This window comes from Salvelinus namaycush, chromosome 34 (genome assembly GCF_016432855.1).
Source record: "Salvelinus namaycush isolate Seneca chromosome 34, SaNama_1.0, whole genome shotgun sequence".
Taxonomy (NCBI): domain Eukaryota; kingdom Metazoa; phylum Chordata; class Actinopteri; order Salmoniformes; family Salmonidae; genus Salvelinus; species Salvelinus namaycush.
Genome location: NC_052340.1, coordinates 18,278,856 through 18,404,053, shown reverse-complemented (window position 1 = coordinate 18,404,053; position 125,198 = coordinate 18,278,856). Strand labels below are relative to the sequence as shown.

The 125,198-nt window shown below is 43.9% G+C and overlaps 3 protein-coding genes and 1 pseudogene across 5 annotated transcripts; 2 read left to right on the top strand and 2 right to left on the bottom strand.

Moving 5' to 3' along the window:
• Window positions 1–4,916: 4,916 nt before the first annotated feature.
• LOC120029059 (ras-related protein Rab-34-like) lies at window positions 4,917–10,903 on the bottom strand. Of its 3 annotated transcripts, none has more exons than XM_038974357.1 (11): window positions 10,699–10,903; window positions 9,903–10,006; window positions 9,382–9,473; window positions 9,159–9,227; window positions 8,859–8,960; window positions 8,701–8,765; window positions 8,515–8,566; window positions 8,324–8,405; window positions 7,850–7,940; window positions 7,579–7,686; window positions 4,917–5,801 (listed from the first exon to the last, which is right to left on the bottom strand). In XM_038974357.1, exons 1-11 carry the CDS (start codon window positions 10,826–10,828, stop codon window positions 5,734–5,736), a joined length of 963 nt encoding a protein of 320 aa, XP_038830285.1. In that variant the 5' UTR covers window positions 10,829–10,903; the 3' UTR covers window positions 4,917–5,733. The 3 variants fall into 3 exon arrangements, with proteins under 3 accessions (XP_038830285.1, XP_038830286.1, XP_038830287.1); XM_038974358.1 differs by having other exon boundaries at window positions 9,159–9,224; window positions 10,699–10,901; XM_038974359.1 differs by lacking the exon at window positions 10,699–10,903 and adding an exon at window positions 10,452–10,692.
• An 8,668-nt stretch (window positions 10,904–19,571) lies between these two features.
• LOC120028670 (TLC domain-containing protein 1-like) lies at window positions 19,572–25,477 on the bottom strand. Its single transcript, XM_038973881.1, has 4 exons — window positions 24,895–25,477; window positions 23,496–23,578; window positions 22,157–22,239; window positions 19,572–21,415 (listed from the first exon to the last, which is right to left on the bottom strand). Exons 1-4 carry the CDS (start codon window positions 25,098–25,100, stop codon window positions 21,017–21,019), a joined length of 771 nt encoding a protein of 256 aa, XP_038829809.1. The 5' UTR covers window positions 25,101–25,477; the 3' UTR covers window positions 19,572–21,016.
• A 28,867-nt stretch (window positions 25,478–54,344) lies between these two features.
• LOC120028400 lies at window positions 54,345–63,119 on the top strand (annotated as a pseudogene).
• A 3,576-nt stretch (window positions 63,120–66,695) lies between these two features.
• LOC120028865 (TNF receptor-associated factor 4-like) lies at window positions 66,696–119,498 on the top strand. Its single transcript, XM_038974117.1, has 7 exons — window positions 66,696–67,203; window positions 106,319–106,370; window positions 109,826–109,930; window positions 110,155–110,316; window positions 114,837–114,998; window positions 115,903–116,058; window positions 116,858–119,498. Exons 1-7 carry the CDS (start codon window positions 67,061–67,063, stop codon window positions 117,488–117,490), a joined length of 1,413 nt encoding a protein of 470 aa, XP_038830045.1. The 5' UTR covers window positions 66,696–67,060; the 3' UTR covers window positions 117,491–119,498.
• Window positions 119,499–125,198: the final 5,700 nt, after the last annotated feature.

Sequence of the window (125,198 nt, the reverse complement as noted above, 5' to 3'; positions counted from 1 at the left end):
GAGGTCTGGATTTGGAGTCACGCTCAAAATTAAAGTGGAAAACCACACTACAGGCTGATCCAACTTTGATGTAATGTCCTTAAAACAAGTCAAAATGAGGCTCAGTAGTGTGTGTGGCCTCCACGTGCCTGTATGACCTCCCTACAACGCCTGGGCATGCTCCTGATGAGGTGGCGGATGGTCTCCTGAGGGATCTCCTCCCAGACCTGGACTAAAGCATCTGCCAACTCCTGGACAGTCTGTGGTGCAACGTGGCGTTGGTGGATGGAGCGAGACATGATGTCCCAGATGTGCTCAATTGGATTCAGGTCTGGGGAACGGGCGGGCCAGTCCATAGCATCAATGCCTTCCTCTTGCAGGAACTGCTGACACACTCCAGCCACATGAGGTCTAGCATTGTCTTGCATTAGGAGGAACCCAGGGCCAGCCTCACCAGCATATGGTCTCACAAGGGGTCTGAGGATCTCATCTCGGTACCTAATGGCAGTCAGGCTACCTCTGGCGAGCCCATGGAGGGCTGTGCGGCCCCCCAAAGAAATGCCACCCCACACCATGACTGACCCACCGCCAAACCGGTCATGCTGGAGGATGTTGCAGGCAGCAGAACGTTCTCCACGGCGTCTCCAGACTGTCACGTCTGTCACATGTGCTCAGTGTGAACCTGCTTTCATCTGTGAAGAGCACAGGGCGTCGGGCCCTCATACCACCCTCATGGAGTCTGTTTCTGACCGTTTGAGCAGACACATGCACATTTGTGGCCTGCTGGAGGTCATTTTGCAGGGCTCTGGCAGTGCTCCTCCTGCTCCTTCTTGCACAAAGGCGGAGGTAGCGGTCCTGCTGCTGGGTTGTTGCCCTCCTACGGCCTCCTCCACGTCTCCTGATGTACTGGCCTGTCTCCTGGTAGCGCCTCCATGCTCTGGACACTACGCTGACAGACACAGCAAACCTTCTTGCCACAGCTCGCATTGATGTGCCATCCTGGATGAGCTGCACTACCTGAGCCACTTGTGTGGGTTGTAGACTCCGTCTCATGCTACCACTAGAGTGAAAGCACCGCCAGCATTCAAAAGTGACCAAAACATCAGCCAGGAAGCATAGGAACTGAGAAGTGGTCTGTGGTCACCACCTGCAGAACCACTCCTTTACTGGGGGTGTCTTGCTAATTGCCTATAATTTCCACCTGTTGTCTATTCCATTTGCACAACAGCATGTGAAATTTATTGTCAATCAGTGTTGCTTCCTAAGTGGACAGTTTGATTTCACAGAAGTGTGATTGACTTGGAGTTACATTGTGTTGTTTAAGTGTTCCCTTTATTTTTTTGAGCAGTGTATATTGCCTTGTAGTGGCAATGCATTCAATGTTTTTTTGCTTCTATACAAGCATATTGTATATACAGTGCCTAGTGAAAGTCTACACACCTGTTGCACAGTCTTCACATTTTGTTGTATTAAAATTAAATCTAAAAAGGGATTAAATTTAATTTTTTTGCTACAGATCTACACAACCTCCTCCACAAATTCAAAGTGAAAGAAAGTTGGAAAAATGTTCTTGATTGCCTGTCTTCATACCCCAGAGTTAATACTTGGTGGAAGCCCAAGACATATTAGGTACACCACCGTGGCTTGCTATATAAAGCAGAAATGGCCGGTCTCTTGGGCTTTTCACACACGACAGTGCAGTGTCTTGGGTTTACCGAGAATGGTGCGACAAAGAAAAAAAAACATCCAGTCAACAGCGACAGTCCTGTGGGTGAAAACAGCTTGTCGATGAGAGAGGTTGAAAAAGAAATTACAGGTTTGTGGTGGCAGCACCATGTTGGGTATGCTTGTCACTGGCAGGGACTGGGGAGTTTGTTAGGATTCTTTTTTTTAAATGTAATGTAAGCATAGCCCATTACATTACCTCAGTCTTCTGAAAACCTAACCCTGGGATATAAAAAAAAAAATAGTGCGCAACAATTACCCAAAATGTAATGCCAAATATGCACAGAATGGCTTTCCAGGAGGTGTTGACTGTTTCTAAATAGTCCAGTCTCAGTCCTGACTTAAATCTGCTTAAAGAAAAACAAGACAATGTTTGAATATGGCTGTCCATCAATGATTCCCAACCAAATTTACTGAGCTTGAGCAATTTTGACAAAAACAATGGATATACAGACTGTTACCCTAAGAGTTGTGTAAGGCTGGTAGAATCTTATTAAAAATGATTTACATCTGTAATAGCTGCCAAAGGTGCTTCCATCAAGTAAACTCAGCAACAACAAAAAAGCGTCCCTTTTCAGGACCATGTCTTTCGTAAAAATCCAAATAACTTAACAGATCTTCATTGTAAAGGGTTTAAACACTGTTTCCCATGCTTGTTCAATGAACCATAAACAATTAATGAACATGCACCTGTGGAACGGTCGCTAAGACTGAGGGCTTGTAGGCCTGTTGTAAGGCAGGTCCTCACCAGACATCAGCGGCAACAACGTCACCTATAGGTAAAAACCCACCATCGCTGGACCAGACAGGACTGGCAAAAAGTGCTCTTCACTGATGAGTCGCGGTTTTGTCTAGCCAGGGGTGATGGTCGGATTCGCGTTTATCGTCGAAGGAATGAGCGTTACACCGAGGCCTGTACTCTGGAGCGGGATCGATTTGGAGGTGGAGGGTCCGTCATGGTCTGGGGCAGTGTGTCACAGCATCATCGGACTGAGCTTGTTATCATTGCAGGCAATCTCAACGCTGTGCGTTACAGGGAAGACATCCTCCTCCCTCATTTGGTACCCTTCCTGCAGGCTCATCCTGACATGACCCTCCAGCATGACAATGCCATCAGCCATACTGCTCATTCTGCGTGTCATTTCCTGCAAGACAGGAATGTCAGTGTTCTGCCATGGCCAGCAAAGAGCCCAGATCTCAATCCCATTGAGCACGTCTGGGACCTGTTGGATCGGAGGGTGAGGGCTAGGGCCATTCCCTCAAGAAATGTCCAAGAACTTGCAGGTGCCTTTGTTAGTCACATGTCTGTGGAACTTGTTGAGTTTATGTCTCAGTTGTTGAATCTTATGTTCAAACAAATATTTACACATGTTAAGTTTGCTGAAAATAAACGCAGTTGACAGTGAGAGGACGTTTCTTTTTACTGAGTTTATTAACATACAGTATGCAATCAATGCAGATTTGCCACCAATGCTCCTTATAGGACACATCACTGCACTCTAAACTCCTCTGTAAACTGGTCATCTCTGTATACCTGTCGCAAGACCACTGGTTGATGCTTATTTATAAAACCCTCTTAGGCCTCACTCCCCCCTATCTGTGATATCTACTGTAGCCCTCTTCCTCCACATACAACACCCATTCTGTCAGTCACATTCTGTTAAAGGTGTAATGAGTATGATGGGAGACAGAGTGCTGGTTTCAAGCGCAGGGAACAGCAGGTGTTTATTTAATAAAGGACGACAGGAGAAGGCAGGTATCATGATCCAGGGACAGGCAGAAGGTCAAACACAGGGAATCCAAAAAGGTAACAGTACAGGCAGGGGGAAAGGCTAATAACATAGTCCGGGAAAGTAGGCAAGAGGTTGATGACAGGAAATCTGATAGGCAAAAGTATAGGCAGGGAATAGGCAAAAAAACGTTTTTAGTGAGGACAGCCAAAAACTACAACACACGGGAGGACTAATATGGACATAAACAGCACTCCGACTAGAATGTGGACAAAAATAAACAATATCTCACAATGATGGGGTGCAATGAACTGAACTAAATAGTGTGTGTAAATGACATACAGGTGTGTGAACAGGTGTTCAGAATTCAGGTGATTGGGATCTGGAGACTGAGCTGCGTTCAGGGGATCTATGTGTTTGAGAGTGTGAGCTGGAAAGTGAGCTGTGTTCAGGGGATCTATGTGTTTGAGAGTGTGAGATGGAAGCAGACATTACAAAAGGTCCCCAAAGCACACACATCCCTGGGTCGCTCGTCTTTTCAGTTCACTGCAGCTAGTGACTGGAACGAGCTGCAACAAACACTCAAACTGGACAGTTTTATCTCAATCTCTTCATTTAAAGACTCAATCATGGACACTCTTACTGACAATTGTGGCTGCTTTACATGATGAATTGTTGTCTCTACCTTCTTGCCCTTTGTGCTGTTGTCTGTGCCCAATAATGTTTGTACTATGTTTTGTGCTGCTACCATGTTGTGCTGCTGCCATGTTGTGTTGCTACCATGTTGTTGTCATGTTGTGTTGCTACCATGCTGTGTTGTCATGTGTTGCTGCCTAGCTATGTTGTTGTCTTAGGTCTCTCTATATGTAGTGTTGTGTTGTCTCTCTTGTTGTGATGTGTGTTTTGTCATATATATATATATATATATATACCTATTTTTTTTTAAATATATTTTTTTAATCCCAGCCCCCGTAATAAGAATTTGTTCTTAACTGACTTGCCTAGTTAAATAAAGGTTAAATACAACAAAAACAATCATCCTAATTTTGTATTTCTTAGTCATTTAGAAACAACAAAAATATCTTTGAAAATGTGGAGTAGGTCGTGTAGATTGACAGGAAAAAATATTTAATTGAATAAATGTTAATTAATAAATATTAATTTTAAGGAAGCAAAATGTGAAGATTGTGCAATGGGTGTGTAGACTTTCACTAGCAACTATATGTATTATTGTTTCAAATTAAGAGGTCTTGGCTAATATGACAAACCGTTATAAAACATAATTGAATAACAGATTAGTGACTCATCCTATATGGAACTTTTAATAATAACTTTGAATTAGTCTAATTACCGGTAAACAGCAGTTTGATTTGATACAGAGCAGTGATTTTAAAGCTTATATCTATATTTTGAGCTAAGTGTAGTAGTTTTGAATATACAGTATATCTTTATAGAGTCAAAACTTACATCTGCAATTAAACATATTAGAAAAAAAACTTAAATAATATTTATTGTCTAAAAGGACAACTAGACATACGTATGTATGCACATTTCACTCTGATTCTGATATTCAACTAGAGGGATAATATAAGATCAGTCATTCAAATATCGCATATAATTCAAAATTAATCATTCTCAGTTATATTATTGTCTCTATCTAACGTAGATGAGGTACATCTGACTAATACACATCTCTCACACTGTATGAACGCCTCTGTGCTGTTAAAAATAGGACTATCCAAACAATGCAATCATACTCCTTAGCTAGCATAATATAACCTCCCAGGATGGAGTTACGAGTTTCCATCTATGCTATAGTTACAAATTGTGCAAAAAACATATAGCATGCAAACAACACTACACAAAACAACACTGTAAAAAATCTAATAGGCCTAATGGTGGTGTCTTAAAAATATCCATATTAGGTATTTGAAGACATCCATGGTTGTCCATAATCCATAGCCATTTAAGCAGTAACGCGATAATCTGTCAACACTCAAAAACTGGAATTGTACAGTATGGAGTGCAATGACATAGAGGAAATTATATTCCGAAACTATAGATAGGCAAAAATAAGCCAAGCACCACAGGAATCCACATCCAACCAAGGAGCTGTTCTTTCCGGGCCAGCAGAAATGAAAATCAAATGCCTGTGAAGGCACTAGTCTCTGTCCTGTCTGCTAGCTCTCACTGCAAATTCCATGTGTCTGGGAGTGGTCCGTGGTTCTCAGTTTCTCTTCTGAGGAAATTATGCTTTTTGCTTTGGTACCTTTTTACTGTAGTAGTCACGTGTTTGTCTTCATTGACAACAGTTTGACTGTTTCTTCTTTGATGTTGCATACACGTTGTTTGAATTACTGTTAATTTCTGAAACAAACAAATAAACTTGCATGAAAAAAGGCTCTTATGTGTTTCTTATGTTACTCATACAAGGGCCTGTCTGTAACCTAGTCAGGGTTAACATGGAGAGAGAAGTGATGTTATTAATGTTTGGCTTGCGAAAGTATTCACCCCCTTGGTATTTTTCCTATTTTGTTGCCTTACAACCTGGAATAGACTTTTTTTGGGGGGGTTGTATTATTTGATTTACAGAACATTCCTACCACTTTGAAGATGCAAAATATTTTTTATTGTGAAACAAACAAGAAATAAGACAAAAAAACTGAAAACTTGAGCGTGCATAACTATTCACCTCACCAAAGTCAATACTTTGTAGAGCCACCTTTTGCAGCAATTACAGCTGCAAGTCTAATGGGTATGTCTCTACAAGCTTGGCACCTCTACCCACTGGGATTTTTGCCCATTCTTCAAGGCAAAACTGCTCCAGCTCTTTCAAGTTGGATGGGTTTCGCTGGTGTACAGCAATCTTTAAGTCATACCACAGATTCTCAATTGGATTGAGGTCTGGGCTTTGACTAGGCCATTCCAAGACATTTAAATGTTTTCCCTTAAACCACTCGAGTGTTGCTTTAGCAGTATGCTTAGGTTCATTGTCCTGCTGGAAGGTGAACCTCCGTCCCAGTCTCAAATCTCTGGATGACTGAAACAGGTTTCCCTCAAGAATTTCCCTGTATTTAGCGCGCTCCATCATTCCTTTAATTCTGACCAGTTTCCCAGTCCCTGCCAAAGAAAAACATCCCCCACAGCATGATGCTGCTACCACCATGCTTCACTGTGGGGATGATGTTCTCGGGTGATGAGAGGTGTTGGGTTTGAGCCAGACATAGCGTTTTCCTTGATGGCCAAAAAGCTCAATTTTAGTCTCATCTGACCAGAGTACCTTTTTCCATATGTTTGGGGAGTCTCCCACATGCCTTTTGGTGAACACCAAACGTGTTTGCTTATTTTTTCTTTAAGCAAAGGCTTTTTTTCTGGCCACTCTTCAGTAAAGCCCAGCTCTGTGGAGTGTACGGCTTAAAGTGGTCCTATGGACAGATGCTCCAATCTCCGCTGTGGAGCTTTGCAGCTCCTTCAGGGTTATCTTTGGTCTCTTTGTTGCCTCTCTGATTAATGCCCTACTTGCCGTGAGATTTGGTCCGTGAGTTTTAGTGGGCGGCTCTCTCTTGGCAGGTTTGTTGTGGTGTCATATTCTTTCAATTTTTTAATAATGGATTTAATGGTGCTCTGTGGGATGTTCACAGTTTCTGATATTTTTTTATTACCTAACCCCGATCTGTACTTCTCCACAACTTTGTCCCTGACCTGTTTGGAGAGCTCCTTGGTCTTCATAGTGCCGCTTGCTTAGTGGTGTTGCAGACTCTTTGGCCTTTCAGAACAGGTGTATGTATATATACTGAGATCATGTGACACTTAGATTGCACACGGGTGGACTTTATTTAACTAATTATGTGACTTCTGAAGGTAATTGGTTGCACCAGATCTTATTTAGAGGCTTCATAGCAAAGGCGTGAATACATATGTACGCACCACTTTTCCGTTTCTTATTTTTAAGTATTTTTTAAAATTTCACTTCAACAATTTTGACTGTTTTGTGTATGTTCATTACATGACATCCAAATAAAAATCTATTTAAATTACAGGTTGTAATGCAACAAAATAGGAAAAACACCAAGGGGATGAATACTTTTGCAAGGCACTGTAACGCTTGTTTCCATATTTTAACAGTGTACAGCTGTATACTCACTGATAACGTCCCCAATGTGCCTTGATCCACTCTTCTCTAGCTCTGCCAGAACGTTGGCCTCAAATGCCAATGATGCAATACGGAAGAAAAACTCCCTCACATTTTCCCCTACAACAAAACAGGAGGAGAAAAACATGAAGACACATTTGTTCCTCAGATGTTTAAACAATTAGTTTATGATAATTGATAATACCGCCTTACAAACAAGTAGGCTGCATCCTATCATATTGCTACCAATCTCAACATTGATTTGATGTATTAGCCCACCCACCAGTCAATGATGACAAGGCCCAATATTCTGCTTTGATTTCCTCAGCCAGTTCGATGGCATCCTGTTCAATCTGAGAGTACTGAGCAGGAGACTGAGGAAATAGCATAGAGAAGAGGAAAATACAAACCCAATAGAAAAAAAACCATACCGTATTCCATGCATTTTATACAGAAGCTTTTTCAATATCTTAGTATCCAGTATATAGTCTGAACTTTGACTTCTGGAAAAATGCATTCCTGTGGTACGGTGTTTAATAAGACATGGATACTTGATGCCGTTGGCCTTTATCCAAATAATCCATATTTGACCTTCCCTAAAGCAACAACATACCACTGGAACAGAGGTGAATACTGGAACAGTGGTTAAGAAGTGGCTAAGTTGTATCCTCATCATGAAGTATGATCTTGAAATGGAGAGACTAAAACGGATCAATTGTGCCTCTGAAGAATGTATATCAAAAGAGTAAACACATACACTTAGGTCTTTCTTTGTGCCCACCAGGAAAAGCTGGACATTGGTAGGATCATTCTCCTTCAAGGCATCTTCAAGCCACTGCCTGTGAATAAACACAGTGACATTCAAATATGTTAAATAGAGTTTACAGAGCACACGTGCAGCTTAAATGCACATCCATAGTCATGTCAGGTGATTCTAATGTATTTTACCTTGCATGGCCCAAAGATGCCACATCATTTACATCGAACACAATAACAATAGCTGGAAAACAAAATTAACTTCATTAGTAAACTCAAACATCATCACATCTGTTCCTAAGAACATGGCAACATGTTATAGGTCATAATGAATGATATGGAAACATAAAAACAGTTCAAAAGAGAAACCCCCCTTACTCTGAGCTCCCCTGTAGTATGTGGAAGCAATACACTTGAACCTCTCCTGCCCCGCAGTGTCCCACCTGTAGAGGAGAAAGATATTGGTGAGTGAAGGGACACAGGTTATTAATACTGGGGATTAATACTGTAGAACACACCAGTAGAAAGAGACTCACAACTGTAAGCTGAAAGGCACCCCCAACACTTCAAACCGCTCCATCTCAAAGTCAACGCCAATAGTCGCCTTGTAGTTCTTGTCAAATGCATCCTTGCAAAACCTAATGATAAAAGCGTGAAATATTAGGAAAATTGGCTGACAATCTGTACTTACAAACAACCTAGAAAAAATACAACCTACGGTATTCAAGTTTGCTGTACGCTGTGCATTCCATCTGGTTATTGATTCACCAAAACTGCCCAGTTGACTCATACTGCAATCAAGTACTACGCATCAGCAGTATCCAAGCTTTGCTTACCTATTAATCAGACATGTTTTTCCCACAGCCAGGTCACCAACCACTATGACCTTAGCAATTCTAAACCTACTGGAAGAGAAGGAGACACAGACAGAGAGACAATCAAAGATCCCAATGAGACACAACATACCACCCTCATCCCCATAATGTCATAAGCATTATATAAAATATATTATATAAACCTGTCTATCTTGAACATGAAAAGGTTTTGTGGCCTACCCACCCTACTGTGCCAGTGCGTTGCTCCTGGCAGGCAGTCTTCACTTTGGAGTTGAACTCATCTTTAGTGTGCACAGCAGCCTTCTTACTGTAAAACTAGATTAGAACATAATGAACACAGCTTTATGAGATTGGTGGCTTGGTAACACTTTACTTGACACCCAGTGTCATAGCACATTATGACACGACCATAACCATGTCATAATGTGTCATAACAGCTGACATAACTTGTCATAAAATAGTCATAACACTGTCATGACCCATATATTTACACCTGTTGTGACATATGTTGCATTATTTTATGGCTGGTTATGACACCTACATAAGAGTGTCAAAACTCACATTTATTTAAATTAGTTTTTGCCATGCCAAGACATTTCCTTTCGTTTGAAAGGTTGTTTCTTAAATCCTTTGTTTTGTTGATGTTGTAATGAATTCTTGTGTCAAGTAAAGTGTTACCGGTGGCTTTGCAAGCTTGAACACATTCAAATTATTGTTTTGACTGCTAGCATGTAAGATGCTTACCTGAGGAAGCTGGGCAATAATGCGGTCCCTTCGAACAGGAGGCAGCACACTCATGGATGGCACTCGGACAGACATTAGGCCAAGATAACAGTGATCAGAGAGACCTAGAGGGTAAAAAACAAATAAGGAAAGAGAGATTTAGGTTTTATTAACATGAAAATTACGAGCAAGAGTAGCCTATGCCACGTGGTATGACAAGCCACTACATGATTAGCCTATGAGTCAGCAGCCAGTAACTCCTACATTCTGGAGATGATCCACTAATCTCTATTTTAATCCTATTGTTCTGTGCACAAAGACAAATATTTACTGGAATCTGTTTACAACAATATAGCTAATTCATATTGAACCGAGAATAGATTGTAAAAAATAGTCTTGCTGCTTTTTTATAATTGTAATCATGCTCTTCAAGAACCAAAACACGGGGACACATTGAAACATGACCTCCCAAGATGGTTAAACAAAACCGAAGTTTTGTCTACAAAGGCAAAATAAAAAAGGTGCTAACTGGAACAGAGTCCAAACTGGGATGTCACTGGACTTACATACCTTGTAACGGGACGGGATGGAGTTCTTTCGTCACGGAGCAGTAACCGTCTTTCAGTCAATAAAAACAATGCTTTGACTTTTAGTTTGGTTTCTAGATTTGAGGATTTCACATAAATTAACCCTAATCTTTCTAAAACACTCACCGTATTTGCTTACACTAAATAGACTCGATCTACGGAAGTGAGTGGGGAAAAACGTAGTCTGCAAATTATTTTGTTTTTTAGGCGGACCACTGACTCTGACTCACCTCCAGGTTCTCGTTGGAATTTGGGAAGTATGTTCAGCACGGGTCGAGTCCCCCTGGCGGCAGATATCATTGGACACAGTGTAGCACAAACATGCATTTTTTTGCAACATTGTTTATTGTACAGAATCATGTAGGCTACAATCCAACATTATAGTCCGATGATAGAACTCTGGGTTTTCTGACCTTTGATATTTACTGTAGACCTACGTTGCTTTGCCACTTTTTCTATATTCTATGCTCATCGACACTTCCTGTCTCGTGGATACAGGGAGGTGACGGGTGTCTTACCAGTAGTAGCCAATGGAAAATTACAATTAGGCAGGGATTTAACTCCAAATCTTGCAAAATGCAGTACATTTAGTTTTGACGCTTCATTATTGGAGGTGGAATATTCGTCTTGCATTTGCACCAGCATTCATAAACTATTTAGTTCAGCCTTTCTTAAAGTGGGTCGCGGACCTGTTAATGGTGGGTCGCGACGAGTGAGAGTAAATGTATAATTATTTCATTAATTACTGGAATTGATTTAGCCAAGTGCATCTGCGCTCTCTGCTTACGCAGTGGTCTTTGATCACTTTGGCAGATGCGCGAGTGTGCTTCGCGGTTTACCGGATCTTTTTTCTGCCGTTTTCTTGAAGATCACTCCGCGACACACACGATGCAGCGCTGTTGTTCAGCAGCAGATGATGCGCTGTCTGCCATCGACTTGTCATTCCCACTCGCCGCTGTCATCAAATGGACTCATGCTAGCTAAAAGTTCTGACTTACTGAGCTCAATTGTCATGAAACGCATATACAGCGATTAATTTCTCTCTCTTTCATACAAACGTACAACGAAGAGCGCCCACAATGTGTTGTGTGTGGAAGGGCTAAGGAATGAGTCTCTTAACGAACAAATTAATAAAACGACACGTCTTGACCATACATCCACAGCATGATGGTAAACTCTGGGAGTTATTTCAAAACGGCATAATGCTTCAGGAAACAGTGCTTCGACAGTGGAAAAGTAAGTTAGCTAGTAAGCCATTGCTGTCATTTTATAACAGGTGATGGATGATAAGCAGAAATAAGGGAGTGCTAACTAACTCTCATAGTAGTAGATGTGAGTTTCTCTTTCAAACAATCCGCTGGCCTTGTACACAGCTAATAGCCAACATTCGCCAAAGCAAGCTAGCTACTGATAGTGTAACCCTAGTAACGGTACAGATGAAGATGAAAAATGATAAGGCCAGTACATCTTACTGTATAAATTATTGTTGAAAACTACTCTAGGTTGGAACTGTTGCTGTTAAAATACAATAATAATTGTTATTCTTAACTGGAATTAACTGATTGAAGCAAAATGCAAACACACAGTTCTGGGTTGCTCATCTACAGCGGGAAGCAGTCTCCTGCCTGACTGAGAAAGCAGTATATATATATATATGTTCTGGGCCAGTTTGGCACCACATATAGATGAAGTCGGAAGTTTACATACACTTAGCTTGGTCGCAAATGGGTCTTCCAAATGGACAATGACCCCAAGCATACATCCAAAGTTGTGGAAAAATGGCTTAAGGACAACAGAGTCAAGGTATTTGTAGTGGCCATCTCAAAGCCCTGACCTCAATCCCATAGAAAATGGGATTGATATCATTTATCATTTATTGCCCTCCAGGTTCCCTTGGAGAGTTCATCAATGAGCTTGACGCCCTGATAAGTTCCTTTCCTGAGGATGGCTCACCTCTCACAGTTCTGGGTGACTTTAACCTCCCCACCTCTACCTTTGACTCATTCCTCTCTGCCTCCTTCTTTCCACTCCTCTCCTCTTTTGACCTCACCCTCTCACCTTCCCCCCCTACTCACAAGGCAGGCAATACGCTTGACCTCATCTTTACTAGATGCTGTTCTTCCACTAATCTCATTGCAACTCCCCTCCAAGTCTCCGACCACTACCTTGTATCCTTTTCCCTCTCGCTCTCATCCAACACTTCCCACACTGCCCCTACTCGGATGGTATCGCGCCGTCCCAACCTTCGCTCTCTCTCCCCCGCTACTCTCTCCTCTTCCATCCTATCATCTCTTCCCTCTGCTCAAACCTTCTCCAACCTATCTCCTGATTCTGCCTCCTCAACCCTCCTCTCCTCCCTTTCTGCATCCTTTGACTCTCTATGTCCCCTATCCTCCAGGCCGGCTCGGTCCTCCCCTCCTGCTCCGTGGCTCGACGACTCATTGCGAGCTCACAGAACAGGGCTCCGGGCAGCCGAGCGGAAATGGAGGAAAACTCGCCTCCCTGCGGACCTGGCATCCTTTCACTCCCTCCTCTCCACATTCTCCTCTTCTGTCTCTGCTGCTAAAGCCACTTTCTACCACTCTAAATTCCAAGCATCTGCCTCTAACCCTAGGAAGCTCTTTGCCACCTTCTCCTCCCTCCTGAATCCTCCTCCCCCTCCTCCCCCCTCCTCCCTCTCTGCGGATGACTTCGTCAACCATTTTGAAAAGAAGGTCGACGACATCCGATCCTCGTTTGCTAAGTCAAACGACACCGCTGGTTCTGCTCACACTGCCCTACCCTGTGCTTTGACCTCTTTCTCCCCTCTCTCTCCAGATGAAATCTCGCGTCTTGTGACGGCCGGCCGCCCAACAACCTGCCCGCTTGACCCTATCCCCTCCTCTCTTCTCCAGACCATTTCCGGAGACCTTCTCCCTTACCTCACCTCGCTCATCAACTCATCCTTGACCGCTGGCTACGTCCCTTCCGTCTTCAAGAGAGCGAGAGTTGCACCCCTTCTGAAAAAACCTACACTCGATCCCTCCGATGTCAACAACTACAGACCAGTATCCCTTCTTTCTTTTCTCTCCAAAACTCTTGAACGTGCCGTCCTTGGCCAGCTCTCCTGCTATCTCTCTCAGAATGAACTTCTTGATCCAAATCAGTCAGGTTTCAAGACTAGTCATTCAACTGAGACTGCTCTTCTCTGTGTCACGGAGGCGCTCCGCACTGCTAAAGCTAACTCTCTCTCCTCTGCTCTCATCCTTCTAGACCTATCGGCTGCCTTTGATACTGTGAACCATCAGATCCTCCTCTCCACCCTCTCCGAGTTGGGCATCTCCGGCGCGGCCCACGCTTGGATTGCGTCCTACCTGACAGGTCGCTCCTACCAGGTGGCGTGGCGAGAATCTGTCTCCGCACCACGTGCTCTCACCACTGGTGTCCCCCAGGGCTCTGTTCTAGGCCCTCTCCTATTCTCGCTATACACCAAGTCACTTGGCTCTGTCATATCCTCACATGGTCTCTCCTATCATTGCTATGCAGACGACACACAATTAATCTTCTCCTTTCCCCCCTCTGATAACCAGGTGGCGAATCGCATCTCGGCATGTCTGGCAGACATATCAGTGTGGATGACGGATCACCACCTCAAGCTGAACCTCGGCAAGACGGAGCTGCTCTTCCTCCCGGGGAAGGACTGCCCGTTCCATGATCTCGCCATCACGGTTGACAACTCCATTGTGTCCTCCTCCCAGAGTGCTAAGAACCTTGGCGTGATCCTGGACAACACCCTGTCGTTCTCAACTAACATCAAGGCGGTGACCCGTTCCTGTAGGTTCATGCTCTACAACATTCGCAGAGTACGACCCTGCCTCACACAGGAAGCGGCGCAGGTCCTAATCCAGGCACTTGTCATCTCCCGTCTGGATTACTGCAACTCGCTGTTGGCTGGGCTCCCTGCCTGTGCCATTAAACCCCTACAACTCATCCAGAACGCCGCAGCCCGTCTGGTGTTCAACCTTCCCAAGTTCTCTCACGTCACCCCGCTCCTCCGCTCTCTCCACTGGCTTCCAGTGGAAGCTCGCATCCGCTACAAGACCATGGTGCTTACCTACGGAGCTGTGAGGGGAACGGCACCTCCGTACCTTCAGGCTCTGATCAGGCCCTACACCCAAACAAGGGCACTGCGTTCATCCACCTCTGGCCTGCTCGCCTCCCTACCTCTGAGGAAGTACAGTTCCCGCTCAGCCCAGTCAAAACTGTTCGCTGCTCTGGCACCCCAATGGTGGAACAAACTCCCTCACGACGCCAGGTCAGCGGAGTCAATCACCACCTTCCGGAGACACCTGAAACCCCACCTCTTTAAGGAATACCTAGGATAGGATAAAGTAATCCTTCTAACCCCCCCCCCCCCCCCCCCCCCCCCTTAAAAGAGTTAGATGCACTATTGTAAAGTGGTTGTTCCACTGGATATCATAAGGTGAATGCACCAATTTGTAAGTCGCTCTGGATAAGAGCGTCCGCTAAATGACTTAAATGTAAATGTAAATGTAAAATGTGTGGGCGGAACTGAAAAAGCATGTGCGAGCAAGGAGGCCTACAAACCTGACTCAGTTACACCAGCTCTTGTCAGGAGGAATGGGCCAAACTTCACCCAACTTATTGTGGGAAGCTTGTGGAAGGCGACCCGAAACGTTTGAAAAATGTAACAATTTAAAGGCAATGCTACCAAATACTAATTGAGTGTATGTAAACTTCTGGGAATGTGATGAAAAAAATAAAAGCTGAAATAAATCATTCTCTCTAATATTATTCTGACATTTCACATTCTTAAAATAAAGTGGTGATCCTAATTGACCTAAGACAGGGCATTTTTACTAGGATTAAATGTCAGGAATTGTGAAAAACTGAGTTTAAATGTATTTGGCTAAGGTGTATGTAAACTTCCGACTACAACTGTACATGTGCGAGTCAGGGTTCTCTTAAAAAACAAGTACAGAAACAGTTTCAAGGCTGAGCATAACCTCAGTGTTGCACTGTCAAAAACAGAGCCCAGAATAGACATGCTCTCATTAGGACTGTGTGTGTGTTTTCTGGTCTACATCTGTGTGATGTGATCAATCAGTTTATTCCAGTTCAGAATAAAAAATATGTATTGTATTTTAACAGAAACAGTTCCAACCTAGACTTTCTTTCAACAATAATTTATACAGGCCTGAACATTTTTCGTCTGTACTGTTACTTAGGGTTGCACTATCAAAAACTGAGCCTGTGTGTGTGTGTTCTGTTTTTCATCTGTGTGATGTGATCAATCCATTTATTCCAGTTCAGAATGAAAATGATTTATTGTATTTTAACAGCAACAATTCCAACCTAGATAGATATGTAAGAGTGTTTTTATGGAGGAAAATAAACATTTATAGATATTTATATGGATATTTAATTTCATTGTTGTTTGTTTTTGACTATATTGCATTTATTTTTGGCATACGGGCAATGAAATGTAGCGCTATTTATGTATAGTTGCATATTTTCTTTAACTTGGGTCCCAGGAAAACACAGAATTTCTCATTTGGGTCCCAGGCTGAAAAAGTTTTAGAACCCCTGCTTTAGTTCATACAAAACAGCTCTAGAGGGCAGCATAGATCCATGAAATATTTTATCTTTATGAATGGGACTATAATTCAAAACAGTTTGGCAACGTATTCCTTCCTTAACAAATTGTTTAACAGATCATGAAGTTGCATTCAACAAAGAAATGGCTTTTACAAAGTTTTAATAAGGCACATAAAATAAACAATTAAAAATAGAGATGTCATCTTCGAGTCACTCAATTGCTTTATAATGTATTATATCTTAAGCTATATTAGACTTTTTACAGTAAGTAACCATAAGGCATGTTCTGTAAATGTTCACGGCCTACCATTACATTTCAATATCTGTTTGGTTGTATTCTGCAATGTTTTTATTTTTTTAACTATTTGGCAAAAGCCCATATAGCTCTTCAAAAAATGTTTTTAAATTGTATTTATTTAACCGTTATTTAACTAGGCGAGTCAGTTTAGAACAAATTCTTATTTACAAAGACGGCCTACCCTGGCCAAACCCTAGCCCGGACGAAGCTGGGCCAAATGTGCGCCACCCTATGGGACTCCCAATCACGCCCAGCTGTGATACAGCCTGGAATCGAACCAGGGTCTGTAGTGACACCTCTAGCACTGAGATGCAGTTCCTTAGACCGCTGCGCCATGAGCCCCAAAAACAACCAAACAAGGCACTGACCATGTATTGTACACAGTTGTTCTACATATATTTCTGTCCACATCATTCAGTCCAGCCAGCCCAGAGTCACATCTATACAGTGTTTGGGAGTAGTGAACTAACTATACTGAACAAAAATATAAATGCAAGATGCAACAATTTCAAAGATTTTACTGAGTTACAGTTCATATAAAGAAATCAGTCAATTGAAATAAATAAATTACAGATACCTTCAAAATTCAGAAGGCACTCGCACATTTGAGTTATATTTGTTGCAGGTGCATGGTAACAATTGAATAACATGAGAGAAAAAATAAACCTGCACACTGCTCTTGCTAGTATCACTGCTCTTTATTAAGCCTTACGGATCAGCTTCATCAGAACTTTTGTGAGTGTTTTTAATTTGCACCCTTATGTAGACATTGCTCCACCCACATCCGTTCAATGCATACCTTAAAAAAAGGCATGTCAGTGGTACTCTGGATCTCGTCACAGTATTTCTGTGCATTCAAATTGCAATCGATAAAATGTAATTGTGTTCGTTGTCTGTAGCTTATGCCTGCACATACCAAAACCCCACCGGCACCTTGGGGCACTCTGTTCACCATATTGACATTAGCAAACCGCTCGCCCACATGGACATACTGCCAAATTCTCTAAAACAAAGTTGGAGTTGGCTTATGGTAGAGAAATGCACATTATATTCTCTGGCAACAGCCCTGGTGGACATTCCTGCAGTCAGCATGCCAATTGCACGCTCCCTGAAAACTTGAGACATCTGTGGCATTGTTTTTTGTGACAAAACTGCACATTTTAGAGTGGCCTTTTATTGTCCCCAGCACAAGGTGCACCTGTGTAATGATCATGCTGTTTAATCAGCTTCTTGATAGGCCACACCTGACAGCTGGATGTATTATCTTGACAAAGGAGAAATGCTTGTTAACAGGGATGTAATCAAATTTGTGCACAAAATGAGAGAAATAAGCTTTTTGTTTATATGGAACATTTCTGGGATCTTTTATTTAAGCTCATGAAACATGGGAGCAACACATGTTGCGTTTACATTTTTGTTTAGTGTACATGTAGTTCAACTTGTAATTTAACTACATTTTGCAGCAGCTTGGTGGTAGCTGAACTAAATTCAAATCTATGTAGTGTTTTCAGTAGTTAAATTACGAGTTGAACTAAATTCCAATCTATGTAGTGTTTTCAGTAGTTAAATTACGAGTTGAACTAAATTCAAATCTATGTAGTGTTTTCAGTAGTTTATAACTTTTTTGCCATGTAGCGGTGCAGCTACAGTTGAAGTCGGAAGTTTACATACACTTAGGTTGGAGTCATTAAAACTCGTTTTTCAACCACTCCACAAATTTCTTGTTAACAAACTATAGTTTTGGCAAGTCAGTTAGGACATCTACTTTGTGCATGACACAAGTAATTTTTCAACAATTGTTTACAGACAGATTATTTCACTTATAATTCACTGTATCACAATTACAGTGGGTCAGAAGTTTACATCCACTAAGTTGACTGTGCCTTTAAACAGCTTGGAAAATTCCAGAAAAAGATGTCATGGCTTTAGAAGCTTCTGATAGGCTAATTTACATAATTTGAGTCAATTGGAGGTGTACCTGTGGATGTATTTCAATGCCTATCTTCAAACTCAGTGCCTCTTTGCTTGACATCATGGGAAAATCAAAAGAAATCAACCAAGACCTCAGAAAAAAAATTGTAGACCTCCACAAGTCTGGTTCATCCTTGGGAGCAATTTCCAAACGCATTACGGTACCACGTTCATTTGTACAAACAATAGTACGCAAGTATAAACACCATGGGACCACGCAGCCTTCATACCGATCAGGAAGGAGACGCATTCTGTCTCCTAGAGATGAACGTACTTGGGTGAGAAAAGTGCAAATCAATCCCAGAACAACAGCAAAGGACCTTGTGAAGATGCTGGAGGAAACAGGTACAAAAGTATCTATATCCACAGTAAAACGAGTCCTATATTGACATAACCTGAAAGGCCGCTCAGCAAGGAAGAAGCCACTGCTCCAAAACCGCCATACAAAAGCCAGATTACGGTTTGCAACTGCACATAGGGACAAAGATTGTACTTTTTGGAGAAATGTCTGATGAACCAAAAATAGAACTGTTTGGCCATAATGACCATCGTTGTGTTTGGAGGAAAAAGGGGGAGGCTTGCAAGCCGAAGAACACCATCCCAACCGTGAAGCACGGGGGTGGCAGCATCATGTTGTGGGGGTGCTTTGCTGCAGGAGGGACTGGTGCACTTCACAAAATAGATGGCATCATGAGAAAGGACAAAGATGTGGATATATTGAAGCAACATCTCAAGACATCAGTCACTAAGTTAAAGCTTGGTCGCAAATGGGTATTCCAAATGGACAATGACCCCAAGCATACTTCCAAAGTTGTGGAAAAATGCCTTAAGGACAACAAAGTCAAGGTTTTGGAGTGGCCATCACAAAGCCCTGACCTCAATCCTATAGACAATTTGTGGGCAGAACTGAAAAAGTGTGTGCGAGTAAGGAGGCCTACAAACCTGACTCAGTTACACCAGCTCTGTCAGGAGGAATGGGTCAAAATTCACCAAACTTATTGTGGGAAGCTTGTGGAAGGCTACCCGAAACGTTTGACCCAAGTTAAACAATTTAAAGGCAATGCTACCAAATACTAATTGAGTGTATGTAAACTTCTGACCCACTGGGGATGTGATGAAAGAAATAAAAGCTGAAATAAATCATTCTCTCTAATATTATTCTGACATTTCACATTCTTAAAATAAAGTGGTGATCCTAACTGACCTAAGACAGGGCATTTTTACTAGGATTAAATGTCAGGAATTGTGAAAAACTGAGTTTAAATGTATTTGGCTAAGGTGTATGTAAACTTCCGACTTCAACTGTAACTACTGGAACTACACACTACTTTTATTTGCAAAAATATAAGATTGTCTACTTCACCAATCATTTCCTTTCTTTTTCAGCATCAGACCTGCCTCGTTCACACTGGAAACATTGTCGCGTTTAATATGTTAAATTACACTTTATGTTACCATATGACCCCAAAGTGATCATCTGTTCTTGCAATTTGTAGAGTCTATGACATTTCAAATTTACATAACTTCATCTAAACTACTTCATGAAAAATGTACTACTTTTTCAAAGTAACGTTAGTTACAGAAACAATATTTTTCTTAAGGGTAGCTTTAGTCCACCTTAACTTCTTCTAATGTGAAGTAATTGGTATCTTCCCCAACACTGCATCTATAAACATACTGAACGGGCTATCTAGCGAAGGTTGTTGAGAAGGAACTGTGGTATAGGCACTACTATGACTTACCAAAACCCATTGCTAACCCATCCTCTGGAGCTGTCCGTTTTAGTTTGGCTCACTTTGATAAATCATTTAAAGAGAAATATAAGTGATTCTTGGAACCTCAAGAAAATGTAGACCTGGCCGTACATTCAGCTACTTTCAATGGGATACATGCATTTCACTATGTTAGATTTATGGAATGAATGGTCGCTGTTGTAAGAATGCTGGTCACCCACATATTGGTGTTGACCTGTTGAGACCAAGCAGGGAAGAATGAAAGTAAAATGATGTTGTCTGACAGTTTGTTACAATGTCAAAAATATTGATTGTACTATAGTTATGAATAGTATATACTGTATATATAACAAAATCCTATTAGTGGAAATTTCAATAAAACTATGTTGCTAAGCTACAGCTGACCGAGTTTGTGGGGTGGGATGTACAACACCAAGGTGATGCCTGATATATCTTTGGCAGTTTGTTTCTCTACTGTATATATTCACAAAATTATGTTAGCATTTATAAGTATTTTTTCTGTTAAAGAGCATTCCACATGAATCACATACATTCCTATATTTTAAATAAATGTATTAGCTATGATCAGAAGCAAAAGTGGCACAGTATCCTGGAGGTAAGTTAGTAGGATTCTCCCAGCCAGTGTGAATGGACCAGTCTCTAACTCTATGCTGCCCTGTTTGGGTGTCTGTGAGGGATCTACAGCCACAGTGGGCATAATCATCAGTAGAGAAACATAGGGAATGTACCACTGTCCCCATCCTTTCCTGGCTGCCTCTCACTACAACACGAGCTGTTGAGAAAAAAGAGCTCTGTTATGGTTGTTGTTGTGAAGACACAACTTGACAATGCATCCAGATAAGACGTCTTGATGAGGAATGATATCAGTAACCGAACAAAACAAAAAACAAACACAACCGCCAGTTTACAGCCATGTCGCTCTCGGTGTCATTCAGTGAAGAACTTTTTGACGTTGTGTGTGCCATTTAGCGCCATGCTAGGCCTGCTCCGGGGGAAGAAGTCGGCACGGAGAAGACGATAAAAGTAGATCAAGATCATGGTGTTCATGAGGGTCATGGTAACCAGGAAGTAGCCTCCTTTGTCCATCCAGGAGTAGTTCTGGACGATGTAATACGTGAGGTAGAACTGTGCGCTGAGGCGGAAGACGACATATGTGAAGACGTTGAGGAACTTGTTGATTTGGTACAGAGGGGACGACTGCTGTGATGCTAGCTTCAGCATTAGCCTCAAATGCAGGGTGACACTGTTAACCTCCACAAAGAGAGCCACCACAGCACCTGCCACGTAGAGGTGCGAGTACAGAGAATACAGGAAGCACCAGAGCACCTGAGGAAGGGAAGGACAGAGAGAAAGGGGTTAATATATACCAATGACACTCTGCCACCTTACAGCAGTAAGGCTATTGGGATACCGTAATCTTTGCAATAGTAAAACTGGAGAAAAAACTATTTATATTGAATTTATTGAATATACTGTATGATTAATGGATCCCCAAAAAACACTATCAACTATCACGATCAACTAGTGGTCTTTAGATGTTCCAGTATGTGCCATGTTAGAGAAGTTGGGACATACATGCCCACTGACTGATCAGAGACACAGGGAAGCGCAGCTCAGTGTGTGCCTCTGATCAGTGGCAAGATGCACTGTGTTCAACACAACACAGATCCCCCCACACAATGGTGGGTGTTGCTCCCCTGCAGTCAGTGGACGGGCACACAGGAGCATTCATTTAGAATAGGCCCTCGCTGTGGCACCTTTAAAATTCCACTACTGACACATTAAAATCCCCCAAGGAGGATTGCGATATCTCTTAGCAGCATACAATATTAAAATTCCTTCACAGCTCACATTGTTTCACTTCCATAGATGTGAATTGAAACAAAGTGTGAGTGCAGCGATCAGTCTGGTTTCACAAGGCCATAAAACAACATTTAAATACTGTGTATCTAACCTTCAGACACAATCTACCAGTAGCTGCTATAACCACTTACCTATGGTCTCTTTTTTTATTATCTTACCAGGTAGTGGGTACAAACTGAAACAATAAAAAGTCAATTATCTTACCAGGACATGATGAATTAAGAACTCCCAGGATCCTCTTGCGTGTCCAGTTAGGATGATGTCACCTGCATCCTGAACAAAGTATCCTGTCAAAGGAAAGTAAAAATCAATGCCTCGGTCTCTCTAGGCCTTTTGGAGTGCCCTAAATCAAATTTTATTCATCACATAAACAGGTGTAGACTAACAGTGAAATGCTTCATTATGGGCCCTTCCAAAAAATTCTGAGAAAGAAAATGGAGAAACAATAGAAAAGTAAAACGTGTAATAATAAATACACAATGAGTAACGATAACTTGGCTATATACTGTACATGGAGTATCAGTACCAAGTCAATGTGCAGATATATTAGATAGCTTTTAGATACAGTATCTAATCTTAGGCCACGTTCCAATGTGCATACCAGCATACCCCTTTGAATGCATGCCCAATACATTGCTTCATTTAAATTCTATGCAGTGTGGATATTGGAACAGAGCCTGAGATTCTATTTCTATGGATTACTTATCATGGTCCAAACAACAGATGAAGGCCATCTAAATGGTTGATAACAGTGGTACCAGAAAGAAATTGTCAGGACTTCCCTGTCCTACGTACATCAGTGTAGAGAAATATATTGGACTGTACTGGCATAGTCCATCCTAGTTATCATATGTATTACACTTGATAGGCAAACACAGAGAAACTGCTTTACACTGGATTTCAAAATGAGTGTTGTGTGAACCTCTATATAAGCCAAACAGTCTCAATGGAATGGAAGGTTTGTGGTTGTCAGGCTGGCTCTCCTTAGACCTGCATGCATGCGAGACACATGGAATAATAACACCCAACACTAGTCACATCTTGTCATCACATCTTTCAGCAGCGCTCTTGACTGCTGGGTCTTTAGGGGATTAGTTTTGGTGCCCATAGCGATCTGAGGGTGTGGCCCATCCCCTATTTGATCCCGGTGAGATGGGAAGATCTGCATTGTTCATTCTCTCAACCTGGTTGCCACTGAAATGTGGGAGAGTATCTAGTTTCCCAGGATATACCAGCTTTTACTAGGAAAAAGGGATGGAGGGGGATAGTATAGTGTGTTCTGTGTGAGCACGTGCTCCGAATTCATTCCATGCCTTTTAACTTATTTTTTTTATTTGATCAAGCCAGACCGAAGCCTTTATAACAAAGTTCAACATTGGAGTGATAGTCTCAAAATAGCATGTTTACAGATTCCCCACGATGAACCCTACTCTCCCATACCAGTGGTGGTCAATGTTCATAGTTCAATAAAGGTAAACTGGGAATGAATTAACTATTTCACACAGCTCTTTTAGCAGCCATCTTTAAAGGGGTAGTGACTGACCTGATGAGATGCAGATGAGTATGTAGGCTGGGGCCGTGTAGAAGGAGTGAATGTTGGTTGCCATCTCAGGCCAGATGATCACACTGGAGAGTACAGGGATACATGGTTATAGACAGTTAGGTCTGAGTTCTTCTCATTCAGACGCACATGGCTCGCTTGTCCAAGCAGCTTGTTGAATATAGCTGCTTTCACTTTCTTATGAAACAACTGTTGATACATCTATTAGTATACTATATTGTATAGCCTGCCAATGTATGTATGTGTTGTAGTCAGCTAGCTATACAAGTAGCATAGCTATATGTAAAAATATATATATACTTGTACTACAAAAACGTGTGTAACAATGAAATAACAGCTTTTACGACAGTCTAGCCAGCAGGTTTTTCCAGTTCACCTACTTGCTCTCTTTGAAATAGGCTACTTACCAAGCTCATGATTGGATCGTTTAAAAAATATATATATTTGTCTATGGCGTGACACTAAGGTAGGCTAATTGACTTGAGTGGATTCACAAGAATAGGCTATTTTTCTAGTGTCAAAACAGATGTGCTTTCTAAACTGCCACAATCTGAATCTGATTAAGGCGCCATCGTTGCTGACTCAATATTTGGCTAACCTCGGACACATATTGATAGTTATTAACTACAAAGGGGAACATTTACTGCCCTAATCAGCTACTCTAAACTACAAGCATGACATTAACACCTCATCTTGCTCATCTAGACCACAGCCTGTCGTTTTCAAATGGTAACAAATTAGTCATAGTGGGAAGAATAAGCAAGGAGGTGGGCAGAGCCAAGCACGAGCTAGCGAGATCCTACTGGTGTGTTCTAGCATACATTTGCATATTTCCATTAGGGAATGCTTTCTCTGTGAAGTGTGTGTGTGCAATAATTAGCCTTTGCACTCATAAACAGCACAATTTCAAAAACCTTTGGTAAAGGGTAAAGTCTACAAAACTTAGTCCACTCTGTTCGTAACAGATTCTAGTTTTGTGAACAGAAAACTGTAGAGATCAAATGTTTCGTCAATGAGAAAATGACAATGTCGGACAAAATCCATCTCATTCCATCTTCCATATTTGGTAGTGAGTGGAAACGCCAAGCGGATGCTTCACATTTATGCATTTGGTGAAATATCTGTCTCATTGTTCCATCTGTGGTATTGCAGAGCTCAACAAGTATTTATTTCCTGAGGATGCCATTTTGTAAGCTGTACTGTGGTATTTAACTCCCCACTTGAGAATGCCTTAGTCTCCCCACCCTTCCCCTGTCTCCCCCATCTCCCCCTCTCCCCTGCCAGTGAGTGTTACTGCTCTGCACCACACACCCTTAAATAACACAACGTCATGTGGATCCACTATGAATGAACAATGGTGTCCCAGTGCAGAGTGACTCACCAGGTCACAGCCCAAGTCCCTGTCAGGAGGGAGTGGACCATAGAGACCGAGAGGTTCCTCCACTTCCAGGAGCGGAAGTCATCCACCGCCACCACTTTGGGCACAGGCAGGTTCTGTAGTAGTCGGTGGGCCACCCGGAACATCAGAGCGCACACCAACACAGACAGTCCAGTGTGCCGCTGCAACACAGGAAGCAAGGCCTCCATTTTCTTCTCCTACCCCTCTCTCTCTTTTTACTCTCTTCTTCCTTGTTCTTCGTCTGTTTCACGTCAGCTGCTTATCGCCACGGCTCTTCTCACACCTCCACGGTCCGTTGGCGAGTACGTGTGAGGGGAGAGTTCTCCTCAGGACAGTCACAGCTCCAGGGGTTTGAAGGGAGTCAATGTTCTAGATATGGTATTTCCCCCTTGTGCTTTCAGAACTACTCACAGAGAATAGGCGCAGCTTGTCTCACGTTACACACTTCCTAGGCTCAGAGGGAGGCTAGCTAGGGCTCCCTTAAACAGCTCATTCCAATTCCACAGATGTGTTCCCCCTCTCGTAGTGTGTTGCCACTCAACCAGTCTGTTCGTGTCTGACTGTGACTAGAGGGAACGGGGAGTGGTGGAGAGGGAGTGGTGTGGGTGGTGGCCTACTTCCAGAAAACAAGAGAATCAAGGGAGGGGCCACTCATCTTACTTAACAAAACACAAACAAGAAGATTGAACTATATGACAGGGCTAAAAACATTATCAGGGTATATATTGTTAACTTACTATGAAACAATGTTCTTTGTTTCTCTGGAAAATGATCACCGTCACAGATCAGGCTGTATAAAATGTGAATTTATGAGGTTTGATACAAAGAAGGAATTTGTCAACTTCAATTGAATTTGTTAGCCAACGAGAGCACAGATCTGAAACAAAATATTTTCTCACTAAAATGTAAATACAAATCCAGCAACTAATTTGTTTAGACTAACAGCTAACTTTGAAAAGAGTGAAACTAACACCCCCTAGATTAGTGAGAACCTGTACTGCTCCATAAACCACTGTCTTGTTCTCCCACCACTTTTTCAATAAACAGAGCATACACTCCCCACAGCTGGCCTCTCTGGCCCCAGTGGGGGAGGGGAAAAGGAAGTGAGGTGGAGGGTGTAACAGTGGAAATATCCCAGGGCATGCACACTCAAATCAAATCAAACGTTATTTGTCACATGCACCGAATTCAACAAGTGTAGACCTTCCCGTGAAATGCTTACTTACAAGCCTTTAACCAACAGTGCAGTTCAAGAAAGAGTTAAGAAAATATTTACCAAATAAACTAAAGTTAAAGATAATAAAATGTAACAACAAAATACCAATTACGAGGCTATATACTGGGGTTACCGGTACAGAGTCAATGTGCGGGGGTACAGGTTAGTCGAGGTAATTTGTACATGTAGGTAGGGGTGAAGTGACTATGCATAGATAATAAACAACGAGTAGCAGCAGTGTACAAGACAAATGGAGGGGAAGGGGGGGGTCAATGTAAATAGTCCAGTGGCAATTTCTTTAATTGTTCAGCAGTCTTATGGCTTGGGGGTAGAAGCTGTTAATGAGCCTTTTGGTCCTAGACTTGGCATTCCGGTAACGCTTGCCATGCGGTAGCAGAGAAAACAGTCTATGACTTGGGTGACTGGAGTCTTTGACAATTTTTTGGCCTTTCCTCTGACGCCGCCAAGTATTTAGGTCCTAGATGGCAGGAAGCTTGGCCCCAGTGATGTACTGGGCTGCACGCACTACCCTCTATAGCGACTTATGGTCAGATGCCGAGGAGTTGCCATACCAGGTGGTGATGCAACCGGTCAGGATGCTCTCAATGGTGCAGCTGTAGAACTTTTTTAGCCCTCTTCACGACTGTCTTGGTGTGCTTGGACCATGATAGTTCGTTGGTGATGTGGACACCAAGGAACTTGAAATTCTCGACCCGCTCCACTACAGCCCCGTCAATGTTAATGGAGGCCTGTTAGGCCCACCTTTTCCTGTAATCCATGATCAGCTCCTTTGTCTTGCTCACATTGAGGGAGAGGTTGTTGTCCTGGCACCACACTGCCAGGTCTCTGACCTCCTCCCTATAGGTGGTCTCATCATTGTCTGTGATCAGGCCTACAACTGTTGTGTCATCAGCAAACTTCATGATGGTGTTGGAGCCGTGTTTGGCCACGTAGTCGTGGGTGAACAGGGAGTACAGGAGGGGACTAAGTACATACCCCTGAGGGACCCCAGTGTTGTGGATCAGCGTGACAGACGTGTTGTAGCCTACCCTTACCACCTGGGGGTGGCCCGTCAGGAAGTCCAGGATCCAGTTGCAGAGGGTTCAGTCTCAGGGTCCTTAGCTTAGTGATGAGCTTCGTGTGCACTATGGTGTTGAACGCTGAGCTGTAGTCAATGAACAGCATTCTCACATAGGTGTTCCAGGTGGGAAAGGGCAGTGTCGTGTCTTTGGCTATGCCGGATGAAGTGATATGACATGCTATTCTATAAAATCCTTTCTCTGTAATTAATATTACCTGATTGAGCTAATCAGGTAAATGTAATTAACAAGAAAGTCGGGGCACCACGAAATTATATTTATAGAGCAGTTATCTTCCGAATAAACTCTTAAAGACTAGTAATATTTTACATCAATAGCAGTCAATATTAATCGTCACCTTATTTCAGTCTCATCTGAAAGTTGTAAATTCTTGGTTATCTTCACGAACCCTGGCTAACAAGTTGAATCAGCAATACAAAATTGGGTTTAATTATTTATTTACTAAATACCTAACTAATCACACAGAATTACATATACACAGAATTAATCATACCTTGATTACAAATTATGTCATAAAGGAAAACGTCCCTAGCGGACAGAACAGATATGACAGCTGGTTACACAAAGAAAAGGGGGTTGGGTTTGAGTGAAAGAGCGGGAAGACTGAAGAACAAAGGGAGAAGCAATGTCTCTATCGGGCCGTAGGCAGCTACTCTACCGTAAATACAGAATCTTATGCATTCTAAATTACCGGCCATTTGGAAAAGGAAAATGCAATAAATATTTACTCTGAGCTGCGCTTCAATAGGTTGGTGGTAGATGGAAGGCCGTGTTGCCCAACAGAGTCCTTTGAAGAGTGTCTCTGTTGGTGAACAAGAAACTTTGTAGTGTCGTTGTTGTGTGGTAGACGGGATACTCTGTCTGTCCTTTCCTAGCCCATGTTTACAGCGGCCGCTGCTAACTCAACGGCTAGGAGGTATCACTTCTGTAGCGAATAAGAGTTCAAAGTTCATACCATTCGCAACCAAAGCTCACGCTGAGGTTGGCTTCGTTCTGTAGTTATTATCTGAATCCTTCTGACATCGGACCGTCATCCTAATGTACCTGGAACCGGAGGTTACATTTTCTTCTAGGGCTTACAGTGGGGCAAAAAAGTATTTAGTCAGCCACCAATTGTGCAAGTTCTCCCACTTAAAAAGATGAGAGAGGCCTGTAATGTTCATCATAGGTACACTTCAACTATGACAGACAAAATGAGAAAAGAAAATCCAGAAAATCACATTGTAGGATTTTTTATGAATTTATTTGCAAATTATGGTGGAAAATAAGTATTTGGTCAATAACAAAAGTTTCTCAATACTTTGTTATATACCCTTTGTTGGCAATGACAGAGGTCAAACGTTTTCTGTAAGTCTTCACAAGGTTTTCACACACTGTTGCTGGTATTTTGGCCCATTCCTCCATGCAGATCTCCTCTAGAGCAGTGATGTTTTGGGGCTGTTGCTGGGCAACACGGACTTTCAACTCCCTCCAAAGATTTTCTATGGGGTTGAGATCTGGAGACTGGCTAGGCCACTCCAGGACCTTGAAATGCTTCTTACGAAGCCACTCCTTCGTTGCCCGGGCGGTGTGTTTGGGATCATTGTCATGCTGAAAGACCCAGCCACGTTTCATCTTCAATGCCCTTGCTGATGGAAGGAGGTTTTCACTCAAAATCTCACTATACATGGCCCCATTCATTCTTTCCTTTACACGGATCAGTCGTCCTGGTCCCTTTGCAGAAAAACAGCCCCAAAGCATGTTTCCACCCCCATGCTTCACAGTAGGTATGGTGTTCTTTGGATGCAACTCAGCATTCTTTGTCCTCCAAACACGTCGAGTTGAGTTTTTACCAAAAAGTTCTATTTTGGTTTCATCTGACCATATGACATTCTCCCAATCTTCTTCTGCATCATCCAAATGCTCTCTAGCAAACTTCAGACGGGCCTGGACATGTACTGGCTTAAGCAGGGGGACACGTCTGGCACTGCAGGATTTGAGTCCCTGGCGGCATAGTGTGTTACTGATGGTAGGCTTTGTTACTTTGGTCCCAGCTCTCTGCAGGTCATTCATTAGGTCCCCCCGTGTGGTTCTGGGATTTTTGCTCACCGTTCTTGTGATCATTTTGACCCCACGGGGTGAGATCGTGCGTGGAGCCCCAGATCGAGGGAGATTATCAGTGGTCTTGTATGTCTTCCATTTCCTAATAATTGCTCCCACAGTTGATTTCTTCAAACCAAGCTGCATACCTATTGCAGATTCAGTCTTCCCAGCCTGGTGCAGGTCTACAATTTTGTTTCTGGTGTCCTTTGACAGCTCTTTGGTCTTGGCCATAGTGGAGTTTGGAGTGTGACTGTTTGAGGTTGTGGACAGGTGTCTTTTATACTGATAACAAGTTAAAACAGGTGCCATTAATACAGGTAACGAGTGGAGGACAGAGGAGCCTCTTAAAGAAGAAGTTACAGGTCTGTGAGAGCCAGAAATCTTGCTTGTTTGTAGGTGACCAAATACTTATTTTCCACCATAATTTGCAAATAAATTCATTAAAAATCCTACAATGTGATTTTCTGGATTTTTTTTTCTCATTTTGTCTGTCATAGTTGAAGTGTACCTATGATGAAAATTACAGGCCTCTCTCATCTTTTTAAGTGGGAGAACTTGCACAATTGGTGGCTGACTAAATACTTTTTTGCCCCACTGTATATAGTGGAGGGAGAGAAGGGTGTGTTTCATAGTTTATAACCCATTGTCATGTTTTGTCTTTGATCATCATGTCTTGTCCCTGTGCTTCCCTCTGCTGGTCTTATTAGGTTCTTTCCCTCTTTCTATCCCTCTCTCTCCCCCTCCCTCTCTCCCTCTCTCGCTCTCTCTCTCTATCGTTCCGTTCCTGCTCCCAGCTGTTTCTCATTCTCCTAACGACCTCATTTACTCTTTCACACCTGTCCCCTATTTTGCCCTCTGATTAGAGTCCCTATTTCTTCCTCTGTTTTCCGCTTCTGTCCTTGTCGGATTCTTGTTTGATGTTTGCTGTTCTGTGTCCTTGTTCCGCCCTGTCGTGTTTTTGCCTTCTTCAGATGCTGCGTGTGAGCAGGTGTCTATGTCAGCTACGGCCTGTGCCTTCCTGAAGCGACCTGCAGTCTGTGGTCGCGTCTCCAGTCGTTCCTCTCTACTGACGAGAGGATTTCAGTTTCCTGTTTTGGATTTACCTTTGATAATATCCAGGAGAATCATTGTTTGTTTAATACTGGAATAAAGACTCTGTTTCTATTACGTCGCTTTTGGGTCCTCATTCACCAGCATAACAGAAGAATCCGACCAAGATGGACCCAGCGACTATGGATTCTCTCAACACTGCCGTCGAGTTCCAGGGAGCAATGCTCGGCAGACACGAGCAGGAATTGTTTGCTGCTCGTCATGCCGTTGAGACCCTGGCCGCTCAGGTCTCCGATCTCTCTGGACAGTTTCAGAGTCTTCGTCTCGTGCCACCAGCTACTTCCTGGTCTTCCGAGTCTCCGGAACCTAGGGTTAATAACCCACCATGTTACTCTGGGCAGCCCACTGAGTGTCGCTCCTTTCTCACCCAGTGTGATATTGTGTTCTCTCTCCAGCCCAACACGTACTCAAGAGAGAGAGCTCGGATCGCTTACGTCATATCACTCCTTACTGGTCGGGCTCGGGAGTGGGGCACAGCTATCTGGGAGGCAAGGGCTGAGTGTTCTAACGATTATCAGAACTTTAAAGAGGAGATGATACGGGTTTTTGATCGTTCAGTTTTTGGGAAGGAGGCTTCCAGGGCCCTGGCTTCCCTATGTCAAGGTGATCGATCCATAACGGATTACTCTATAGAGTTTCGCACTCTTGCTGCCTCCAGTGACTGGAACGAGCCGGCGTTGCTCGCTCGTTTTCTGGAGGGACTTCACGCTGAGGTTAAGGATGAGATTCTCTCCCGGGAGGTTCCTTCCAGCGTGGACTCTTTGATTGCACTCGCCATCCGCATAGAACGACGGATAGATCTTCGTCACCGAGCTCGTGGAAGAGAGCTCGCGTTAACGGTGCTTCCCCTCTCCGCATCTCAACCATCTCCTCCCACCGGCTCAGAGACTGAGCCCATGCAGCTGGGAGGTATTCGCATCTCGACTAAGGAGAGGGAACGGAGAATCACCAACCGCCTTTGCCTCTATTGCGGTTCTGCTGGACATTTTGTCATGTCATGTCCAGTAAAAGCCAGAGCTCATCAGTAAGCGGAGGGCTACTGGTGAGCGCTACTACTCAAGTCTCTCCATCAAGATCCTGTACTACCTTGTCGGTCCATCTACGCTGGACCGGTTCGGCTGCTTCCTGCAGTGCTTTGATAGACTCTGGGGCTGAGGGTTGTTTTATGGACGAAGCATGGGCTCGGAAACATGACATTCCTCTCAGACAGTTAGGGAAGCCCACGCCCATGTTCGCCTTAGATGGTAGTCTTCTCCCCAGTATCAGATGTGAGACACTACCTTTAACCCTCACAGTATCTGGTAACCACAGTGAGACCATTTCCTTTTTGATTTTTCGTTCACCTTTTACACCTGTTGTTTTGGGTCATCCCTGGCTAGTATGTCATAATCCTTCTATTAATTGGTCTAGTAATTCTATCCTATCCTGGAACGTTTCTTGTCATGTGAAGTGTTTAATGTCTGCTATCCCTCCTGTTTCTTCTGTCCCCTCTACTCAGGAGGAACCTGGTGATTTGACAGGAGTGCCGGAGGAATATCATGATCTACGCACGGTCTTCAGTCGGTCCAGAGCCAACTCTCTTCCTCCTCACCGGTCGTATGATTGTTGTATTGATCTCCTTCCGGGGACCACTCCCCCTCGGGGTAGACTATACTCTCTGTCGGCTCCCGAACGTAAGGCTCTCGAGGATTATCTGTCTGTTTCTCTCGACGCCGGTACCGTGGTGCCTTCTTCCTCTCCCGCCGGAGCGGGGTTTTTCTTTGTTAAGAAGAAGGACGGTACTCTGCGCCCCTGCGTGGATTATCGAGGGCTGAATGACATAACGGTTAAGAATCGTTATCCGCTTCCCCTTATGTCGTCAGCCTTCGAGATTCTGCAGGGAGCCAGGTGCTTTACTAAGTTGGACCTTCGTAACGCTTACCATCTCGTACGCATCAGAGAGGGGGACGAGTGGAAAACGGCGTTTAACACTCCGTTAGGGCATTTTGAATACCGGGTTCTGCCGTTCGGTCTCGCTAATGCTCCAGCTGTCTTTCAGGCATTAGTTAATGATGTACTGAGAGACATGCTGAACATCTTTGTTTTCGTTTACCTTGACGATATCCTGATTTTTTCACCGTCACTCGAGATTCATGTTCAGCACGTTCGACGTGTACTCCAGCGCCTTTTAGAGAATTGTCTCTACGTGAAGGCTGAGAAGTGCGCCTTTCATGTCTCCTCTGTCACATTTCTCGGTTCTGTTATTTCCGCTGAAGGCATTCAGATGGATCCCGCTAAGGTCCAGGCTGTCAGCGATTGGCCCGTTCCTAAGTCACGTGTCGAGTTGCAGCGCTTTCTCGGTTTCGCTAATTTCTATCGGCGTTTCATTCGTAATTTCGGTCAAGTGGCTGCCCCTCTCACAGCTCTGACTTCTGTCAAGACTTGCTTTAAGTGGTCCGGTTCCGCCCAGGGAGCTTTTGATCTCCTCAAGAAGCGTTTTACATCCGCCCCTATCCTTGTTACTCCTGACGTCACTAAACAATTCATTGTAGAGGTTGACGCTTCAGAGGTGGGCGTGGGAGCCATTCTGTCCCAGCGCTTCCATTCTGACGATAAGGTCCATCCTTGCGCTTACTTTTCTCATCGCCTGTCGCCATCGGAACGCAACTATGATGTGGGTAACCGCGAACTGCTCGCCATCCGCTTAGCCATAGGCGAATGGCGACAGTGGTTGGAGGGGGCGACCGTCCCTTTTGTCGTTTGGACTGACCATAAGAACCTTGAGTACATCCGTTCTGCCAAACGACTTAATGCACGTCAAGCTCGTTGGGCGTTGTTTTTCGCTCGTTTCGAGTTCGTGATTTCCTATCGCCCGGGAAATAAGAACACCAAGCCTGATGCCTTATCTCGTCTCTTTAGTTCTTCTGTGGCTTCTACCGACCCCGAGGGGATTCTCCCTGAAGGGCGTGTTGTCGGGTTGACTGTCTGGGGAATTGAGAGACAGGTAAAGCAAGCACTCACTCACACTGCGTCGCCGCGCGCTTGTCCTAGTAACCTTCTGTTCGTTCCTGTCTCTACTCGTCTGGCTGTTCTTCAGTGGGCTCATTCTGCCAAGTTAGCTGGCCACCCCGGCGTTCGGGGTACACTTGCTTCTATTCGCCAGCGGTTTTGGTGGCCTACTCAGGAGCGGGACACGCGCCGTTTCGTGGCTGCTTGTTCGGACTGCGCGCAGACTAAGTCAGGTAACTCTCCTCCTGCCGGTCGTCTCAGACCGCTTCCCATTCCTTCTCGACCATGGTCTCACATCGCCTTAGACTTTATTACCGGTCTGCCTTCGTCTGCGGGGAAGACAGTGATTCTTACGGTTATCGATAGGTTCTCTAAGGCGGCACATTTCATTCCCCTCGCTAAGCTTCCTTCCGCTAAGGAGACGGCACAAATCATCATTGAGAATGTGTTCAGAATTCATGGCCTCCCGTTAGACGCCGTTTCAGACAGAGGCCCGCAATTCACGTCACAGTTTTGGAGGGAGTTCTGTCGTTTGATTGGTGCTTCCGTCAGTCTCTCTTCCGGGTTTCATCCCCAGTCTAACGGTCAAGCAGAAAGGGCCAATCAGTCGATTGGTCGCATATTACGCAGCCTTTCGTTTCGAAACCCTGCGTCTTGGGCAGAACAGCTCCCCTGGGCTGAGTACGCTCACAACTCGCTTCCTTCGTCTGCTACCGGGCTATCTCCGTTTCAGAGTAGTCTTGGGTACCAGCCTCCTCTGTTCTCGTCCCAGCTCGCCGAGTCCAGCGTTCCCTCCGCTCAGGCTTTTGTCCAACGTTGTGAGCGCACCTGGAGGAGGGTCAGGTCTGCACTTTGCCGTTACAGGGCGCAGACTGTGAGAGCCGCCAATAAACGTAGGATTAAGAGTCCTAGGTATTGTCGCGGTCAGAGAGTGTGGCTTTCCACTCGTAACCTTCCCCTTACGACAGCTTCTCGCAAGTTGACTCCGCGGTTCATTGGTCCGTTCCGTGTCTCTCAGGTCGTCAATCCTGTCGCTGTGCGACTGCTTCTTCCGCGACATCTTCGTCGCGTCCACCCTGTCTTCCATGTCTCCTGTGTCAAGCCTTTTCTTCGCGCCCCCGTTCGTCTTCCCTCCCCCCCCCCCCGTCCTTGTCGAGGGCGCACCTATTTACAAGGTACGGAGGATCATGGACATGCGTTCTCGGGGACGTGGTCACCAGTACTTAGTGGATTGGGAGGGTTACGGTCCTGAGGAGAGGAGTTGGGTTCCATCTCGGGACGTGCTGGACCGTTCGTTGATTGATGATTTCCTTCGTTGCCGCCAGGGTTCCTCCTCGAGTGCGCCAGGAGGCGCTCGGTGAGTGGGGGGGTACTGTCATGTTTTGTCTTTGATCATCATGTCTTGTCCCTGTGCTTCCCTCTGCTGGTCTTATTAGGTTCTTTCCCTCTTTCTATCCCTCTCTCTCCCCCTCCCTCTCTCCCTCTCTCGCTCTCTCTCTCTATCGTTCCGTTCCTGCTCCCAGCTGTTTCTCATTCTCCTAACGACCTCATTTACTCTTTCACACCTGTCCCCTATTTTGCCCTCTGATTAGAGTCCCTATTTCTTCCTCTGTTTTCCGCTTCTGTCCTTGTCGGATTCTTGTTTGATGTTTGCTGTTCTGTGTCCTTGTTCCGCCCTGTCGTGTTTTTGCCTTCTTCAGATGCTGCGTGTGAGCAGGTGTCTATGTCAGCTACGGCCTGTGCCTTCCTGAAGCGACCTGCAGTCTGTGGTCGCGTCTCCAGTCGTTCCTCTCTACTGACGAGAGGATTTCAGTTTCCTGTTTTGGATTTACCTTTGATAATATCCAGGAGAATCATTGTTTGTTTAATACTGGAATAAAGACTCTGTTTCTATTATGTCGCTTTTGGGTCCTCATTCACCAGCATAACACCCATGTCTCTTCACAGGGGCGGGCCGCTGATTGAGCATAGCTCTAATCTTATGAAAACCCAATTCTCTCATTTGGAAGCTAAAATTTACATGTAATCTTTTCACAAATAGTTTCATTTAAATTGCATTTAAATTGCACAACAATTCCATGTGAATCTGATAACTATAATGTGTAGACTTTCCCAGATACAGTTTATGTCGTCCTGTCATCAGTCATAATGTCTCGGATGACAACCAAACTGACATTATATTCATTAAGTACCAACGCATATTTTCAACTGGTTCTAATACCGAAATATGGTTCCTTTCCCTCCACTTGTTTGATGTTCCCAGACTCTCTATGTTTAACAAAGGCTATTCAAGAGTCCCTCAGCCGAGTCAAGAGAGAGGGAAGGGAGAAAGGTATTTATCGGGGGGTCATAAACCTTACCCACAGGCCAACATCATGACAGCAGTGTGGAGTGCGTTTGAGATTGCGTCATCTGTGGATCAGTTAGGGCGCTGTGCGAATTGTAGTGGGTCTAAGGTATATGGGAGGATGCTGTTGATGTGAGCCATGACCAGCCTTTCAAAGCACTTCCTTGCTACCGACGTGAGTGCTACGGGGCGGTAATTTTAGGCAGGTTGCCTTCGCTTCTTTGGGCACAGAGACTATGGTGGTCTGCTTGAAACATGTAGGTATTACAGACTCAGTCAGGGAGAAGTTGAAAATATCAGTGAAGACACTTGACAGTTGGTCCGCGCATGCTTTGAGTACACGTCCTGGTAATTCGTCTGGCACTGCGGCTTTGTGAATGTTGGCCTATTTAAAGGTCTTGCTCACATCGGCAACTGAGAGCGTTATCACACAGTCGTCCAGAACAGCTGGTGCTCTCATGCATGCTTCAGTGTTGCTTGCCTCGAAGTGAGCATAAAAGGTATTTCTCTCGTCTGGTAGGCTCGCGTCACTGGGCAGCTCGCATCTGGGTTTCCCTTTGTAATCCGTAATAGTTTTCAAGCCCTGCCACATCTGACAGCGTCAGAGTCGATGTAGTAGGATTCAATCTTAATCCTTTATTGACGCTTTGCTTGTTTGATGGTTCGTCTGAGGGCATAGCGGGATTTCTTATAAGCGTCCAGATTAGTGTCCCGCTCCTTGAAAGTGGCAGCTCTAGTCTTTAGCTCGATGCGGATGTTGCCTGTAATCCATGGCTTCTGGTTGGGACATGGCCATTGGATGAATCCCGGAACATATTCCAGTCTGTGCTAGCAAAACAGCCCTGTAGTGTAGCATCCGCATCATCTGACCACTTCCGTATCAAGCGATTCACTGGTACATCCTGCTTTAGTTTTTGCTTGTAAGCAGGAATCAGGAGGATATAATTATGGTCAGATTTGCCAAATGGAGGGCGGGGGAGAACTTTGTATGCATCTCTGTGTGTGGAGTAAAGGTGGTCTAGAGTATTTATTCCTCTGGTTGCACATGTGACATGCTGGTAGAAATGAGGTAAAACTGATTTATTTTGCCTGCATTAAAGTCCCCGGCCACTAGGAGCGCCGCTTCTGGATGAGCAAATCTTGATCCATAGAATTTGGACTAAAGTACACTTCCCCCACTCTCATCCTCCTTTCACAGAATAACCTTCACTAGGTGAAGGGGGGCCAACTGAATGGCCAAGATTGTGTGCACAAGGTAGGCCTACTAAGAGGCCCCACCCTTAATTACAATTACACACACCTGCTTCTTACAGGGCAACAGAGGTGCATTCATAACAGATTTTATATGGGCAAATAAAATAAAACCCATAGAATAAAAAGGAAAGTTGTACATCTTCCTAAGTCTGAGGGTGTTTTTAACCTTCCAGACATGGAATTGTATCAACTCCCTACCCAAGGCTTTTATTTGCGACATTTAGTTAAATGCACTAAAGAGGAGCAATGGGTACATATTGAAGTTGCTCATGCTCATCCCCAGAATCTTTTCAAGTGTCTATTTTCAAAGGATAAAGCTCAGAACATTAACAACTTCATAGTTAAGAACAGTATAAATAATATGGATGAAAATTAAATGTATTCTACAAGAACCAATATCACTCCCTAAAAACACAACCCTACGGAACAATCCTTGGAGAGCTTTTCAGAATCCACAGATAAATTGGTCTGCATGGAAAACTAAAGGAATAGAAACCATAAATGACTTGGTCATATGAAATACATTTATTTCCATGACAGAATTAAAAATCATTTTTTTTATTTTACCTTTATTTAATTTAACTAGGACTGACCAATGTAGATATTTCAAAATACATGCAACTTAAAAAAGTTTCATATCAAGACATCAGAACAATCTGAGGGTATCGTATTTGAGTCAGATAAGGATAATCATATGATAGATCATATACACTGTATATACAAAACCTTTCAGAGAGCCTATCCAACAGACAATCTCAGAAAAAAAAACTATTGGAACCCAGACTTAAAAACAACTGATATTGGCATAAGATGGAGGGAATGTTGGAGCATGTGTAACAGTTTAACTTTAGTCCGTCCCCTCGCCCCGACCCGGGCGCGAACCAGGGACCCTCTGCACACATCAACAACAGTCACCCACGAAGCATCGTTACCCATCGCTCCACAAAAGCCGCGGCCCTTGCAGAGCAAGGGGAACCACTACTTCAAGGTCTCAGAGCAAGTGACGTCACCGATTGAAAGGCTATTAGCGCGCACCACCGCTAACTAGATAGCCATTTCACATCGGTTACACATGACTAAAGAAAGTACAGTTAACATACATGTACGCTTAATCCAGTGTAAACTAATGTATAGAATTTATTATACAAGAAACAAAACTTACAAATTCTACAGCACAACAGCAGTCATTCCTTAAGTGCCAAACTAACAATGACTCAATAATCCATGCTTTCTGGGAATGCTATGAAATCAAAAAATGAATGGGCGGATACTTTTTTCTTCGGTCATCTTGAAAAAACGAATACTTAAAATCTGGAACTCAACCAATCCTCCATCATTAACACAATGGAAAGGTCAAATGCTTTATTATCTACATTTTGAAAGCGCATGGGGCATGAGCACGTGGGTCTGGGCGGGTGATGTTGTGGATGTTTGTGTATGTTTTGTAAAAAATATATATATATACACATACTGATCCACTCGTAAAATTGAAAACCAGTGATAAGTTGAAACCAATTTAAACGAATGGAACAGAAAATGTAAATATTTAAACTAATACTTTATAGTTCAATTAGAACGAGTGTATTAGGTCATTACATTGATAAGCGTTATACGGACCCAGGTGACAGCAAACCCACAAGTGACGCAGAGTTTGAAGGGAAGTTGTTGCATTGTGAAGAGGATGCCGCTGAACATGGATAAATTCGGATATGAACCACTTGGGGGCACTTCATGCTTATGTCTACAGGACAAATATTTTTTAAACTCACTTTTAGAGCTTTTAGGCTCAGAGGAATCCTTTTGACAGGTATAATTAATGGTTTTGTATCCTTTTTTTCTTCAAAAGGAGGGCATGTAATATGGTCCCGTGTGGCTCAGTTGGTAGAGCATGGCGCTTGCAACGCCAGGGTTGTGGGTTCAATTCCCACGGGGGGACCAGGGTTCAATACCCACGGGGGACCAGGATGAATATGTATGAACTTTCCAATTTGTAAGTCGCTCTGGATAAGAGCGTCTGCTAAATGACTTAAATGTAAATGTAATACAACAATGCAGTTATGTTTTTGGTCATCTTGTTTGATCAAGGTCTACTGTGTGTCTGTCTGATGAGGCAACCCCACACCTGTCCTAAGTCAACTTCATGGACGAGCGGCTGCTTTGTGATTGTTGCACAACATGTGTCCATTGGACCGGACACACTCACTAACTGCACACATTCATGCAGAAACTTTACTTTGAATGACAGGACAGATTCGATTATACTGAGCCGCGGGGCACCGGGCATAGGCCCGTCACGTTATCGGGCGAAAGTGGGGAGGGAAGCGTGCCCTTCTCCAATCGAACAGTAGGCCTAATCTTCGCCTCTCGGTCATTTTGTCAACAAGGCAAAATAAATGTTAGAATTTTCTAGCAAGTTTTAATTGAGAAGTCAATGCGTTTTTATCAAAAGCAATCAATTTTGCATGGGAACAAAACAATAGTAATTTCTACAAGTGCTTAATTACGTCACTTTTGTTTTGAGACGACTTCCCCGTGGGTTTTGAAAGGGGCATCTGGCTCACACCCGGGAGTCAGCCCGGTTTTGCGGTTCCAAATCGCATGCAAATGAACTTTCAGACAATGCATAACTAGCCTACATGGGCGCCCGGACGGGATTAATCGATCCCCCCCATACTTAATAAAGGCTCCAGTAACGTTGCGCATGTGCTGGTATTTCGAATTAGGAGGTCCATTAGTTTGAGGGGTTTACATTTTCTTTGAGGTCACTAGATTTACTTTCGTAGTAAACCCAAAACAGTGTACTATACGTAGCTAGCTACAATTGTAAATTCTAAGATGATCAAACTCATTTTTGGCTAGTCACAAATTCCGATTGTGCTTGCTAACAAACAAATTAACAAGCTAGTTAGCACAATGCAACATAGTAACTATCAAGCGACGAGATAAACCAATTAATTAGTCTTCTACAGTCAGTGGCACTTACTTGGTTAAATGGGCAGGAGTTCAAGCAGCAAATTGCGGATATGCCAGCTAAACCAGATGTGATTTGTGTGCAGGAAACATGGCTCAAACCGACTGTGGCGTTTATCATACAGGGTGTTGCGGGATGTGCCGCCTTCATAAAGCAAGGATTTCCTTACAGGATGCTAGGCAAAGGTATTGAACAGGACTATGTGGGGGAGGAGGGGTGGTAGTGAACTGCTATAATCATTGACAGATATTGGACCTGGAAGGGCTCCTGAGTGGCACAGCGGTCTAAGGCACTGCATCTCAGTGCAAGAGGCGTAACTACAGTCCCCGATTCGAATCCAGGCTGAATCACATCCGGCCGTGATTGGGAGTCGTATAGGCCCAGCCTCGTCCGTGTTTGGCCGGGGTAAGCCATCATTGTAAATAAGAATTGGACTTGCCTAGTTAAATTTAAAAAACGTGCTGGGTGGAGGGCCAGGATAGAAGTAAGGTAATGTGGTGCCCACAAAATGCTCATAGTCAGAAAGGTACAGGAAGCAATTGATTAAGTAGAGTTGTGGTGATTTCATGTTCTCAAGAGAACTCAGACAGTGTTGTTTACCAGGAGGAAGGTGAGGTATGCTTGAGGTTATATGGGAGAAACTTGGAGAGGATGGGGGCCTTCAGGTTCTTTGTGGTATATTTTGACACTAGACTGTTCTGGGCAGAACACATTGAGAGAGTGGTGTACGAAGGTGCTAAATGTGATGTGATGTCTGATGGGAAAGGAGTGGGGGGCTGGGCGTTCCTCATTGAAGACCATGTATGTTGCATTGATCTGATCTGTAATAGACTATGGCAGTATAGCATATGGTTCTGCAGCCCAGACCTCATTGGAAAGGCTAGATGTCATACAGGGTCAAGGACTCAGAATATGTAGTGGGGTGTTTCAGACCTCCCCAGTGGCTGCACTACAGGTGGAGATGGAGGATATGCCATTGCTGATTAGGAGACATCAGCTGGCAATTAATTATTGGGTCAATCTACAGTGACATGGGGTGTCTCATCCTGCAAAAAGGATTTTACAGACATGCTGGGAACATGAGCGAGGACAGAACACAAGCTTTGGGTGGGTGGGTAATACCAGGCGAGGGGACTGTATGGAATGGAGTTTAGTTCAACAGTAGATATTCCCGCCTCCAGTAGTTGATCTAGAAGTGTTGTAAAGACTACAGAAAGATATGGAGGGTGTTGATCCATCTGATTTGTTTAATAGACACCTGGATACTGTGTATCAGGATTTTGTGGCCATTTACAAAGATGGTTCAAAAGATCTAAGGACAGGATGTACTGGGTCAGCATTCGTAGTGCAGAATGTGAGGTGGCAGTCAGGAAACGTATTACAGATAATCTGGCTGTATATATGTGAGAATGTTATTCATTGACTACAGCTCAGCGTTCAACACCATAGTGCCCTCAAAGCTCATCAATAAGCTAAGGACCCTGAGACTAAACACCTCCCTCTGCAACTGGATCCTGGACTTCCTGACAGGCTGCCCCCAGGTGGTAAGGGTAGGTAACAACACATCCGCCACGCTGATCCTCAACACAGGGGCCCCTCGGGTGCATGCTCAGTCCCCTCCTGTACTTACTGTTCACTCATGACTGCACGGCCAGGCACGACTCCAACACCATCATTAAGTTTGCAGACAACACAACAGTGGTAGGCCTGATCACCAACAACGACGAGACAGCCTATAGGGAGGAAGTCAGAGACCTGGCCGTGTGATGCCAGGATAACAACCTCTCACTCAACATGATCAAGACAAAGGAGATGATTGTGGACTACAGGAAAAAGACGACCGAGCATGCCCCCATTCTCATTGACGGGGCTGTAGTGGAGCAGGTTGAGAGTTTCAAGTTCCTTGGTGTCCACATCTCCAACAAACTAACATGGTCCAAGCACACCAAGAGAGTTGTGAAGAGGGCAGGACAAAACCTATTCCCACTCAGGAGAATGAAAAGATTTGGCATGGGTCCTCAGATCCTCAAAAGGTTCTACAGCTGCACCATCGAGAGCATCCTGACTGGTTGCATCACTGCCTGGTATGGCAACTGCTCGGCCTCCTCCGCAAGGTATTACAGAGGGTAGTGCGTACGGCCCAGTACACTACTGGGGGCAAGCTTACTGCCATCCAGGACCTCTATACCAGGCGGTGTTATAGGAAGGCCCTAAAAATTGTTAAAGACTCCAGCCACCCTAGTCATAGACTGTTCTCTCTCCTACCGCACGGCAAGCGGTACCGGAGCTACAAGTTTAGGTCCAAGAGGCTTTTAAACAACTTCTACCCCCAAGCCATAAGACTCCTGAACATCTAGTCAAATGGCCACCCAGTCTATTTGCATTGCCCCCACCCCCCTTTACACCGCTGCTACTCTCTGTTGTTATCATCTATGCATAGTCACTTTAATAACTCTACCTACATGTACATATTACCTCAACTAACCGGTGCCCCCGCACATTGACTCTGTACCGGTACCCCCCTGTATATAGTCTCGCTATTGTTTTACTGCTGCTCTTTAATTACTTGTTACTTTTATTTCTTATTTGTATTTTTTTTAAACTGCATTGTTGGTTAGGGGGCAATCCTCAGACACTCTAGATGGCAACCAAACGTGTTTCATCATTCTACATTATGTATTGGCAACACAACACGGCAATTAGCCCATGAAGGTCAGCCATCATTACGCACCAATGAGACGAGCGGTGTTCACTTGATTGACAGTGTCTTGGTCCAATGAGCACCTATCGTTTTGAAACATAGCTAGCTAGATAACCAATGAGCTGGGCTTTCCAGCAGTATGTGAACGCCCTTTGTACGACAAACAACCATCATGCTAGAGCTGTGCGCAACAGTGTACATTCTGAGGTGAAAGCAAACAGGAAGCATGGTAGTTTACGTTACACAGCAGTTCCTTCTCTTCTACAAACTTTTCTCAAAACTGATAAAGTAAAACATGGCTACTAAGAGTGGAAAAGCTAAATCAAAGTCCAAGTATACAAATTTAGATGAGATTATTGCAGATATTCACCGGGAGAGTGACCCATGAATGAATGGATGAGGACTCTGAGTGAACACAGTTTTGATTCCAGCGGGGAAGAAATGTTTTTGGAAGGAAAATATACACTTTTAGATTAATAAGTAAAATATGTTTTTGCTTCTCATGCTAATGCAGTTGTTTAAATGGTTGCATATTCATTTGAGATATTTTTCTTTGATATATATATACACTGCTCAAAAAAATAAAGGGAACACTAAAATAACACATCGTAGATCTGAATGAATGAAATATTCTTATTAAATACTTTTTTCTTTACATAGTTGAATGTGCTGACAACAAAATCACACAAAAATTATCAATGGAAATCAAATTTATCAACCCATGGAGGTCTGGATTTGGAGCCACACTCAAAATTAAAGTGGAAAACCACACTACAGGCTGATCCAACTTTGATGTAATGTCCTTAAAACAAGTCAAAATGAGGCTCAGTAGTGTGTGTGGCCTCCACGTGCCTGTATGACCTCCCTACAACGCCTGGGCATGCTCCTGATGAGGTGGCGGATGGTCTCCTGAGGGATCTCCTCCCAGACCTGGACTAAAGCATCCGCCAACTCCTGGACAGTCTGTGGTGCAACGTGGCGTTGGTGGATGGAGCGAGACATGATGTCCCAGATGTGCTCAATTGGATTCAGGTCTGGGGAACGGGCGGGCCAGTCCATAGCATCAATGCCTTCCTCTTGCAAGACCTGCTGACACACTCCAGCCACATGAGGTCTAGCATTGTCTTGCATTAGGAGGAACCCAGGGCCAACCGCACCAGCATATGGTCTCACAAGGGGTCTAAGGATCTCATCTCGGTACCTAATGGCAGTCAGGCTACCTCTGGCGAGCACATGGAGGGCTGTGCGGCCCCTAAAAAGAAATGCCACCCCACACCATGACTGTCCCACCGCCAAACCGGTCATGCTGGAGGATGTTGCAGGCAGCAGAACGTTCTCCACGGCGTCTCCAGACTCTGTCACGTCTGTCACATGTGCTCAGTGTGAACCTGCTTTCATCTGTGAAGAGCACAGGGCGCCAGTGGCGAATTTGCCAATCTTGGTGTTCTCTGGCAAATGCCAAACGTCCTGCACGGTGTTGGGCTGTAAGCACAACCCCCACCTGTGGACGTCGGGCCCTCATACCACCCTCATGGAGTCTGTTTCTGACCGTTTGAGCAGACACATGCACATTTGTGGCCTGCTGGAGGTCATTTTGCAGGGCTCTGGCAGTGCTCCTCCTTGCACAAAGGCGGAGGTAGCGGTCCTGTTGCTGGGTTGTTGCCCTCCTACGGCCTCCTCCACGTCTCCTGATGTACTGGCCTGTCTCCTGGTAGCGCCTCCATGCTCTGGACACTACGCTGACAGACACAGCAAACCTTCTTGCCACAGCTCGCATTGATGTGCCATCCTGGATGAGCTGCACTACCTGAGCCACTTGTGTGGGTTGTAGACTCCTTCTCATGCTACCACTAGAGTGAAAGCACCGCCAGCATTCAAAAGTGACCAAAACATCAGCCAGGAAGCATAGGAACTGAGAAGTGGTCTGTGGTCACCACCTGCAGAACCACTCCTTTATTGGGGGTGTCTTGCTAATTGCCTATAATTTCCACCTGTTGTTTATTCCATTTGCACAACAGCATGTGAAATTTATTGTCAATCAGTGTTGCTTCCTAAGTGGACAGTTTGATTTCACAGAAGTGTGATTGACTTGGAGTTACATTGTGTTGTTTAAGTGTTCCCTTTATTTTTTTGAGCAGTGTATATATACAGTGGGGCAAAAAAGTATTTAGTCAGCCACCAATTGTGCAAGTTCTCCCACTTAAAAAGATGAGAGAGGCCTGTAATTTTCATCATAGGTACACTTTAACTATGACAGACAAAATGAGAAGAAAAAAAATCCAGAAAATCACATTGTAGGATATTTAATTAATTTATTTGCAAATTATGGTGGAAAATAAGTATTTGGTCAATAACAAAAGTTTATCTCAATACTTTGTTATATACCCTTTGTTGGCAATGACAGAGGTCAAACGTTTTCTGTAAGTCTTCACAAGGTTTTCACACACTGTTGCTGGTATTTTGGCCCATTCCTCCATGCAGATCTCCTCTAGAGCAGTGATGTTTTGGGGCTGTTGCTGGGCAACACGGACTTTCAACTCCCTCCAAAGATTTTCTATGGGGTTGAGATCTGGAGACTGGCTAGGCCACTCCAGGACCTTGAAATGCTTCTTACGAAGCCACTCCTTCGTTGCCCGGGCGGTGTGTTTGGGATCATTGTCATGCTGAAAGACCCAGCCACGTTTCATCTTCAATGCCCTTGCTGATGGAAGGAGGTTTTCACTCAAAATCTCACGATACATGGCCCCATTCATTCTTTCCTTTACACGGATCAGTCGTCCTGGTCCCTTTGCAGAAAAACAGCCCCAAAGCATGATGTTTCCACCCCCATGCTTCACAGTAGGTATGGTGTTCTTTGGATGCAACTCAGCATTCTTTGTCCTCCAAACACGACGAGTTGAGTTTTTACCAAAAAGTTATATTTTGGTTTCATCTGACCATATGACATTCTCCCAATCTTCTTCTGGATCATCCAAATGCTCTCTAGCAAACTCCAGACGGGCCTGGATATGTACTGGCTTAAGCAGGGGGACACGTCTGGCACTGCAGGATTTGAGTCCCTGGCGGCGTAGTGTGTTACTGATGGTAGGCTTTGTTATTTTGGTCCCAGCTCTCTGCAGGTCATTCACTAGGTCCCCCCGTGTGGTTCTGGGATTTTTGCTCACCGTTCTTGTGATCATTTTGACCCCACGGGGTGAGATCTTGCGTGGAGCCCCAGATCGAGGGAGATTATCAGTGGTCTTGTATGTCTTCCATTTCCTAATAATTGCTCCCACAGTTGATTTCTTCAAACCAAGCTGCTTACCTATTGCAGATTCAGTCTTCCCAGCCTGGTACAGGTCTACAATTTTGTTTCTGGTGTCCTTTGACAGCTCTTTGGTCTTGGCCATAGTGGAGTTTGGAGTGTGACTGTTTGAGGTTGTGGACAGGTGTCTTTTATACTGATAACAAGTTCAAACAGGTGCCATTAATACAGGTAACGAGTGGAGGACAGAGGAGCCTCTTAAAGAAGAAGTTACAGGTCTGTGAGAGCCAGAAATCTTGCTTGTTTGTAGGTGACCAAATACTTATTTTCCACCATAATTTGCAAATAAATTCATTAAAAATCCTACAATGTGATTTTCTGGATTTTTTTTTCTCATTTTGTCTGTCATAGTTGAAGTGTACCTATGATGAAAATTACAGGCCTCTCTCATCTTTTTAAGTGGGAGAACTTGCACAATTGGTGGCTGACTAAATACTTTTTTGCCCCACTGTATATGCCTGAGGCATACAATGTATTAGCATAGCCTATGTGTATGTTATGTTGGCTATGACATGCTGTGGATGTGGTTTTTGAGTGTCTTAATGCCTATTGGTCCACATATTTCATTATAGTGATTGTGTTCCCCATACTCGGGCTCCCGAGTGGCGCAGCGGTCTAAGGCACTGCATCTCAGTGCTAGAGGTGTCACTACTGCTGTATCACAACCAGCTGTGATTTGGAGTCCCATAGGGCAGTGCACAATTGGCCCAGTGTCGTTAGGGTTTGGCTGGGCTAGGCCGTCATTGTAAATTTGTTCTTAAAACAAAAAAAATGCAGGTCTTAGTAATAAGGTGCCTTTTCAAGTGTGAGCAGCCGTGTAACCTGATGCTTGAGTTTCCTGCTTCAGCACACTCCCTTTGTCATCAGCCTTCACACAGTGAGAACTGCAGTATTGCTCAGGGCAGATCTCACACTGATAGTATCACCGAAACCTACCGGTGCAGTCTGTCTGTCGGCGCATTTCCATACAGGATTTACCCTGTTATCGTTACTCATTGTGTACTTTTCTATTATTTCTCCATTTTCTTTCTCTCTGCATTTTTGGGAAGGGGCTGTAAGTAAGCATTTCACTGTCAGTCACTGTTGTTTACGAAGAATGTGATGAATAACATTTTATTACAATTTTTTATTTAACCCCAGTGTTTTATGTTTAAAGTTAATGTCACATGCACATGTAGAGTGAAATGCCTTTCTTGCATGCTATTTTACAGCAATGCAGTAATCAATAAGAGTAGTGCTATGAAGTAAAGTAGAACATAAACATACAAGAAATAGAATTAATAACACAAGAAACCCAAAATGCTCACACTTTTCCTTTTCCATCTACGCAGGCCAGCACTCGTGTCTCACTGGGCCATGGCTCCGGCAGACCTGCTCTGACTTGAAGCCAAAGCCAGGCCACTGGTACTTTTCAGCTTTCATTTATTTAACAGGGGCTCCTGAGTGGTGCAGCGTTCTAAGGCACTGCATCTCAGTTCTAGAGGTGTCATTACAGACCCTGGTTTGATTCTAGGCTGTATCACAACTGGCTGTGATTGGGAGTCCCATAGGGCGGTGCACAATTGGCCCAGCTTCGTCCGGGTTAGGGTTTGGCCGGGGTAGGCCGTCACTGAACATCCAAGATGGTGTAGCAGTCAGACGTCTTTGTGCAGTCTTGTCCCGTCCTATGTATAATAGTTTTCTTCATATATATTTCGTATATATTAAATTTATAATATACAAATATAAAAAATCTCAACATACTCTCCTACAACCCGCCTCACCCAATGTGGTATGGATCTGCTATTTTTTATACTTTAGAACCGGAACCCCCATCAGCAGCTAGCCAGCTAACTAGCTAGTAGTCAGTTAGTCACTGCTAGTGGTCATCACCGTTAACTAGGACATCAGCCAGCCTCAGCCCGGTCAATTCCTGCCAGTCTGCACAGCGTGATATCAACCCAGAGCATATTGAACTGCTTTTTCTCTACCTGATCTCCGGATTCCTACCGCAAGCTTTGAACCTTTACACCAGATCATCGCAGCTAGCTAGCTGCTATCCGAGTGGCTACTCCTGGCTAACGTCTCTGTCCCGAAGCAAGCACCAGTTAGCCTGGAGCTAGCCTCGAGCTAGGCCCATCTCCCGGCTAGCCGAAAATATCCATCAGACAATTCCTGGGTTTCAATACCTCTTTTATCAATTGGCCTGGACCCTTTGCTGCCGACACGGAGCCCTGCCGATCCATCACGACTGGTCTGCCGACGTAGCCGTTCGAGGGGATTTCAACAGGCTCTCCCGTTGTGATGTCCCCCTGAGGCCCATCTGTTAGCCTGCTAGCCCCGGCCTGCTAGCTGTCTGAATCACCATGTCTCCAGCTCGCCTAGCTACTCACTGGACCCTATGATCACTCGGCTACACATGCCTCTCCCTAATGTCAATATGCCTTGTCTATTGCTGTTTTGGTTAGTGATTGTCTTATTTCACTGTAGAGCCTCCAGCCATGCTCAAAATTCCTTAGCTATTCCTTTTGTTCCACCCCTCACTCATGCGGTGACCCTGGCGTAAATGGTGCCTCTAGAGACAAAACCTCTCTCATAGTTACTCAATGCCTAGGTTTACCTCCACTGTACTCACATCCTACCATACCCTTGTCTGTACATTATGCCTTGAATCTATTCTTCCACGCCCAGCAATCTGGGCAATTTTACTCTCTGTTCCGAATACACTAGACAACCAGTTCTTATAGTCTTTAGCCGTACCCTTATCCTACTCCTCCTCTGTTCCTCTGATGATGTAGAGGTTAACCCAGGCCCTGCAGCCCCCAGCATCACTCCCATGCCCCAGGTGCTCTCATTTGTTGACTTCTGTAACCGTAAAAGCCTTGGTTTCATGCATGTTAACATTAGAAGCCTCCTCCCTAAGGTTGTTTTATTCACTGCTTTAGCACACTCCGCCAACCCGGATGTCCTAGCAGTGTCTGAATCCTGGCTGAATCCTGGCTTAGGAAGGCCACCAAAAATCCTGAAATTTCCATCCCTTCCATCCCAGCCTCCCGGGTGGCGCAGTGGTCTAGGGCACTGCATCGCAGTGCTAGCTGCGCCACCAGAGTCTCTGGGTTCGCACCCAGGCTGGGCTGGGTTCGTGCCCAGGCTCTGTCGCAGCCGGCCGCAACCGGGAGGTCCGTGGGGCGACGCACAATTGGCATAGCGTCGTCTGGGTTAGGGAGGGTTTGGCCGGTAGGGATATCCTTGTCTCAGTATGTAAAAATGTTTTTTTTTTAAATGTAATAAAATGTATGCACTCTACTGTAAGTTGCTCTGGATAAGAGCGTCTGCTAAATGACTAAAATGTAAATGTAAATGTAACTATAACATTTCCCGACAAGATAGAACTGCCAAAGGGGGCGGAGTTGCAATCTACTGCAGAGATAGTATGACAGAACTCTGCAGGCTATCCAGGTCTGTGCCCAAACAATTCGAGCTTCTACTTTTAAAAATCCACCTTTCCAGAAACAAGTCTCTCACTGTTGCCTCTTGCTATAGACCCCCCTCAGCCCCCAGCTGTGCCCTGGACACCATATGTGAATTGATCGCCCCCCATCTATATTCAGAGTTCGTACTGTTAGGTGACCTAAACTGGGACACGCTTAACATCCCCGGCCATCCTCCAATCTAAGCTAGATGCCCTCAATCTCACACAAATTATCAAGGAACCTACCAGGTACAACCCTAAGTCCGTAACCATGGGCACCCTCTTAGATATCATCCTGACCAACTTGCCCTCTAAATACACCTCTGCTGTCCAACCAGGATCTCAGTGATCACTGGCTCATTGCTTGCGTAACGTAGTGGGTCCACGGTCAAACGACCACCCCTCATCACTGTCAAACGCTCCCTAAAACACTTCAGTGAGCAGGCCTTTCTAATCGACCTGGCCCGGGTATCCTGGAAGGATATTGACCTCATCCCGTCAGTAGAGGATGCCTGGTTGCTCTTCAAAAGTGCTTTTCTCACCATCTTAAATAAGCATGCCCCATTTTTTAAATGTAGAACTAAGAACAGATATAGCCCTTGGTTCACCCCAGACTTGACTGCCATTGACGAACACAAAAACATCCAGTGGCATTCTACATTAGCATTGAAAAGCCCCCGTGATATGCAACTTTTCAGGGAAGTCAGGAACCGATATACTCAAGTCAGTCAGGAAAGCTAAGGCTAGCTTTTTCAAACAGAAATGTATTTCCTGTAGTACTAATTCCAAAACGTTTTGGGACACTAAAGTCCATGGAGAATAAGAGCACCACCTCCCAGCTGCCCACTGCACTGAGGATAGGAAACACTGTCACCACCGATAAATCTACGATAATCGAGAATTTCAATGAGCATTTTTCTACGGCTGGCCATGCTTTCCACCTGGCTACCCCTACCCCGGCCAACATCTCAGCACCCCCTGCAGCAACTTTCCCAAGCCCCCCCCCCCCCCCCCCCCCGCTTCTCCTTCACCGAAATCCAGACAGTTGACGTTCTGAAAGAGCTGTCAAGCCTGAATCCCTACAAATCAGCTGGGCTAGACAATCTAGACCCTCTCTTTCTAAAATGATCTGCCGAAATTGTCGCAACCCCTATTACTAGCCTACTCAACCTCTCTTTCGTATCGTCTGAGATCCCCGAAGATTGTAAAGCTTCTGCAGTCATCCCCCTCTTCAAAGGGGGAGACACTCTAGACCCAAACTGCTATAGACCTATATCCATCCTGCCCTGCCTTTCTAAAATCTTCAAAAGCCAAGTTAACAAACAGATCACCGACCATTTCGAATCCCACCGTACCTTCTCCACTATGCAATCTGGTTTCCGAGCTGGTCATGAGTGCACCTCAGCCACGCTCAAGGTACTAAACGATATCATAACCACCATCGATAAAAGACAGTATTGTGCAGCCGTCTTCATCGACCTGGCCAAGGCTTTCGACAATAGCCTTTGCTTCTCAAATGAAGGGTTCACCAACTACTTCTCAGATAGAGTTCAGTGTGTCAAATCAGAGAGCCTGTTGTCCGGACCTCTGGCAGTCTCTATGTGGGTGCCATAGGGTTCAATTCTCGGGCTGACTCTTTTCTCTGTATATATCAATGATGTTGCTCTTGCTGCTGGTGATTCTCTGATCCACCTCTACGCAGACGACACCATTCTGTATACATCTGGCCCTTCTTTGGACACTGTGCTAACAAACCTCCAAACAAGCTTCAACGCCCTACAACACTCCTTCTGTGGCCTCCAACTGCTTTTAAATGCTAGTAAAACCAAGTGCATGCTCTTCAACCGATTGCTGCCCGCACCCTCCCGCCCGACTAGCATCACTACTCTGGACGGTTCTGACCTAGAATATGTGGACAACTACAAATACCTAGGTGTCTGGTTAGACTAAACTCTCCTTCCAGACTCACATCAAGCATCTCCAATACAAAATTAAATCTAGAATTGCCTTCCTATTTCGCAACAAAGCCTCCTTCACTCATGCTGCCAAACATACCCTCGTAAAACTGACTATCCTACTGATCCTTGACATCGGCGATGTCATTTACAAAATAGCCTCCAACACTCTACTCAACAAATTGGATGCAGTCTATCACAGTGCCATCCGTTTTGTCACCAAAGCCCCATATACTACCCACCACTGACCTGTATGCTCTCGTTGGCTGGCCCTCACTACATATTCGCCGCCAAACCCACTGGCTCCAGGTCATCTATAAGTCTTTGCTAGGTAAAGCCCCGCCTTATCTCAGGTCACTGGTCACCATAGCAACACCCACCTGTAGAACGCGCTCCAGCAGGTATATTTCACTGGTCATCCCCAAAGCCAACACTTACTTTGGCAGCCTTTCCTTCCAGTTCTCTGCTGCCAATGACTGGAACGAATTGCAAAAATCACTGAAGCTGGAGACTTATATCTCCCTCTCTAACTTTAAGCATCAGCTGTCAGAGCAGCTTACCGACGGCTGTGTACAGGTACAGCGAATCTGTAAATAGCACTCCCAACTACCTCATCCCCATATTATTTCTTGCCCTTTTGCACCCCAGTATCTCTACTTGCACATCATCATCTGCACATCTATCACTCCAGTGTTAATGCTAAATTGTAATTATTTTGCCTCTAGGGCCTATTTATTGCCTATCTCCCTACTCTTCTACATTTGCACACACTGTAGATAGATTTTCCTATTGTGTTATTGACTGTACGTTTGTTGACGTGTAACTCTGTTGTTGTTTTTGTCGCACTGCTTTGCTTTATCTTGGCCAGGTCGCAGGTGTAAGTGAGAACTTGTTCTCAACTGGCCTACCTGGTTAAATAAAGGTGAAATAAAATAAATAAAAACATTGTAAATAAGAATTTGTTCTTAACTGACTTGCCTAGTTAAATAAAGGTCAAATAAAAACTTTAACACCTCACAAAGCAGCTGTTTTGCTTATGCATAGGTTTTTGATTCTGCTCTGTACAAGTCAGCTCTAGGTATGGAAACACAATTTCCCTAGTATAACATCAGGTTGTATACACTAGTGTTACAGTCGAAAGGCAGCATGTCTGTCCATCACCCATGATAGGTCTATCACCCTCCTCCAGGGCTGGTTCTGTCATAGGATGTGACATAACACCTATTTTGCATACCATCTTATGAATCTGAATTCTTAAAAGAAGCAGATAGGTTACCTTTGTTGAAACTCGCAAAGAAAAGGACCAAATTCATGTTGGTGCTTTTCCATGTAGACTTACCCCCACACTAGTGGGTCACCAGTGTTTTATGTTAATGTCAGCTATAGTGTAAATGTGTTTCCATCAGGAGTGTGAAACTAAAGACTTGGCGAGCAGAATCAACAACCTCTGCATCACAAAGAATGTTGCTTTGTGAGGTGTTTAATTTCAGTTAGCCATTGTTCTGTAAATACCAGCTGAAAAGTACCAGTGGCCTGACTTTGGGCCCAAGTCAGAGCGTGCCCGCATAGATGGAAACAGAAAAGTCTGAGCCCTTTGGGTAAAAAAACACTGGGGTAAATCCTCAGTGGAAATGCGCTGTGATTGGCTTTCTTGTAGAGGCTAATGGAAGAAATACCTCTTTGTGTCTGTCCAAAGTAGGTGTTCCAATCCCAATATCATGTGGTGCGGCTGAATGGATTCTTAGTGCCTGGTTCAGTGCTCATTTGGGCTGTATTTATTCTAGGGTGTGTCCCAAATGGCACCCTGTTCCCTATACAGTGCACTAACCCATAGGGTTCTGGTCAAAATTAGTGCAGTATTATAGAGAAAAGCGTGTCATTTGGGATGCAACCCTAATGTCACAGAGAAAAAGTACAATGGAGATTTTGAACAGCAAATCAAGTGAAAAATCGAAGGGTTCATTTATTTCTGAGGGTCGTTAGTGCATTTTAATAGATAAACACAAATAAACCTGTTTCAGTGGAGGATGGGGAAGATTCATCCGAATGCACAGCTGGGGGAAACTAGATTACACACTGCCAGATTTACCACGGAAAACCTGTGTAGTCTGTGCCTAATATAGTGTGTGCATATTTCTCTTTATTTGATGTACAGAAAGAAGGCCTGTATTAAAATCAATGAAGAAATTTAAATGATAGCATTAAAATCAATGAATGCCACATAAAAGGTATTCAGTGAACGTCAATTGATTTCCCAAATGGAGTTCCAATGAACAAAGGGTTGTTATGTTTGTACTTTAAGTCACGGGTGAGCTGATGGAAACAAACGTGACACATATTTCTCTGCCTGTTAATGAATGATGGTTTCTTTTATTGACAGACTGACAAAGAAAGGTGTTTAGGCTGTAACAATGTTGTTGACTGAAATCAACAGAAACCCATCACTCCATGAATACACACATAAGAGCTAAACCAACTCAGTAGAGCCCTCACTTCACTGCTGTGAATAGAGTCATACCACCATGAACACAGCAGATAAGAACACTGCACCTCTATCATGTAGACAATGATGTAGATAAAGTAGATAAACCACACATTGTCTGGGTCAGCAAGTCAACCTCATTATAGACCTGAACCACTAACGAGACAGGCACTGGCTGAGTTCTAAATGGCACCCTTTTCCCTACATACTGCACTACTTTTGGGCTCCCGAGTGGCACAGAGGTCTAAGGCACTGCATCTTAGTGCAAGAGGCTATCACTACAGTCCCTGGTTCAAATCCAGGCTGTATCACATCCGGCTGTGATTGGGAGTCCCATAGTGCGGCGCACAATTGGCCCAGCGTCGTCCAGGTTTGGCCGGGGTAGGCCGTCATTGTAATAAGAGTTTGTTCTTAACTGACTTGCCTAGTTAAATAAAGGTTAAATTAAACAAATGTAAATTGACCAGAGATATGGCCCCTGGTCAGAGGTAGGGAAGATGTACCATTTGAGATGTAACCACCCTCTAGTTTCCACATCTAGTAAACAATCTGCAGTGGAAAGTGGATGTTAGGTAATAACATATTTTGGATGTGATTCTGACTTCCACCCGTTGATTCCTGGCACTTTTATGAGGTGTCTCTCATCTCTTGAGATCTCATAAATGTGATCATCTCTACAGATTGATTTACAACCAGTCAAGCAGTTTCAGTTGTTCTTATCTTCCCACTCAGGTACGTACTACGTGATTTAACGTCTGTAGTTTCGGTGTGCACCCTACACTACACCTTCAGATAGTGCATTCCTGGACATTGACATCCATCCAGTGACACACAAACACTCCCAGTGATAGCACACAACTCAAAACGAAATATGTCACCCAGCAGGTCAAATATGTCACCCAGCAGGTCCAGGTAGTGTGAGAGAGTGCACATTTGAGTTCAGCAAGGTCAACAAACAGTGTAAACAGACACTGATTACAATGATTTTCACCAGTGCCAAAGTACAGTGATGTATTGTTTAGATCAGCATGTGGTGTTGGAAGATGTACCTGAGAATAAGCAGAACATTTGCTGCTTCAAATGAGGGCTGTGATGTGTAACCAGCGCATTACAGACCCGACAAGGCCTTGTCAGAGAGACTACAATATGTTTGTTTTGGCCTGCATTAGAGCAGAGACGGAAGCAGAAAAGACAGGAGCAAAGCTTGCCAGCTGCCTGCTTATCTCAGCCGAAGGGAAGGCGCTCCATAATTACATGCCGTCTAGACACTTATCTGCAGCCCTACCTAGGAGAGAGATAATATGGGAATTAACACTCACTCACTCACTCACTCACTCACTCACTCACTCACTCACTCACTCACTCACTCACTCACTCACTCACACACACACACACAACAGTATTTATGATGACAATGTCTAATTTAGTAAAATTATATGAAGGAGCATTCAATAATAGCCTACAACAAAAAGCCTTTGTGTAACCACAAATAGCCCTAGACTCGGGCTCAAGGAAAACAGAAGAAGCTTGCTTTCAGACCTGCTGCTTTTTGTCCCTAGTTGTTCCCTATAGGAGCAGAGGAAGTGTTGCCTGGAGACGACTTTGGATGTTTTTTACAGCCTTGTCTTTTTACAGAGATGGAGAAGTATGAGAAAACCAAAGTGGTCCGAATAGGAGCTTTTGGGTAATCCAAAATAATTCACTTTGAACTTCTTAATGAAACTACACTGCTAAGGCACAGTACTCTTATTCATACTTTGTGATTTTTAATTTCTCTTCCTGTCAAACTTAAATCACGGAAAGCATGTACATTGGTTCAGGCGCGCGCATCTTTAATTAAATGTCCCGCGCTCATACAATTAGAATTATGCGCTCATTGTATTTCTATCGCTGCCCTAATCAATATTGTACAATACTAGTACATGACGAGTGCAAAGCTACTGTGTTGTCTTTTTAGTCATAACTAACTGTGATGTGTTATGTTATTTGCCCATTATATAAATTGTCAAATTCTAGTTCTAATGCCCACATGCATGAATGCATTTGTATGTTTGACCCCATTAGCTGCTGCCAAAGCAGCAAGCTGCAAGCTGAAGACCCAGAACATTCTGCTTGACAAGCATCAAGTGATTGTCAAAATAGGCGACTTTGGAATCACCAAAATCCTTGTCAGCAAGAGCAAAGCCTACACTGTGAGTGGACATGATCTAGCATTGGTCACCTGACTACATAGTAACAGCAAAATGCGTACGCTGATGATAAGCATAGTCATAGGCAGCACTGGCAGTAGAGTTTATCTACTTTGCGGAGCTGTGTGATGGAAAGCCCTATAATCAGAAGAGTGATATCTGGGCCCTGGGCTGTGTTCTATATGAGCTAGCCAGCCTCGAGAGCTTTTGAGGCTGCTGTACACATTTCTTTCAAATTCACTTCGTACATTGTCATTCCAATTTCAGAAACTGTCCTTGCACAGGATCCAAAAGATTCAAAAATAGCATTGAAGTGAATCATATCTCACATTAGTCTTTGAAGCACGTATCTTTCCATCTCCATGTAAAATGTATTTAATTTGTGGGATGATGCGTAAAGATTACTGTTCCAAAAGTAAACCCATAAAGAAATCAAGGCATTAGCATAGTTTTAATATTTAATTCCTCTCCTTGGGCTTACTCACTCTTCCTTCTTTTACAGAACCTACCTGCCCTAGTGTTGAAGATCATGAGCGGTACCTTTGCCCCCATCTCAGACCGGTACAGTCCAGAACTCAGGAAGCTCATCATGAACATGCTCAACCTGGACCCATCCAAACACCCACAGCTCAATGAGATCATGGCCCACCCTGTTTGCATCAAACCCCTGCTCAACCTCTTCACTGATATAGGCAACGTCAAAATGTGCAGGTAGTGAATGCCACAAAAGTCTATCCCAAATGGCACACTATTCCCTATACAGTTCACTATATAGGGAATAGGATGCCATTTTGGACAAAGCCTCTAGCTTCTAGTCACCAGACTCATCGTAAGAAAACAACAATTTATCTGATGTATACATACATTACCATTGATGGAAGTGTATGTATATAATATTCAAATACATTTTGATTTCTGGTCCAGAATTGAGAAACCACTGTCCACCGTGCAGTCAGGAGGTCATGGTAAACCGGGAGGGCGAATGACCGGCACAAGGTCATTCAGAGGTCAGTGACATACCTGCCACATCTATGATTGAACCGGTTCTGTAATAATTAACACCTTTTAGTATAATGTTTTGTCCTGTACTAGATGGACAGATGGGAACAGGAAAATTGCACTCCCTCCCGCTGTCATCAGTGTACACATGGGGCAGTGGCATCCCTGCGTCTGCCCATGCTCAACACAGAGGTGCTGCAGGTGGCCCTGGGACGCACACAGAAGATGGGCGTCACCAAGTCAGGCTGACTCATCACCTGGGAGGTCAGATTGGATTTCTTGATCCACATTTCCCTTCTCTGTCTGAATTAGCCTTGTCAACCTCAGTTAGGTTTCATAGATAAATATTGCCCTTAACCATCTAAGCTACTAGCTGCCTCTTTAATACCCTCAGATTATGCATTAGAATGGTTAAAAGCTGACAAGATGAAGGATTTGTTTTTAACAATATGAGAGTGTTATCTGGATAGTCTTTAGTATCAGCAGTATTCACACATTTCCAAACCACATCCTAATGGTACGGTGCCAGGTGATGTCAGTAGGATCTGGTGTGCCCACTCTGCCTGGTGCAGTAGAACAGATGCAGCTGCAGTTCATCTCTCGCTTCCTGGAGGGCCAGTCTGGAGTCACCATCAAGTCTGTGTCCTGTGGGGATCTCTTCACCACCTGTATGACAGGTACAGGCCATAATAGCATCTCAACTGGCACCCTATTCCCTATATAGTGCACTACTTTTGACCAGAGCCCTATGGGCCCTTAGTGCACTACTTTTGACCAGTTCCCTATTGACCCTGGTCAAAATTTGTGCACTATATAGGGAATAGGGTGTCATTTGGGATGTACACCATTGCTCATTGTTTTCTGCTGGGGGGCACAGCATCTGTGTCAGGTCAGCCTCAGTAGGGTAGCTTCACTATAGGAAATCAATATTTATTCACTGTGTGTTTTTGCTACCGCACACACACACTGCAGTATATAGCACTATCATAAAGCACTGGAGCAGCATTGGAATGTAAGCTGCATTTGGAAGTGTGGATGTAATCACCTCTTTTATAGAACATTCATCAGTGTTTGTCCTCCCCTACAGAATGTAATCTCCACTCTGCTGACCTGGCGTTTAGTAGGTACACTTTCTCAAACCGGGATACACTGTTAGTCACAGTCATAGTCTTGAGTGAGCTGTCATTAGTCCAATACCAAAAGCAGATAACACAGGATTAAAGTCCCAGCTCTATTTCCTGCTCCCTTATCACCATTTATCACTGTGGTGGAGCAGATTAGTATTCCCTTGTTAGGGATTAAAACACACACTGTGCTATAGCCACACCCATCAGCTCATCGTACCTATAATCTATTTTTCAATTTCTAATTTTCAATTTGCAGAACGAGGTGTTATTATGACGTTTGGAAGCGGAAGCAATGGCTGTCTCGGACATGGGGAATTTGAATGACGTAACACAGGTAAATGTCTATGATTTTGAGGTTTGTTATAAACGTTGTCAGTCGTTCTGGGGGAAAAGCTTGATATTATTTATTTATATATATTGATGCCCAGCCCAAGATCGTGGAGGCCTTACTCGGATACGAGCTGGTCCAGGTGTCATGTGATGCTTCCCATGTGCTTGCTGTGACCAATGACAGAGAAATATTCTCCTGGGGAAGAGGTGACAATGGTAAATGAGCTAATTTATTTTTGGGGTCGTCAATCACTCTCTGTCTTCTTTGGTTATGTCAGCAGTGGCTGTGGGAGAGCTTGGCATTCTAACAGAATGTTCTGCTTTCTGCCCCCTCATGTTCCCTATCTGTTCCCCTCTGTGGCAGGTCGCCTGGGGCTGGGCACCCAGGACTCCCACAACTCTCCCCAGCAGGTGTGTGTGCCAGGGGAGTTTGAGGCCCGCAGGGTGCTGTGTGAAGTAGATTGCTCCATGGTTATCAGCACCCATAACAGCATTCTGGCCTGTGGCAGCATCAGGTAAAGTTACCTTCTCTTATAGGCTACATAGTAGAATATTTGAGTTCCAATTAACCAGGAAGCAAAAATCCTCTAGTAGGATCAAGATATGAGCTACAGTGCATGTAACAAACTAGTCCACATTTAAAATGAATTTCCTCTTCTGAACAGATGCTTGTTTTCTAGCCTAAATATTGTGCATTCATTAGGATAAACATTCCCTTGGAATGTAGTAACAACATAATGAACATATTCAGTCATTGCATGAAAGTGCTGTGAAATTGTACTGGCATTCCACAGAGGTTACTATTAATGCGAGCGATCCTTTTCATTAAGAACTCACTAAAGAGCAGCGCTCACGTTAAAGGTGAAACATGCCCTTTATTTCCACTGCACCAACACCCTGCTTGCTTAAGCACTGACATAGCTCTTCATGTACATGCTTTGTTGTGTTAAACTAATGCATGGATTTATAGAGGTGGTGTATGCCATTTTCTTCTGGGCCAATATCCAGTGAGGCAGCATTCTCTTACGGTGACAAACACTCTCTCTGATAGTTAACCCATCTACCAGAAATCCTCATGGGCAGGAAGCAGGGTTCTATTAGAGCGAGGGTTAGGAGAATGAGCACAGTGCTATCAGATCTGGGTTCAAATACTATTTGAAATAATTTCAAATACTTGATCTGTGCTTAATTGAGTTTGCTTGGTTTAATGGACCAATATAATATTCTCAAAACTGCTAACCTTGCCTATCTGTCACTACAGACAGGTTAAAGCTTACAGTCATAGTATTTGAAAGATTTCAGATAGTATTTGAATCCAGGTCTGAGTGCTATAGCAGGGCATAGTGTGATGCTGAGTGGAGACAGCACTGCCCAGTTACCTGTGGTTTACCTACTTCCTGCCCTCCCTAACTCTCTTACTCACTCTACTCCGTACTGAATATTTTCTCTGCCTTGAACACAGAACAAGAAACTCCCCCTCAATGAATTCTTACAGAACATGACACAGCATTTCCTCCTTACGCTTTTGTAGTGTGAAATTGTAGAAAACACATTTCAGCTGATAAGGTCAACTGTATCTAGTTTACTTTTAAGATATCAATGTTTCCCTTTTGATATGATTCAAACATTCTTTTTAATTAATTGACCAGAATAGTAGATTGACATTTTCTTCTAAGGCTGTGTTTACACAGGCAGTCCACTTCTGTTAGTTTTCCAATAATTGGGTTTGGACCAATCAGATCAGATCTTTTGCATGCCAATAATTGAGCAAAAGATCAGAATTGGGCTCCCCATTATCATTTACATTTGAGCCTATAAATGTGTTGCCATGAAAACAATTGCGACTCCTCAAAATGTGCTTGGTTATGTTCAACAAGCTGCGGTTGGATAAAATCAACGCTGCAAAGTAACCAGCCCCCTGTGACCAGATTGAAGAAGTCCACTCGTTCAGTCTTGTCCAATCAGCACCGCTGAACGTGGACAAGGTTGTTTACATTTATATTGGAACAGCCCACTCTGTTGCTGTCACAGGTTAAATTATATTTTGTCTTCACCTGAAATGTCACCATGCAGTTCCTGAACCCATTGTAATTAGAAACCAAAAGTTCCTATAAGCTTCAAGGACATGACATCCCCGTGTCATGCTTAAATAGTAAAACATGTAGATGTATTGTAATACTATTATCTACTATAGGATGATTGTGCTTCTATGTGTCTTTTGACAATACAAAATAACAATCTTCCTCACACATTTAATTCCCCTGTTCCGTGTGTCCAGAGAAGGGTCAGTGTTTCACGTTTGGTAGTAACCAGCATGGTCAGTTGGGCTGTAGCTCCCGTCGCACCCGTCGTGTGCCCTTCCTGGGCCTACAGGGCATCACCATGGCAGCCTGTGGGGAAGCCTTCACTCTAGCCATTGGATCAGGTGTGTAGGGGGCATTAGCAATCAGGGAATATGCTTTAAGGGGACATTTTCAATTTATATAAAGTATTGGAGAAACGTGATGTCCTCAGTAAACTTTGGATGTTAGATAACGCACTTTATTAGAAGAGCTAATTGAACACTGTACCCATCGGTTTCTGTAATGTCTATGGAAATGTGCTTTCAGCAAATGCTTTAACAGATGTGTATTAGACATTTTCCAAAGGGTAGAAAGTTGTGGAGAATGACACAATGCATGTCAGAATGTGTCAATGATCAGCATGACCTCCCATAGGGAGATTGCAGGCACAGTCACCTCATTGTTTAGGGTTGGCTTTGTTCAGCTCTGCTCTCCCAGGGATAGAGCCATTATGCTGGCATGGCAGGAGCAGGGAGGAGAAGAGAGGGCAGGTGAGAAGAGGGAGAAGAGAGGGCTGTCTGTTAAGGATTGTGCAGATTCATGAATCCTGGGGTGTGCGCTGAAGAACGTAACTATTCTATTCACTCTATCCTGGTGTAGAAGGGGAGGAGTATATCTGGAGAAAGGGGGCCCATGGCCGCCTCGGAAGAAAAGAGGTGGATTCTGGGATACCGAAGGCAGTGCAGCTCGACGAGAGCCACCCGTTCACTGTGACGGTGGCCTGTTGTCGTGGCAACCGTCTGCTGGCAGTGAAACAAAATATTTTTCCTATTACCTTTTTGTTAAACAGAAGTATGTGACATTGCCAGTAGCACATACTGTTTGTGGTGAAATCAAACAGCAATCAAAGGTGAAACTTGAGACAAGCTCCCTTAGATGATGCTGACAGAGATCCATGTTTTTTTCCTTGTAGAACAGAAGGTCTAAAAGAGCCTATTTGTTAATAGCTTGATAATTAGCTAACACCACAATGCAGATTTTCCTGTAGCTTTTTCACAGTCAGTTAATTCAGAAGTGACCACCAAGCCCCATGTTTGGCTTTTTGTTTCTCCATAGCCTCAGGGTCTGTAGTAACAGAGGCTCATTAACGTGGATGAGGCAATCAGTTGTGCCTTGCTCTCCACAAGCAATAAAATGAACAACAGGGGGCTGCCTCCCTGTCATGCTTAGCTCGTTAGGCATTGGGGAGATGAGCTGGGGTTAGCTCTGTTTATAAACCTGAATGTAACAAACCAGTGTCTCTGATAATAGGCATCCTCTGCCATCTCCACAAAACGAGGCAGAAGGTTGGTTAGGTTGAATGTCTGTATCCATTTACACCAGTAATCATTTACTCCCATTTCACTATTTACCATACTCTGCACATTTATAGTTATTGATTTCAGTTTACTTGCATGCAGTGTATGGATCTTCATGTAATGTGAATATTTCCACAACCTCAACAAGAGAATGTATTATCCAGCCTGTGAGTAATGGTCCCTCTCATAAGGAAAAGCAAACAAGCTAGCAATTCCTCTGCTTTAAAACAATGATTGTTTCGCAAATGGCACCCTATTCCCTTTGTAGTGCACTAATCACTAGTACTGCACCATATAGGGAATAGGGTGCCAAATGGGACGCATACAATATCTATTAAAATGATGCATGGATTAAACTAAAGCAACCCTCCCATTGAAAATAGATACAGATTTAGGAAAGATTAAATTGCACATAAAATCTGATCAGTATGTAAGAGAGACGTCTCTAATACCAAGTTACAGTCCTGTTCCAGTGTAACTCGGACCTGACTGCTTACCATGTGGTAGTGACCTGAAACACCAACACAGTAGCCAGAGTGCCCTCACACAGGTCATTTCACCCACATTTGACTTCCATGGGTTGTTATTTTATCATTATATGAGTAGTACATTAGTCCAGATACAGTATGACTAAATCCATGGTAGACAATGGCAGTGTGTGGGCATTCGAAACATTCTTGTGCCACCACACCTACTGCATTGTGAAGTAATCAAGAAGAAATGTGGGTGTATCTATATCTAAAATACAAGAGGGAAATAATTCAATACCTGTCCTGAAACCTTTTACAAGACTCAGACCCCTTATTGTATGTAACTGTACACATGCATGCATTGGGTAAGATGGTATATTCTTGTCTGTCTTTAGTGCTAATATAAGTGATATGTTGATGGCTTCTCTGTTTACTCTTCTTTTTCTCAGCATTGCTTGAGGAGCCCATCCCCAGATGATACAGCTCTGTAAACCATCCCACCACCGTCCAGCCCCTCGGTAGCTGTCAGGAGAGAAACAGTGGCACAAGGTGAAGGACTGCTAGCCTCCTCTGAATAACCTCTTCCAGTGGCCTGTCCTTTACTAAGCCTTTAGAGGATCCCTGCACATCTTAAATAGTTTCAGTTGCTCTGTCTCAAGTCAGTTTATATTAACTTTTAATGTTATGTTTTTCATATAGTATTATGTAAATGTTGGTGCCTTATTAATGGCACAATTTATGGAACAAATGCAAATAATTCCAAACGTGTCATTTTAGAAGCTAAACTCAGCAAAAAAAGAAATGTCCCTCTTTCAGGACCCTGTCTTTCAAAGATAATTCGTAAACATCCAAATAACTTCACAGATCTTCATTGTAAAGGGTTTTAACACTGTTTCCCATGCTTGTTCAATGAACCATGAACAATTAATGAACATGCACCTGTGGAACGGTCGTTAAGACACTAACAGCTTACAGACGGTAGGCAATTAAGGTCACAGTTATGAAAACTTAGGACACTAAAGAGGCCTTTCTACTGACTCTAAAAAACACCAAAAGAAAGATGCCCAGGGTCCCTGCTCATCTGCGTGAACGTGCCTTAGGCATGCGTTAAGGAGGCATGAGGACTGCAGATGTGGCCAGGGCAATAAATTGCAATGTCCGTACTGTGAGACGCCTAAGACAGCACTACAGGGAGACAGGACAGACAGCTGATCATCCTCGCTGTGGCAGACCACGTGTAACAACACCTGCACAGGATCGGTACATCCGAACATGACACCTGCGGGACAGGTACAGGATGGCAATAACAACTGCCCGAGTTACACCAGGAACGCACAATCCCTCCATCAGTGCTCAGACTGTCCGCAATAGGCTGAGAGAGGCTCGACTAAGGGCTTGTAGGACTGTGTAAGGCAGGTCCTCACCAGACATCACCGGCAACAACGTCGGCTATGGGCCAAACCCACCGTCGCTGGACCAGACAGGACTGGCAAAAAGTGCTCTTCACTGACGAGTCAAGGTTTTGTCTCACCTGGGGTGATGGTCGGATTCGCGTTTATCGTTGAAGGAATGAGCGTTACACCGAGGCCTGTACTCTGGAGCGGGATCGATTTGGAGGTGGAGGGTCCGTCATGGTCTGGTGCGGTGTGTCACAGCATCATCGGACTGAGCTTGTTGTCATTGCAGGCCATCTCAACACTGTGTGTTACAGGGAAGACATCCTCCTCCCTCATGTGGTACCCTTCCTGCAGGCTTATCCTGACATGACCCTCCAGCATGACAATGCCACCAGCCATACTGCTCGTTCTGTGCGTGATTTCCTGCAAGACAGGAATGTCAGTGTTCTGTCATGGCCAGCGAAGGGCCCGGATCGCAATCCCATTGAGCACGTCTGGGACCTGTTGGATTGGAGGGTGAGGGCTAGGGCCATTCCCCCAAGAAATGTCCGGGAACTTGCAGGTGCCTTGGTGGGAGAGTGGGGTAACATCTCACAGCAAGAACTGGCAAATCTGGTCCAGTCCATGAGGAGGAGATACTGCACTGCAGTACTTAATGCAGCTGGTGGCCACACCAGATACTGACTGTTACTTTGAATTTTGACACCCCCCTTTGTTCAGGGACACATTATTCAATTTCTGTTAGTCACATGTCTGTGGAACTTGTTCAGTTTGTCTCAGTTGTTGAATCTTGTTATGTTCATACAAATATTTACACATGTTAAGTTTGCTGAAAATAAACGCAGTTGACAGTGAGAGGACATTTCTTTTTTTGCTGAGTTTATTTAGCTTCCTAAGCTTGTGTAGCTAATATAATGCTCTACCAAAAGTATTGGAGTGAGATTGCAGGAGGAGGTCATTGGGGAGCTGTCATGCAGTAAGGTTTTGTCTTCTCTCACCAGCGAGGTTAGAATGATAGCATGACACACAGTCCCAGGATGTCTAACTGGTTTGGTAGCTTTATTTACCCAGTATTTAGTTAGACAAAACAATGTTTAGGACTGCCACTACAGTGTGAGCCTACCAACTGACTCGTCAGTCAAATGAAGCAAACAAGTACGGCACTTTAAATCTTGAGCACATTATCAGTGGCTCTCATTGTGCTTTTAGGATTAGTCCTCATCAATTGGATTAGTAACTTTTGTTTTCATTTACAATAAGACATGGTTTGTTTAGTGTCATAGTAAGGTACTTTTACACAACACATGAACAGTGAAAGTTTCTTTAAGGCTGTTGACTAAAGGAGGCCACTTCTATAGTAAATGCAATTCAAGACACATGGACCTTTCAACCCTCAAGTGTTCATAGATTGTTTAAGATTTTTGATGTGGAAGGGTCACTAACAAAGCATGGCACAGGTATGAGAGACACATTAAGAGTCAATATTGTCTCTTCAGCTGTGTGTGTCATAGGCATGAGTCCGTTTGATATGATGTGCTTAATTATAACACTGGCTTCATCCCAAAGGGCACCCTATTCTCTACATAGTGCACTACTTATGAACGGAGCCATATAGGCCCTGGTCAAAAATAGTGCACTATATAGGGAAAAGTGTGCTATTTGGGATGCGTGCACTGGCTTGATCTTACGCTGGAAAGCCTCCAAACAGGCTGAGATGGTGAGTAAACTGTAGTGCAAAAAAGGTGGGTCACTGTCTAGTATAGAGAGATTTACATGGTTATTAAAACGTCACGCCAGGGTAAGCCTACACAAACCACAGCCCTGATTTTAAGTGTTTCTAAAATCCCCTATGGGAAAAATGAATGGTGGAAAAACGATTGCAACCATTTCCCTGTTTGACCGCTAGGTTTTATGGGTATTATGACTCATACTGTGGTACTTTATTGTTGACAGGGTCTATGATTTAGTAATACTATAATGCTGTGGCGGACTTTCGCCAGTTATTTGAAGAAAGAGTATGTGCCTGTGTGATGATGTAATCCTGAAGCAACAAGGTTGGTGATGACAACCTATGGCTATTGAATAATTGTAAATGGACACAATTGTAAAGGTTTTAAAGACAAGTTATTGTCCTGTCATTCGAAACCATTATCGAAGTCAATGTTTCATATTGATGATCATATTTATCTGCAATCCATGAATATCAGGCTCTTATTTTTCAGTTTCACCACCAGAGGGCAGTTTTTCCTAATTAGTGATTAATGTGTCTACCTAGGGTCAATTCATCAATACATGTTATGTTTTCTGTGCAGACTTTAGGGAGTCAAAACATATTTCACTTTTTTATTGAACATTAGATACTGTATTTGTACCCTTTTTTAAGTGAACATGCTCCTTTCAAGCTATTTAATTAAAGTCACAATTTGCAGGTGAAAGCATACATTATTTCCATTCATTTTAGATTATCATTAATTTCATAAAAAAAAGACTTGAATTAAATAGCTGACAAATAAATCAAATCAAAGGAGGAGATATCATTGACTCATAGCATAGAAAAGCAGATAGGCTATGTTGATTTCACTTTCGACTCCTCCCGCAAGAAAAATAGTAGGCGGGGGTATGTACCTAAACAGATGGGATGAGGGCATTGTCTTTAATCTGTCAGTGTTACCTCTGCCGAGAGACATGCGGACGATTTTCCTGCATTTATAGACCCAGATGAATATTGTCAGAAGAAGACATCGCCAGGTTTTGATGCAATAACGTTTATACTGTCGAGGATTCCCTTTGTTTCCATGCACTCGGTCACCCGGTTGCTGGAGAGACAGCGGAGCTGAATCGGTCAATAATTTCGTCTCGCAAACCGATCTGTCGCTGGCTGGCGAAGGGGACATGAATATCTGAGAATCTCTCTGGTGACGGCCATCAGAAGAGAGACATTGGTGGCATCATACCACAAATCGCATAGGTGGACAGGACACAAAGGCGAAGGGAGAGACATTAATCAGCAGTGTATTTCTACTCATCCTGCAGCAATGCCGGGGTTTGATTACAAGTTTCTGGAGAAACCGAAGAGACGGTTTCAATGTCCCTTATGCAGTAAAGCCATGCGAGACCCTGTTCAAGTTTCTACGTGTGGCCACCGATTTTGTGACACCTGTCTACAAGAATTTTTAAGGTAAGCTGTTGGTCTGTGTCTGTGTTTCTGTATGTCTTTCTGTGTGTGTCTGTCTCGCTCTCTCTCTCTCTGAATGTATCTGTGTGTGTGTGTGTGTGTGTCATATTCCAGATTCAGAGCGATTAGCCTATTGGATTGTAATAATGATATTACATTGTAATGTGTTCTGTACACACAAAGCCTTAAGGGCAAGTCAACACCACTTCCTTTTACATATAATATTGTTTCACCTGTGAGTGCAAAGGCCTTACAAAGGAAGGACACACCTACAGGATATGTTTACATATATACTTTCCAACTGAAACTTGACATTTATGATTAGTTCCTACAGTGTGAGACAAGATGTAGCCTACACAGAGAGAGAGAGAGAGAGGTCTGAAAGCAAGTTTTTTCAGTGTTCTTTAAACCAGTGGTTTCCAAAGTCTATGTCAAAATGCAACAAAAAAATATATATATATATATATACATATACAGTGCATTCGGAAAGTATTCAGACCCATTGACTGTTTTCACATTTTGTTACATTACAGCCTTATTCTAAAATTGATACAATTATTCCCCCCCCCCCCACATGAATCTACACACACAATACCCTATAATGACAAAGCAAAAACAGGTTTGTAGAAATTTTGGCAAATGTATTAGAAATAAAAAAACGGAAATATTACATTTACATAAGTATTCAGACCCTTTATTCAGTACTTTGTTGAAGCACCTTTGGCAGCGATTACAACCTAGATTCTTCTTGGGTATAACGCTACAAGCTTGGTACACCTGTATTTGGGGAGTTTCTCCCATTCGTCTCTGCAGATCCTCTCAAGCTCTGTTAGTTTGGATGGGGAGCGTTGCTGCACAGCTATTTTCAGGTCTTTCCAGAGATGTTTGATCGGGTTCAAGTTCTGGCTCTGGCTGGGCCACTCAAGGACATTTAGAGACTTGTCCCGAAGCCACTCCTGCGTTGTCTTGGTTGTGTGCTTATGGTTGTTGTCCTGTTGGAAGGTGAACCTTTGCTGCAGTCTGAGGTCCTGAGTGCTCTGGAGCAGGTTTTCATCAAGGATCTCTCTGTACTTTCCTCTGTTCATCTTTGCCTCGATCATAACCTATCTCCCAGTCCCTGCCGCTGAAAAACATCCCCACAGCATGATGCTGCCACCACCATACTTCCATGTATTGATGGTTCCAGGTTTCCTCGACGTGACGCTTGGTATTCAGGCCAAAGAGTTCACTCTTGGTTTCATCTGACCAGAGAATCTTGTTTCTCATGGTCTGAGTCCTTTAGGTGCCTTTTGGCAAACTCCAAGCAGGCTGTCATGTGCCTTTTACTGAGGAGTGGCTTCTGTCTGGCCACTCTACCATAAAGGCCTGATTGGTGGAGTGCAGCAAAGATGGTTGTCCTTTTGGAAGGTTCTCCTATCTCTACAGAGGAACTCTGGAGCTCTGTCAGAGTGACCATCGGGTTCTTGGTCACCTCCCTGACCAAGGCCCTTCTCCAATAAAGTTGTAGAAACATCTGAAGGATGATCAATGGAAACAGGATACACCTGAGTTCAATTTTGAGTCTCATAGCAAAGGTTCTGAATATTTATGTAAATAAGATATTTCTGTTTATTTCTTTAAACCTGTTTTCACTTTGTCATTATGAGGTATTGTGTGTAGATTGCTTATAATTTATATATTATAATTATTTTACTCCATTCTAGAATAAGGCTGTAACGTAACAAAATATGCAAAAATTCAAGGTGTCTGAATACTTCCCGAAGGCACTGTGTGTGTGTATATATATGAGTAGGTGTGTACAAAATCTGGACTGGTACTATATTATATATATATCCAGTCCAGATTTTGGACACACCTACTCATTCAAGGGTTTTAATATATGTTTACTATTTTCTACATTGTAGAACAATATTGAAGACATCAAACTATGAAATAACACATATGGAATCATGTAGAAACCAAAAAAGTGTTAAACAAATCAAAATATATAATAGATTTTAGATTATTCAGTGGCCACACTTTGCCTTGATGACAGCTTTGCACACTCTTGGCATTCTCTTAACCAGCTTCATGAGGTAGTCACCTGGAATGCATTTCAATTAACAGGTGTGCCTTGTTAAAAGTTAATTTGTGGAATTTCTTTCCTTAATGTGTTTGAGCCAATCAGTTGAGTTGTTTCAAGGTAGGAAGATAGCCCTATTTGGTAAAAGACAAAGTCCATATTATGGTAAGAACAGCTCAGATACCCGCAAAACACCAGTCTCAACGTCAACAGTGAAGAGGCGACTCCGGGATGCTGGCCTTCTAGGCAGAGTTCCTCTGTCCAGTGTCTGTGTTCTTTTGCCCATCTTTTCTTTTTATTGGCCAGTCTGAGATATGGCTTTCTCTTTGCAACTCTGCCTAGAAGGCCAGCATCTCGGAGTCGCCTCTTCACTGTTGACATTGAGACTGGCGTTTCGCCTGTACTATTTAATGATGCTGCCAGTTGAGGACTTGTGAGGAGTCTGTTTCTCAAACTAGACAGTCTAATGTACTTGTCCTCTTGCTCAGTTGTGCACCGGGGCCTCCCACTCCTCTTTCTATTCTGGTTAGAGACCGTTTGCGCTGTTCTGTGAAGGGAGTAGTACACAGCGTTGTATGAGATCTTCAGCTTCTTGGCAATTTCTCGCATGGAATAGCCATAATTTCTCAGAACAAGAATAGACTGACGAGTTTCAGAAGAAAGTACTTTGTTTCTGGCCATTTTGAGCCTGTAATTGAACCCACAAATGCTGATGCTCCAGATACTCAATGAGTCTAAAAGCCAGTTTTATTGCTTCTTTAATCAGAACAACAGTTTTCAGCTGTGCTAACATAATTGCAAAAGGGTTTTCTAATGATCAATTAGCCTTTTAAAATGATAAACTTGGATTAGCTAACACAACGTGCCATTGGAACACAGGAGTGATGGTTGCTGATAATGGGCCTCTGTACCCCTATGTAGATATTCCATTAAAAATCAGCCGTTTCCAGCTACAATAGTCATTTACAACATTAACAATGTCTGCACTGTATTTCTGATCAATTTGATGTTATTTTAATGGACCAAAAATTTGATTTTCTTTCAAAAACAAGGACATTTCTAAGTGACCCCAAACTTTTTAACGGTAGTGTGTGTATTTTTAATATATTTGGATATATATGTATATACACACACACACACACACACACACACACACTACCGTATATATACATAGACTTCGAGCGCCAGCTATCCTGAGGGAAACTTCGGCGGGAACCAGCTACTAGATGGTTCGATTAGTCTTATAAAATATAGACAGTGGGGAGGCCAAGTATTTAATACACTGCCGATTTTGCAGGTTTTCCTACTTACAAAGCATGTAGAGGTCTGTAATTTCTATCATAGGTACACTTCAACTGTGAGAGACGGAATCTAAAACAAAAATCCAGAAAATCACATTGTATGATTTTTAAGTAATTAATTTGCATTTTATTGCATGACATAAGTATTGCATGACATAAGGTTGTCATTATATTTGAGGTGGGGTCACAATAAATTATTGCAGGGAAATAATGGTGTATAAATGGGGAAAGAAATGGGGTCCCCATTGAAAAAGGTTGAATACCACTGCCTTAAACCTTAATGGTATTGAAAATGTTTATAACATATTTCAACATTCACTCCTTGGAAAGTTTCACCCATGTCAACTTTATTCCTTTAGATTAGCCAAATGTAGCCAGCCGTTGGGGGTGTTCTATATACATGCAAATCTCTCATGAAGTCAGTTTTTTTTTAAATTTTCCATTACTGAATTCAAATTGGCCCAACTGGCAGTAGTCTGGGATCCACCAATGAGAACTCAAGCTCCAAAAGGCCACAAAACAGAAGAGAAAACAATTGCTTGCTTGTATCATCATTTGGCCCAATGCAATTGTAATATTATACATATATGTTTCAGATAATAAACTGTCAGAGATTCAGTGCTGTGATGAGGGAGAAATGTTTCAGACTTTGATGCCATTCTAGCTGTAGTCCCCTACCATGACACATTATTTAATGTTAAGACCTCAGGATCAGGGACAGAGAGAGGGGAGAGGCACTTTGTCTGTTTATGTGTGTGAGCCTGCATGGAAATATGTCTGCGTGTATTTGTATTTGTATTTGTCCACGTGTGTATGCTTCAAATCTCTTTGTAATCATTTTATTTGTCATTTGCTTCATAAACAACCAGTGAAATGCTTACTTACAGGCCCTTCCCAACAATGGAGAGAGAAAAATAGAGAAATTGCACCCTATCCCCTATATAGTGCACTACTTTTGACCAGGGCCCCTTATGGCTCTGGTCAGAAGTAATGCACTGCAGTATATAGGGCAGTGTATCCAAACCCTGGTCCTCGAGCATAACAGTACACCTTTTCATTGTAGCCCTGGACAAACACACCTCATTCAGCTCATTGAGGGCCTGATGATTAGTTGACAAGTTGAATCAGGTGTGCTTGTCCAGGGTTACAATAAAAATGTGTACTCTTGGGGGTACCCGAGGACCATGGTTGGGAAACACTGATAGGTAGGGTAGGGTGCTATTTGGGAGACATACAGTGTTTCATTTTGGCAACTATTTTAGATTTAGTTTTGAGCCACTTGAGGTTCTCATACCCCTTCACCCCTACCACATCCCTCCCAGCCCCCATTGAAAGATGGCTGAAATACTTGGGGGTCCTACTTTATGTATATTTAATTGGATTTCAATTAAACCCTCTTGTAGTTGTTTATTGCAGGATGCAGGAAGCAGAGGTGGGTCTACCTGAACTTTGTGCTACGTCATCTTGGAACACAGCTTCTGTGTTATTGTTTGAGTAGACAATGGCTGGACATATTTCAGTTATGGCAGTTATGGTTCCCCTTTATGTTGTTGCATTTCACTTCATTGCCAGAGACAACCAGAAGTGGGATCTTTTTTTCACCGTATAGGTCTGATCTAGTTCTCCACACGTCCTAAATAGCACCCTGTTCTCTACATAGTGGAATACTTTTGACAAGAGACCTTTGGGCCCTGGTTGAAAGTAGTGCATTATGTAGGAAATAGGGTGCCATTTGGGATGCGTACCAGGAATGACTTGTCTTCCTCCCTCCCAGCTGCACACTGTAAACATGGCTGATGTTGACACTGTCAGTCAAATAAGTCATAAGCACAGGTTTGCAGCTAGTTTGACCAAATTTGCTGCTTATTCATGGTGCTGTAGATATTATCCTAGGACTTGAGCCATGTCTTGTCAAAAATGAAATTCAACAAAAACATTAAGGCATTATTGCACTTTTTTATTTGATCATTTCTGGCACTATTATTTAAACATATACAGTGCTTTCCACTAATATTGGCACCCTTGGTAAAATGAGCAAAACAGGCTGTGAAATTTTATTTATTTAATTAAAGTAAAGTAATTGAAAGAAAAAATACATTCTTATCATAAAACAAATATATGTGTGCCACAATTATTGGCACCCCTTCATTCAATACTTTGTGCAACCTCCCTTTGCCAAGATAACATCTCTGAGTCTTCTCCTATAATGTGTAATTAGGTTGGAGAACACATGGCAAGGGATTTGAGACCACTCCTCCATACAGAATCTCTCCAGATCCGTCAGATTCCGAGGTCCACGCTTGTGGACTCTCCTCTTCAGCTCATCCCATAGGTTTTCTATGGGGTTTAGGTCAGGAGACTGGGATGGCCATGGCAAAACCTTGATTCTGTGGTCAGTGAACCATTTTTGTGTTGATTTTGAGGTGTGCTTTGGATCGTTGTCCTGCTGGAAGATCCAACCACAGCCCAGTTTAAACTTCCTAGTAGAGGCAATCAGGTTTTATTTAATATCTGCTGGTACTTGAAGTCCATGATACCATGTGTCCTAACATGTTATCCAGGGCCTTTTGAAGAAAAACATCCCCACAACGTCAAAGATCCACCACCATACTTCACAGTGGGGATGAGGTACATTCTGTCTACGCCAAACCCACCTCTGGTGATTGTTTCCAAAAAGCTCTATTTTGGTCTCATCTGACCATAGAACCCGGTCCCATTGAAAGTTCCAGTAACATTAGGCAAACAGTAGGCGCTTGAAATTGTTGTTTGATGACAGCAAAGGCTTTTTTATGGCAACACTCCCAAACAACTTGCGTTTATGTAAGTGGCATCTGATCGTAGTTTTGGAGACTTTCTGACCCCAAGACCCAATTAATCCCTGCAATTCTCCAGCTGTGATCCTTGGAGATTTTTCTGGCCACTCGAACCATCCTCCTCATTGTGCGTGGGGTCAATATAGACACACGTCCTCTTCCAGGGCGATTGTTAACATCTCCAGTTGCTTTAAACTTCTAAATTATTGCCCTGATAGTGGAAATGGGCATTTTCAACCATTGAGCTATTTTCTTATAGCCATTTCCTCTTTTGTGCAGCTAAACAACCTTTTGTCACACATCATTACTGTATTCTCGGGTCTTTCCCATAGTGATGGATGACTATGGGAACTTGGCCTGTGTGTCACCTCATATTTATACCCCAGTGAAACAGGAAGTCATGGCTTACCACTTAAGTGTTCTTAATCACTCAGGTGAACTTAAAAGCGTAAAATATGAATGGGAATATACTTCAGTTAGATTATACTCAGAATTTTACTCAGAATTATTAGGGGTGCCAATAATTGTGGCACACATGTTTCGGAGAAAAATGTTTTTTTAATTTATCATTTATTTGACGAGCAGGTGTCCACATGCTTTTGGTTATGTAGTGTACAGTGCCTTCAGAAAGTATTCACACCCCATGACTTTGTCCACATTTGTGTTACATACTGAATTTAAAATGGATTAAATTTAGATTGTGTGTCACTGGCCTAAACACAATACCCAATAATGTCAAAGTGGAATTATGTTTAAGAACATTTTTGCAAATTAATTAAAAATTAAAAGCTGGAATGTCTTGAGTCAATAAATATTCAACCCCTTTGTTATGGCAAGCCTGAATAAGTTCAGCGGTAAAAATGTACCTAACATCTCGCATAAGTTGCATGGACTCGCTCTGTGTGCAATAATAATGTTTAACATGTTTTTTTAAGGACTGCCTCATCTCTGTACCCCACACATAAAATGATCTGTATAGTCCCTCAGTCGAGCAGTGAATTTCAAACACAAATTCAACCACAAAGACCAGGGAGATTTTCCAATGCCTCGCAAAGAAGGGTGCCAATTGGTAGATGTGTAAAAAAGAATTAAGCAGACAATGATTATCCCTTTGAGCATGGTGAAGTGTTAGTTAAATTATTATTATTATACATTATTACATTATTAGTTACACTTTGGATGGTGTATCAATACACTCAGTCACTACAAAGATACAGGCGTTCTTCCTAACTCAGTTGCCAGAGAGGAAGGAAACCGCTCAGGGATTTCACCATAAGGCCAATGTTTACTTCAAAACAGTTACAGAGTTTAATGGCTGTGATAGAACTGAGGATGGATCAACAACATTGTAGTTAATCAACAATACTAACCTAAATAGCAGAGTGGAAAGAAGGAAGCCTATACAGAATACAAATATATCAAAACATGCATCCTGTTTGCAACAAGGCACTAAAGTAATACTGCAAAAAATGTGGCAAAGCAATTATGTGTTATGTTTGTGGCAAATCCAATACATTACCACTTATTTTCAAGGATATTGGTGGCGGCTGTATATCATGCTATGGGTATGCTTGTCGTCGTTAAGGACTGGTGAGTTTTTCAAGCTAAGAAAGAAACGAATGAAGCTAAGCACAGGCAAAATCCTAGATGAAAATCTGGTTCAGTCTGCTTGCCACCAGATACTGGGAGATTAATTTACCTTTCAGCAGGACAATAACCTAAAGCCCAAGGCCAAATCTACACTGGAGTTTCTTACCAAGAAGACAGTGAATGTTACTGAGTGGTCTAGTTACAGTTGGACTTAAATCTACTTAAAAATCTATGGCAAGACCTGAAAATGGTTGTCTAGCAATGATCAATAACCAATTTGACAGAGATTGAAGAATTTTGAAAAGAAGAATGGGCAAATGTTTCATAATTAGGTGTGGAAAGCTCTTCGAGACAAAGTATTGTCTCAGGGGTGTGAATACTTATGTACATGAGATATTTCTGAATTTCATTTTCAATAAATTTGCAAACATCTCTAAATGGGTAAAAAAAAAAAATACATTTTGAAATCAGGCTTTTAAACAACAAAATGTAGAATAAGTCAAGGGGTATGAAGGCACTGTATATAAACATATTTTTATTTAACTAGGCAAGCCAGTTGAGAACAAATTCTTATTTACAATGACGGCCTACATCGGCCAAACTCGGACGACGCTGGGCCAATTGTGTGCCACCCTATGGGGCTCCCAATCACGGCCGGTTGTGATACAGCCTGGATTCGAACCAGGGTGTCTGTAGTGATGCCTCTAGCACTGAGATGCAGTGCCTTAGACCGCTGCGCCACTCAGGAGCCCATCTTAATAAGATGTCTGAAGACAAAGCTCTCCAAATATACTGTATCAGGATGACAAGCTCGTATATAGAAAGAGAGAGACAGTTGAAGAGTAAGAGATCGTTGGTGGTCAATGCCTTTTGCCTGCGGCTTTGTGTCTACCTCAGAGGCCTCCCTGTCTGTGTTCTCTTCTCCAGTAGTGAACAGAGAATACAAATCCTTTACTCCCTGCATCCCACGCAATGACTCTTTTTAAAACACAAAGACGCACAGAATATAGATTTTTTTCAAGACAAAAAAAGACCAAGCCAGTGTTTTTGTAAAGTAGTGACGACTCGTGATCATAACAGACAAAGAGAGCACGATTCAACAGTCAGTTGCAGCTGCAGTATACTGTGAAGTGGGGACAACCAGACTATCAGGGAGAGAAATCATCTGCACCTATTTTGTGGATTCGTAGAGTGACTAATGTTACTACCAGTTATATTCAGTGTTAATGGGGAATTGATTGCACTATTTGTTCAGCTCAAGTTTTTATCGCTTTCCATTTCAATGTTGGTGACCTAGTATGCTTCCCAAATGGCACTCTATTCCTTACATAGTGCACTACTTTTGACCATAGCACTATGGGCCCTGGTCGAAAGTTGTGCCTGTATAGGGAATAGGGTGGCATTTTGGACACATACAATGTCAGTGACTTACAATGTCAGTGACATTATTGACTTGGTAAGCTTGTTAAACTGTAGCGCAGCCAAGAGAGGGGGGGCTCTGCTTTCATAACACATTGTTTTCTCAGGTAGCCTACCAAACATCACACTGTTATTCTGAATGGTATTTTGTCTTCTAAAACATTTTAGTGCCTCAGAGGTCTGTCCACAACGACTTTACTCTTCATCTGTCGGGATCCTATTGGTCCAGCTGACAGGGGTTTATTTGACAGCCACTTCACCCCTCCATCGATCTCACACAGAAATGAATCTAGTCAATTGATTAACCCAGTAAAAAGCCACACGTAGCGGAGTCACTGAGTGTGTTTCCATTTTTCCATTTGCTTAATTAGCACACTGTGCAAACTGAGGACAGAGACAGTTGCGCACCCAGGGATTGCACAAAGGGCAGTTGGGATCATTCTGAAGCAAGCACAAGTAAGCCTATACCAAAGCTCCATGAGGTCATTTGTATACATTTTGTACACAGAGTGGATCCCCTCCCAGTGAGTCCCAGCTTTAGTGTTCAGTATGCGAAATCAGTCCAGGCTTGCCAGCCAGCTTTCACTTTGACACTGATAGCTCTGCCAGCGTCTCTGGGACCCACCTGGATTCACCACTCTTGTGTAACAGGCCATAAAAATAGCTTATTACTTTAGAGCATTAATCACCAAATTGACACTTCCACTTACTCATAAATATGAATTATCTATGGCTACATCTCAGCAGGTCTCTCCTTCATCTCTTTCCAAGTTTAATCTCATCTTCAACTTTTCCTCATGGTATCCCTTGAAACAAGTGGCCTCCACACCCTCGCTTCAGGTTTGACGCTTTTCATATGCTATCGTACAATAACTTTTCCCTTTTCTCTGACACACACTACTTTTGAACTAACACAATATTTTTTTTTTTTGCTGAATCATGCCAAAATCTGTCATTCTGCCCCTGAGCAAGGCAGTTAACCCACTGTTCCCCGGGTGCCGACGACGTGGATGTCGATTAAGGCAGCCCCCGCACCTCACTGATTCAGAGGGGTTGGGTTAAATGCGGAAGACACATTTCCGTTGAATACATTCAGTTGGACAACTGACTAGGTTTTCCCTTTCCCTTTGTGATGAAAAGGCTTAGCTTGCCTGTCAGCGTGTTAGCATGTGATGCTAATGGGCTGTTTTTTCCACCCATGGAGAGAGCGAGGGAGTGGAGGAATGTTTAAATACAACAGGCCAACAGGCAGAAGCCCTGGAGGCTCCCTGGCCCAGCTCTGATGTAGAGTCATGGAGTAGTAGAACGAGTATAGCCCTGAGGCTTATCACTTCTGCAATCAACTGTAAGTCACATACCTGTATGCTGATCTTGGCCTGCATCCCAAATGGAACTGTTCAAAAATAGTGTACTGTATAGGGAATAGGGTGTCATTTGGAACGCAGCCCTGGTTGCTAACGTCAAACCCCTTATCATAGGCCTGGGCAATTAGCTCAATGCTCATTAGCAAAGGAGAATAAAAAAATTATCCCCATGATATAGGGTGAGAGCGGCCTTAAATGCCAAACCCATCCCATACATGGTGTGATACTTGGAGTCATATATCTTGGGTTAGTGTGTGTGTGAGCCAAGGCAGTGTCACACTTGCACTACTGTGTCATCTCTGTGGGAATAATACAGGGCTCCGGCCTAGCCTTGACTGGATCAGTAATTGGTTTATTCTGCCCCATAACTTCTTCCTGGATGTGTTTCCTCAACACTATGGTAGCCTACTGTAACTTCTTCCTGGATGGGCCTCCCCAACACTATGGTAGCCTACTGTAACTTCTTCCTGGATGGGCCTCCCCAACACTATGGTAGCCTACTGTAACTTCTTCCTGGATGGGCCTCCCCAACACTATGGTAGCCTACTGTTACTTCTTCCTGGATGGGCCTCCCCAACACTATGGTAGCCTACTGTTACTTCTTCCTGGATGGGCCTCCCCAACACTATGGTAGCCTACTGTAACTTTTTCCTGGATGGGCTTCCCCAACACTATGGTAGCCTACTGTAACTTCTTCCTGGATGGGCCTCCCCAACACTATGGTAGCCTACTTTAACTTCTTCCTGGATGGGCCTCCCCAACACTATGGTAGCCTACTGTTACTTCTTCCTGGATGGGCCTCCCCAACACTATGGTAGCCTACTGTAACTTCTTCCTGGATGGGCCTCCCCAACACTATGGTAGCCTACTTTAACTTCTTCCTGGATGGGCCTCCCCAACACTATGGTAACCTACTGTAACTTCTTCCTGGATGGGCCTCCCCAACACTATGGTAGCCTACTTTAACTTCTTCCTGGATGGGCCTCCCCAACACTATGGTAGCCTACTGTTACTTCTTCCTGGATGGGCCTCCCCAACACTATGGTAGCCTACTGTAACTTCTTCCTGGATGGGCCTCCCCAACACTATGGTAGCCTACTTTAACTTCTTCCTGGATGGGCCTCCCCAACACTATGGTAGCCTACTTTAACTTCTTCCTGGATGGGCCTCCCCAACACTATGGTATGCTACTTTAACTTCTTCCTGGATGGGCCTCCCCAACACTATGGTAGCCTACTTTAACTTCTTCCTGGATGGGCCTCCCCAACACTATGGTAGCCTACTTTAACTTCTTCCTGGATGGGCCTCCCCAACACTATGGTAGCCTACTGTTACTTCTTCCTGGATGGGCCTCCCCAACACTATGGTAGCCTACTGTAACTTCTTCCTGGATGGGCCTCCCCAACACTATGGTAGCCTACTTTAACTTCTTCCTGGATGGGCCTCCCCAACACTATGGTAGCCTACTTTAACTTCTTCCTGGATGGGCCTCCCCAACACTATGGTAGCCTACTTTAACTTCTTCCTGGGTGGGCCTCCCCAACACTATGGTAGCCTACTGTAACTTCTTGCTGGATGGGCCTCCCCAACACTATGGTACCCTACTGTAACTTCTTGCTGGATGGGCCTCCCCAACACTATGGTAGCCTACTGTAACTTCTGACTTCCTCTACTGTCCCGAGGCGCTTACGGTCTAATTGGTATGCCATTTTGGAATTTGGTGCCATTTGGGAAATTGCCATGGGGTTTATACATGTGGTGATTAATCATCCCCACAGGCCAAGGAAGTATGAGTTTGAGTGTTATGAGAGGGAAGATGATTAATTTAACATTGGCAGCATATGAGATGTGGTGATTGTGCTGTTTTACTGATGCAGGCTATAGGACTACTCATCTCTTCTCTCTGCTCCCTGACTTGTCTGTATGGCTTCTCAGTCTCCCACACATGTAATAACACTGAAGTCCATTTTGATGCAGCATCACCAGCATTCTCAGTGCCACCGCAACCTCCAACTTCCTCTCTCCTTCCCCACATCGCTCTTCTTCCTTCCATCCCTTCCGCTGTCTGGGAAAGCGAGTGCACAAAAAGCTTATTGTGAATGAGGAAAGAGTTTGGAGGGAAGAAAAGGGGGATGGTTGATGTGGTCTGAGACAGTGGAGAGATAGAGGTCAGGCTCTCGTCAGCCAAGGGAATCTGGATGAGTGTCATTGGTCTCCATTAAAGCCAGATGAATTGACTTTTGTCTATTGTGTGTGCAGTTTGATAGGGAAACGCAGAATAGAGGCACTTTTGACCAGGGATTTAGCTAGTGCCTGTTAAAGGACTAAATGGGGTCTGGGAGCACTGGTGCCCAGCTCTGTGTGTAAGCCAGGCCTGCTCTGTCAGCTGGGCCTTAGAAAAAGCGCGTGTGTGTGTGGGTTCAGCCGGACTAATAATGAATGGCTCAGTGAATGAGGATCTCCAGTTCCCAGCCCCACACCCATCCTCTAGTCTCTTCACAGAGGCCTTCATAGACCCTCACAGGTGTCCAAAGACATTCATGTATGTATGGCACACAGGGATACAGAAGGGGATGCGGAAGGAATGTTTTTTTTTTTTTTCCGTCTATTGCTGAGCAAAACGTAGTTCACTGTGCTTCGTTGAAGGGGGTTTAGTTAGCGGAGTGAAAGCCCCCAGGCCTCTGCTCTGGTCTACTCTGCTCTGCTCTGTTCTCTGGGTGGGTGGTGAAGACCTCTCAAAGCTGAGTAGTGCTGTTCAGGCCAGCTGATGAACTGGGAATGATGAAGTTTAGAATCCTTCTAGAAACACTGAGGCAGTAGTAGCCCATACAAAGGAGTAGGGTGAAGTTGCTCCTAGACAGTGATCTTGGTTCAGTTTCCCCCACTAATGGTTCCGGTTAAGATTGATGGAGGGGAAGCTGATTATTAGATCTGTACCTAGAGGAATCTTCAACCCAGAGCTAGTACACAGAGGCAGTTAGTGACATACAGTAAAAGGGAGGCAGGGTGGACATACCCTGACATGGAAGTATCCCAATGTAGGCTGTCACTATTGAGAGAAACTAAACCAGTACTTCCTCACACGTGCATGGATTTTGAAGTGATCCATTGTGTGAAAGTCCACTGATCTTTTAAAGTTTAACATGTCAGTTACACTTCCCCACTACCTGAGCCAAGAGGCGTACTGCACCTGGTGAATCACAAATAGAGCTCTGCAAACATACAGTATGAATTATAGCTCGGCCCTTCAGAATAACTCAATGACCTATATGGTGCTCATTCACCCAAATCAACTGGTACAGTAGTCGTTACTGTACATGAATAGACACACTGATTTGATGGCCTTGGCCTCTATACATACACTACCGTTCAAAAGTTTGGGGTCACTTAGAAATGTCCTTGTTTTTGAAAGAAAAGCACATTTTTGGTCCATTAAAATAACATCAAATTGATCAGAAATACAGTGTAGACATTGTTAATGTTGTAAATGACTACATTAGCTAGAAACAGGATTTTTTTTAAATGGAATATCTACATAGGCTTACAGAGGCCCATTATCAGCAACCATCACTCCTGCAACCATCACTCCTAGAAGGCCAGCATCCAGGAATCGCCTCTTCACTGTTGACGTTGAGACTGGTGTTTTGCGCGTACTATTTAATGAAGCTGCCAGTTGAGGACTTGTGAGGCATCTATTTCTCAAACTAGACAGTCTAATGTGTACTTGTCCTCTTGCTCAGTTGTGCACCGGGGCCTCCCACTCCTCTTTCTATTCTGGTTAGAGACCGTTTGCGCTGTTCTGTGACGGGGGTAGTACACAGCGTTGTACGAGATCTTCAGTTTCTTGGCAATTTCTCGCATGGAAAAGCCTTCATTTCTCAGAACAAGAATAGACTGACGAGTTTCAGAAGAAAGTACTTTGTTTCTGGCCATTTTGAGCCTGTAATCGAACCCACAAATGCTGATGCTCCAGATACTCTACTAGTCTAAAGAAGGCCAGTTTTATTGCTTCTTTAATAAGAACAACTGTTTTCAGCTGTGCTAACATAATTGCAAACGGGTTTTCTAATGATTAATTAGCCTTTTAAAATTACCAACTTGGATTAGCTAACACAACGTGCCATTGGAACACAGGAGTAATGGTTGCTGATAATGGGCCTCTACGCCTATGCAGATATTCCATACAAAATCAGCCGTTTCCAGGTACAATAGTCATTTACAACATTAACAATGTCTACACTGTATTTCTGATCAATTTGATGTTATTTTAATGGACAAAATTTGTTGCTTTTCATTCAAAAACGAGGACATTTCTAAGTGACCCCAAACTTTTTAACGGTAGTGTATATGGGTCAATTTAAAAAACTATTGGTCTCTATTCCATTAGGTTATTCAACATTAGTCTTACTCAGGTATTCTGGGGAATGCGTGAACCCTTTGTTTGTTGTTCGTTTTGGATGACCTCACTAAAACAACAAACCAACAAGGTTGTATTTTGTCAACATCTATGGAATACAATACTTGGAATGGAACTTACATCACCAGGATATTTCTATTGCCCTGATAAGAGGTTTCTGTTGTGGGTGCAACTGTAAAACACCGTGTACACTTGCAAGGGTGATGTGTGCTTGTGTTCACGTGTGAGTGTGCTGCTGGGTGTGAGTGTGTGTTTGAGAGAGTATTGTATACTCACTGAACATTTGTGTCACTCACGTGGCGTGATATACTGTGTATGCTGGAACCTGAAGTCACCCATCCATTTAACTTAAAGGCGCCATCTTTTCTCATTCAGCTCCTTGGCAGAACATGAGCCGTACTGTTCTCTAAGGGTTTTCCCATGAGACCTACTGTACCATGAGAGGAGTTATATGGATGTGAGCCAGGACGTTGCAAGATGATATCATTGCATTAGGTCTCATGGGAGGAAGCTGAGGGGCTTTAGAGGTCCAGCTGTGATGATGACATCGCTGAGAGAAAGTTATCGGGACTGTTTCACACAGCTGCAAAGTTGCAGAGTTCCTTCACACAGACTCTCTCCACATGGACCGGACAGCCCAGTTGTTATTGTCAAACTCCCTTAGTGGGAACTGGGGGTCATTTGGTTGAATGTTCTGAAATAGTAATTTTCTATGCCTTGGTCACTGGCATAAGGCCTTGGTGGTGCTAATTGCTGGTCTAAGCTAGGCAAATGTGAGCAAATCTATGTACTTATTCTGGGACTAAATTTCACACCTCTCAACGAGGGAAAGCACTTAAAATTCTTTGCTGGATTTTTCTCCCCCATTGAAATGTCTAGCCTCTCCAAACGCGCTGACCACATTCCTGAGTCAATGCTCCTATGCCATTGTTCTCTGCATGTCAACTCTTTATCAACATTGTTGGTCTTATACAAAAGGAGAGTTTACAAACAAAGTGTGCACAAAGCATCCCTAGAGCAGGTTTGGGACTTGCTGAGACTTGTCCGTGGCTATGGGAGGTCTTATTCAAAGGACTCAGAGTCTGGCAGCTCTTCAGGCCAACAAAGGCGATAGGCATTCCAGTTATGCAGCAGAGCACCTTGCCCCTCAAATAGAGAGCATGTTGGGGCCAAGCTGCCAGAGTCCCAGCCTTGTCGCTGGAGCCTGGCCAGTTGGCAGCCCTCCCCAGCATGGCCAGTGCCTACATGTGCATGGGTATGCATGTAATGTGAAGGTAAGGTGTTTATTGTGAAACATACTAGCCCTCGCCTCAGACTACGCCATAGCCACTGTCTGCCACACAACATAGTGCAATCTACTGGAGCCTCTTCAGACCAGACAGAGCAGACCCAACCCAGGATGTGTTAGCCTACACAACAGCAAATCCAGAGAGCGCCATCTTCTCTGGGCCAGTAGTCTTTACGATTTGTACCATTTAATTGAGATCAGGATTAATGGACAATGTAGAGCGGAGAGAGACTGGGTTAAGGATTGTGGGAACTGGGAAGCGATGAGGGCTGTTAGGAGGTGGATGGATAGGAAGATTACCCTCATGACCAATTCAAGGTTACACAGCGGACATGGGAGGGTCTGCTTGGCCATGGCACAGCTTGTGCTTAGGTGTTCGAAACCCATTCCACTGCTCGGCAGACTCGGCTACATCTGTGCACTGCTTCCTGTTGTGCTAATTGACTCCCCCCCCCAATCTGTCGGAGTTGTGCACAAGTCACTGCACTGGCTGTGAAGCTGACAGCCCCTCTGTACACGCGCACACACATACTCAGACACCCACATATATTAAGCTAGTATAATGCATTAATTAATGTATAAAATTCAGTTAACAATTTCTTCCCCCAAGAGAGGATACTGGCTACTTTCTATTAAACCCAGTAGTCCTGATAGCTATTAGAAGCGTGTCTGTGAGGGATTGTTTATGTTGTGAGAGGCTCAGTAGTCGTAGGCAGGCAGGCAGCTGACTGACTGACTGACCACTGGGTCTGGTTGCCGAGTGGATGCCCAGGCATGTGAGGAATTTGTGTCTGGGCTTTGAAAGGAGAACAGGGGTACAGGAACATGGAGAATGCGGCGGCCCTGTCCTGTGAGGCACCTGTCTCAGTGAAAGGCTCCACTATGGAGCAAAACATGTGTTTGCAGAGCAGTTAAGCTCTTCACTAAAAGCATACACACATCCTGAATTATAGTATTTATTTGGGAGAGGCCCCTTCAATGTTAAGGTCATTGCCATTCAACCCTAAGCTATTCCGTCCTGCCCCCCTCCCTCTGGCCAGTGAAAGGGCCATTGTGATGATGGCTCCCTTCCTTCCTGCCCTAAGTCTGCTGTCCCTTAACATCAGCTAGCTGTACTTACTGTGTTGGTCAACTAACTAAAAGCTCAATGACCGTCTCAAGTCCACAACTACCACTCTCTGTCTTTGTGGCCTCGTCCCTTCTCTCTCACAGCTCATTTCAGATATGTCAACACGGCACAATGCTCAGCCTCCTCCCATCCTCCCTTCTCCTCCCCCTGCACAGACGGGCTATTGATCCTATGAAAGAGCCGAGCGGAGGAAATGACTAACTCACGTGCGCGGCCAGATGCATCATTCACTACCGCTCTGTTCGGGATGAGAGAGCATTTGCCTCGTTGCAGCCTCTCGTCTCATTCATATCTTAATTAATTTCCAATTTCATCCCCTCTCAATTTAGCTTTGGTTCCGTGTCGTTCCTTTCAGTCGTCATCCGGACCCGTAAATCAATACCGCTGAACAAGAGAAACCTGCTGAAGTGTTCTCTCTCACACTCACTCACTGACTTATGTACAGGAATAGTGTCACACCAAACTGGGCCATTGTGCTTTGTTTTTGTTTAGTAGAATCCACATGGCTAATCGTCCGCTCTGTTCTCCCTCGTCTCTGTCTCTCTGATTCCAAAAGCTTTGTCATTTACCTCAATGGTGTCACTCCTGGCAACAGGAGCAGCTTTAAAGAATGCGTGCAACAGGAGCACTGCTTTCGTTTCGAGACAAAGGAGTCTTTTTGACGTCACTGCCTCGCCTGGCTAAACAAAGAAAATGCATCCTCGAAATGAGGAGTGGACAGCAGCTTGAGCTGCAGCTGAATGCTGGTTTCAAACATGTATGGCTCAAGGAGAAGGGGACAGAGGGAAGGAGAGGATTGGATTTCTCTGGCAGGTTGTTTTTGTCTCTGTCTGAATGTATATGGGCTTCAGATTCAGGCTGATAAGGGAAACAGGAGCAACAGCATGTCTGGAGACAAGCTACTGGGCTTATCGTGTTTGTGTGTGCAGTCGGTGTGTGTCTACGTTGCTGTCTAGATCAGACAGCAGCCCCCTGTCTGCTTACTGAGCTCACTTCACACAAGAAGCCTACCTTCCCTCACTGTTACCATGGCCACAGCCAGCACAGAGCCCTCCCAAACTGTCACCATCAGCGAGGTGCACAGCTCAAACACACCCACTTGAAACACACCCACTTGAAATTAATTGGTTTACTGAAAAAATAAGAAAAATAGCTTTTTCCTTCATGTCAGATCAATGGAAATGCAGGTAGAGCAGAAATATACATTACTATTATGTAACGCTGTTTTTACTCTGAAGTGTCACTGTAGAAAAGTGCCAGGATAAGGTGTCCTTTTGATCACCTTTTTGAAGGCAAGCAGCATTTAGCGAGGGCGTTTGAAGAAGGCGAGGAGGAAAGTTTGGACAGTTTTGTGGCTGTGAGCGAGGAGGAAGCCTGTGATGAGCGACTTATGGCGGATGAGGGAAGATGGTTGTGTTCTGTGCCATCCGCCGCAATGATGACTGGGTGCATCCCAAATGGCACCTTATTCCCTTCATAGGCCACTACTTTTGACAAGGACCCATAGGGTCTATGGGCTCTGGTCGAAAGTAGTGCACTACTGTTACTTATGCAGAGGCAGGTCACACTGCCAGGCAGGCACAGAGAGAATCCACGATCATTAACTTCTCCCCGTGCACTCCTCCTCAGATCACCACGCCCTCACACAAGTTCTTCACAGCTTTACTTCTGTGGAGATGTTGAAGAAAAGTAAACCGCATGTTATCAGTTATCTACAAGCTACACCTTCAAGGCACATTAGGACATAAGGTTCAGCAATTGGGGTTAGTCATTTTGTCTATTTTTATTTGTCATGGGGAATCTTTGTGGTGTTTTCCTGATTGAAACATCTCTCCTTCTCTTACACAACCTGCTAATGAATGAGTTCAACAACATTAAAGGCGTGGCAGAATTTTTCCACAGATGTTCCATTGGGATAAATTTAAGCTCCCAGACACCACATGACATGAATGAAAGTAGTGTACACACACCTGGTATCTCACTCACACACATTGGCCTACTGTACAGTCAGGAAGTGAGATCAAGGGACAGAGAACAAACCCTCTGACCTCACTGTTGGTTTTATCCATAACTAATATCAATCTCTATGGGTAAAGCATTAAGCTATGGGTAAAGCATTAAGTTATGGGTAAAGCATTAAGCTATGGGTGAAGCACTAAGCTATGGGTGAAGCACTAAGCTATGGGTGAAGCACTAAGCACAGTAGATCACCTATATTCTATGTAAACCGTATCAAGGTGAAGAAAGGAGAGCAAGTTGGAACTTGACCTTGGTGCTATCTCTTTTAACATAACTAGACATTTAATGGCAACAGGTTCTCCTTTTAGTGCACCCATTCAGGCTTTTTGTATCAGCAACTCCTAAAAGGTGACAAGAAGGTCATTCCTTTTCTCCATTGTTCCCTCCAGACACAAATACAGCCTGCAATGAACCCCTCTGGTCTTTACAACCAGCGAAAGGCTTTATGGTTGTTGTGGGCATTGAGTATGAAATTGGAGCACGGTGGTGAATCACAGGTCAGATAGGTTAGACACAGAAAAAATATTGCTTTCAACAGTCCTCAATTGTATCTTATTTGTCTAACTTACTCCTCATCTATTGATGTGCCATAGAAGCAAGGTATACATAGCTTGATGTTAATTAATTCACTGCCTTTTCTCAAAAGCCTTTTGTTGCATTTTGCTGACATCTCACACAGTGAATGTTTTAAAAGCAATGAGTGGTGATGAGAGGTTCGTATACTAAAATAAGTCTTACCAGTGCCGTCTTTAGCCAACGCTAGCATACTGCTACATTTGCATGTCTCTGTGCAGGCTTGAGAGCAGATGCAGGCAAATCAGAAGATATGTAGTCCATAAGACATTATTGGTAGCAGGGAGGGATTATGTGTCCAGCCCACCTGCTGTCCCTGGGACAGTGTGCTGGGGAGAAGCAGCATGGAGTTGGTGAGGTAATCCGCCTTTAGCCATCAGCTTCCTGGATTAGCACAATGCTAATGTGGGCCTGTCACCGTGCGATCCTGTTGGCAGGCCATTGTTGTTCTCCCTAATTTGTGTCAGTTTTTGTGATCGCCTAAACTTTTCCATTGACCGGTGTGACGAAAGAAGTTGACGCATGATTAGAGGGCCAGGACACTTCAGATCGGGTTTTCTGCTTTCCTCTGTATGGTCTCTTTCTGCAGAACCTCATTACATTTACATTTTAGTCATTGTAGTTGTGGTAAGTAAATTTTTCCTCAATAAAGAATTTATCAGCCAAGTCCGTGCTAGTAGGAAAAGACAATAAAAAAAGTGCAATAAAGTAAACATTTGTTTATGACTCCTTTCTCTGTGTGAGGAGTAGGAACAAGTCACTGTGTTATGTGTGCATTATTTCAGTGATGGACGAAGCACTGATTTCAACTCCACCATGGAGCAGATGGCTTGGCTGTCCAGGCATTCAAAGGGGCTCTGCCTGCCCGGCTCGCCTTATGCCTCAGTGAGAACAGAATAATGGAAGGAGTGTGCTCAACCAACAGAATGACTAAATGACTGTAAAATGTGCTCTGTGATGTCAGGGAACAGGTAAATCACAGTGAACTGTGCTGGAGGGTCGATGAACCGTCACTGGTCACTAGTGGCACTGACTGTAGTGTAGAGCCTTGGACTAAGAACACTTCAAGGATGCCTAATTTAGAAACTAAACCGCTAAGTGGCTTGTGATAGATATATTACTTGTAGTTGGACAGCTGCCAGTAATACTTTATGGAGAGAACGTTTTTTCTTTTCTTGGGAGTAACAGATCTCGGTGGGGTTTTAAAACTCTTCACAAGCACTTAGGGTGAGGATTACTCTTTGGGGATACATGCTGATGGAGGAAACAAACTAGCCATGGGCATATTCATCACTCTCAGTTCTGTGTCCCTGGTATATTATCACTGGGCATGGTTTATAGCTATGGACTCGAGGCTTTATCGAGATTGTATTTCACCAAACACTCCCCATGTCTAGAGCTGTTATGGGGACCGTATTACCGCCACACCGGCGGTCACGAGTCCTGACAGCAGTCAAATTCGATGTGACCGTTTAGTCGTGGTAATTAGGCTTCTCCAAGCTCTGATGCTGCTGATGGTCATTAGTAGCCTACCAAACTTGCTAACTGCCTGGTACTCAGCACTCTATTGTCCCTCTAATCACTCTGACATCAATGTAAATGTAATCGAAAATCTAATCAAACACTTCATGAGAACCCATTGGCTCCTGTTGCACAACATTTCTATAGGCTATGCAATTGCAGAGAAAACAGAGTGAAGGCCTCTATTAAAAAGAGGAGGATCCCATCAGTTTTCTATAGGCCAGGTCTACTATATTTACTTCTCAACCTTCCTAATATTAAGCACATTGCTTCTCTTTACAGTAGGAGTATAGCCTACGTGGCTGGCATGAAAATGAACCAAGTTTGGGGGAGATCATTTTCAAATTGTGAATGAGAGAAGTGTGTACAGCCTGTGCAAAAAAACAAAGCAGAGCTCATGCCTTTCAAGCAACTTTTTTCAAATCATCATTAGAGTCGCATCATGCAGCCTTACAATATAGCCCAACGTTTGTATCACAACTAAAGTTACATAACTTTAAATTAAGCATATAGGAGTACGTATTTCTTTGTTAACCGCTCAACACAGAATAGCCGCATGTGCGCACTCCCTCAAATCGTTTGGAGAAAAGATCCTTTCTATTTTATTCAGCTTTGTTCAATTGTATTCTTCATACTATAAAATAATACCATGGAATGCTAAGCAAATCTGGTCTGCTAAATGAACTAGTGTAGCCCACAGCCATATGGCATAGCCAGATCAGGACCTAACATAAGGACAACTCAGAGTATGCTATTCTGTTCTTCTGAAATAGACTACATTTTCTTCATATCATGTTTCTTAAGACATGTCTAAAATAAATAATGGATTTATTGTAATGGTGTAGGCTATATTACATGGATTTATTGTAATGGTGTAGGCTATATTACATGGATTTATTAGACTTTTTAAAATGTAGATGTTCCAAAGGTCTACATCAGTGGCTTGTAGGCTAGCCAGGAGATGCTAAATGTGTTTATGTTAAAGAACGGTCAACTACTGTGAGACTGGCAGTTATTTGCTTGACAATCGGCTGACGAAATTACAGTACATGACTGCCACAGCCCTACTCATGTCTAGAGGATGATAGACATTCTACTCACAGTACTCTGACTGTGTTCTTTGGTGGTGGGATGCCTTCTGGGTGAAACCTCTAGTCTACTGTATGATATGTGTCTGCTGATTACGTCATACTTCAGTTTGGTCGTAAGTATCAAGGCAACTTTTGTGGTAAGTAGTGAAAAAGTGCCATTTTAATCTCTGGCAGTCTTACAGCGTTTTGCCTTTGTTAGAATGTGCAGAGGATTTACTTACGCTCTCTCAGGGATGCTATAGTCTTTATCCCTAAAGTAGGCTGTCCCATGAGGTCTCAAACAGATTTCATTTCCCAATGAGGAACCATCTCACCTCTGCATTAAGGAGCTTATACCTCCAGCAGTGTCTTAACTAATCACAGACAGTGCTTTAAGAAGCAGGGATGGAATAGTACTCTTCTGTTTCTCTCATCCCTCAGGATTAACACCAAACCTGCACTCTTCTCCTCTGCCGGATATCCTGCCGGTGAATACCTGAGATTAGTGAGGTGTTTGTAAGAGGAGTCTGAATACCTCCTGTGAGTTTGAGAAGGGGGCAGGATGTCACCTTTATGTCTCAGATTTACTGTGTTGATGTATGCTTTACTTTCTGGCTCCAGTAGCTCACTCAGGTTGGGCCCTGGTCAAAAGTAGTGCACTACATAAGAAATAGTATGCCAATTGTGACACATCCTCAGTGTTTGAGGAGTGATGGCAGGACAGTCTCTTAGTCCTATGCTATGTGTTTCTAATAAGACGAAGTGCCTCTTTTAATAAGCCAATCAGTGCTTGGGCTAGTCATAAGCCAGTCTCTGAGCCCCTCTGCCCAGCATTGGTTGGCATTCTTCAGGATTACTGTGGCGGCACCACAGCCCTTCAAAGGCAGCAGACGTCACTCGTTGCGGATCACCCCCACAGCAGACATCTGCCCCCTGAAAGCAAAGCTAGAATTAGATCTGCCATCTGTCATTAAAACGTCAGGAAATGCATGTGTGAGGAAATGAATTTACTGTGTGTGTGTATGCTAATTTGAGTCCAATATGTGTAAACTGAAGATTAAGCATCTGCTTTGTTTTATAGTGCCCCAGTTTACCAGAGTTGTGTGGGTGTGAGTAGTAAAGAGAGTAGAAGCAGACAGTACTGATCAGAGTGGGGTGTTTCACACCTCTAATACCTTGACAGGAGCTCTTAGCACTTCTTCAGAGGCTAGTGGCTCCTTCTCACATGTGTGCCATGTCAAACCCAGAACCTTCATTGGCCCCTGGTGGTAGCCAAGCCCTGTGAGAAGCCCAATCAACCCCACTCCACTAAATCAAATCAAATTTATTTATATAGCCCTTCGTACATCAGCTGATATCTAAAGTGCTGTACAGAAACCCAGCCTAAAACCCCAAACAGCAAGCAATGCAGGTGTAGAAGCACGGTGGCTAGGGTGCAACTTGGCTGCATCTCAAATGGCACCCTATTCCCTATATAGGGCCCATAGGGCTCTGGTCAAATGTAGTGCACTATATTGGGAATAGGGTGCCATTTGGGATGCTGCTCAAACTTAAGATCAAAGACAACCTTCTCCTTTTTATGCCCTCATTAAGTCCCCATTCTTAGATGGGTTGTCATGGGTTCAACTGAAGTGCTCAGAGCAGTGATACTGCTGGTCCTGCTTGGGGGTGTGTGTACAGTGTGTGTGGCTGTAAGGGGTTTCTTGGCTGTTTGTACTTCATCTGTGCTGTGAATGTGTTGAGTATGAGGGCGGCTGCAGTCATGCGTGGTGTGCAGCCAGAGCCCAGCTAGCTCCCAGTAGGATTGATGGGACCGCTCTCCATCTCAACCCCCACCCTGGACCCATATCAGCAGGAGTTAATGAAATTGAATTGATTCACTTGTACCTCCTGCATGCAGGCAGCATATAAAAAATGTGGGTGGAAAAATGATCTGGCAATGCATTCAGGGCTCCAAAGTGTGACCAATTTGGCTGCATATCTGACAAAATATTTTGCTGTGCAACCAGGAGTTTTATTTTGGGAGCACTTTGCAACTATAAAAAACATCTCCCAGATAATAATTGTTGTAATGATAAGGCTTCGCTGTAGCGTTGTTTCAGAGTGCCCTAGAGAAACAAGTGAGTGCAGATTCGTTAGCATCATGGTTGCACCATTACTACAGCGAAAGCGACTTGCTTCTAACCCAACCAGGTCAAAAGATCTGACCCACTGGCGTAACATTTTTATCTTTCTATAGCGCAGGGTTTCCCAAACTCGGTTCTGGGGCCCCATCTGGGTGCATGTTTTGGTTTTTGCCCTAGCACTACACTGTCACGCCCTGCCCATAGGTTGCTTTGTATGTTTGTTTGGTCAGGGTGTGATGTGGGTGGGCATTCTATGTTGTATGTCTAGATTGTCTTATTTCTATGTGTTTGGCCTAGTATGGTTCCCAATCAGAGGCAGGTGTCAGTCGTTGTCTCTGATTGGGAGCTATATTTAGGTAGCCTGTTTTTTCTTTGTTTTGTGGGTGGTTGTTTCCTGTATCCTGTGTTAGTGTTTTCACCATACGGGACTGTTTCTGTTTGTTTGTACTTTTGTTATTTTCGTTCAGTGTTCGTTTTGATTTATTAAATATATCATTATGGACACTTACCACGCTGCACATTGGTCCTCCGATCCTTCCTACTACTCCTCGTCAGACGAAGAGGACGAAACCCGTTACATACACAGCTGATTCAGATGAGTTGGTTATGGGGGGAGGGGGCCAGGACCGAGTTTGGGAAACCCTGCTATAGTGGATCGCAAGGATAAATCATAAACCATGTTGTGGGCCGTTCTAGAACTACTTGCGTGTTATTAACCATTCGTTAATACTTTGTTCAGTCACTTTGTTCAGCCATTAACATCAACAGGGCTGTAGTGGAGCGGGTCAAGAGTTTCATGTTCCTTGGTGTCCATATCACCAACAAACTATCATGGTCCAAACACCAAGACAGTTATGAAGAGGGCACGACAAAACCTTTTCCCCCTCAGGAGACTGAAAAGATTAGGCATGGGTCTCCAGATCCTCAAAAAGTTCTACAGCTGCACCATCGAGAGCATCCTGACCGGTTGCATCACGCCTGGTATTGCAACTGCAGTATCTGACCGTAAGGCGCTATAGTGGGTAGTGCGTACGGCCCAGTACATCACTGGGGCCAAGCTTCCTGCCATCTAGGACCTATATAATAGGCAGTGTCAGAGGAAAGCCCATAAAATTGTCAGAGACTCCAGTCACCCAAGTCATAGACTGTTTTCTCTGCTACTGCACGGAGCGCCAAGTCTAGGACCAAAAGGCTCCTAAACAGCTTCTACCCCCAAGCCATAAGACTGCTGAACAATGAATCAAATGGCCACCAGACTATTTACATTGACCCCCCCCCTACCCATTTGTTTTGTACACTGCTGCTACTTTTTAAAAACTTTATTTGTTTGGTAAATATTTTATTAACTCTTCTTGAACTGCACTGTTGGTTAAGGACTTGTAAGTAAGCATTTCATGGTAAGGTCTACACTTGTTGTATTCGGCGCATGTGACAAATAAAGTTTGATTTGACTTTGTTACCTCATTGGCTGGCTAACAACCAGATAAATTTACCAGTATATCAAAACATTTGGGGGCACAGAAAGAAAGGAAAAGGGATAGCTTCTTCAGGAGATCAATAGAGAGAAATAGTAATGGCATCTTTTTTCTGTACCATGGTTCGTTGGACAAAGCTTATGGGAAAAATTACTGCGTTTTTTGTAGGGTTTTTGGATAGATGCCGAAAATAAGGTCTGTGTCTGTTGTTAACACAGGCTTGGGAGATCTTATACGTTTTGTTCTATGAGATAATCTTCATCAGCTAACTTCACTTTTTGTGAGTTTTGAATTTATGTAATAAAAAAACACAAAGCACATAAAGGCTTCATAATTCATAAAGGTCATATTGATATTGACTGATATCTCATAGAACAAAACGTATAAGATCTCCTAAACCTGTGTTAACCTCAGACCTTATTTTCGTCATTTATTCCAAAACCCTATTCTTTCCCTATCCATTTGTCCCATTGGGATGGCTGAACTAACCAGAGGTAACTCATTTCCCGGTTTTAGGACTACAAGCTGATGAGCTCTATGATCAGAGAAGAAGAGGAAGAGAGAGGCCCAATTCGGCAGAAAATCTGTGTCCCTCCAGAGAGTGGGGTTTTTCTCGTTGTTTCGCCCAACAAGCAGGGGGGTTTTGTATGGAGGTCAATGAGCGTGTCGAATTTGGTCAACAAAATAATTCATGGCTTATTTGCTACGTGAGGTTTATTTGTTCGAATAGAAGTTTCGTAATGCTTAAGCAATTTAGAGAAAACACACTTTATACCGGAGTTGTCTCTCGATGCTGAGCGATTAACCAAAATGTTGGTTTATTTGTTTGCCGATGTCGGTTCAATTATTTGAATTCCATTTAGTTCGTTTTTTTTTCTGTAGAGAAAAATCTGATCCAGCATGAACTGTGTGATGCAGTAGGGAGTTGTAGTCTCCAACAAGCCAATATTATACATGGTAATTAACTACAATAACCATAATCCATTGCGCATCTACTTTTCAGGTCAGTTTCTTTTACGCCTGCTACGGAAAAGACCGAACAATGCACGATCGTGAGGGGGTATAGAGAGCAGCTGTTGCTTCGTGAGGTATCTCTACCAGAAAATACATGATCTAAGTGATTGATAGTTGATATTCAGCAGTCATAAAAGTGTGCTTTATTTACTTTGAAGGACTACTAAAATAGTGATTTTGGCAGACAGCACATGTAGCAGCTCTAAAGAGATGAAATGATGACTTGGAATGAAATAATAAAGTCAGCAAATAAAACAATTGTAATATATACAACAAATTAAATATTTTATTCAAGTAAAGTAATGTGAATAAATTATGGTTAATAAGTGATAAGCAGTAATGGCCAGTCACTACCATCATGGGACTTGTATAATTTTTTTAATTCTGTGTTAACGTGATTCTTTAAAAAATAATTGAACCAACCTCAAAAAGCAGTAACCAGCACTACGAGATGGCTATGCATATATTTATGGCATACGGCTAGTAGCATAGCATCTCTCTTCATTGAATACAGGTGGTTAACGTCAACAACCCTCATTGAATATTCAAAAAAGGATTACAAAAATGAAATGTATCCACCAATCCAAAAAAAGGATAGGTGGGAGCTAGACAGCCGCTTTGTGGACAACTCCCATTGTTACGACGGAGAGACATGTATCTTGTCAGTATGTCCATGATCTTTGATCATAGCAATAAATTATTGACAGTTCTCTTTCATCTCATCATCACCAAACTGACGTTTTTAAAGTGACGGTGTACAATTTTCAATTTAATGCATCTCGATGGGAAAATAGTGCTTTTACACAATGTAGAAATCTAATATATCAACATTTTAGCTTTTATAATAAACTAGTGTGTTTGCAGTGTTACATATTAGTTTCTAGAGCACAACATGCTTCAACAGTTGCTTGAATTCAAACAGGTCCGATATAGGCTGTACCTAAATCAATTAAAAATATATTATTTTCTGGTGCTCCTAAATTTCATGTATGCACAAGTGCTACCAGTGAAAAATGTTAATTTAGAGCCCTGGAACGCATTACATTTGCTAAATTATTTATCCTATTTGAGTACCATCCAAGTACATGTAGGCTAAACAGTACAGTTAAATCCAGCCTTGTATGCAGTCTATCCCATTGGAGAGGATTCATTACAAACCCAATGAAGCACTTAACTCTGCCAGCTGAGCTATAGATCACCAGTGAAGGTTTGCCAGTTCAAGCGAGTTCAAGAAAACCATAAAATTACTGAGTTGACAGTATTTTCATCCGATTGACTATTACAAAAGTACAAAGTCGACAAGAAAGGGTTTCATATCGCTGGGTTGGCAGTTTGCAGGCTACGTGAAGATTCTGAGGCCCTGGTTCCCCTGATGAAGACTCCATGTCCATAGCACAGTCACATTGATGGAAGGAGACGGCAACAGGGATTGTGAGGGAGTGTAAGCTCCGTCTCCCCTCCTCTCACACACTTAAACATGGATTATGGCGTCTCAGAGACTTGAGCCCAATTTGCAGATGGCTGCATCCCTCCAACCCTCTCGCCCCCCCCCCCTCCCCTCCGTTCACCCTCTCCTCTGTGCTCTGGCAGGTGCTGTCACGGCTGTCTAAGGGTGAGAGAGTGGACCAAGGCGCAGCGTGTGAAAAATACATCTTCTCTTTATTATTAAGAAGAAAAACGAAACAAAACAACAAATAGACGAACGTGAAGCTATATAAATGAACTAAGTGCACACATGCAACATAGAACCTAGACACAGACAATTACCCACAAAACCCCAATGCCTATGACTGCCTTAAATATGGCTCTCAATCAGAGACAATGAACCACAGCTGCCTCTAATTGAGAACCAATCTAGGCAGCCATAGACATAACTAGACAACTACACTAGACACTACAAAAACACATACATTCCCCATGTCACACCCTGACCTAACTAAAAAACATAAAGAAAACAGAATACTAAGGCCAGGGCGTGACAGGTGCCTGGACCCTTTGGGGGGTCAGTGTTTTCTGTTGCGCCAGAACACACACTTGCATCAGAGCTGTGCCACTATGAGTGACAGTGTAGGCTAACGGTGTAGAGCAGACGCTCCTGGTTTCCAACCGATCAACCACCTCAGATCCCCATCAGAACAGTGTCCAGAACCTATTCCATGATGTATTCTCAGGGAACTCCCTGTGGCTCAGAACATACGTCTGATATCATAAAAGTCAGAGAACTATCCGTCTGTTCCTTTTCTTACAAGGATGTCAGCGAACATAACTTTGCCCTTTTTTGTTGTCAGGTTTTGACGTGCTAGCTTGTTCCCCTAAGCTCTACTCAGGGGGGGGGGGGGGGGAGTTGCTGCCATGCATGCAATTCGTAGCAGCATTCAAAAGCTTGATTATGATGCAATTCTAAAACCCTTGGAAAATATACGTTAACGCATTATTACCCTTCAACAACTGCCTGCGTTAGTGCTGCTAAACAAAGATGGCATTTGAAAACAAATTGATATTTTGCTAACCTTTGAATGTGGTAGGAATGTGTGAATTCGCTCACAGATGGCTTGTGCTCACAAATGCCAGCTCACTTGGAGAACTGCAAAGAAAAATGTATATTGTTAAGTAAGCGGCGCAAACTAGTGCCGTCACTTGCATCTAAAGAACTTCCATCTTTGTACATTTTTCTAGAGAGCTGTCCCATGATCAATACCTGTGTCTGTAATGGCACCATTTCCCCTATATAGTGGTCTACTTTTGCCCAGGACCCATAGGGCTCTACATGTGAATAGGGTGCCATTTGGGACGCAGCCAGGCTCACCCCATCCCTCTTTGTCCCTGGGAGGAGAAGGAACTTCCTCCACTTTCTCTGTGCATGAATGGCATCACCGAGACACACGGTGGTAGTGCACTATATAGGGAATAGGGTGTTATTTCGGATGCACCCAGTGACTCTTTATGGTTCACCTGACCCCCACCTGAGTTATGGGAAGCTCTCATTAAACACAAAATTGCATCCTTACCAATACTGTTTATGAATCAAAAAGTATTATCTTCCTGAGACACATCCTCCTTGTGTGGAATAAGGAACTGATATGATGGCCTTGGTATAGGCCTACAGTCGTGGCCAACAATATTGTCACCCTTGCACTTTTTTCAAGTAACTACGTTGAAATTAAGTATTTGGTCTCCACAATTCTTTAATATTACAGAACCTTTGTTTTTTATTCAGAACTTAACATATCCATTAAAAATAGCCTAGACTTAATAATTGGTAGCACAGCCTTTGGTCAAAATAACTGCAATTTAAGCGCTTCCTATAGTCATCAATGAGCTTCCTGCACCTTTTTAGTGGCAGTTTGGCCCACTCCTCTTGTGCAAACTATTCCAGTTCTCCCAGATTTGAAGGGTGCCTTCTCCCAACTGCTGTTTTCAGATCTCTCCAGAAGTTTTAATGGGATTTAGATCTGGACTCATTGCTGGCCACTTCAAAACAGTCCAGCGTTTTGTCTTGAAACATTCCTGGGTGCTTTTTGAAGTGTATTTTGGGTCATTGTCCTGCTGGAAGACCCATGACCTTTGAAGGAGACCCAGGTTTCTGACATTGGGTCTGACATTGCACTCCAAAATGCCTTGTTATTCTCCTGATTTCACGATACCATGCACCCGTTCAAGGCACCCAGTGCCAGTGCCAGAGGCAGCAAAGCAACCCCAAAACGTCACAGAACCTCCTCCATGTTTGACTGTAGGGAAGGTGCTCTTTTTGTTGAAGGCTTCATTTTTTTCTGTAAACATAGAGATGGTGAGGGGCCTCCCGGGTCGCAGTGCTAACTGCATCGCAGTGCTAGCTGTGCCACCAGAGATTCTGGGTTCGAGCCCAGGCTCTGCCGCAGCCGGCCGCGACCGGGAGGCTCATGGGGCGACACACAATTGGCCCAGCATCGTCCGGGGTTAGGGAGGGTTTGGCCGGCAGGGATGCCCTTGTCTCATCGCGCACTAGCAACTCCTGTGGCGGACCGGGCACAGTGCACGCTGACCAGGTCACTAGGTGTACGGTGTTTCCTCCGACACATTGGTGCGGCTGGCTTCCGGGTTGGATGTGTGTTGTGTCAAGAAGCAGTGCGGCTTGGTTGGGTTGTGTTTCGGAGGACGCGTGGCTCTCGACCTTCGGCTCTCCCGAGTCCGTATGGGAGTTGCAGCGATGAGACAAGACAGTAACTACTACTAATTGGATACCACGAAATTGGGGAGAAAAAGGGGTAAAATAATTTAAAAATATATAATTTTTTAAACATAGAGATGGTGTGCTTTACCAAAAAGCTCAAATTTGGTCTCATCTCCACAGAACATTCTCCAATAAGGATTTTGGCATGTTCAGGTGTGTTTTGCCAAATTGCAGTTGGGCGTTCTTATGTCTCTCTCTCAGCAGTGGGGTCCTCCTGGGGGTTATATGATAGGAGTATCATATAACCCCCTTTCATTGAGTTGGCGACAGATAGTGCTTGTTGAAACTGTCATATCTTGTGTCTGAAGGTCAGCTTGAATCTGTGTGGCAGTTGATCGAGGTGCTTTCTCCACCATTCAGATAATCCTTTGCTGCAATCTTCCATCAACTTTTCTCTTGCAGTCACGTCCAGGGAGGTAGGCTACAGTGGGCTTTGGCCTTAAACTTCTTGATAACATTACGTACGGTGAAAACATGAACATCAAAGTCTCTGGAGATGGACTTGTAGCCTTGAGATTGATTGTCCATGCTTGGCCACAATCTTGTGTCTGACCTCTTCAGATAATTCTCTGGTTTTCTTTCTTTTCTCCATGCTCATTGCAGTACACACAGTGACACAAAACAGGAGAAGGAGTCCTTTTCTCTGATCAAACTGGTTAAATTTGTGATTTTTTATATTGCAGGCACCTGCAACTCACTACAGGTGAGTTCAATTCCAAAGTAAAGGAGAAACACCTGCTTGAAATCAAATTATTTTTAACTACTTATAGAAGGTGCCAATAATATTGTCCAGGCCATTTTATAAATTGTGTATTATTTGAAAAAAGTGCACGGGTGCCAATATTTTTGGCCACAAGTGTATATTTTGTGTTGATCACGAAGGTCATCTCTTGGATGGGGATGCTCACTGTCTGAATGCTATGTCTGTCTGTAGGCTATATAAACACAGTAGTTTCCCCCATGGGTTTCTTCTACCTTAGTCAATATCTTTCATCCTAGTGAGGAGAGTGGTTGTGTCCCAAATTGCACCTTATTCTCTTTATACTACACAGGGCCCATAGAGCTCTGTGCACTATAAAGGGAATAGAGTGCCATTTGGGAAAGGGTGCCATTTGGAACATATCCAGTATGTTGAAGGGAGAGCAGGAAGAGAGAGAGAGCCTTGGAAACGCTGTCAGACAACCACCCACACACTTGTCCTTGTAGTATGAGGCCTAGTTGGCTTTCCTCCACTTGCATCATTTGTGCTATTGTGGCTGAGAACAACAGTAGAAATACTCATGAAAATGTCTTAAGAGTGTCTGTAGTACAGTAGATACAGAATACATACTGTCTGGATCCAGGCTTGAACAAACTGGATCTTGAGGAACTAGGCCTAATACCTATGAGGCTGAATCAACTCTTGTTGATGTCCGTGACCTTCAGATAGACAGACATGGTCAGTTCACAGTAAGCTGTCACTGACTGGACATGGACAATTCCAACACCAATGATGTGAGTCAGATATGATTTTACAAATTACATTTGCTGTACAAGCATGTCCTCTATGCATCAGTCAATCAAACCCCGATTTAAAAAAGGCAAAACAAAACAAGATGTGCAGTACCAGCCAAAAGTTTGGACACAGCTACTCATTCCAGGGTTTTTCTTTATTTTTACTATTGTCTACATTATAGAATAATAGTGAAGACATCAAAACTATGAAATAACACATATGGAATCATGTAGTAACCCAAAAAGTGTTAAACATAGAGAAAGTGGAGGTAGTTCCTTCTCCTCCCAGGGACAAAGAAGAAGTCTGAGGTGAGCCTCGCTGCTTCCCAAATGGAACCCTATTCCGATATAGAGCCCTATGAATCCTGGTCAAAAGTAGTGCACTATGTAGGGAATAGGGGCTGCATATTTGGGCTGCTGCCCCTGCCTTTGTCCAGGCTGTAAACTGAGTCCGCATTCAGCGGGAGCAGGGAATGCTAATGCGGAGCTTCATGAAATGGGTTTCCATGGCCGAGCAGCCGCACACAAGCCTAAAATCACCATGCGCAATGCCAAGCGTCGGCTGGAGTGGTGTAAAGCTTGCCGCCATTGGACTCTGGAGCAGTGGAAACGTGTTCTCTGGAGTGATGAATCACGCTTCACCATCTGGCAGTCCAACGGACTAATCTGGGTTTGGCAGATGCCAGGAGAAAGCTACCTTCCCCAATGCATAGTGCCAACTGTAAAGTTTGATGGAGGAGGAATAATGGTCTGGAGCTGTTTTTCATGGTTCGGCTCGGCCCCTTAGTTCCAGTGAAGGGAAATCTTAACGCTACAGCATACAAGGACTTTCTAGACGATTCTGTGCTTCCAACTTTGTGGCAACAGTTTGGGGAAGGCCCTTCCCTGTTTCAGTATGACAATGCCCCCGTGCACAAAGCAAGGTCCACACAGAAATGGTTTGTTGAGATCGGTGTGGAAGAACTTGACTGGCCTGCACAGAGCCCTGACCTCAACTCCCTCGAACACCTTTGGGACTAATTGGAACGCAGACTGCGAGCCTGGCCTAAACGCCCAACATCAGTGGCCGACCTCACTAATGCTCTTGTGGCTGAATTGAAGCAAGTCCCCACAGAAATGTTCCAACATCTAGTTGAAAGCCTTCCCAGAAGAGTGGATTCTGTTATATCAGCAAAGGGGGGGACCAACTCCATATTAATGCCCATGATTTTGGAATGAGATGTTCGATGAGCAGGTGTCCACATACCTTTGGTCATGTAGTGTATTTAGTCAAATGTGATGAAGGCTCTTTATCTTTTGAAGGAGAGCTGTGATTTAGAGTCCTTTCATTAGCTCCAACTGCTACTAACATCAGCAAGAAATCTCCCAATCTGTTGTTGGTTACTACTAGGCATCGTATAAACAACAGAAAATGTCGTTTTACGACAGGCCATTTAATTCATCTGGAACGGGTTTACATTTTCTCCCTTTCAGCATTGCATAGGATAGGTTTATTGTGCATATATTATATTGTGCAAGCCAGAATGGCCCTTAGGGTCGTGTTTCTGTGGACAGGAGGCAGTTTGATGTACAAGTACAACTCCTGGACGGGAGGCTAGTCTGTCAACGGGCTTGTAAAGGGCAGTTATAATGACAGCCTCATTACTGTTGGAAACAAGAGGCTGATAATTTGATGTGAGTTATAACACACACACACACACACACATTCATAAACACACACATTCATATACACACACATTCATATACACACAAAAAACTGTTGGATTTAGGGGATTAAGGGAACTCCTGCTGAGATGAAACAAGAGCCCTGTTTTCTCCCAACATTCTGGTAGCAGAAGCATGGAATTGGGATCAGCTGGGAGACTGAAAGCCAGGAAGCCTGAATAAAAGCAACTGATGGCATTTAAGATCTTGTTTGTGTAGAAGAGTTAATCCACTTCTTTACTTCAAAATAAAATGATTTTGCATGAGGATGAACATAAAACATCAGGGTAAGCTTCCAGAGAAGACAAGCAAGCCAGGCCTGATACATCTACTTGCCAGACAACCCAGTCAAGTGTCTTGATAAGATCTCTGAGTTTGAAAATACCTCTGAGTCCCAAATGGCCTATGGGCCTTGGTCAAAAGTAGTGCACTATTTAAGGAATTGGGTACTAGTTGGGACGCAGACAACCTCTCACAGCAATAGTAGAACTCTCTTTTGGACGTTAACAGGTCACAGACGTCCTACTCTCCAGAACTCTCATAAACTCCTCTGAGAGTTGTTTGTTTAGCTCTCCACAGCCATGCCCTTTACAATTGTAAACCTGGTTAGGGTCTGGGGTCTCCCTGGCAGTCAGGGAGATCAGGAGCCATCTCCTATTTCTCTGTGTGTGGTGGCTGTACTGTACTGGCCCTAGACAGCCTGTCTGCAGTCTACTGCAGGCCAACCAAACCTGGGGGATTTGTCTTGTTCTTCTCGGCGGCCGTCTGCCTGTCACGAGGCATATGGAGGGTGACGGTACAGTGTTGTGATTGCTGTCCTCATCGTTATCACTGGGCTCAATGGATGGATGTTTAATCTGCTCTCCGGGCCTACAAGAGTATTTGAGGGCAAGAGAGAGGGTGCAATTAGGGGCTGGGGAGTGGGGGATGGGTCAGGGGGGTACAGGGAAATAATAGGGTAATGCTGGGGGGGACTTTCACCCATGGAGGGGAAATGCCCCTAATTAGAACTGGGGAGAAGGCTGTTGTCTGACCAGATAAGTGGGTGATTTTGAACATATAATTAGGTGTGGGGCATACTCATCCAGCCTTCTGCTGTTTTGGTCCGCGGGACTGCTGGATCGGATTTTGGCCTCCCTGCACTGCAGCACAACAGCTGTGGAGCCTAGGCTACTCTCACGCTATTAGAGACAGGGAAAGGATGGGAACCCATTGACATTTTAATGTGGTGATTATATTAAACACGCTATGTGGTTACTGAGCAGTTCTGTCTGCAGTGCTTTCCCAACATGAGTGATTGGTTAGTTTGTAGTTTATCAGCCGCTCACCCTGTGTAATCATTGACTTTGCTTGTGAGAGCTGTGTTCAAGTCAGGCACTGTTATCTCTGACCTGTGTATCGTAGTAGGCACATACTTTTCTCCTGTGAAACTGTAGCCTAGTTGGAGTGAAACTGTTGGTATCAGTAATGCCGTTGGTTTGTGAGTCAAGTGGACAGGGTGCAAGGTCCCTGCGGGTGATCAGGCTGTACTGTATGTATGCAAAGTAATTTTCCCTTTTTTCAGTGTTACAATAACAATATTGTTGATCCTCTCACAGCCACACAGTGCTGAGTGATTGGAGGTGGGCATTGAAGTAGTCAAGGGCATTGAACAGTTATTAGTGCAACCTTACTCTCCACTGTAAGAAGGTCTTCAAGTAGTCAAGAGAAGGGGAAGACTTGTATAGAAGCTATTATTATTCCAATGCCCCCTCCTCTCTGCTAATGTGCTGTCACAAAGCGGCAGTGAGCTCCACAAACAAGCGGGCTGTAGAGTCGGGTAGCATTATGAACAGCGGGCCAAGCAGATAAATGCGTGGCTGCAGGACTTTCTCTGCAAAGCAGGGAGGGAATAATCCTGACAGGCTGTGACTACGCTTTTTTCGACTGTCTGCCTCGCTGTGTCAGGCAGAGCAGAGGAGCAGCCTGGGTGGGTCCTTTACCTGTAAACCCTGCTTTCCTGCGCTGCTTACATCTCCCCTGTCTAGTCCAGCAAGGAGGCCCTTTCTGTCTGTTCCCATTTCCTTTCTCTTTATGGGGGAAGAGTCACTACACAGCCCCACGTACCAAATGGCCCCCTATTCCCTATACAGTGCACTACTTTTGTGGGCCCTGGTAAAAAATAGTGCACTATATAGGGAGTAGGGTGTTGTTTGGGATGTAACCCACAGCTCTGCGTCATGCAGTCCGGCCCTGTGGCTCTAAAACGCATCATCAACATCAAATAGATGAAGCTCTAATGATGGAGATTAGTAAATGATTTCACAGTACATATGAGATGTTCTGCTGACTGGGCTCTTTCACCTGGTGATCGACAGATTTATTTTTTTACAGACGCATTGTTGTTTATTAATTGCTCTCCAGCTCCCTGCTGACAGAGTGACCCTAATGGACTGGAATTACTGCCGTCTCGTAATGCATTAACCTCCCCCTCCCTCACCTCTCTCTCTCTCTCTCCCTCCCTCCCCCCCCCCCCCCCCTCCCCCTGTCATCCCTCTGGTCTGTTGTTCTGCATGCAGCTGATTCCACAGCAGCTGGAGAGGCAGGCCAGGCAGCCCAGCCGGGGCAAAGTGCAGGATGATCACTGATCATGTGTTCCACCACCACATGGCCCTGGGTCTCTGGTCCACTCCCTGGGGGCCTCAGGCTCTGTCAATTGACATTGAGGCCAACTAGATTCCAGGGTGTAACAAGGGCCACGGGGACCCTGGTCAATAGGGATGTTGTATGTATCCCAAATGGCAACTTATACCCTACATAGTGCAAAAGTAGTGCACTATATAGGAGAGAGTGCAATTTGGGAGGCACCCATTGTAGGACCCTGGGAGCAGAGACCACTGCCCTCCCTGCCCCCTTCGGGCTCTTTGTTTTCCCATTAATCTATTAATGTACTTTAGAGAATGGAGAGGTCAGGAGAAGTCTGTTCATTAAAGATTTTTTCTGTTGTTTACCTCGTACATGGTGGTAGTAGGACAGATGGAGCTTCAGGGCCTTGTGGCTTCAACCCAAAACACTGAGGTTATTTTAGTCCCCCTTTCACACCCATGGGCAATGAAAAGGTATGCAAAGCAAAGGAGCATTTCACTATGAGTGTTACAGTACCTCTATCAATTGTTGCAAAATTCCTGTCTGGCTGCGGCCTATGACAATTACATTACGATCCTATGTATGTGCACTGGGCCACGAGGAAAGGAAAGTACATCCTCATCTCATGTCACTGACTGACTGACTGACTGACTGACCCTCTTGATCCCCCTGATCCATGTCCCAGCCACCCCTATGGCTCAGCAGGGGGCCTGCAGCCCACCACTACACTACAGACACGTCTCTTTAAGGAGTGCACACATCGCACCGAATGTGGATTTCCGTTCGTCTACCATTCATTTAGCGCGCTGTTGACGTCTGACTGCTGACATTTTCACGAGATTGTACATGGAAAATCAGTTTGCACTCGGTTCCCCTGTACTCTCAGCAGGCAAAATCTCAGGGGATCTGCCACTGATGGCCCTTTAAAGTTGCTCTTATTGTCACTTATTGACTCGCTTTGCTGTAAATCAAATAAAATGTTATTGGTCACGTACACATATTTAGCAGATGTTATTGCGGGTGTAGCGAAATGCTTGTAAGAAATAACACAAAAAAACAAAATACTGCAAAGTTGCTCTGTCAGCGCCGTCTTTGTAGATCTACTGCATAGTACATCTATGGGCTCAACACGGTGAGCCCCCCCCCACTGCCTGCCTACACTACTGACGTCATCTGTATTATTTACTAGAGTGAATATTTCATGGTGGCATCAGGACTGGGGACGTGCTGCGTTGTTACCAGAGGGCCACCGCCACCCATCTCATGGCAGGCCACCCATCTCTTCCTGCCCTTGGTAAAAGGCAGCTAAATCAGGGCAGGCAGTGAGTGTTTCATTTTTGGCGCTGCCTGTGTGATAAAACCAGATCTCAGATCTTAATTTGGGTTTTATTGCCGCTGGAGAAAATAGAGAAGGGAGGGAGGGTACAAAGTTACCGGCCTCCTGCTCTTTATAGGAAGCAGGAAGCCTCTTCACACACGCTCAGATTGTCATCCCCCTGCCTTTAAAAAGAGGGGTAAAAATGAACACCTTTGACATGACAGCGAGCGAGAGAAGCCCTTAATGTATTATAGATAGACAGATCAGGCTGCAACGTCTTCTCTTTTCCTCTCCAGTAATACAACTGTGAATTTGTGGAAATAAATCCTTGGAGGGAGGGAACATGAAAGGGCAACTTCATAAAAGTTAGTGGCTCAGAGAAACTAAGCTGGCTTTATTGTACAGTGCAGTGTGGTTGGGATGGGTGTGTGTGTGAGAGCAGAGAATGGGTGTGGGGGTGCTTTTTGAAGGCAACTGGAGGAGAGGCAAGGGCACTGTGTGTGGACATCTTAGGACAGTGGTACCCTATCATAAAAATGGATTGTCAATGATTATTAACGTGTCCTTTCCTTCTTATGTCTTACAGTGAGGGGGTCTTCAAGTGCCCAGAGGACCAGCTGCCCCTGGACTATGCCAAGGTACGGTTAAAACTAACTTATCCACTTTCTCACATGTCCCCGACAGTCCCACCCATTCAAGTTTGAATACGATCTGTGTGCCAGTTAACCAATACTTAAGCCTACAACCATAGTTAAGCCTACAAACACGCCCCAATCAACAGAATTCACCCTCACTTTCTGATGTGCTCCTTCTTACAAAATCATGTCTCTGGGCTACCCAGTAACTTCCCCATACCACACACTTATTATGAATGTAAATCTGTGTGTTGTACCACGTCCTGGTCAGGCTGAGATGAGGCCTTATTTTAACTGTGAATCTGAAGTGGTGTGACCCAAATGGCACTTTTGACCAAAAGTAGTGAACTATTTATGGAATAGGGTGCCATTTGGGAAACCGCAAGGACACATGAGTCACCATGTCCCTTACCCCAGACCCATAGACCAACAGACAGAGGGCTCAGGCAGCTAGCTAGCCATCCTCGTATAGGCCCACTAATTGTGCTAACGAAGGACCACAGGCTACTCATTCCCCTTGGAATGTCAGGGTTGATGACGGTCCGTTTCTCAATGCACAAAACAGTTCACTCTCGCACACTACTGTCAACATGGAAGTTTTACAGTTTTATACAGTACCCATGAAAAACAAATGAGCAGACATGATTACACAACCGGAGAGCGGCTGGGGAGTGGTAAAAGCACTCTCCAGCCTAGCAGCCAAGTCAAAGGTTGTGTTATATTTTTAAGTATTGCATTGCTGGAGAAAAGCAGGGTATTGCGTTAATCTTACAGAAAAGAGAGGCAAAATCACAAAAACAGTAACTCTCCTAAAACTCTTCATCCCGGTCCAGAGAAAGAATACCACATCTAAATCTCTTTAATTAAACTTTTGGCTTCTTACTCCGTCTTTTATTTTAAGCATTTAATCAGATTGTACAGGGGGTGTATGGTGGCAGTCTCTATTCGTAATGAAAGAATGACTCTCCCACAAACTTGATTTTCCCACTGTGCCAGAGTGTGCAGCGAAAGGATAAGGACTTAATTCTGCTCTGTGCATGAGAGGACCCCAAGCTTAACGCTTAACAAAGGAATTAAAACACCAATGACCACTAATTCATCATCTCAGTTACTGTACAGTCTCACTGGCTAGTTTTCCCATGAATTAATGAATTGCCCATACAGTAGACCCATCGTGCTCTATACTAGAACATTAGCATGCTAAAGTGTGTTAGGAGTTCAGAGGCAGTAATCCAGTGAGGTGGTGAGGTCAGTGGAGTAGCGCTGCTTATGCCGAGCTGCGACCGCTAGCGAAGCTCTTAAGGAGACTGTAGTCACGACAGAGAAGCAGTACACGGGTCCCCACTGGGAGGACGTGCTCATTGCACACCTGTCAGACACTGGTAATTACTGATACCTTCACAGCCTCCCAGTCACCTGTAAAATACACCCTGCTGGTGACTAGGGTTACGTCCCAAATGGCACCCTATTCCCTATATCGTACACTTCTATTGACCAGAACCCTGTGAGCCCTGGCCAAAAGTAGTGCAGTATATAGGGAATAGGGTGCCGTTTGGGACACAGTCCAGCTCCCTGGGTACAGCTCATTACACTATGTCCCTGTCCTTGCCCTCCCCTGAACACAACTAAATTCTAATAATGCTCTCATTTCACCCAGGCAGTGCAACATGTCATTAAAATATGGCCCTGTTGTCAAAGAGAGGAAGCAGAACGTCAGTAATGTAAAGGGATGGGTTCTGCTGTGAGACTGCAGCTGACTGTCTATTCCAAAACACAGACAGACAGACAGACAGCTTTAGTTACATGATCCTCCAGGGACTATGTTATTAAAAGGTCTTTATTGCAGTCCCCCGCAGACTCCCAGGTAGGAACAATGAGGGAACGTTAAGGTTTACTTTAGAGGATTTGGTTTCTTTGTCATCTTGGCTCAGCACGTGATTTCCAGTAGGAAATAGTATTGCGGTTATCTGCTTCAATCACTCACCATGCATTATTATGCTGCGCACATGCTGCAGTACATGGTAAGAGACAGTGCTGTTCTGTAGCACAATACAATACTTGCTTTATTGGTCCATTTGCACAGATAACCTATTCTTTATTTGTTGCTGTCATAGTACCCAACCTGACACACAACACACACATCACAGACCGAGAGCAACACACACATTCTCTGCCATAGTGCTGAGCTCTTTTCAAATGGAAAGATTCTTCTCTACTTTATATTTTGGTGACTTGAAGGCAGTGTTCATTACAGCATGGTTAATGTAATATATAATTCATCCTCACTAGTTAAACTACTGTAGCACACAGCTTTATTTGCGATGACATAACAGTTCATGTAAGTTAATGGACCAGTAAATGTTGCCAAGTCAGGAGAGTGAAAAGTTTTACCTCAGATCTACTTTTGGCCCTAATGTATTATTCACTGGACCCTTTTTAGTTCCACTGCACATTTACCTTTTACAATTCAGACTTTTACAGTTCTAATAGGGTGACGAGAACATAAACATTTACAGAGTACTTATTTATGTCTAAAAAAACATTTAGCTATGGTAAAACCATAGTATCTCAATGTTTTGATTCATAGCCTATAGAGAAAGAGACCGCTTCTCGTATGAAGGCGTGTGACTACAGTTGAGCTGTTATTTGTTTTAGGGACAGCTTTGACATTTTGAGGAAGTTCCTTTTCTCCTCGTGTGACAGAGGCAGCCAGGGCAACATATGGACGGAGATTCATGCAGTGCTGCCTCACAAGGGTTGTCACGGAGAGCGTGTGTGTGTTTGTGTGTTCTAAATCTGTAAATCCAGAGGATACTGTTCTTTAGGGAGCAGGTTTGGCTTGATTGGATAGAGAAGGACCTCATCCTTCTTGATCAGTGACTATGGGGTGTTCTCTCCCTCCTTCCTCACTTTAATTCTCTCTCTGATGTTTTCTACATTTCATGAACTATAATTCCATAAACATTGCAGTATGTGTTCTTGTGTTCACAGAAGTTCAATTGTAATTCCTAATTTTGGGACTGATTCATTCGTCCTTCATGTCCAGGACTAGTACTTTTAACTTCCTCTTCTGCTGTTTTGCTGCTGGTCGCTCAGACCCTCTTTGTCAAGGCTTCGTTGTATTATTAATACACTTAGTTACGCATCAACATGATAATCATTCCTAACTGCTGGAAACACCCTTTGTCTTAATCAGTCACACACTATATTAGTTTGAGTGTTGCCCTGGGTGCGGCCACTATTTCCCCACACCATCCAGGGTTTATACTGCAGTTATCCCAGTGTGACCCGATGCCTGTGTTTTGCAGTCAGTATTAAGGAGATAGCTTCCTGTACAGGCAGTGTACTTGTACGTCAACCTGCCTCATGCTACAGAAACAGGAGAGAGGCTGGACAAGGTATATCTATACCTGTGAGCCAGTGCTGATCATGTCCTCATGGTTGTGTCATGGCTACAGATCTTCCCTGACCCAGAGCTGGAGCAGCAGATCCTGGCTCTGCCCATCCGCTGCATCCACAGTGAGGAAGGCTGTCGCTGGAACGGACAGATGAAGCAGCTCCAGGTCAGTAGCTGCCTGCCTGGCTTTCATATCATTTTTTACCTCTCTCTCACTCATCCTCTCCCTCTCTCATCCTGTCTAAGATACCTTTTTTATGACCATAGCCCTGTGTCTCGTGCCTCCAGTGTGTTGGGTAGCGGAGGCCTGGCTAAACGCAGGCTGAGAGAGCGTGTCGGTGTCTTGCTGCTGACACATTCCTCTCTCCCCCCTCCCTCCGTCTCCATCAGGGTCACTTCTCCACCTGCGCCTTCAATGTGATCCCCTGCCCCAACCGCTGCTCCATCAAGCTGACGCGCCGTGACCTGCCCGACCACCTGCAGCACGACTGCCCCAAGCGCAAGGTCAAGTGCGAGTTCTGCGGGAGCGAGTTCACCGGGGAGGCCTATGAGGTAAACAACAACAAGCAGAGACCTACAAGCACTAGCAAGTAAACAACCTGGTTAAGGCCACATTTTTCACTGAGTGAATAGTAGTCTTTGTAGTGTCTACTCCAGGAAGCCAAGTATGTAAATTATGCTAGCTTTTGATGGTGGCAGTGTATTTAGAAATATCACGTTTGTTGGCGTGAGGGGAGAGACGTAGAACTGTGCACCTTTCATACTGTGTATTTTTCTCTCCGTCCAGAGAAGTGGTGCCTCACGGTTAAAGTTAGCCTCTCTCCCTCTCACTAACACCTCTGTTACTGTTTACAGGCTGCCCCTCCTCTGTTTATACAGGCCCAATGTGGCCTTTCCAACATAACAGAATCATTCATATGGCTCCAGCTTTTTATAGGAAAGTAATTTGTTCATTTTTCAGTGGCAGTGGGATCATACAATTGGCCCTTGAATGTTTTGGTACACCTAATGGAGAGCTCTTCTTTGACTACACCCATTCAGCATCGTTCACACCTTCTTAAGCCTTACACGGAACCCAAACCGTCTGCGCGCGTGCGCCATCGTGCATAAATTCCTTTTGTTCCCCTACACCAAACGCGATCACGACACGGAGGTTAAAATATCAAAACAAACTCTGAACCAATTACATTCATTTGGGGACAGGTCAAAAAGCATTAAACATTTATGGCAATTTAGCTAGTTAGCTTGCACTTGCTAGCTAATTTGTCCTATTTAGCTTTCTTGCGGTTGCTAGCTAATTTGTCCTGGTATATAAACATTAAGTTGTTATTTTACCTGAAATGCACAAGGTCCTCTACTCCAACAATTAATCCACGCATAAAACGGGCAAATGAATTGTTTCTAGTCATCTCTTCTCCTTCTAGGCTTTTTCATCTTTGAACTTACAGTGGGGAGAACAAGTATTTGATACACTGCCGATTTTGCAGGTTTTCCTACTTACAAAGCATGTAGATGTCTGTAATTTTTATCATAGGTACACTTCAACTGTGAGAGACGGAATCTAAAACAGAAATCCAGAAAATCACATTGTATGATTTTTAAGTTATTAATTTGCATTTTATTGCACGACATAAGTATTTGATACATCAGAAAAGCAGAACTTAATATTTGGTACAGAAACCTTTGTTTGCAATTACAGAGATCATACGTTTCCTGTAGTTCTTGACCAGGTTTGCACACACTTCAGCAGGGATTTTGGCCCACTCCTCCATACAGACCTTCTCCAGATCATCCAGCTGTCGCTGGGCAATACGGACTTTCAGCTCCCTCCAAAGATTTTCTATTGGGTTCAGGTCTGGAGACTGGCTAGGCCACTCCAGGACCTTGAGATGCTTCTTACGGAGCCACTCCTTAGTTGCCCTGGCTGTGTGTTTCGGGTCGTTGTCATGCTGGAAGACCCAGCCACGACCCATCTTCAATGCTCTTACTGAGGGAAGGAGGTTGTTGGCCAAGATCTCGCGATACATGGCCCCATCCATCCTCCCCTCAATACGGTGCAGTCGTCCTGTCCCCTTTGCAGAAAAGCATCCCCAAAGAATGATGTTTCCACCTCCATGCTTCACGGTTGGGATGGTGTTCTTGGGGTTGTACTCATCCTTCTTCTTCCTCCAAACACGGCGAGTGGAGTTTAGACAAAAGCTCTATTTTTGTCTCATCAGACCACATGACCTTCTCACATTCCTCCTCTGGATCATCCAGATGGTCATTGGCAAACTTCAGACGGGCCTGGACATGCGCTGGCTTGAGCAGGGGGACCTTGCGTGCGCTGCAGGATTTTAATCCATGACGGCGTAGTGTGTTACTAATGGTTTTCTTTGAGACTGTGGTCCCAGCTCTCTTCAGGTCATTGACCAGGTCCTGCCGTGTAGTTCTGGGCTGATCCCTCACCTTCCTCATGATCATTGATGCCCCACGAGGTGAGATCTTGCATGGAGCCCCAGACCAAGGGTGATTGACCGTCATCTTGAACTTATTCCATTTTCTAATAATTGCGCCAACAGTTGTTGCCTTCTCACCAAGCTGCTTGCCTATTGTCCTGTAGCCCATCCCAGCTTTGTGCAGGTCTACAATTGTATCCCTGATGTCCTTACACAGCTCTCTGGTCTTGACCATTGTGGAGAGGTTGGAGTCTGTTTGATTGAGTGTGTGGACAGGTGTCTTTTATACAGGTAACGAGTTCAAACAGGTGCAGTTAATACAGGTAATGAGTGGAGAACAGGATGGCTTCTTAAAGAAAAACTAACAGGTCTGTGAGAGCCGGAATTCTTACTGGTTGGTAGGTTATCAAATACTTATGTCATGTAATAAAATGAAAATGAATTACTTAAAAATCATACAATGTGATTTTCTGGATTTTTGTTTTAGATTCCGTCTCGCACAATTGAAGTGTACCTATGATAAAAAATTACAGACCTCTACATGCTTTGTAAGTAGGAAAACCTGCAAAATCGGCAGTGTGTCAAATACTTGTTCTCCCCACTGTATATGGTGATTGGCATCTAAAATGTCATAGTATTACCACAACGACCGGCAACACAGTTCGTCTTTCAGTCACCCACGTGGGTATAACCAATGAGGAGATGGCACGTGAGTACCTGCTTCTATAAACCAATGAGGAGATGGAAGAGGCAGGACTTCCAGCGCGATCTGGGTCAGAAAAATAAATGACTTATATTTTAGCCCTTGGCAACGCAGACGCTCGTTGACGTGCGCGAGCAGTGTGGGTGCAATAATTGAATAACATAGATTTCTACATTTATTTTGCAACGTGAGCGGTGTAGTCAGGGTATTAGCCCCACCTGTTCAGGATTCACATAATCCCAACCAATACTACTAGTGATGCAAACTGATTGTCATAGCTAGCCACCATGCATGAATCTGCAGGTAGCTAAAGTTAACTAGCTAACATTAGGCTATAACTAGCAATGATAATGGCTTTCTGAGATACAAATAATTTTACTACACAGATCATACACGTAACGTTAAATAGTGAGCCAGCCAGCTAACTAGCTAACAGTATGCTATTGTAACAGTATAACTTTAGACCGTCCCCTCGCCCCAACCCGGGCGCGAACCAGGGAACCTCTGCACACATCAACAACTGACACCCACGAAGCGTCGTTACCCATCGCTCCACAAAAGCCGCGGCCCTTGCAGAGCAAGGGGCAACACTACATCTAGGTTTCAGAGCAAGTGACGTAACTGATTGAAACGCTACTAGCGCGTACCCGCTAACTAGCTAGCCATTTCACATCCGTTACACTCACCCCCCTTTCAACCTCCTCCTTTTCCGCAGCAACCAGTGATCCGGGTCAACAGCATCAATGTAACAGTATAACTTTAAACCGTCCCCTCGCCCCGACACGGGCGCGAACCAGGGACCCTCTGCACACATCAACAACTGACACCCACGAAGCATCGTTACCCATCGCTCCACAAAAGCCGCGGCCCTTGCAGAGCAAGGGGCAACACTACATCTAGGTTTCAGAGCAAGTGACGTAACTGATTGAAACGCTACTAGCGCGTACCCGCTAACTAGCTAGCCATTTCACATCCGTTACACTATAACTTGCAATGAAAATTACTTTCTGACAAAATTAGAAAACAAAAAATAGCTAAAAATGTTGCTAGATTCTTACCAGTATACAGCCGTCTGTGTTCTCTTTTCGACTTCCTTTGCATTTGCAATCATACTGTACTCTGCTTCCACTGGGCATTCCACTGATTTCAAAACTTTGTCAACTTCTTCCGTGACAACAACACTGATCGCTATTTCTTCCCCATTACTTTCATCAAAAGACTCTATAATGTCTGGTTCAAATAAAAGGTTTTTACCTAAATCAGGGATTTCCTCATCGTCTGATTCATTTCGAGAGAGTCAGCATGGCACGATCGTCCTCCGGAAAGTAGTTCATCCCAAATTTTCCCACTTATCTTTATCGATAGCGCCTATTAAATTCAGAGCAGCAATGTTGAGAGCAGTAGCAGGACTTTTGCAGTTCCCCATGATATCTTTCATTAAAGCAGCGGTAGCAAGGATTATCCACACATACTGAGCAGCTCATGTTATACACAGAAGCATGCTACATGGCAGACCAATCCAAACTTATCTCTTGGCATGTCCAGCCCATCCATCTCAGCCAATCATGGCTAGCGATTCCTGTCTTTTTCCATGGCTAAACCAACTAGGCTCGTAATTTAACAATTTTATTTGTATTTATGGATGGCGTACACGTTTGTTATTAAGGCACATGAAAGTTCACATGTTCCAGAAAGCATTTATGCAAAAATAAAATAATTTTGATTTAAAAAAAAGTTTACTTTCAAATGCCTCTCCTGTGAAGTAGTGACGTGCGACATACGCCTAGCTTCTTGAAACGGGTCACAATAATGATTAACTGCGCTGGAAGCTTGCTAGTTTTACTAGTAGTTTTGATGGTAGTTTAGTTGGTTGTGATGATGTCACTGCTTGTGTTGTGACCTGTGTGTGTGTGTCCTGTCTTCTCTCCCAGAACCATCAGGGTATCTGTCCCCAGGAGAGTGTTTACTGTGAGAATAAGTGTGGCGTGCGGATGATGCGCCGCCTCCTGTCCCAGCACAGTCTGGCTGAGTGTCCCAAACGCACGCAGCCCTGCAAGTACTGTGGCAAGGAGTTTGTCTTCGACACCATCCAGGTTAGTCAACAACATCAACACACCTCCTCTGACCAAACAAGCTCTAGGACTTCTTCCTTCCCTACATTCTCCTGCATGTCCTGTTTTACAATCACATTTGTCATCACTTGATTAATGGGTACATTTTATTTTCCATCAATGTAGTATTTGTATTACTGCTTGGAAGGCCAGACCTAAATTAGTGCCCAAACTCAGACCTGTGAGAATGAAGTGTTTTGAAGGTTTATTCCGGAGGTTTGTTATGAGTGCTTCCCCTATTTCACTGTGTGTGATGAAGGAACAGTGCAGTCTGTCCTGGATGAAGGAGGGTTCTCAGTCTCTGTAGAGCGGGATGGCCCTGGGCCCACGCCTGCATGAACACTGGCTTTCATGGTGCCCACTACTCTGTGCCAGCCCGCTGTGCCTGCTGCTGTTTGTGCTGGCATTGCCCACCCCCGGTAGCACCTGTCACCTCTCTGCACACATCCTGTCCTCAGGCCCAGTGGCCGGCCAGCCACTCCCACTCTCCTCTCCTCTCATACCCACAGTTTATTCATCATGTCTCCCTCTTAGAGCACATGCTTTATGAGTTCAGCTCCATAATCAACTCGTTTATCTCATTCATACATTTTAATAGACAGCCATTAGTTCAATATGATACACTGCGTTTCTTAATCACTCATACAGTGATTCTGCTGTGCAAAGGGCTTCATGTTGTCTTGTCGATACTCTTTCTCTTAATTGGTGGCAAAGATGCTTGCATGATACACAGAGCGCATTTTGTTTGATAAAAAAATTCTGATCCCAATATATTTTTTATCTATCTGGCTGTCTAGATCTGGTACATTTCCAGAAATGTTGATTGATGTGCATTGTCTATGTCAAATGAATGTAATAAATGTAATAACTTTTTTCTACCCTCCAGAACCATCAGTACCACTGCCCTCGGTTTCCAGTCGCATGTCCAAACCAGTGTGGCACCCCCAACATAGCCCGGGAGGACTTGGCCAATCACGTGAAGGAGAACTGTGGCAGTGCCCTCATCCTCTGCCCCTTCAAAGATGCCGGCTGCAAACACAGGGTAAGACTGATCTGCTGCTCTCTAGCTGCTTTTCATTACTTCAGACCCTCAAAGAGAAAAACTTTGATTCTAGCTTTTTGCAAGAGGCATAGTTTTATTTTTCATTACTGGCCACTGCTTTATTGACGTCACGTTTCATAATTTTTCCACTCTAGGGTATTTTTTTGTGCATATTTCCCAAATTATATTTGGATTATTATGCTTCATGCTCCGGTTGAGTTGAAACCCTGTAACTTATGTCCAAAGCGATGATTGTCTTCAACATACAGCGCCGTCTGCCCGTCCTGCCTCTAGGCTCTATTTTAATGAGAGTCACACGTCTCCTCTGCTGTGACAGCGCATTTTAGTCTATTTTTGAAACTGACGTCAATCTGAGAAAATGTGGAGAGCTCCCAGAGTCAGAGCAGACAGGCTTCATGCTTTGTGTTTGAAATGGGCATTTGGAAAGCTCAGTCCATAGCAATGCAGATGGTCTGACAAAATGCATTAATGGCTCTCTCCCTGACCGCGAAGGCATCAGGATAGAGAGTACAACCAAGCGTGCAGATGTTCAGTACACCAAACACAAATGTGTCTGGCAGGGCTCCCAAAAGAGCAGCTGATTAGCAGACGGCCACAACATTCACTTACTGTAGGAGGCTTGAATGTGAAACTCAAACAGACAAAACAATCTAGTGTGCTGTACCACATTATTAAATCCAACACATTTCTATACATAGTTTGTACTATACAGAGTTTCACCCCCCTTGCTACACACAGTGAGTGACCTCTCCCTAACCAGTCTCTCCTCTTCTTGCAGTGCCCAAAACTGGCGATCGGGCGTCACCTGGAGGACACAACCAAGTCCCACCTGACCATGATGTGCAGCCTGGTGGGGCGCCAGCGGCAGGAGATCCTTGAGCTGCGGAGGGAGATGGAAGAGCTGTCAGTCAGCAACGATGGAGTGCTCATCTGGAAGCTCAGCGACTACTCCCGGAAACTCCAGGAGGCCAAGCTCCGGAATAACCATGAGTTCTTCAGCCCGCCCTTCTACACCCATCGCTACGGCTACAAGCTGCAGGTGTCTGCGTTTCTCAACGGTAACGGCAGTGGGGAGGGCTCGCACCTGTCCATCTACATCCGGGTGCTGCCGGGGGAGTACGACAACCTGCTCGAGTGGCCCTTCTCCTACAAGGTGACCTTCTCCATCATGGACCAGAGCGACCCGTCGCTGTCCAAGCCCCAACACATCACAGAGACCTTCAACCCTGACCCCAACTGGAAGAACTTCCAGAAGCCGTGCAGCACCCGTAACTCGCTGGATGAGAGCACCCTGGGCTTCGGCTACCCCAAGTTCATCTCCCACGAAGAGATCAAGAAGAGGAACTATGTCCGAGACAACTCCCTCTTCCTCAAGGCTTCCATAGAGATCCCCCAGAAGATCATGGCCTGAGGGATAGCTGGTTTTGGTTTATCAGGAGGGAAGGGAGGGTGAAAGACAGGCTTGAGACTGATATGACACTTACCTTGAGAACTTCACCACACTTATTCTTTAGACACTGACTGACTGTCCATATCCATATAGCCACTCCACTGTAGGAGCTGCTAGTCTGTTGGGTTGTGTTGGAGGACTGGACTGGAGGATCCCGCTATATTTAAATGGTAGAGAATTCTAAGTGTTTGGTCTGCAGAAACCATCACTCTCTGATTCTTATTTGTAAATGTTTGTTTTCTAACATTTTTTTTCTCAATCTGCAACAAAAAGCCTTGGAAATCGACAGTGCCTAGAGAGTTTATTTTAAGTTATATTTTGTTGTTTTTCTACAGCACAGATGTAAATATTAAGAAATGATAGAGAGATGTTCTGGGGGTGGAAGGCGTTCTTAAGTCTTTGCACTTAGAAATAATGTTTGGCTCTGGTTTGAACCATCCCATCTAATCACGAGCGGTCCAAAGAATAGGGCACAGCACAGGCTAGTGGAAGAAGCTCATCACACTCTCAAGCCCAACTGCCGTTTGTTTACATGCTCTTATAGTATCTCCCACTGATCCCTTAACAAATTCAAAGCTCTTGGTTAGCAATGTGAGATTGCTGTTAAGCCTTTTGTCAGCAAACAATATTACAGCTGTGAATTAAGTGTGTTGCTTCTTGTCACTGTTCCATCACTCTCTGTCTACAATTTGTAATTTGGCACATTCTATAATGCTTAGAATGAGAGGATCATGATCTTTAGACAATAAACAACAATAATTTGTCACAGGCAGATTTATAAGCCTCTAAAATACATCTCCTGTGGGGTCCTGAGAAGATAGATACAGTAGATGGGTTTCTATGCTTTGCTGGTCAAAGATGCTAATGTACAGTATGACGGTCTTTGAATGGGTAGAATTGAATCCACTCAGTCCTGTCAAGGGGTGATATGGTACATGTGCACTTAAGTGTGAAGGGAAAGCCATGAGGTCTTGGTAGGTAGGTTGGGGAGAGATGAGCTCAAGACATCAACAGAAAAACATGCATCTTTCAATGCGATACACGTGGACCACATTTGTGTACTGTAACCTGTATTCTTGAAATCTTCTCCCTTGATACTGAGGGCTTTTTTGCAGTGGAGGAACTGTTAAACGGAACCAAATTCTTTTTATATTTGAAAAATGTGAGCAACATTTGTTAATAATGTGTCATAGACAGAAAGACATTGGAGTGAATTAGCTTAACGGAGGGCTGTGAACTGAAGTGCATTCATTGTTTTTACTCAGCCCAGGTGGGCATAGGGGCTGTTTTTGAAAGATGCTTTATGCCTTGATCCCCTCCTGAGAATGACGTGTGGGTGCCTTGGAAAACACTGCATCTTAATATTGTGGCGCTGCTGGTTACCATGGCCACCAGCGTGCATCTTCACTTCAGCACGTAAGCTTGCCATAAGGAGAGGTTGAAGAGGAGCAGCCATGTGCAATACAACTGTCATAGGCTCCATCAGACCAGTAACACCCGTGGTGGAGGACTTGATCAAACATTCATGACATATGTGAATAATACTGATGTAAAAAATGCAGAAGCACATTGTCGTTTTTTTATTCTACATGAAAATACCTGGTTTCTTGTTATAATACCAGCCAATATTTTACAGTGATTTTAAAGTAAAAAAATAAAAATAAACATTTTGTAAGATTATGTATTTTGCAAAGTACTTAAATGTTTCATACAACTTTTTGTTGGAGAGTTAGTTTTGAGTTTGGGAATTTTATGGACAGTTTTTTAAGTTTAATCTCTTCTGAATCTGAATAATTGGTTTGTTTGTTTCGTTTGGATCTCACATATATTGTGTCTGTATTTCGTTTTTAAAGTATTTATTTTAAGGCGCCATCACGTAAGCTTGATTAACTAGATGGCAAAAAAAAAATTATAAGTTGAATGATGAGTGCTTCTCAATTTCTCTTTTAAAATAAAATACTATCTATTACCTCTTGCTTCACAATGCTGCTAATTTACTCTTTATGTTGTTGTATGTCTGAGTGTTTGCATCGCCTACTGAGCTCTCCGCTTTCATCCACATTTTGTCAGGTAGTTTGGCCTCTCATTGTTTACATTTCCCCCCTCAGAAAATGTTTTACTGATCGCATTGATGATTCTGCTAGTACTGTAGCACATACAGTAGACCACACTAGATACAGTTCCTGGCTCAGCTGTCTCGTGGGCAGACACCTTCACTTGTCTGAAACTACAGCAAATGTTACCTTAACTCTTGCTTCCTTGATGAAAAGGTGCAATTTATGTCTGAAATTCCTGCCTTTCTCAGCACTTTAAGTTTTTCTGAGTGAAATGTCTTGCCCCACCGTGTTTCACTTGTTTTAGTTAGTCTCATGCTGAGCACCCACTCCATGCATCATAGTATGAATTGACTTTTCACAGTAGAGCTGTCTGAGGAGCAGGCCCCATCAGATTACAACACACAAAGCCCTCCTGGTCGCCTCCCTCCCTCGCTCCCTTCCTCCCTCTCTGTTCCAACACCTCCAGAGATGGAGGGAACAGAGGAAAGGGGGCAGAGAGAGAGGGAGAGGAAGCAAGGCAGACGCTTTCCCTGCTTTGATGTGGTGCCAGGAGTTTGCTGTAGCTCTCAGCTTGAATGATGTTCAATGTGGAGTTTAGGGAAGGGGGAAAATGAGCTTTTACCTCCGTTACTCAAATGTCCCTCAGGAAGGATACTGTCTTTCTTCACTTATTTTGAATAGTTTGGGGAACTCTTTTCCTCAAAAGTAAACAATTTGAAGCTACACAAAGGATGATGTGGAATGGTACTTATGCTCCACTGTCAATTCTCCAGGATATTTGGTTATAGTCCTACTTACATTTCTCTTTAAATGGCTACTTATTTATCATTATGGGAAAATGGTTCCCTTGACAAAATATATTTCCCTGCTGTGGGTAATGTATTCAGTGGGATGATTCATCTGTGGAAGGGAGGGGTTCTCTGGGTAGGACAATCTCTGTCTGTCCACAGACTAATGGCTTTCCACAGAGAGTGGCTTCATTCTGAGCTGCCTTATATAAAGTTAAGCATAATAACCAAAAGCCATACTGACAGCCTCAAACTTTCCTGCTGCTGGGGGTTCAAACAACAGCATTTGTAGCTCGTGCTGCTTTGGGGCTGTAGAGCAGCATTAAAATAGAAATGGCTAACTGCATGTTAGCTTCATGTTTTCCATGCCGAGAGTAGCGGTGCAGAGTAGTCACGTGTCATGCAGCCAATGCTCAACATACTATACAGTACTGCCCTTCTCTCTCACTCGTGACGGTTCGCCCGGTAAATGAGCCCTCGGGTAGCCTACACCCAAGCTCTCACACTACAGTGTTGTTCCCTATAGGTTAGCTCACCCAGACTTTGGTCAACGTGAAAACATGAGTGGAGTGTCCGAGCAGGTTGGGTGAAAGAGGCTGAGTAAGAGGGGGACCCAGCCCAGCCCATAAGGCTTTCCTCTGCCATAAAACACATCAAAGAGTTGTGGTGTGGGTTTGTGTAGCGTGCCATGCTGTCGTCTCATGTTGAAGTTAAACAATGACTGGTGTGGAGCGGGAGGGAGGTTAAGTGGAGTGGTGTGTGTGGCTCGGCCTGGCTGTGTCCTTAACATCTGAGCTGAGAGGCTGAAGAAACAGCTCAGCGCAACAGTGGTCTCCTCAGAACTCTGGCTGACAGATGCCTTGCACCTTGGCTACAGATAATATAGTTGAAGAGTCAGCTGATCGAACAGAGCTTTACTAGCAGTTCTTCTGTACAGTACTTTACTATACCCACAATGTCAAGTGCTGGTGCTGGTAATTAAAAATAATCTGATTGTGGATATCATGCCACTTAACTAAGTTGATTCTCTCTCCCTCTGTCCCACATGTAAAAGTTGTGCTGTTCAGTGTTGTGGCTGGCTCTCCTTATTAGCACACTGGCTCTTTTTCAGTGGCAGCTTTCAGGTAGATCAGATAACTGCCCCAGGAGCACAGAGAGCAGCCCTCTCACTCTCCATACTGTAGCTGAGCAGCGCTCCCACGTCCAGAGACCTCGGGACAGACGCTGCTTTGATTCAGGGAGTCATTCCATTGTAACTGCAATATCTTCTTGTTTTGTACAGCACTACTGTTGTTTCTCAGTCATAGTTGTTTTGTTTCTCCAAGACAACCACCATTGTTGCTATCTTCCTAACTTCAATGTGAAATAGTGAAACTATGAGGAGAGATGGGGAGATTGATTTCCATCCAGATGCCTCCTTTCCCTCAACGTTGCCCTTGATCCCAAACCAACCGGACGACATGATCTTTATCTATAATGGACGTGGTAAAGGACTGCGCCACACTGACCAAACTGATAACAACCACAATCATGATGGCGCCGTACTGGATGGCCGCCGTTTTCGAGCTCCAACTAAACTTAGCTATTTTCTGATTCTTCTGGCATTTAACTTTACTTTCACAAAATGTAACCGTTACTATTTTATATTTAACTAGGCAAGTCAGTTAAGAACAAATTCTTATTTACAATGAGGGCCTACCCCAGCCAAACCCGGACGACGCTTGGCCAATTGTGCACTGCCCAATCACAGCCAGATGTGATGCAGCCTGGATTTGAACCAGGTACTGCAGTGACACCTCTCAGGAGCCCCAAGAACTTTTGAACATCAGATCAGCAGTTACTTATCCCAATTACGGCTTCAACTTCGACTTATCTAACCCGGGCGCTTTCTGTAATTCCGACCCAATTTTTGATGTTTTCAAGAGGAAACGCCAGCATTGAGGCAAAAGAGGAGGGGGGATACTGGTGAGATTGAGGCGAAGGGAAAACCGGCCACCACATCCCTCCATTCTATTGGCCACTTGATAATAAGATGGAGGATATCCGATCGCGGATTTGCTAACAACGGGACTCTTGTAATTGCAATATGCTCTGCTTTTCTGAAACATGGCTGTCGGACAAAATACCCCCCATGGGGTATCCAACTAGATTCTCCATTCAGCAAGAGGACAGGACTGGGGAGTCACACACACTCACATACAATCTCAAATACAATCATCATATAGGCTGCATCATATACGCTGCTACTCTGTTCATCATGAGATCATCAAGGACAACAACCACCCGAGCCACTGCCTGTTCACCCCGCTATCATCAGTACAGGTGTATCAAAGCTGGGACCGAGAGACTGAAAAACAGCTTCTAACTCAAGGCCATCAGACTGTAAAATAGCCATCACTAGGCGGGTTCCACTCGGTTAGGTAATCCTGCACCTTAGAGGCTGCTGCCCTATATACATAGACTTGAAATCACTGGCCACTTTAATAATGGAATACTAGTCAATTCACTAATGTTTACATATTTTTACTTTACTCATCTCATATGTATATATTCTATTCTGCTGTATTTTAGTCTATGCCACTCCGACATTGCTCATCCTAATATTTATATATTCCTTAATTCCATTCTTTTACTTTTAGGTTTGTGTGTATTGTGAATTGTTATAAATTACTACACTGTTGGAGCTAGAAACACAAGCATTTCGCTACACCCGCAATAACATCTGCTAAACCTGTGTATGTGACCAATAAAATGTTATTAGATTTTATCCTGATGCCTAGTCACCTTACCCCTATACATATCTATCTCTATCACTCCAGTATCCCTGCACATTGTAAATATGGAACTATAACTGACTGACCCTGTATATAGCTTACTTACTATATATACCCTGTTGTTCTTATTTATATTTATATATATTTAGATTTATTGTGTGTTTTCTGTTTTCTTTTCTGTTATTTTTAGTGGTACATTGATATTGATTACTGCATTGTTGCGTTTACAGCTCACAAGAAAGGCATTTCACTGTACTTGTGCACTTGACGTTAAGACTTGAAACTCACCACTCTCCAGCAGACTTTACCAGCTGTGTTTCTCTGACATGTGTGTGTGTGTGCGCGTGTGTACTGTGCATTGAATGGAATGGGGGTAGTTGCCTGGAGATGGGAGTCTGCCTGTAGATGATAAATCTTTTAAAGCCCTCTGTCTGAACGTGGGAGTGGGGAACGGGAACGGAAGCCTGAAGCCTCTGATGTATTGATCTCCCTATGCAGACTGTGATTCATCCAGCCAATGAGTGGTTGACCTGCTGTTTTCTACCTCTCAACAGCCAGCGGAGCAGGACCAGAGGCAGTGACCTGGAACCAGAGGCCACAGGGTGAGTCCCAAATAGCACCCTATTCACTGTTGGACTTATGTCAAAAGTAGTGCACTAAATAGAGAATATGGTGCTATTTGGGACACAGTCGATGGTTTCACTGACAGCCTTTCCTCTCAACAATGCCTGCCTGGATCAATGACTGACTTGCTTTACCCATTGGGGGATGGGGCTGGGATAGGAGGCTGTGAGAGGGAGGGGAGAGCTCTGAGGCCTCCCACTCCCTACCTCACACTCCCTGCTGATCTCAATCAATACACTGCTAATCCTGTTCTGAGTTTTGGGTCTGCGTGATAGGTTAGGTGAGGGATTTGTGAAAATACACATGCACGGTGGGTACAGTGTGTGGTTATGATTTTTAAAAGCATTGTAATTTGTTTGTGTTTTTATGTGTATAAAGCGGTGAATTATACTCTTCATTCATGGGTGGAACATGTTTTTTGTGCTCATTCTAATTCCCCTTGTATTTTGCAAATATCTGCATTAACTGCCATAGGGGGAAGATGTGAGGGGCAAGGCTGGGTGGTAGTCCATGTGTAAGCATCTCACATACTTGTCCTCCCGACCTCACACAAAACTGTTATGTTTGATCTTACCACTGTTTCTCGCCCCAGTTGGAAACACTAACACAGATTACTAAAGTTTCTCTCCTCACTTCCCTCTGTACAAACACTGTACAAAGACAACGCATATGTACAGAGGTCAGGACCAACGTCACCTGCTCCTAGTCTGCTCAGGGTACTGGGTGGTCAATGGCAAACACTAGGGATAAAGGATGCGCAGCCCAGGCCTCACTGACAGTTATGTGGACTGAAGGCTGTGAGAGGCGCTCTCTCTCTGTCTCCTGTATGGTGGTCAGAAGAACCAGTATCTGACACCTATATGAGGATTCCCCAACTGCTCAGATGCAAACAAGCAGTGAGGTGTCTGACTGGAGAGAAGCCATACAGCCCATCATGTTTAGAGACAGACAGGACTGGAGAGAAGCCATACAGCCCATCATGTTTAGAGACAGACAGGACTGGAGAGAAGCCATACAGCCCATCATGTTTAGAGACAGACAGGACTGGAGAGAAGCCATACAGCTCATCATGTTTAGAGACAGACAGGACTGGAGAGAAGCCATACAGCTCATCATGTTTAGAGACAGACAGGACTGGAGAGAAGCCATACAGCCCATCATGTTTAGAGACAGACAGGACTGGAGAGAAGCCATACAGCTCATCATGTTTAGAGACAGACAGGACTGGAGAGAAGCCATACAGCCCATCATGTTTAGAGACAGACAGGACTGGAGAGAAGCCATACAGCCCATCATGTTTAGAGACAGACAGGACTGGAGAGAAGCCATACAGCCCATCATGTTTAGAGACAGACAGGACTGGAGAGAAGCCATACAGCTCATCATGTTTAGAGACAGACAGGACTGGAGAGAAGCCATACAGCTC

Excerpts from the sequence above, each read along its gene's own strand:
- LOC120029059 (XM_038974357.1), bottom strand. The coding sequence starts at position 10,828 with ATGATTCTGTACAATAAACAATGTTGCAAAAAAATGCATGTTTGTGCT. Across the intron at positions 8,766-8,858 it reads GTGCCTTTCAGCTTACAGTT|GTGGGACACTGCGGGGCAGG; the intron begins GTGAGTCTCTTT and ends TCTCCTCTACAG. Across the intron at positions 5,802-7,578 it reads GCACATTGGGGACGTTATCA|AAATTAACAGTAATTCAAAC; the intron begins GTGAGTATACAG and ends TGTTTGTTTCAG.
- LOC120028670 (XM_038973881.1), bottom strand. The coding sequence starts at position 25,100 with ATGGAGGCCTTGCTTCCTGTGTTGCAGCGGCACACTGGACTGTCTGTG. Across the intron at positions 23,579-24,894 it reads GGGACTTGGGCTGTGACCTG|TGTGATCATCTGGCCTGAGA; the intron begins GTGAGTCACTCT and ends TGTACTCTCCAG. Across the intron at positions 22,240-23,495 it reads ACTCATCTGCATCTCATCAG|GATACTTTGTTCAGGATGCA; the intron begins GTCAGTCACTAC and ends TTCCTTTGACAG.
- LOC120028865 (XM_038974117.1), top strand. The coding sequence starts at position 67,061 with ATGCCGGGGTTTGATTACAAGTTTCTGGAGAAACCGAAGAGACGGTTT. Across the intron at positions 110,317-114,836 it reads TCACCGGGGAGGCCTATGAG|AACCATCAGGGTATCTGTCC; the intron begins GTAAACAACAAC and ends CTTCTCTCCCAG. Across the intron at positions 114,999-115,902 it reads TTGTCTTCGACACCATCCAG|AACCATCAGTACCACTGCCC; the intron begins GTTAGTCAACAA and ends TCTACCCTCCAG.